The sequence below is a fragment of the Salmo salar genome, chromosome ssa08 (genome assembly GCF_905237065.1).
Source record: "Salmo salar chromosome ssa08, Ssal_v3.1, whole genome shotgun sequence".
NCBI lineage: Eukaryota > Metazoa > Chordata > Actinopteri > Salmoniformes > Salmonidae > Salmo > Salmo salar.
The window spans coordinates 21408785-21552963 of NC_059449.1; the positions used below are offsets into that span (position 1 = coordinate 21408785).

Here is a 144179-nt window from a genome sequence, read left to right on the forward strand (position 1 = left end):
TACCTTTCTCCTGCTCTTCTAAGACTGTGGTATTGTTTTTCCAATCAGGTCCCTCTCCTTTTCTCCATCTTTCCTCCGTCTCACTCTCTGTCTTTTAAAGGTTCTTGTCCTTTCTGGACATCTGTAGCATCCTGTTTCTGTACTTTATGTAGAACTGGAATGATTCGCTCTAATTCTATGTTACCATCCGCCAGAATATTGACAGGAAATGGGAGTGACCTGATTGTCATTTGCTTTCACCTTCATTTCCATGGCAATGGATGAAGAAGTAACCTGACAGGGTAATTGTGTCAGAACAGCGGAAGGCCAGAAAAGGAGGATCCGTTGGTTCTCTCTCTCATATACATCACTTCAGGGTGAATCCTAACTTCAGGTCCAATTTTCATTTAGTCTTCATATGACATCAATGCGTTACTAAGTGAACGTTTGACTTAAGTGGAAGTTAGGATTCGCCCCTGTGGGTAATTGTGATGAAACAGTGGAACGCCAGAAAAGGATACATTAGCTCGCACACATTGTTATGAGATACATCACTTCATCTGTGTCCCAAATGGCACACTTTTCCTTAAATAGTGCACTGCATTTAGGGCTCATAGTGCTCATAGGACTCATGGGAATCATATTAGGAAAAGGGTGTCATTTGGGACACTGCCTTTATGTGTACTGAAGTCAGACCTCCTTGATATGGACAGTAAGGCCTCTCCCACTGTCCTCCCACTGCTCTGACTCACAAACACACACAAACACACACACACACACACACACACACACACACACACACACACACACACACACACACACACACACACACGGCCCTCCTCTTCCTGTGTATCTGGAGGAGTGTTCTGTTTGGGAATTTTTGTCACGGCCACATGAACACTGAATGAGTGACTCCCCCCCCGTCACTCCACCCAGGTGTAGTAAGTTATAAAGGAGCAGAATGAGGCCACACACAAACTGATAAGGACAAAGAATGTCAAGCACACAGAGAATACTATACACACACACTTGAAGTCTACTTCCACCACCACTCCCAACGTGGAAATTGGGACTTCACGACTCACAGGTAAAACACTGTCATTTTAATGAATTATACCTGTCAACATTTCAGTTGGAATTTTTGTAAGTCAACTTTGTGTTTTCTAGACTTCATCTTTAGTTAATTTCGCACTGTTTATGTAAAGTATCTGAATGGAAAATGTTATGTAAATTGGAGTTTACTTAAAGTGCGTTATTAGATAACTACAAGTTATTTTAGTGATATGGTACAATGTGATTTGACATGTGGTCAGGACTTAAGTGAGAATATTTCTGTCTCCCCTCCCTTGTCTCTCTCATGCTTCCCCCTTCATTCCCTTGTCTTTCTCATGCTTCCCCCTTCATTCCCTTGTCTCTCTCATGCTTCCCCCTTCATTCCCTTGTCTCTCTCATGCTTCCCCCTTCATTCCCTTGTCTCTCTCATGCTTCCCCCTTCATTTCCTTGTCTCTTTCATGATTCCCATTTCATTCCCTTGTCTCTCTCATGCTTCCCACTTAATTCCCAATCTCCACCCAGGCATTCCCACTACAGCTCGTTAACCCTGAGTAACCTCTCCTTGGTTTGCTCTCTGTCCTTTTGTGTCTCTGTAGGTTCCAACAGGCTCACAGAACCAGGAAGATACTTGATATTGACTCTGATCATATCTCACACTAAGAGAGAGTTATTAGAGACCTTCTCCTCTCTCCTTGGACCCTCAAGACTTTATATGCTGCCATGCAGACCTCCCTCCTCCTGATGGCGCTGTACCTGTCACTTCCAGGGGGCACCCAGGCCTTCAAACCCCTCATCTCAGGAGGGGGCTCGGTCACACACCGTGACATCACACAGAGGGCTGTTTTACGCAAAACTGCCGAGTTCTGCCGAGCCCTGGCTGCCGCCCAGGGGCAGGACTTCAGCCTGCCGGTGAGTTGACTATTGGTGGATGTTGTGACACAGGAATGAGCTACTGGAAATGAACTAATGATTTTGTAATTGGTTCTATAATAAAGCAATTAATGTAATACTGAGACATTTTCACCAGACTGAAAGTTTTAGGATTTCATCACATCGTCTTATCTCTTACTTGTGAGTTTCCCCTACAAACCAATTAATAACCTCTCTCTCTTTCTCTCTCTCGCTCTCTCTTTCTACAGATTGGAGACAGTCTCTCCATTGTCAAACTACAGAAGGCCTGCTCTGCAGACTCCTCCTCTTCCACCCTCGTCTCCACCATCCTCTTCCAGAGCGCCATTGTCAAGATGTACCTTAGCAACGCCCTTGTGGACATGGAGTTTGCTCTGAGCAAGGTTAGGATGACAAGATGACGACGAGAAGGATGGTGTTGATGATAATGATGGTAATGGTGATGATAATGGTGATGAGGATGATCATGATGATGGAGATGGCAATGATGATGATGGTGATGATAACAGTGATGAGGATGATAATGATGATGATTATTATGATAATGGTAATGATGATTAGTATTATGATAATGGTGATGTTAACAGCGATGAGGATGATAATGATGATGAAGATTATTAGGATTATGATAATGGCGATGATCATGCTGACGATGGTGGCGGTAATGATAATGGTGACAATTATGGTAATTAGGATGATAACAATGGTGATAATGGTGACGATTGTAATATTGGTGAGGATAATGATTGTGATGGTGATGATAATGGATATGATGATGATGATGGTGACATGATGGTGGTGATGATGATGATGATGATGATCATGATGATGATGATGATGTGAGCCAGGCACACCACTTCGACGGTGAGACCTTCCAGGGGGGGCGGGCCCTGATCACGGCGGGGGTGTCGGAGGTCAAGGCCAGCGTCAAACGAGGGCGCTTCCTGTTGGCCAGGCTGGCACTGGGATGTGTCTGTCACACACTACAGGTGAGCACACACACACACATACTACAGCTGAGAGAGGGAGATGATTAAGACTGATTGTGCTGATACTGTTGAGTTGATTGTGACTGTCTCTCCAGGATTTCTACAGCCACAGTAACTGGGTTGAGATGGGGAACAGACAGCCGTACAGCACTCTGATCAGACCTGACCTGCAACTGGTGAACCTGGCAGGTATTGTGTGTGGAACTATCTGTAGTTTATTTAAACCACCCCCAGATATACCCACCTATATCGGCACAATACAGGTATACATGCAATACATGCAACACAAACACGTAGCTAAAACGCCTACATTATAAAGGCATTTGTTCATAAAATAAAGAAACCTCTCCTCACGGATTGATAAAGAAGTATTTGGGTGTGTGTTTGTCAACACTAAACCAATCCCTCTTTTTATCAGTCGACCAACCAGCATGGAGATAATAGACTTGTCATCGCTTCTACACAATTCACACCCCTATAAACTGCTAACTGCTAGCTTGCTTGCCCCGGTCTGCTAACTGCTTGCTTGCTAACCCGGTCTGCTAACTGCTAGCTTGTTTAGCCCCGGTCTGCTAACTGCTAGCTTGTTTAGCCCCGGCCTACTAACTGCTAGCTTGTTAGCACCGGCCTGCTAACTGTCTGAATCGCTGTGTCCCCAGCCAGCCCAACCACTCACTGAACCCATATGTTCACTTGGCTACGCATACCTCTCTCTAATATCAATATGCCTAGTCCATTACTGTCCTGGTTAGTGATTACTGTCTTATTTCACTGTATAGCCTCTAGCCCTGCTCAATATGCCTTAACCAACCATGTTGTTCCACCTCCTACATATGCAATGACATTACCTGGTTTAAAGGTCTCTAAAGACTATATCTCTCTCATCATTACTCAATGCCTAGGTTTACCTCCAATGTACTCGCATCCTACCTTACCTTTGTCTGTACACTATGCCTTGAATCTATGCTATCGTGCCCAGAAACCTGCTCCTTTAACTCTCTGTTCCGAACGTGCTAGACGGCCAGGAAAACCACCAAAAACCCTGAAATCTCCATCCCTAACTATAACATTTTCCGCCAAGATAGAACTGCCAAAGGGGGCGGTGTTGCAATCTACTGCAAAGATAGCCTGCAGAGTTCTGTATTACTATCCAAGTCTGTACCCAAACAATTTGAGCTTCTACTTCTAAAAATGCACCTTTCCAGAAACAACTCTCTCACTGTTGCAGCTTGCTACAGACCACCCTCTGCCCCCAGCTGTGCCCTTGACACCATATGTGAATTGATTGCCCCCCATCTATCTTCTGAGCTTGTGCTACTAGGTGACCTAAACTGGGACATGCTTAACACCCCGGCCATCCTACAATCTAAGCTTGATGCCCTCAATCTCACACAAATTATCAATGAACCTACCAGGTACAACCCCAAATCCGTAAACACGCGGACCCTCATAGATATCATCCTATCTAACTCGCCCTCCAAATACACCTCTGCTGTTTTCAATCAAGATCTCAGCGATCACTGTCTCATTTCCTACATCCGTAATGGGTCTGCGACCAAACGACCACCCCTCATCGCTGTCAAACGCTCCCTAAAACACTTCTGCGAGCAGGCCTTTCTAATCGACCTGGCCGGGGTATCCTGCAATGACATTGACCTCATCCCGTCAGTAGAGGATGCCTGGTTATTCTTTGAAACTGCATTCCTCACCATCTTAAATAAGCATGCACCATTCCAAAAAATTTGAACTAGGAATAGATATAGTCCTTGGTTCACTCCAGACCTGTCTGCCCTTGACCAGCACAAAAACATCCGGTGGCATTCTTCAATAGCATCGAATAGCCCCCGTGAAATGCAACTTTTCAGGGAAGTTAGGAACAAATATACACAGGCAGTTAGGAAAGCTAAGGCTAGCTTTTTCAAACAGAAATTTGCATCCTGTAGTACATACTCAAAAAAGTTCTGGGACACTGTAAAGTCCATGGAGAATAAGAGCACCTCCTCCCAGCTGCCCACTGCCCTGAGGCTAGGAAACACTGTTACCACCAATAAATCCACTATAATTGAGAATTTCAAGAAGCATTTCTCTACGGCTGGCCATGCTTTCCACCTGGCTACCCCTACCCAGGTCAACTGCCCGGCACTCTCCACAGCAACCCGCCAAAAGCCCCCACTATTTCTCCTTCACCCAAATTCAGATAGCTGATGTTCTGAAAGAGCTGCAAAATCTGGACTCCTACAAATCAGCCGGGCTAGACAATCTGGACCCTCTCTTTATAAAAGCATCTGCCGAAATTGTTGCAACCCTTATTACTAGCCTGTTCAACCTCTCTTTCGTATCGTCTGTGATTCCCAAAGATTGGAAAGCTGCCGCGGTCATCCCCCTCTTCAAAGGGGGTGACACTCTAGACCCAAACTGCTACAGACCAATATCTATCCTACCCTCTTTCTAAGGTCTTCGAAAGCCAAGTTAACAAACAGATTACCAACCATTTAATCCCACCGTACCTTCTCCGCTATGCAATCTGGTTTCAGAGCTGGTCATGGGTGCACCTCAGTCACGCTCAAGGTCCTAAACGACATCATAACTGCCATCGATAAGAGACATTACTGTGCAGCTGTATTCATTGACCTGGCCAAGGCTTTCGACTCTGTCAATCACCACATTCTTATTGGCAGACTCGACAGCCTTGGTTTCTCGAATGATTGCCTCGCCTGGTTTACCAACTACTTCTCTGACAGAGTTCAGTGTGTCAAATCAGAGGGCCTGTTGTCCGGACCTCTGGCAGTCTCTATGGGGGAGCCACAGGGTTCAATTCTCGGGCCGACTCTTTTCTCAGTATACATCAATGATGTCGCTCTTGCTGCTGGTGATTCTCTGATCCACCTCTACGCAGACGACACCATTCTGTATACTTCTGGCCCCTCTTTGGACACTGTGTTAACTAACCTCCAAATGAGCTTCAATGCCATACAACTCTCCTTCTGTGGCCTCCAACTGCTCTTAAATGCAAGTAAAACTAAATGCATGCTATTCAATCGATCACTGCACGCACCTGCCTGCCCGTCCTGCATCACTACCCTGGACGGCTCTGACTTAGAATACGTAGACAACTACAAATACCTAGGTGTCTGCTTAGACTGTAAACTCTTCTTCCAGACTCTGTCTGTCTGTCTGTCTGTCTGTCTGTCTGTCTGTCTGTCTGTCTGTCTGTCTGTCTGTCTGTCTGTCTGTCTGTCTGTCTGTCTGTCTGTCTGTCTGTCTGTCTGTCTGTCTGTCTGTCTGTCTCACTCTCAGTTTTGGTCATTTTGATGTAACGCTACAACTGCTATTACCACACACACCGTCACCCCCTCCAACACACACACTCCTGTTCTAACCCCCTCTTCTCCCATTTCAGGCCCCAGTACTCCTGTTCTAACCCCCTCTCCTCCTTCTTCAGGCCCCAGTACTCCTGTTCTAACCCGCTCTTCTCCATCTTCAGGCCCCAGTACTCCTGTTCTAACCCCCTCTCCTCCTTCTTCAGGCCCCAGTACTCCTGTTCTAACCCCCTCTCCTCCCTCTTCAGGCCCCAGTACTCCTGTTCTAACCCCCTCTCCTGCCTCTTCAGAGCACAGTACTCCTGTTCTAACCCCCTCTCCTGCCTCTTCAGGCCCCAGTACTCCTGTTCTAAACCCCTCTCCTCCGTCTTCAAGCCCCAGTACTCCTGTTCTAACCGCCTCTCCTCCTTCTTCAGGCCCCAGTACTCCTGTTCTAACCCCCTCTCCTGCCTCTTCAGGCCCTAGTACTCCTGTTCTAACCCCCTCTCCTCCCTCTTCAGGCCCCAGTACTCCTGTTCTAACCCCCTCTCCTGCCTCTTCAGGCCCCAGTAGTCCTGTTCTAACCCCCTCTCCTCCATCTGCAGGCCCCAGTTCTCTTGTTCTAATCCCCTCTCCTCCCTCTTCAGGCCCCAGTACTCCTGTTCTAAACCCCTCCCCTCCCTCTACAGGCCCCAGTACTCCTGTTCTAACCCCCTCTCCTCCTTCTTCAGGCCCCAGTACTCCTGTTCTAACCCCCTCTCCTCCCTCTTCAGGCCCCAGTACTCCTGTTCTAACCCCCTCTCCTGCCTCTTCAGGCCCCAGTACTCCTGTTCTAACCCCCTCTCCTGCCTCTTCAGGCCCCAGTACTCCTGTTCTAAACCCCTCTCCTCCGTCTTCAAGCCCCAGTACTCCTGTTCTAACCCCCTCTCCTGCCTCTTCAGGCCCAAGTACTCCTGTTCAAACCCCCTCTCCTGCCTCTTCAGGCCCCAGTACTCCTGTTCTAACCCCCTCTCCTGCCTCTTCAGGCCCCAGTACTCCTGTTCGAACCCCCTCTCCTGCCTCTTCAGGCCCCAGTACTCCTGTTCTAACCCCCTCTCCTGCCTCTTCAGGCCCCAGTACTCCTGTTCGAACCCCCTCTCCTGCCTCTTCAGGCCCCAGTTCTCCTGTTATAACCCCCTCTCCTCCCTCTTCAGGCCCCAGTACTCCTGTTCTAAACCCCTCCCCTCCCTCTACAGGCCCCAGTACTCCTGTTCTAACCCCCTCTCATGCCTCTTCCGGCCCCAGTACTCCTGTTCTAAACCCCTCTCCTCCCTCTTCAGGCCCCAGTACTCCTGTTCTAAACCCCTCCCCTCCTTCTTCAGGCCCCAGTACTCCTGTTCTAACCCCCTCTCCTCCCTCTTCAGGCCCCAGTACTCCTGTTCTAACCCCCTCTCCTGCCTCTTCAGGCCCCAGTACTCCTGTTCTAACCCCCTCTCCTGCCTCTTCAGGCCCCAGTACTCCTGTTCTAAACCCCTCTCCTCCGTCTTCAAGCCCCAGTACTCCTGTTCTAACCCCCTCTCCTCCCTCTTCAGGCCCCAGTACTCCTGTTCTAACCCCCTCTCCTGCCTCTTCAGGCCCCAGTAGTCCTGTTCTAACCCCCTCTCCTGCCTCTTCAGGCCCAAGTAATCCTGTTCAAACCCCCTCTCCTGCCTCTTCAGGCCCCAGTTCTCCTGATCTAACCCCCTCTCCTGCCTCTTCAGGCCCCAGTACTCCTGTTCTAAACCCCTCCCCTGCCTCTTCAGGCCCCAGTACTCCTGTTCGAATCCCCTCTGCTGCCTCTTCAGGCCACAGTACTCCTGTTCTAACCCCCTCTCCTGCCTCTTCAGGCCCCAGTACTCCTGTTCTAAACCCCTCTCCTCCGTCTTCAAGCCCCAGTACTCCTGTTCTAACCCCCTCTCCTGCCTCTTCAGGCCCCAGTACTCCTGTTCTAACCCCCTCTCCTCCCTCTTCAGGCCCCAGTACTCCTGTTCTAACCCCCTCTCCTGCCTCTTCAGGCCCCAGTAGTCCTGTTCTAACCCCCTCTCCTGCCTCTTCAGGCCCCAGTACTCCTGTTCTAACCCCCTTTCCTGCCTCTTCAGGCCCCAGTACTCCTGTTCTAACCCCCTCTCCTGCCTCTTCAGGCCCCAGTTCTCCTGTTCTAACCCCCTTTCCTGCCTCTTCAGGCCCCAGTACTCCTGTTCTAACCCCTCTCCTGCCTCTTCAGGCCCCAGTACTCCTGTTCTAACCCCCTCTCCTGCCTCTTCAGGCCCCCCTTTACTCCTGTTCTAAACCCCTCTCCTCCCTCTTCAGGCCCCAGTACTCCTGTTCTAAACCCCTCCCCTCCCTCTACAGGCCCCAGTACTCCTGTTCTAACCCCCTCTCATGCCTCATCCGGCCCCAGTACTCCTGTTCTAACCCCCTCTCCTCCCTCTTCAGGCCCCAGTACTCCTGTTCTAAACCCCTCCCCTCCCTCTACAGGCCCCAGTACTCCTGTTCTAACCCCCTCTCCTGCCTCTTCAGGCCCCAGTACTCCTGTTCTAACCCCCTCTCCTCCATCTTCAGGCCCCAGTACTCCTGTTCTAACCCCCTCCCCTCCCTCTACAGGCCCCAGTACTCCTGTTCTAACCCCCTCTCCTGCCTCTTCAGTCCCCAGTACTCCTGTTCTAACCCCCTCTCCTCCATCTGCAGGCCCCAGTACTCCTGTTCTAACCCCCTTTCCTGCCTCTTCAGGCCCCAGTACTCCTGTTCTAAACCCCTCTCCTGCCTCTTCAGGCCCCAGTACTCCTGTTCTAACCCCCTCTCCTGCCTCTTCAGGCCCCAGTACTCCTGTTCTAACCCCCTCTCCTCCCTCTTCAGGCCCCAGTACTCCTGTTCTAACCCCCTCTCCTGCCTCTTCAGGCCCCAGTACTCCTGTTCTAACCCCCTCTCCTGCCTCTTCAGGCCATAGTTCTCTTGTTCTAACCCCCTCTCCTCCCTCTTCAGGCCCCAGTACTCCTGTTCTAACCCCCTCTCCTCCCTCTTCAGGCCCCAGTACTCCTGTTCTAACCCCCTCTCCTCCCTCTTCAGGCCCCAGTACTCCTGTTCTACCCCCCTCTCCTGCCTCTTCAGGCCCCAGTACTCCAACCTGTAGGAACTGTATGGGAGGTAACTGTACTGATAACATCCTACCAGAGGTCTTACAGCAGGGCCTGCTCACCTCTGGATACTTCAACCTGTTCTCCTCCAACAAACCTGCAGGTACACACACACACACACACACACACACACACACACACACACACACACACACACACACACACACACACACCTTTTTTTCCTCTTCTTAATAGACAGCAGCTAATGGGGATCCTAATAAATACAACAACAAAAAACTTTTATGTAATCTTTATTTATTTAACTAGGCGATTCAATTAAGAACAAATTCCTATTTACAAATTTACAATGACGGGCTAGCCCTGCCAAACCCGGACGACATTGGGCCAATTGTGCGCCGTCATATGGGACTCCCAATCACAGCCGTATTATGATACAGCCTGGAATCGAACCAGGGACTGTAGTGACACCACTTGCACTGAGATGCAGCGCTTTAGACCGCTGAGACACTTTGGAGCATTGATGCAAACTAACTCACACACTCATCTCTCCCTCTCCTAGGTAAGTGTAGCCACGGTGGGTTGTTTGACTGGACCAGTGGTCGGGACCCAGTAGGGAGCATCAACAAGGATGACGTGGGGTCCAGTCACGGTCACCTCCACCACACTGCAGCCGACGTGGCCATCAACGCTACCATAGAACTACTTGAGGACATCAGAGGAGCTGCCGTGGACAAGGACTTCCTACGGTGAGAGAGAGAGGCGGAAGTAGGTGGGCAAGTTTAGGATAGAGGGGATTATTTGTGATGTTTTTTGTTAAATTGGAGGATTTTATCACTACTATGGGCAAGGATTAAACTACTATAAGATGAGTGAGATGTCACGGTAAACTGTTGTGAGGAGCTAGGATAACAAAGGGTGTTTTTGGTTCATAATTCCTACTCCATAATCTCCCTCGCTCTCTCTCATCCCCCCTCCAGGTTAATAGGCATCACCCAGTCGGCAGTGTTGTGTTTTGTCATCGACACCACAGGCAGTATGAGTGACGACATCACTGAGGCTAAGAGAGTGTCCTTCTCCATCATCGACAGTAAGAGAGGAGCCCAGCAGGAACCTTCATTATACATCCTGGTCCCCTTCAACGACCCAGGTGGGTGTTAACCTGGTCCCAGATCAGCAGGAACATACAGTCGTGGCCAAAAGTTTTGAGAATGACACAAATATGAATTTTCACAAAGTCTGCAGCCTCAGATTGTATGATGGCAATTTGCATATACTCCAGAATGTTATGAAGAGTGATCAGATGAATTGCAATTACTTGCAAGTCCCTCTTTGCCATGCAAATGAACTGAATCCCCCCAAAAAACATTTCCACTGCATTTCAGCCCTGCCGCAAAAGGACCAGTTGACATCATGTCAGTGATTCTCTCATTAACACAGGTGTGAGTGTTGACAAGGACAAGGCTGTAGATCACTCTGTCATGCTGACTGTGTTCGAATAACAGACTGGAAGCTTCAAAAGGAGGGTGGTGCTTGGAATCATTGTTCTTCCTCTGTCATCCGTGGTTACCTGCAAGGAAACACGTGCCGTCATCATTGCTTTGCACAAAAAGGGCTTCACAGGCAAGGATATTGCTGCCAGTAAGATTGCACCTAAATCAACCATTTATCGGATCATCAAGAACTTCAAGGAGAGCAGTTCAATTGTTGTGAAGAAGGCTTCAGGGCGCCCAAGAAAGTCCAGCAAGCGCCTCCCCCTCCTCCTCCTCCTCCTCCTCCTCCAGGTGACTGTGTTGTTAACATATCTAATGTATTGTCTTTTAACCCCTCCTCCTCCTCCTCTTCCTCAAGGTGACTGTGTTGTTAACATATCTACCGTAATTTCCGGACTATAAGCCGCAACTTCTTTCCCCTCTTTAAACCAAGTTGACCGTCAGTTCCATTCTGAATAACTCTTCACATTGATGTCCCACACAGACAGCATAGATAGAAAACAGGACCCCTATAAGGCCATTGGTGATGTATGTGATGAAGTCACAGGGTCAAAATTGTTCCGCAAAATAATTATCACCTCAATTATCGGTTGAATCTTAAGTTTAAAACTGAGGTGCACTGTGGAAAACAATCATTTTTCTATTAGAAGCTAAAGTGGGGGAAGTCACGTGGTCACGTTTTTATAGGGGACAGTGCACATTAATCAGCATCAATATTACATCCATGTAAATGTGCCGGTGTTAGCCAAAAGCTCATTTGCACCCGTAGTCCCTGGGCAGGTAAGGGCCTTTACACAGCCATTATCTAAATACAAATACAAATACACACTAACACAATACAAAATACAAATGCATTACATCCAATAATATATAATTCTAACAACTACACACTATCATGAGGAACCACAGACAACTCAAGTGTACAGGTTTGGATAGATTTGAGCTATGTTTTCAATTTAAATGTAAAAGTGCAGCTTCTCTAGTCCATGGGCATTGCATTCCATCATATTTTAGCTCAAACAGAGAAGGCCGATTGACTGAATTTACTGTCTCAAAAAGGTACAACGCAATCAACCTCTAGTTACTGCCCTTGTTCTCCTGGAGGTGAACAAGGTGACAGTGCACATTAGTTTAGCCAAAAGCTCATTTGCACCCTTAGTCCCTGGGCAAGTAAGGGCCTTTACACAGCCATTATCTAACTACAAATACACAATACAACAATACAAAATACAAATACATTACATCCAATAATATATCATTCTAACAACAACACACTATCATGAGGAACCACAGATAACTCATGTGTACAGGTTTGGATAGATTTGAGCCATGTTTTCAATTTAAATGTAAAAGCACAATAATGAGTGCAGCTTCTCTGGTCCATGGGCATTGCATTCCATCATATATCATTTAGCTCTAACGGAGAAGGCCGATTGACTGAATTTACTGTCTCAAAAAGGTACAACGCAATCAACCTCTAGTTACTGCCCTTGTTCTCCTGGAGGTGCTTAAAGCTGTCCAGACTGAATAAATTATGTTTGTGAATGATGTGACAATGTTGGTAACTGTTCGGTTTATCAAAAATCTTAAGTGTTTGTTTGTAGAGTGATTCAATTGTTTACAGAAGAGTAGCCCCTGCTTGTGACCAATATGTGAGGCAATATCTCAGATGTGAGAAGATCATAGCATGCATGTATAGTTTGGTGTTCTCCAGAGAATGGTAAGGTCTTATAAACGTAAAGTTGGAAAATCCAAACATGACCGTGTTAACCACCTTCTTCACCTGTTTCTTAAATGTCAAGTTGGAGTCCAGTATGACGCCGAGATACCAGGAGTTACACAACTTTCAGATTCTCCCCATTAAAAAGAACAGCTGGTTGGGAAGAACCAATGATTTCTTAAAGTACATACAAACAGACTTGTCGATATTTAATATAGGCAAGAATTAGTCATCCATTTATAAATGTGTACCACAGCTTCAGTTAACTTGTTAACAACTTGTCTATTTTTTGTGTACATACAGGACTGTATCACCTGCATACATCTGCATGTTAACTTGTGGGCAAGCAGTGGGAGATCATTTATATAGATGGTAAACAGAAGGGGGCCTAATACTGACCCTTGTGGGACCACAATCTTATAGTAAAGCGTGTCAGACTGACTGTCCCTCAGATGAACCCTTGACAGTTTCTCATCAGTTAAAACAGTGCCACCTACAGTAAGGCACAGGAACAGACACAGGGCAGAGGTAACGATGTCACAATAACCTGGATAGACTTAACATACCCCCATTAGACAGAAAACACAGTACGTTGTTGGAGATGTCTGAGGTCATCTATGCTGAGGCAGATATGAACAAGAAGGTCAAGTTTGACAGAGGTGAGATGGAGGAGAGGATTGTGGATATCTACTTCAGTGCAGACACCCTGAGAGACGGTGAGACCAGCACCAAGAGAAACGAGACAGCAGACACTGCTCCTAATAATGGACCAGGAGACCAGCACTGTCTGTATATGTTTGTTTCTCGCTCGGTCTAACTCTCTCTGTGTCCCTCTCCCTCTCTCTCTCTCTCTCACTCTCTCTCTCTCACTCTTTACCGCTTCCTCTCTTTACCTCTACCTCTCCTGCTGTCCAAAACATTTGTTTTTATTCCTTTCAAACTAGTTTCATTCTCACCATCACATTTTAACACTCAACATTCAGCTTACTGTTTAACTTGCTCTCTCTTTCTTCTTTCTCTCTCTCTGTTCTCAGATCTCCAGCGCAGAGGGAGTCAGAGGACCCTTTGAAGGTGTGTGGCACTGGAGAGGGTGAGTATTTCCAACATTCCACTATTAAACAGGTTTAAGGCCCTTGTATCATACATTCCACTATTAGACATGTATAAAGCCCTTATATCATATATATTCCACTATTCGACATGTATAAAGCCCTTATATCATATCTATTCCACTAGACATGTATAAAGCCCTTATATCATATCTATTCCACTATTAGACATGTATAAAGCCCTTATATCATATCTATTCCACTATTAAACATGCGTAAACTCCTTATATCACATCTATTCCATGTATAAAGCCCTTATGTCACATCTGTTCCACGTCCAGCAAATATACTACATCTGCTACATTTCCAAGCAGAATTGGAGATCTCTGTCTTCTTCCTCTCACCCCTTGTATCTCCACCCTTTCTCTCTCTCTCCCATCATCCACTTTTGTCTCTTACTTTCCATCCTTCCCTCTCTCACTCTCTCTCCAACCTTTCTCCCCCCTTCCCCTCTCAGGTCGTTGTTCCCCTGTGGTGAAGGAGCTGCATGTGAAGTGGGGCCTGGTGGTCCTCCTGCCCTGTATCCACCCCCATATCTCCCCTCTCCTCTCTCCCCTGTGTCTGGGAGCACCCCCAGGGCCACCACACTCTGCAGCACCACTCCCACCTGGAGGTCACTGTGTAAGGATCCAGCCTGGGCCTCTACTCCTGCCGCTGCCCAGCCTAGGGTGAGGGTTCCTCAGGTAGTGATCCCTGCCACACAGCCTCCTACCAGCTGACCATGGAGGACCCCATTATCAAAGGCAAGGTGGGCGGGGTGGGGAGAACACAAGTGGGTTTGTACGTGTCCTGTGTCCTGGTCGGGGTGCTAGTTGGAGCTTTAGGAGCCACTGTGTTCCTGTGTTCCTGAAGAGGCAGAGCTGGTGGTCAGCCCAGCACACTCCATTGGAGGACATAAATGGGACAGGAGAAAATCAAGGACAGCAGGGGCGGGGCCCCACCTTCTATGAGGGTGACACGCCTATTGGCCAATCCGGGCAGGGCGTTTTGTGAAGAGACCATCCAGAATTGACTTAATTGAAGGAAGTGTTTTGCCGGATAATCCAGCTCTTGCTGATTTTCCTCTTTTTGAATACAAAATGTCTTCTTTGCACTGAAACTTTGCTATGGAGCCAGTCAATCTTTATTTGGTCATATGATTGCAGAAGCCATTTTGGACTGTTAAAAGTATTCTATAGAATAACATTTTTCTAAACATCTATTATTATTATTATTGTTGTTATTGCCATGTTGGCTTAAAGGGCAATTCAGCCACTTTTCAACCTCATATTCATTATATCCAGCACCAAACCAGTGTCCGTGATCTGTGGTTAAAAAGATAAGAGGAAAGGTCCTACAAAATGATTCTCTTTAGAGGTAAAAATGTGATAGAAACACATTGAACTTCAGATTTTTATTTTGTACATGAAAACTTCATCGTGCACAGCTTTTTATCCGCAAGTCAGTTTGGAAAACACACCACTGGTGGGGAAATTAGCATATTGCCAGAGCCACCTCCGTAGTGGGAGGATTGGGGAAGGGGGGGTGTAGCACAGGAACTGTCGTTGACGGTGGCCACCCTCCCTTCCCTCCCTTTATGTTTGGGGTTGTTTTTGTGGGGTTTTTTTGTTTTGGAGGTGCAGTCGGGGTCTGCACCTTTGGGGGGTACTGTCACGTCCTGACCAGTAAAGGGGTTATTTGTCATTGTAGTATGGTCAGGGCGTGGCAGGGGGTGTTGTTTTTGTGTGTTTTAGGGTTGTTTTATTTAGTTGAGGATTTGTTCTAGTTTTCAATTTCTATGTTTCGTTTTTCATGTTTGGCCGAGTATGGTTTACAATTAGAGGCAGGTGTCTTTCGTTGTCTCTGATTGGAAGCCATACTTAAGCAGCCTGTTTTTTCCTTTGGGTTTGTGGGTGGTTATTTTCTGTATAGCCTGTGTTGCCTTACGGAACTGTTTCGTCGTTTTGTTTATTTTGTTAAGTGTCTCTCTTTAATAAAGTTAAGATGAGCTGTCACGATTCCCACCAACGGTGGCGCCTCCTCCTGCTCGGGTGGCGCTCGGCGGTCGTCGTCACCGGCCTATTAGCTACCACTGATTCCCTTTTTGGTTTTCCCTTTTTGGTTTTGTACACCTGTGTTTAGTTTGGTTAATTAGCAGGGCTATTTATGTTAGCTGGTCTGCTTCCGTGTTGTGCGGGATTATTTCAATTGTGACGGTTCATGTTCGTGTCGGCGCTATTTTACGCCGTGTGTACTTTCTCCCCTGTGTTTGGGAATATTTTTGTTGATGAGTGAGTGTACATTAAATACGCCATTACCCTGTACTCGCTGCTTCCTGTGCCTCATTCCTTCACCACGACTGCCAATCCGTTACAGAATCCCGCACCACGAAAATGCATGGAATCAGCAGGAGCAGCGGCCACCCCTGTCCCCTCGATGGAGGAACGCGTCCTCCACCACACTACGGTCCTCCACCGCATAGGAAGCGCGATGGACCAGATGATGGAGAGGATGGACAGATGGGAGAGAAGTGGTCTCCTCTCTCCACCTCCGGCTCCTCCGATACAGCCACCTCCTCCTCCCACTACGTCTGGCTCAGGCGCGCTTCGTTTGGCGCTCCCGAGGGAGTATGATGGGCGGCGGCTGGGTGCCAGGGATTTCTGCTCCAGCTCGAGCTGTACCTGGCCACCGTCAGACCTGCTCCCTCAGGAGAGGAGAGCGTGAGTGCCCTCGTTTCCTGCCTGACGGGCCGAGCTCTGGAGTGGGCTAATGCGGTCTGGAATGGCCCAGACTCGGCGAGGGACCATTATCCAGAGTTCACCCGCCGCTTTCGGGCCGTGTTCGACCACCCTCCAGAAGGAAGAGCGGCGGGTGAACGGCTGTTCCACCTCAGGCAGGAGACGAGGAGCGCTCAGGACTTCGCGTTGGAGTTCAGGACCTTGGCTGCTGGGGCGGGGTGGAACGACAGGGCCCTCATAGACCACTATAGATGCAGTCTCCGGGCGGACGTCCGCAGGGAGCTGGCCTGTCGAGATGCAGCTCTATCCCTGGACGAGCTCATCGACATGTCCATTCGTTTGGACAATCTGCTGGCTGCCCGCGGGCGTTCGGAGAGGGTCCTGCCCATTCCACCTCCGTGCACCCCCGCCCCTACCCCTATGGAGGTGGGGGGGGGCCGTGCCAAGGGGCGCCGGAGGAGCTGGCTCCTCCTGCACCAGCTGTGGTTGGAGAGGACACACGGCCGACCGGTGCCGGAGGATCCAGTCTGGGAGTCGAGAGGGCAGGCAGAACACTTCTCGGTCACCCCAGGTGAGTCAGCACCAGATTCACCCAGAACCCCCTGTTGGTCACGTGTTCTTACCTGTTTTGTTTTCTAAATTTTTCCCCTCTTCCCAGCATAGGGCGCTAGTCGATTCAGGCGCAGCTGGGAACTTTATGGATCGTGGACTTGCCATTAAGCTGGGCATTCCGCGGGTGCCGTTAGATTCCCCCTTCCCCGTGCACTCCCTAGATAGCCGACCATTAGGGTCAGGGCTAGTCAGGGAGTCTACGGTGCCACTGGACATGGTAATGCAGGGGAATCATAAGGAACGCATTAGTTTTTTCCTTATTGATTCGCCTGCGTTTCCGGTGGTGCTGGGGGTCCCCTGGCTGGCTGGTCACAATCCCCGTATTTCGTGGAAACAGGGGGTTCTCCAGGGGTGGTCAGAGGAGTGTTCAGGGAGGTGTCTAGGAGTTTCCATAGGTGCCACGTCGGTGGAGAGTCCAGACCAGGTGTCCCCCGTGAGCATTCCCCCTGAGTACGCCGATTTGGCGATCGCCTTCTGTAAAAAGAGGGCGACTAAATTACCACCCCATCGACAGGGGGATTGTGCGATAGACCTCCAGGTTAACGCTGCGCTTCCCAAGAGTCACGTGTACCCCTTGTCACAGGAGGAGACAGCGGCTATGGAGACATATGTCACTGAATCCCTGGGACAGGGGTACATTCGGCCCTCCATCTCACCCGCCTCCTCGAGTTTCTTTTTTGTGAAGAAAAAGGAGGGAGGTCTGCGTCCGTGCATTGATTACAGAGGTCTAAACGCTATCACGGTGGGGTTTAGTTACCCACTACCTCTCATCGCTACGGCGGTGGAATCATTTCACGGAGCAAAGTTCTTCACGAAACTGGATCTCAGGAGCGCGTATAACCTGGTGCGTATCAAGAAGGGAGACGAGTGGAAAACCGCCTTTAGTACCACATCGGGCCATTATAAGTACCTCATAATGCCGTATGGGTTGAAAAATGCTCCAGACGTCTTTCAATCCTTTGTTGACGAGATTCTCAGGGACCTGCACGGGCAGGGCGTGATTGTCTATATCGATGACATTGTGATATATTCCGCCACCCGCTCCGCGCATGTGTTCCTGGTGCGCAAGGTGCTTGGTAGACTGCTGGAGCATGACCTATACGTTAAGGCTGAGAAATGTGTGTTTTCCAAACGAGCCGTTTCCTTTCTGGGTTATCGCATTTCCACCACGGGGGTGGTGATGGAGTGTGACCGCGTTAAGGCCGTGCGTAATTGGCCGACTCCAACCACGGTGAAGGAGGTGCAGCGGTTCTTAGGCTTTGCTAATTACTACCGGAGGTTTATCCGGGGTTTTGGCCAGGTAGCGGCTCCCATTACCTCACTGCTGAAGGGGGGGCCGGTGCGTTTGCGATGGTCGACGGAGGCGGAGGGAGCCTTCAAGAAGTTGAAGACCCTGTTCACCGACGCACCCGTGTTGGCGCACCGGACCCGTCTCTAGCATTCATAGTGGAGGTGGACGCATCCGAGGCTGGGGTGGGTGCCGTGCTATCACAGCGCTCGGGTACGCCATCGAAACTCCGCCCCTGCGCTTTCTTTTCGAAGAAGCTCAGTTCGGCGGAGCGTAACTATGATGTGGGGGACAGGGAGTTGCTAGCGGTGGTAAAAGCTTTGAGGGTGTGGCGGCACTGGCTTGAGGGGGCTAAACACCCCTTTCTCATCTGGACCGACCACCGAAACCTGGAGTACATCCGGGCAGCGAGGAGACTGAATCCGCGTCAGGCAAGGTGGGCCATGTTCTTCGCCCGGTTTAGGTTCACTATCTCCTATAGACCGGGTTCCCTTAACACTAGAGCCGACGCGCTGTCCCGTCTCTATGACACGGAGGACCGGCCCATCGATCCAACTCCCATCATTCCAGCGTCTAGGCTGGTGGCACCGGTGGTATGGGAGGTGGACGCGGACATCGAGCGGGCATTAGTGTTGGAACCTGCGCCTGCGCAGGTTCCCGTGGGTCGCATGTATGTGCCGCTCGGTGTTCGTGATCGTTTGATTCGATGGGCGCACACGCTACCTACGGCGGGTCATCCTGGTGTGGCGAGGACAGTGCGGAGTCTCAGGGGGAAGTACTGGTGGCCCACCTTGGCTAAGGACGTGAGGTTCTATGTCTCTTCCTGTTCGGTGTGCGCTCAGAGTAAGGCTACTAGGCATCTACCGAGAGGGAAGTTACAGCCCCTCCCCGTTCCACAACGGCCATGGTCGCACCTGTCTATAGATTTCTTGACAGATCTTCCCCCCTCTCAGGGGAACACTGCGATTCTGGTGGTTGTGGATCGGTTCTCTAAGTCCTGCCGTCTCCTCCCATTGCCCGGTCTCCCTACGGCCCTGCAGACTGCGGAGGCCCTATTTACCCACGTCTTCCGGTACTACGGGGTGCCGGAGGACATTGTCTCTGATCGAGGTTCCCAGTTCACATCCAGGGTCTGGAGGGCGTTTATGGAGCGGCTGGGGGTCTCGGTCAGTTTGACCTCCGGTTTTCACCCCGAGAGCAATGGGCAGGCGGAGAGGGTGAACCAGGAGGTGGGCAGGTTTCTGAGGTCGTATTGCCAGGACCGGCCAGGGGAGTGGGCGAGGTACATTCCCTGGGCTGAGTTAGCCCAGAACTCACTTCGCCACTCCTCTACTAACATGTCACCCTTTCAGTGTGTTTTGGGTTACCAGCCGGTCCTGGCACCATGGCACCGGAGTCAGACCGAGGCTCCTGCGGTGGAGGACTGGGTACAGCACTCCAAGGAGACCTGGAGAGCCGTCCAGGACTCCCTAAAGGAGGCCAGTGCGCGGCAGAAGAGGAGTGCTGACCGCCACCGCAGTGAGGCGCCCGTGTTCGCACCGGGAGACAGGGTCTGGCTCTCGACCCGGAACCTGCCCCTCCGCGTGCCCTGCCGGAAGCTGGGGCCGCAGTGTGTGGGGCCCTTTAAAATCCTGAGGAGGATAAACGAGGTGTGTTATCGGTTACAACTCCCTTCCTATTACCGTATTAACCCCTCGTTTCATGTGTCTCTCCTCAGGCCGGTGGTAGCTGGTCCCCTGCAGGAAGGTGAGGTGCTGGAGGTCCCTCCACCCCCTCTGGACATCGGGGGGTCCACGGCGTACAGCGTACGGGCCATTCTGGACTCGAGACGCCGGGCGAGGGGCCTGCAGTACCTCGTGGACTGGGAGGGGTACGGCCCGGAGGAGAGGTGATGGGTGCCGGCGGAGGACGTCTTGGACCCATCCATGTTGAAGGATTTCCATCGCCTCCGTCCGGATCGCCCTGCGCCTCGCCCTCCGGGTCGTCCTCGAGGCCGGTGTCGGCGCTCTGCGGGAGCCGCGCGTCAGGAGGGGGGTACTGTCACGATTCCCACCGACGGTGGCGCCTCCTCCTGCTCGGGTGGCGCTCGGCGGTCGTCGTCACCGGCCTATTAGCTACCACTGATTCCCTTTTTGGTTTTCCCTTTTTGGTTTTGTACACCTGTGTTTAGTTTGGTTAATTAGCGGGGCTATTTATGTTAGCTGGTCCGCTTCCGTGTTGTGCGGGATTATTTCAATTGTGACGGTTCATGTTCGTGCCGGCGCTATTTTACGCCGTGTGTACTTTCTCCCCTGTGTTTGGGAATATTTTTGTTGATGAGTGAGTGTACATTAAATACGCCACTACCCTGTACTCGCTGCTTCCTGTGCCTCATTCCTTCACCACGACTGCCAATCCGTTACATGAGCACACTACCCGCTGCGTTTTCGTCCCATTTCAACGACCGTTATGACACATATTTTCTTTATGCAGATTGCAAAATATTTATTGCTCTCCATGTCACCACAAATTTCATAGTGTTTGACGAAAATCACTGTTTTAAAATGTTTTAACTTTTGATGTCATTGGGTAGAACTTTATCTATTATTTTACAAAATATAGAAAAGCTCCGTTTTCACATATTTAGACACTGGCATTGTGCTGAGATGAAAAGTGGAATGTCCCTTTAAGTTGTCTTTTTGTGCAAGTACATTTTTGAATGTTTTAACATTATTTTTAATTTTTTAGTCAGGAAAAGTTTTTTTGTAATATTTGAGAACGCTTTGTGATAGTTATAATTCATTGTTTGTTATTGCTGCACAAAGCAAGATAGTGTGTAAATATTCCTCCAGTACCAATTGGTAGCTCTCCAGTATCACGTTATTGAACCATTTAACTTGGTAATTCAATGTGTCATTTATCTTAATAATTATAATCAGTGGCCCATGTAATATTATAATTTAAAGAGGGAGGATAGAGCCTGTTGTACTTAACTATTAGGGAGCAGAGGGGGTTAAAGACTATTATAATTTAAGTCAATCAAAAGGGTAGTATAGCGGAAGTTCCAAAAACACATGAGACTCATACTAAATCAGGGATGGGTAACTGATGGGGGTGGAGGCCACCAAATCTGAACTCGTTATGCGGGGCCGCAGTTGCTCGCGGGTCTCTGTTCCTTGTGGCAAAGTTTATGCTACGCCCGAAAAGGCTAACATTCCTCCAAGGCTAACATTTCTCCAGACCAATCCCTGTTTTATAACAAACCAAGTGGCTGGGCTTTATTGTTTTTCAAATGAATGAGTAGCCTTTAATGTAAGTGGAGCATGAGGGACTAATTGTAGCAGTACTACAGCACCTTAGTGTAGAGTTTAGGTCCTTTTTTAACAAGCAAGCAAATAAGCATCACTACAGGTACTCCAAACCAGGGGGAAGCATGGAAATCAACAGACGTAGCATTCAAGGTAATTTATTATTTTCAGGTGCATGAAAAGTTTTCACAGATATTTCAAATGTTGACATCATTATTATCAATGCTAAGCACATACAGCATTATCTGCAAGTCTCACAGCCATATTCATCAATTGGCTCCTAACAGTCCTGCAAGTACTCAGTGGCTCAGTTGGTAGTGTCACGTCCTGACCAGTAAAGGGGTTATTTGTTATTTGAGTTTGGTCAGGACTTGGCAGGGGGTATTTCTTTTATATGGTTCGGGGTGGTTATGTATGTAGAGGGGTGTTAGATTTATGTATTCCAGGGTTTTTGGTTATTGTTCTATGTTAGTTTATTTCTATGTTCTGTCTAGCCGTTTGTATGTCTATGTTTTGCTAATTGGTTGGAGGCAGCTGTCTATCGTTGCCTCTGATTGATGGTCCTATAATTAGGAGTATGTTTGTTTTGGGGTTTGTGGGAGATTGTTTCTTGTATGGCTGTGTGTTGCCTGCAAGACTGTTTGTCGGCTGTTTTTCGTGTTTGTTTTGGATAAATAAAAATGAGCATTCACGTACCCGCTGCGCCTTGGTCCATCTATTACGACGATCGTGACAGGTAGAGCGTGGTGTTTGCAACGCCAGGGTTGTGGGTTCGATTCCCACGGGGGGCCAGTACAAAAAAATAATAATTATGAAATGGAATGTAAGCATTCACTACTGTAAGTCGTTCTGGATAAGAGCGTCTGCTAAATGACTCAAATGTAATTGTACTAATTCAGGTAATGCAAGTACTAATTCTGAAAGACGGAGGGTGGATCTGGTTAATGGGAACAGAGCAACTTGGTTGTAACTATCTGGCCAAGCTGCAAAGACGGAAGTTCTAAAATGTTCCTTCTTAAAATCTGATTTGAAACTTACCCCTAACCTTATGCCTAACTAACCTTAAATTCAGACCAAAAACTTTGTTTTCATAAAATGTTATGTTACAGGCAATTTTGACATCACAACTTGGCTGTAGTGGGAACTGGGCAATTTGCCAAAGACATTTAGCGATGGTTTCCCGGACACAGATTAAGATGAGTCCAGGACCCCCCTCTCACACACACAGATAATTAACAAATTATTTCAAGGATGCCACTACTGGGTTTTCTAAAGACTGTGAACACTTCCATCATCATAAAGCATTGCAACCTTCACACAGCATGTGGAGCACAAAACTGACCCAACAGCCTGGTACTTAGCAGCCAAGCAATAAGCTGCACCTGGAAACACACATGAACCTGGGGAAAAGATGGGTGGTGTTCCTGCCTGACTACATTGCAGACGCCTGCCAGATCTCACAACGATTGGGTAGGTGTTGAACGTATCAGCTAAGCAGATTATATGTTATAGCAATCGGATGCCCGACTGTGCAGTCGATGAAGTGGGACCAACCATTGGTTGATGCAATGCAGCGTCTGCAATGAAGTCGACCTGGAACTCGACCAAAACATTCAACATGTCACATGTTACATGGTGTTACACATTTCGTTATCTTTTTTGTCTATTTCGACAATATGGCAATTCAAGTCACTTTTTTTATTTATTGTGCTCTCTAGTTCGTAGACAATCTCACATTCACTCGTATTTTCTTTGTCCAATACTTTATTTTTGGTGACCTCAGCAATTTTGAAAACCTCATATGGGGGAATCAACACCTCTTCTTCATTGTTCAACTGAGATAAACCTGCCAGGGACGCACCAAAGCAGGTAGTAATTTTAAAACATGTCTTCCAATTTGCAAATATTTTAGCCACATGTTCGTCGGTAGATGATGAAGCAAATTGGCCAAATCGCATTTTGTCATCTTTTTTTCCTTCGAAAGCTAGATTGACTCCACGGAAGGTTTTTACACACTTTTTTCCCTGGGCTTTATTAAGAATGCGTAAGGCATCAGACAACAGGAAATGCAAGGAGTGGTAATTAAACTTGGTCTCGTAGTACTTCCCTAGGGTACGAGTGGCCTGATTGAATGACTCGGAAATAATCTTTACTGGATTCACATACACATGAATTGCCCTTAAATGGTCATTAGACAGATGTTCAATGTTAGAGTTATGGTTGTTGTTATACACATCCATAGAATTGTTCCAAGCACCACTGAAATTGATGTCAATATTTTTCTCCTTTGGTAGGAAGTGTTTTGTCACCTTACAGAGCATATTCTCCCTGCAGCCCTCATAGGAGTCATCGATAGAGTCAGGGGCCATGTCAAGGAGTATTGGGTCGGGATTACGACGATTCAGTCGAGGATGAATCTTCAGAAAAGGGAAGAGACAATGGTAACACTTTAATTACAGTGATGAAATGTATTATTCATAAAGCATTCATAAAGCCTTTATATGCATGACATAGAGTCAAAGCCTTTATATGCATGACATTGTCATAAAGCCCTATTATCGTACACTCTTTATAAGCCTACATAGTTTTATGTAGTCTTATGCAGTAATGACATAACATTATAGCACCCACTCCACATGGGTTATAAGGTTATAAGCAAGCTACATTGTCTCTGCCAAATGTCTCTGTTACACATATATGTATGTTATGAAGCCTTTATGTGTAAACATACTTATACATGTGTTGGGTACAATCAGTGAAGACACATTAGCGTTTACAAGCACTAGTAACTGATTCATGAATTATTTTCCACCACGATTGGTAAAGTGGCACACTCTTTGGATGTTATAACAGATTTATAGGAATTTAAACTTCATTAATTATTTTTCATGACTTACTGAAAAATTATTCTGTTGCATAGTGACATTTTGGCCTTACTCAGTCCTCCTTTAAGACTACAGTCTGCAGGTGCTACAAAGTAATAATTGGTGTAATTTGAAGCTTTAATAGCATGCTCTGTAAAATGAGTAGTATTTCGATAACAGTTTTCTTACGTTAGTTGATGAACCATGGAGGTACCATGCTCTACGGGTGGTAACTCATTGGATCTGATTCATTTGATTAAATGCAATTACATGTTTTAGAGCTGCAACCATAGAAATACAATGTATTTATTCTACTAAAAAGCTATTGTCAACTTAATGTCTATGGTTATTTTGTTCACTGCTCACTGTGAGCCTATTTGTGCAACTATTATTGAATTTGCATAGAAAAGTAATTTGGTTGCCAATGCAACTGGGTCCATGTAAATCAGTTTTACGGTACTGATTCCACCAGTGGCACCTTGTACGACCATACAAGTCTATTATGCGACAAAGTACAGTAAAATAATTTGGTTGCAAAGTCACCGCCCTGCCCTACCTCAAAGAAGGTCTTTCACCATAGAAGTAGAATTACTATTGTGATTCATGATTTCCACGGTAATTTGGAACGTTCAGTAAATGAGTATTACGGGTAATGTAGTAATTCTACACTTTTCAAGTTGGTTACCCATGGCAACCGTAGCATCCCCCCCCCCCCTCTCCCCCAAAGAAAAAAACTGACACAGAAGGAATTTAAAGTGGCCAGTGGCATGTAACATGAAAATGTACTTCAATGCTGGATAGTGAACAATGGCAAAAAATCCTTTGCGCTAAAAATGTTTTATTTTATAATGTTACAGATTTGAGAGATTCTTACCATCGTTGATTCCACACCCAGAGTCCAATCATGGAAGACACACAGCATAGCAAAGGTTAGGATGTTTTCTCTCCCCATGACTTCAACAGGTCCTGCAGTGAAATAACATGTAGAGGGAACAGTGGTCAAATAGTTGTCAGCAATAGTCACTTATATTAAAGTTTAAGAATATAAATTATAAATTATTATTATTATAGAAGTTCCCTCCAGGAAAAATGTAATTAGTCAGAGTCTAATAAATGTTATTACTTATGTTAAGACTCTTGTGCTCCTGTTGGGTGTAGCTTCACCAGGTCTTCTTGACTTTGATGTATCTTGGTGTGTCTATGTCTGTCAGTGCTCTCGGTGTGTCTCTGTCTGTCAGTGCTCTCGGTGTGTCTCTGTCTGTCAGTGCTCTCGGTGTTTCTCTGTACTGTCGGTGCTCTCGACGTGTCTCTGTCTGTTGGTGCTCTCGGCGTGTCTCTGTCTGTCGGTGCTCTTGGTGTGTCTCTGTCTGTCGGGGCTGTATTTTATCCTGTCTGACAATTTACATAGAGCCAACGTGACAGTTAAATTTCACTATCATACACCACAGACTCTCGTGTCAGCCTCCCATTGACTGTTTTACTAGTTTTTTTTAATAAACGTTGATCTCATTCTTCTGTCCTTTTCTGGACTTTGGCTATTAGTTCTGCCTGGACAGGACCATTAACACAAGGCTTATAGTTCTGCCTGGACAGGAACATTAACACAAGGCTTATAGTTCTGCCTGCACAGGACCATTAACACAAGGCTTATAGTTCTGCCTGGACAGGAGCATTAACACAAGGCTTATAGTTCTGCCTGGACAGGACCATTAACACAAGGCTTATAGTTCTGCCTGCACAGGACCATTAAGACAAGGCTTATAGTTCTGCCTGGACAGGAGCATTAACACAAGGCTTATAGTTCTGCCTGGACAGGACCATTAACACAAGGCTTATAGTTCTGCCTGGACAGGAACATTAAGACAAGGCTTATAGTTCTGCCTGCACAGGACCATTAACACAAGGCTTATAGTTCTGCCTGGACAGGAGCATTAACACAAGGCTTATAGTTCTGCCTGGACAGGAACATTAACACAAGGCGTATAGTTCTGCCTGGACAGGACCATTAACACAAGGCTTATAGTTCTGCCTGGACAGGACCATTAACACAAGGCTTATAGTTCTGCCTGGACAGGACCATTAACACAAGGCTTATAGTTCTTCCTGGGCAGGAACATTAAGTTAACACAAGGCTTATAGTGCTGCCTGGACAGGAACATTAACACAAGGCTGGTTCTGTATCTTTACCTGATAACGTACTGCAGGATAGAGCCATTCCCATACAGCACTGTGAATTAGTAACATGCTGTTGAGTTGTTCTAAATATTCAGAAGTCTGTACATGTCTACTGTCCCTCTTACTGAACATCCCCATCCTCCCAAGTCAATACCACCCTCATCCACCCTCTGTTCTTAAATGCCAAATATAATAAGTCATGTTGAGACAGTGGCTTCAACAAATGTAAAAAGTCTACTTAATGAATGTCCCTAGCCAGTGGGTTTGAGTAGAGTGTCTCCTTTCACACTACTGGCTATTATATCATTCAGTGTCGTTTTAAATGTCAGAGCCTTGTCTGCTACACGTTCCTGCCCCATTACACTGTTTTCTGTCTGCTTGGCCTTTATAACAATCAATCTGACAATAGCTACAGCTAACCAGTCAGTTGCTGAAAATATCCTATAACATGTAAATACACCTGGCTCTGTCCATACTGGTCTTTATTCTGTCCCTTTGAATAAACCTCAAGCACAACATTACATAATACTGTCATGTGTTCAATAGTGCCTCTAACAATTTCTGCCTTGAGATCATGTAAATTCTGCCATGAGATAATGTAAATTATACCTTGAGATCATTTGAATTATACCTTGAGGTTTCAGGCTATTGTTCCAGCACTAAAATACCTCATACAACTAGTTAAAGCCACTGTCTGCAAGGTGTCCAGTAATTTCACAAAAAATCTCTCTCTGTCTGTAAATGCTACAGTAAATATAGTTACAGTAAATGCTAAAGTACATATAGTTACAGTACATGCTACAGTACATGTAGTTACAGTAAATGCTACAGTAAATATAGTTACAGTAAATTTAGTTATAGTAAATGCTACAGTACATATAGTTACAGTACATGCTACAGTACATGTAGTTACATTAAATGCTACAGTTCATATAGTTACAGTAAATGCTACAGTAAATATAGTTACAGTAAATTTAACTATAGTAAATGCTACAGTACATATAGTTACAGTAAATGCTATATATGACCAGGCCTGGGTTCAAATACTATTTGAAATCTTTCAAATACTTTCAGTGTTTTCTTTAATCTGCCTGGAGTGCCAGGTGGGCAGGATTTGCACTTTTGGGACTTTTCTTTTTATTCCATTGCAACAAGCATGCTCGATCAAGCACAGCTAAGGTATTTGAACCCAGGTCTGTATGCAACCTATGGTGAAGTTGTTGGTACTGTAGCAGTTGTTTCGCATTGGGTTTCTCCCAGTGTGGGCATTACAGTATGGAGCCTCCATCATATTTGTAGAAACAAAAGAAAGAAAGGTGGGGAACTTCCAGTGATGTGTTCCTATGGGAATACTGGAAAACAAATTGGAACATGAATTGCTTCATTCAAGTCACGAGAGTATCCCAAAGTTGAAGGGTTTATTGTTCCCCTCGCCACTCTCTAGAAGTAACCCTCTGAGTTTCGTCAGCAACACGTGACAACAGAGGGCTCACCGAGCGAATTGGTAGGGGCAAGGGGTGGTTTGGGATTCACAATCTCTCTCTGTCTGTTTGTCTTTCTGTCTCTGTCTGTCTCTCTGATTCTCTCTTTGTCTGTCGATCTCTCTCTCTCTATTTCTATCTCTCTCGGTCAGTAACTCTAGCCAGTGTTCCAGGCATCTGATTTGAACGGTTAATCTGATTTAAGATGTAACGTAGTTTGCGCACTGTGGAGCAAGACAGTCCTTATTTGGCCAATGGTGAAAGGTCATGTGACACCCAAAAGTATTTATATTACATTATTATTATTATTATTATTATTATTATTATATGTCATGTTGCCTTATGTTGCATGTTTACCTATTTGTTTAAATGATTCTAAACGTTTTTACATGACTTTGAATGTTTGAAAAAAGTTATTTTGTATTTTCCATTTCTACACAAAGCAGGAAAAACAGTAAAAGTTCCTTCAGTGCCAACTGGTAGTTTCCAGTATCGCTTTACTGAACAACTAATTCATTAATTGAGTCATTCATTCGTTAATCGTGTGTCATGGCCTAAGTCACTCAAAAGTGGAGAAGGCTTCAGTGGAAGTTTAACAAAGACATGAGAATGTAATAATGCTGAATGTTTTTCTTTATTAATGTTGGCAGAAGCTGCATGCATCCCCAATGGAGTCTGTTACACAGGGTAGTGCAAGTCTAGTGACTGTAACATCTTAATGTCTGTGTCCTGATGACAGAATGTAACAATAACAGTGGACCACTAACTCATTAAAATATAACTAACAGACATTGAAAATATATTTGTATCACAAAATATATTTGTATTTTTTTTTTTTTTAAGAAAGCGGAAATAGACTTGTTTGATTAAAACATCTTGACGGAAAATGAAAATGAATGTATGTCTCAAAAAGATATTGTAACGGTCGTCGTATATAGTGGACCAAGGCGCAGCGGGTTGAGTGCTCATTATAATGTTTATTAGAACACTTACAAAACAAAACAAGAAAACGAACGACCGCACAGTATTACAGGCTAAACACAGCAGTTCAAAAACAACTTCCCACAAAGGACAGGTGAAAACAGGGCTACCTAAGTATGACTCCCAATCAGCAACAACGATGTACAGCTGTTCCTGATTGAGAGCCATACCAGGCCAACACAAAGAAATACACAACATAGACAGAGCATAGAAATACAAAACATAGAACATAACCAAAAACCCCGGAATACTCTAAACAAACACCCCTCTACATAAACACATATCCCAACAAACCCCGAACCACATAAAACAAACATCCCCCTGCCACATCCTGACCAAACTACAATAACAAATAACCCCTTTACTGGTCAGGACGTGACAGATATGGACCACGAAATTGACTCAATAGTTTGCTGTATTCACAAAATATAAGTTTACCCTGGATGTACAATTTAGAGTTGAATTAACTTGTATACTAATATGAGGTTATGTTAACAAAATGTCCCGTGTTGACATAACTTACAATTTTAAGGCAGTGGGTTATAACACTTTACAGTGTTGGTATTGATAGAAGCTGTAGACAGAGGCACCATCTAGATGACAGATTTCAGTAAATGCAAGATGTCATATTAAGAACTTAAATCTCAATGCAAATAGGTACGGATATTGCTCATATGTTTCTCCACATATGGCAAAGTAGTAGAATCATTATCTGATTCCTACTCGGCTTGATCTGTATTTACACTAAAGCACAGTTCAGATCACTTAAATATGTTGCACTTTTCAGTTTGAAAACAACTTTGCACCACAGGTCTTTGACTGTTTCTCTCTTTTTCACTTCCTCAATTTTTAATTTCTCATAAGGGGGATCAAAACCTCTGCCTCAAGTGGCCCCACGATCGTATATTTTTCCACAGAGGCACCATAGCATGTTTCAATTTCAAAACAATTTTCAGTTCCAAATTCTGCAGCAAGAGTCTGAGAAGTAGAGGTTGAGAGGAATTTGCCAAATCTAATTTCTTGATTTAACTGACCCTTGTAAACACATTTGGTTCCACGGTATACGGTTTTCAAACATTCATTGGGATTCTTTTTTTCTTTCAGAATACGTATGGCATCAGACAGCAGAAAAAGCCATGCATAGAACTCAAATGTTTTTGCTTTATATTTATCTTTTCCCACACGAACTGCATCATTGAGGGTTTTGTACAAAACACCAGAGTACAACTTGATTGCAAGAATATGTTCAACTGTAAATTCCCCATCAGACTCTTTGTTGTCAAGAGCATCATAATGGTCTGTCCAACGAGTTCGAAGTCGTTCGTATTGGCTGTAATCTCTTCTTTCAGGTACACTTTCACCTGGTCAACATAGCTGGAACACAGCCCTTGTATGCATCGTCGACAGATGAAAGTGCCATGTCCAGAACTGTGTCATGCCTCACCTTGGAGAGGAGAAAAAGGATTTAGCTATTTCACCTTTTTAGGATTTAAAATTCATTTTAAACATTCAGTTAGGGTATGTGACACATGCACACACACAAACATACCATTCCATTCACCATGCTGAAGGTCAATGAGAAAACAGCCAACACTGCAAACTTCACCATCTTCACTGCAATCTAGAGTATACTCAAAGATGATCCTAGTTATTATCAGGTTACAGCTCTCTGGTGCTTGTGGCTGTGATGTTACCAAGTTGCCTTCACTTTGGTGCGCCTCCCTACATCCGGACAGTAATTTATCCTGTATCTGCAATTTGCATAGCTAAAATGCCACTTCAGTACAGGTCTCATTCATACAATACAAACTCGCGTGCCAGTCTCCCATTGGCAGTTTTGAATCTATGTTGGTCTTATTCCTCTACCCTTTTTTGGAAATTGAGCATTGCCCAAGGAAGATGAAAACGGACATTTACATGTCACTTGACATCATGTTTACTCCATAACTCTGTACTGAGTAGGACCAGTTTGATACTGTATTTTAGCTGAGCTTCTACTGTTGTCAGTACTCAATGTTTGTTTTAGCTCATTGCCTCTAAATGAATAAAACAGCATAACATATCTTTTAAATCTAGCTTTTGAATGCTGACACAAATTAATCTGATGTTTTAACTTACATTGCTTCTAGACGCCCGCCTATGCCCAATTACAAAAAGTAATGTATGAACCGCTAATTGTAACTCTAATGTCCCTAGGCGTTGTTTAACTGGGCTATCTTCTCTCTATCTCACTCGTGACCATGATCCCCTTCACACCACTTGAACAATTTCAGGCTTATTCACTGTTTGTTCAGAGCTTAATCAGGTGCAGTCCAGGACCAGGGTTGTGGACCAATGACCTGCCGGCCAATTTGCATTTACAACTAACGGGCCACTTCAGTTTAAGTCTCGTTCATACCCACAAACTCTTGTGCCTGTCTAGTTACTAGTTTGTTTTAGAATAATGTAATACGTTGGGCTCATTCCTCTCTCCTTTTCTGGACATCAGAGGCTGACTTCTCCTTCTGCCTGGACAGGTGTATTGACACAAGGCGTATGGCTCATCTTGATAACGTACTATAGGATAGAGTCATTACCATATTGCTCTTCACATGAGCCATTGCTGTTGAGTGGTTGTAAGTCTACCCTGGCCAACGCTTCTAGGCTCCCCCTTACATCCTCCCAATACAATACCACAAACAGCAGGCCTTGGGTCTATTTAAGACACTCCTGATGTAATGGAATGTCATTCCTTGAGCACTACAGATACTGTCATGTCCCTAGTGCTATTTACATCTTTAAATCTCATATGTATTTACTCTATTGTAACTGGTATACACATTTAAAGAAGACTGTGGCTTTAAGGCCTTTGATGATGAGTTGATGAAATGTTGAATTGAGTGTTTTTATTGCTGGGCTGGAATAATAGCCTGCATCTGTAGCTCTCCAGGACTAGAGGTGGTTACCACTGATGTAGAGAAGAGAGGTAGCTGAAAATAGTCGGTCTGTTTTATGCATGAAATGCTGCTCCCCTCTGGTAGTTGTGGAGAATGCACAATGTAATCACTTGTTGCCGGTGGTCTTTGAATCCCATTGAACTGCTTTAATTGTGCTCAGTCATGCTTTATTGATGCTTCAGGGCAAGTGCTCAAAATATATGATAGAAACATAATTAAATATAAATTACACCACATTAGTGAATACATGTTTCTATATTGACACAGTTACAGTAAATGCTACAATACATATAGTTACAGTAAATGCTACAGTACATATAGTCACAGTAAATACTACAGTAAATATAGTTACATTAAATGCTACAGTAATTACAGTTACAGTAAAGTATACAGTAAATAGAGTTACAATAAATGCTACAGTACAAATTGTTACAGTAAATGCTACAGTACATGTAGTTACAGTAAATGCTACAGCAAATATAGTTACAGTTAATGCTACAGTAAATATAGTTACAGTAAATGCTATGTATGACCAGACCTGGGTTCAAATACTATTTTAAATCTTTCAAATACTTTGAGCGTTTTATTTAACCTGCCTGGAGTGCCAGATGGGCAGCATTTGTACTTTGGGGACTGTTCTATTGGTTCCATTGCAATAGGCAAGCCATATTAAACGCAGCTAAACTATTTGAAAATGTTTCAAATAGTATTTGAACCCAGGTGTGTAGATACTGTAACCTATGATGAAGTTGCTGGGAGCAGGATTTCTATATTAGATTTAACCCTGTGTGGGCATTACATTATGGAGCTAAGGACCTGGCAGAAGAAGAACAATGTGAATATACAGTATATAACACAGGTCTACAGTGATGGGGGAATCCACAGGGAACAACCATGCATAAGCAACCCAGCTTGTTTCGTTTCACTCTCTGAATGAGAGAGAGCTTCATTGACTAACATACAGTTCGACTGCTGTATTTTCCTAAACAGCTTTACAATTCAGATTGTACTGGAACCCTACACTCTCCAGTTTGAAGAGAGATTTACAGTTAAGAACATTCTGGCCTTTTTCCTTTTTGGTAATTTTGAACATCTCAAAAGGTGGTATCAACACCTCCTTCTCCTGTTCTCCCAACACTGGGTAGGACTTGAGATAAGCTCCTGCACATGTCTTTATCTCAAAGCAGGACTTCTCTCCAAATGATTGACTAATTCCCTTGTCAAGAGAGCTCGAGGCAAAGAAGCCGAATCTGATTAGTTGGTTAACTTTACCGCCAAACTCCATGTTGGTTCTCCGGTATGTGGTGTGACAGCCCTGTTGGTTTTCTTTCAGGAGGCGGAGAGCATCAGTCAGCAGGAAATGCAGGGAGTGGAACTGGAAGGAGGTTGTGTACTCTGTTCTATTGGTCCGGACTGCTTGGTTGAACACTGGGTATATCTTAGTTTGACCTCCTGAGTAAGCACAGATAGCCTTGATATGATCATGTGTAAGTTTGTCTTTAGAATTGTACTTGGATTTGTCCTTTTGGAATCGTTGCTTCACATTTTTTGCACATCCTTCTGCCTTCATCCAGGCTTATTTGAAGAACCCTACATTTCTAATTTCATGTTCCAGATATTCCTTCTGCACCTTGTTGTGCATTTGTTCAGTGCAGCCATTATACATGTCGTCAACACAGTAAGGGACCATGTCTAAGGGTTTGAGGGAATTGAGACCAGGCTGACGGAGATGAACCTTCAGAGAATAAGGAGGGGAAAAACAGCCCAAAAAACAAGAGGAATGGTTTATGAAAACGTTTAACTGTAGCGATCTTGTTCACAGATGAACTATAGCACGACCATATGCTGGTAATACCCTTTCATAACAAGGTTCTCATCTCAAAATCCTATAGTTCTACAGAACAAACAAACAGAACAATCAACTATCCAGTTGATGCTGGATAGTGAGCAATGCTGAAAAGGCCTATGTGCTAAAACACTTCCAGAAGTAATCTTCTATTTCTATGTTCCAGATTGAGAGATCATCTTACCATCTTGGAGTCCACACCCAGAGACCAAGCATGGAGGACACACAGCACAGCAAAGGTTAGGATGTTGTCTCTCCCCATGACTTTAACAGCACCTGTACTAAAACAACATGTATGGAGACCATACCAATCATCATAATAATACCAAACATGATACAACATAGCTTTGATATTATTCACTTTTAATAAATAGAAAAATGGGATTAATTGCAATAGCACCATATAGGAGCTGATAAACAAACATACTGGAAATCATTATATTCATTATACAAATAGCTTATAATGATCTGGTAGTTGAACTTACCAGACTGGAGCACGACAGAGGTAGTTTTGTATTGTTCAGCTTCAGGACTTGTGTTTTGCAGACTCTCTGATAAGATCTACTTATACCAGGTGAGAGAAATTACTTTGCAAGCAGACATAACCACAAACCCTATTCCCACACTGAAGCACGAAGATAATACATGAACAAAGTCATGCAGACCCTGTGTGGTCAGTCAGTTGTCATCAGTCTCTCAGGTTGTGTGACTGGTTATGACCTCACTGGATGAGTTCCAGGATTTTTCAGTAGCACGTAGGAGTTGGCAAGACAGCATAAACATATCTGGAACTCATCCATTGATGTCATTACCAGCCACACAACCTGAGAGACTGTGACCATGACAACTGACTGACCACATGGTGCAGGGGTTGACTAGCTGTTTTCCTCTAACAGGTATCTTTTCTCAGAACCCACATTAAAGTTTGAGGACCTCTTGAAGGTGCGAAACCGTCACTATCAGCCTGAGTTTGGTGCAAACCACAACCACAATGCAAACAACCTGACAAAGATAAATGTCATTCAGACTCCCAGATGTAACTATGCAGGTGTCAACATTACTGTATAAGATACTTATTATAATTTCCATCTCTTAGAGATATGTTTTATTGTAGTGTCAAAACAACAGTTAGTGTCAAAGCAACCTGTGGATAGACAGTAGATGTTATGACAGTTAACCTGTGGATAGACAGTAGACGTTATGAAAGTTAGCTGTGGATAGACAGTAGATGTTTTGACAGTTACCTGTGGATAGACAGTAGATGTTTTGACAGTTACCTGTGGATAGACAATAGATGTTATGACAGTTACCTGTGGATAGACAGTAGATGTTATGACAGTTAACCTGTGGATAGACAATATGATGCCTATTTGTTGCTGCGTGCAACTCAACTGCAATACAGTCGGCCTGGAACGAGACATCTCTCTCCTCGTTGTGGTTGATAGATTGAGCACTACTGAGCTCTGACCTCACAGATACAGGAAACTACTAACCCTGCTGCTGCTCTCCCTCCCATCTCACTCTGACCTCACAGATACAGGAAACTACTAACCCTGCTGCTGCTCTCCCTCCCATCTCACTCTGACCTCACAGATACAGGAAACTATTAACCCTGCTACTGTTCTCCCTCCCATCTCACTCTGACCTCACAGATACAGGAAACTACTAACCCTGCTACTGTTCTCCCTCCCATCTCACTCTGACCTCACAGATACAGGAAACTACTAACCCTGCTACTGTTCTCCCTCCCATCTCACTCTGACCTCACAGATACAGGAAACTACTAACCCTGCTACTGTTCTCCCTCCCATCTCACTCTGACCTCACAGATACAGGAAACTACTAACCCTGCTGCTGCTCTCCTTCCCATCTCACTCTGACCTCACAGACACAGGAAACTACTAACCCTGCTGCTGCTCTCCCTCCCATCTCACTCTGACAGAATCAGTTTTCCAGTCTACTTGTTAATGTTTGGCCTCAAGTCTATTTCAAAGCCATGACTAAGTGTTACTTCTCTGTAAAACTATGTCTGTAACTATGACTCATTTTAAAGTCAACAATAGGTTTTTCTATATGTCCTACCTGCATGTACAGTGTTGACAGTGTTGATCAGATGAGCCACTTTAGCTTCCTATTTGAGGTGCAAGTTGCTAGGGGGTGCTGCTGCTGCTTACCATTTTAAACCAATCAGAGAACAACTTGAGAACTAGTGGAGTTGCTTTAAGTGAGATGTAATATATATTCTGTAGGTTTATACCAGATTTACACATAGTGGATAAAGAGGACAGAAGATATAATATTGCTCAATGCTTTTCTTTGCTGGTTTTATTAAGTTCTTGTGCACATGACAACAAATCAGAACATATGACCAGAGACGTCATGCCCATATGGGAAACAGGGGCACGTTTTAAAAGGTCTGAATACTTATGTCAATGTGATATTTCAGTTGTTATTTTTTATATATATTTGCAAAAACTTCAAAAACCCATTTTTGGTTTGTCCTTATGGGTTATTGTGTGTAGATTGACGAGGAATTTATATCCATTTTAGAGTAAGGCTGTAATGTAACATAATGTTGAAAAAGTCAAGGGGTCTGAATACTTTCCAAATGTACTGTATGTATTTTTTTTACAGGGCAAATGTGAGGTGACACGTGCCCCTGGATAGACAGTAGATGTTATGACAGTTAACCTGTCGATAGACAGTAGATTTTATGACAGTTAACCTGTGGATAGACAGTAGATTTTATGACAATTAACCTGTGGATAGACAGTAGATGTTATGACATTTAACCTGTGGATAGACAGATGTTATGACATTTAACCTGTGGATAGACAGTAGATGTTATGACAGTTAACCTGTGGATAGACAGATGTTATGACATTTAACCTGTCGATAGACAGTAGATGTTATGATATTTAACCTGTGGATAGACAGTAGATGATATCACAGTTAACCTGTGGATAGACAGTAGATGTTATGACATTTAACCTGTGGACAGACAGTAGATGTTATGACAGTTAACCTGTGGATAGACAGTAGATGATATGACAGTTAACCTGTGGATAGACAGTAGATGTTATGCCATTTAAAATCTACTGTCTATCCACAGGTTAACTGTTAACTGTCATAACCTGTGGATAGACAGTAGATAACCTGTGAAAAGACAGTAGATGTTATGACAGTTAACCTGTGAATAGACAGCAGATGTTTGACAGTTCACTGCCACTCTATGGCCTCTGTTGTCTCTGCCAGTCAACAAGATGGCTGCTGAAAGCTTCCTTCATAACCAAGTCCGGCCCCCTCTCTCCTCCAACACCACTCATGAAGTTGGCCACGTTCCAGACTGACTACATTGAAGTCGCCTGCCAGATCTCACAACTACTGGATGAGTGTTTAACATATCAGTTAACCACATCATATGATATAGCGATCTGATGCTCATTTGTCGCTGCGTCAAACTCAACAGCAATATAGCTGGCCTGGAACGAGACATCTCTCTCCTCGTTGTGGTTGATAGATTGAGCTGTACTGTGCTCTGACATCAGACACAGGAAACTACTAACCCTGACAGTGTTGATCAGATTAGCAATAGAGCTTTTAGCTTCCTATTTGACGTGTTAGTTGCTAAGGGGTGCTACTGCTGCTGCTTACAATTTTAAACCAATCAGAGAACAACCTGAGAACAAGTGGCATTGTTTTTAATGAGATGAAATATTATCTTCTGAAGATTTACAACGGATTTACACATGGTGGGTAAAGAGGACAGGAGATGTAAAATTACTCAATGCATTTCTTTATTTTTTATATTTTTTTACACACATTCTAGTGCACATGACAACAAAACAGAACGTACCATCAGAAACGTCATGGGGCACGTGCACCCTCACATTTGTCCTGTAAAAAAATATAGATATACAGGACCAGTCAAAAGTTTGGGTACACCTACTCATTCAAGGGTTTTTCTTAATTTTTTTTACTATTTTCTACATTGTAGAATAATGGTGAAGACATCAACACTATGAAATAACACGTAATCATGTACATGTAGTAACCAAAAAAGTGTTTAATCAAAATATATATTATATTTGAGATTCTTCAAAGAAGCCAACCTTTGCCTTGATGACAGCTTTACACTCTCTTGTGTGTATGTATGGTCAAAAGACTATACATTACCCGCGTCTAGCTAGGACTCCCTCCCACCCGAAGGCCCAACTTCCTGCCTTCAACCCATCACTAACACACTTACCACAGTACGATGAATGGGCAACAGGGGGAGCCAAAAACTTAGGTAGAGGTTGTTACAGGTGCACTGATAACAAGGGAATATATCTCAATCAGGTAAATATAAATCATTGAGGTACGTACCTAATATTTCATCACACATATATATATACACACACACACACATACATGGAGCTCTGAATGTTCTGTCTTTTATACAAATATGTCTAAAACAGCTTTAACATAGACTCTACCAAACATACATTCTACCAAACTAGTATCTCCCTACACTACTTCAGACAAACTATGATTTGCATATGTAAGTAGCCTTGTCTGAGCCAGAACAGCAAGAGGCTATCTTCTGTAGCATGAAGAAGCTTGATGTACAGTACAATTACGCCCCCTGGACAGGATGCTAGTGCTTAAGGCCTTATCCCCTGTTAGAGCCAAATAGCCAATTTGTATACAATAACCAGAGCGTTATTAGTTGTATTATTAGTGTGAAGCCATTATTGGAGATGAATACCCCCCTTGCGGCCGGTGCGGTGGCTACAGGAGGAGGAAAGGTTGTTTGAGGGAGGAAGTCAGGCCTACAAGGAGGAGTCTTGGTTAGACGGGGGAGCAGTATAGTTTTTTGACCGCACTTACTCACATGATTTCTTGAATTTACTGCACACAATAGCCTTCATTTATTGCCTTTTAAGTTATTAGAAAGTCTGAAAGTCCCAGACTCTCCCCTTGCACTGTGTGGTCACTGGTCAGTCATGATTACGGTCACTTAGGTTGTAACAAAGTTATGGATGACCACTGGTTGCTATTTGTCAAATTTCCAGGAAAAGGTGTGTTTAGTTTAGGCGGAACCACATTTGTGAATATGTTTGCAGCTCTTTGAGGATGTGTGACCATCATCTTCTTGATTGAATGACAGTGAACTTACCAGAACTGGAGCCCGGTAGAGGTTGTTTTGTAGAAGACTTGTCACGATCGTTATATAAATAATCGGACCAAGGCGCACTGGACTGGGCACCGGCGCCGAGGAAGGCTCCGGCCATGGAGCGGGACTGGACGCCGTGCCTGGACTGGGCACTGGCGCAGAGGAATGCTCCGACCATGGAGCGGGACTGGACGCCGTGCCTGGACTGGGCACTGGCGCAGAGGAAGGCTCCGACCATGGAGCGGGACTGGACGCCGTGCCTGGACAGGGCACTGGCGCAGAGGAAGGCTCCGGCCATGGAGCGGGACTGGACACCGTGCCTGGACTGGGCATCGGCGCAGTGGAAGGCTCCGGCCATGGCACCGGCGCAGGAAGCTCCGGGCCGTGGACCGGCGCAGGAAGCTCCGGGCCGTGGACCGTCACTGGAAGCTCTGGACCGTGGACCATCACTGGAGGCTCTGAACTGTGAACTGTCACTGGAAGCTCTGAACTGTGAACCGTCGCTGGACGTACCGGGCTGGGAAGGCGCACTGGAGGCCTGATGCGTGGAGCCGGCACAGGTTTCACCGGACTGATGACACGCTCTTCAGGGCGAGTGCGGGGAGCCGGCACAGGACGTACCGGGCTGGGAAGGCGCACTGGAGGCGTGGTGCGTGGAGCCGGCACAGGTTTCACTGGACTGATGACACGCTCTTCAGGGCGAGTGTGCTGCAGAATACACCTAACCAACATCTCTCTACGATCTCCCTCCTCCAATTGCTCCATCGACTCCCAGACGGTCTCTGGCTCTGTCCTCGGCTCGGCCGACCGCCCCAAGGGCCCCCCCAAAAAAATTATCTTGGGGTTGCCCTTGGGCTGTTTGTGGCCGCTGACCCCGGCGTCGTCGCTGTCCTCTTTTACTCCTCGGCGACTCCCGCCAAGGAAGGGTCTCGCATCCACCCATTATCTCTTCCCAGGTCCAACTCTCCTTTACCTCCTGGGCACGCTGCTTGGTCCTGACATGGTGGGATATTCTGTCACGATCGTTATATAAATAATCGGACCAAGGCGCAGCGTGAGTGGAATTCCACATTTTATTGATTGTGAAACTTCAAAATAAAAGAAAAAAGAAATAAGGATGTGAAGTACGTAGCGCACACATAAGAAACAAAACAATATCCCACATCGCAGGTTGGAAAAGGAACACAGTAAGTATGATCCCCAATTAGAGCCAACAATTATCAGCCGACCTCCAATTGGAAACCATACACATACACCAACATAGAAACACTTAGAACCCCCCTAGTCACGCCCTGACCTAAAACACCATAGAGAACCCCGAGGGCTCTCTATGGTCAGGGCGTGACAAGACTTCAGGTTTCCTGTCTGCAGACTGTCTGAAAAGGTCTACTGATTTTATTATTATTATTATTTTGTAACTTTATTTAACTAGGCAAGTCAGTTAAGAACAAATTCTTATTTACAATGACGGCCTACCCCGGCCAAACCAGGACAACGCTGGCCCAATTGTGTGCTGCCCTATAGGACTCCCAATCACGGCCAGATGTGATGCAGCCTGTATGCTTGGTCAGAGAGCTGGCTCTATAGGTTAATACCAGATTTACAGGCAGTGTATAAAGATGACATGAGATTTAATCATTCTCAATGGGTTTTTTTATTGGTTTCAACAAAAGCTGCAGGGCACATTTTAAAGCTCCTTTATTTCAATATTTTAAAACCAAAACGAAATGACAATGTCAGGAAAGAAAATCATACAAGCACAGAGAGTTGTTCTTTACAGGATCATTACAACTGTGATATGGAAATTGGTTAAGATTCCTCATTGTATCATTGTATCATTGTTTCAGGGCAGAATGATCAGTGAAATACAATAATTATCAACATAGTAAAGAGCATTATGTAGTCTGTATCCGATGCTCTGATGAATGTATAAAAGCTGCTTCTCAGATTTGATTCTGCTCCATTGTAAACCCATCTGCAGTTCATGTTGCTCTTCGATATTCCGGTGCTATTTAGTGTGTAGACGACATCACACCACGTGTTTGTCTGGACAGCAGTGATTCTAAAGACCTCATAGGATGGGATTAAAACCTCACTCTCATTGATATAGGCAAAGTAATATGTCAGGTTAGCATCGAAACATGTGTTGATCTCAAAGCAGGACGTGTTGCCAAACATATGTAATGACTTATTTAAAGAACTGGAGGCAAAGAATCCGAAACGGATCTCTTTGTTTAGAACATTTCGATCAAAATACACATTGGTTCTACGGTAGGTGGTCCTACATGTTTGACTTTGTTTGAGAATCTGAATGACGTCAGTTAGATAGAAGTGCAGGGAATGGTACTGGAATGATCTTCCATACCCATATCTGCCTTCTCTAACTGCTTCGTTGAAGTCTAGGTAGATGGATTCGGATGGAGGTTGGGGTTTGTTATTTGTGTACGAATACATAGAGACGGAATGCAATTTTTGCAGACCATCTTTTGGAATGGATGCATGTTTCTCTGCTATGTCCCAGGCTCTTATGAAGTTAGTGGTGGTGTTTTTCTCATGTGGGAGGTAGTAGCCATCCACCCTCTTAAAGGCTTCGTCTCTGCAGCCATCGTATTTGTCATCAATAGAATTTGGTGCCATGTCCAGCGGGAAAGTCGTCTCCTTCTGTAACAGTGATGTCTTAATTACTGTAGATACTCCTTATACAGACTTAATGGGTGACTGTGTACCGCCTTGATAAAATGTCTTCCAATCCCTTTGCTTTAAGGATACTCTAAAATTGTAAAATTGTAAAGAAATTGACTAATTACACATGACTAAGACCATTTCATCTGAACAAATTTCAAAAACAGAGTAGAAAATAATTCTCATAAAAAACGTACTTTGTGGCTACAGCCCCAAAAGAGAATGTAGAATGTTAACAGATCAATCATTGTGGGTTACCCCAGAGAGTCACTTGACATGCATCCATCTAATTAACGTAATAAAAACATCCACATCAAAAATCCGCCTGTTTAAGCCAGAGATATCTGTTTTTGCAGGGGCTGTGTCTCAATCCATCGCATCCGCCTATATCGGTCTTCCGCATCTGCAGTGGAAAGTGGCTGAGCTACAGCAGTGTTTGTCAGACCATGAACCTTCCCGAAAATCGGTCTTCTCATGAAAACGTCTGTACCGTCCAAATGGTTTGGCCTACAAACCCGTATGACCACTATGAAAAGGTGAGACTCACAAGCGTCAAGGGAGTTGTCTGAAAGTTAAAAAAAATGTATGGATGTAGTTTTGTGTCTTAGATATGGTTAAGACACTTCAAAACCTTATTCCATATGATAAATTTTTTTGGCTGTGTGTTTTGCCATTTATGAATGTTATTCAGTGCATTTCTATGGGCTATAGAAGAAGCCAGGGACAAAATGTATGCACAGCGACGTGAGAGACTGATCAACAACTACAGGAAGCGTTTGGTTGGAGTCATTGCAGCTAAAGGTGGCACAACCAGTCATTGAGTGCAAGTGGGCAATTTGTTTTTCACACAGGGGCATTGGGTGTTGCATAACTTTGTTTATGAAATAAATGAAATAAGTATGGAATTGTTGTGTTATTTGTTCAATCAGGTTCCATTTATATTTTATTTTTTACCTTTATTTAACTAGGAAGGGCTCATTGAGATTTGAAATCTCTTTCTCAAGAGCGTCCTGGCCAAGAAAGGCAGCACCAAGTCATTATACAATTTCAGACAGACAACATGAACAACTACAGGTAACTCTGCAGCCCTTGGTCTAATATTAGGTTTTGGTTGAAGATCTGATAACATTCAGTATCAAAAATATGCAAAAAGTAGAGAAAATATGAAAGGGGGCAAATACTTTTTCACAGCATTGTATTACTCCCTGGGAAAAGTAATTAGTTACTGGTTATTGTACTTTATATTATCCCAAAATGTTGGGCAACCTCACTCAGTGTAAACAATGTCAACGTTACATTACCTAGCCTATGCACCAGCACAAGAAGCCTAATAATAACAGCCCCAAAATCTACTACAAACACTCAGCTACAAGCTTGTTCGGCTCCCTGGGTTGCAGCCTGTTCTCCTGAACGATTCGAATCAAGCATTGGTTGTTTGGATGAGTTAGGCCTACAGTCACCCTCAGCAGCAGTGGTCAAATCTCGGTAGGGGGAGTCTGTCACTATGGGTTTCGTGTTGGTGACATTACAAGTACTGGAGGAGATTGGAAGTCGTGTTTCTAGCAGTGGAGAGGTGTTTCTCGCCTGGGCGTAGTTTACATTTTACTGTTATATTCTTGCCATTTTGTCCAACCAAATCAAAGTAATGGGAGTACTTCCACGCTGAGAAAGTCAAGGTTTTAGACACTTCTGTCATTTTTTATCTTCCTCACTAAAGCAGTTAGTTGTAGTGCGTGTGTAAACAGGAACTTGGTGAGAGGATGAAACCAATTAGAATCTGGGGCAGGGGGATTTAAAATACTGCGCCAATAGAGAGGGAATAATCACCACAAATATTGATTTGGATCAATAGCTGTAATGTTATTACTCAAATTGGAACAGTGCTCTGTTATATTGCTCCTTACCGCAAAATGTTATATTATTACTGTAGCGCGTTACCCCCAACACTGTTCATTGTACATTGGTGGAGGGGAAGGATCAGTAATATACAGTGAATAATAACATAATATAGAGTATTATGTAGCCTGTATCTGATGCTCTGATGAATGCACAAAAAACTGCTTCTCAGAATAATTTTTCCATCATTTCGCACCAGTTTGCAGTTCAGGTTGCTCTTAGGTTCTCCAGTGCTCACTACTGTGTAGACTACTTCACAATCACCTAATGGCGCTAATGGTGAGTTTGTCTTGATGTTGGTGACCTTGAATATCTCATAGGGGGATTAAAACCTCACAACGATGGCAGAGTAGTTAGCCACATCTGCATTGAGGTAATATGTACATTTAGGTAGAGTTATTAAAGTGAATATTCATAGATAATAACAGAGAGTAGCAGCAGCACAGAAGGGGGGGGCAATGCAAATAGTCTGGGTAGCCATTTGACTAGATGTTCAGGAGTCTTATGGCTTGGGGGTAGAAGCTGTTTAGAAGCCTCTTGGACCTAGACTTGGCGCCCTGGTACCGCTTGCATGCGCTAGAAGAGAGAACAGTCTATGACTAGGGTAGCTGGAGTCTGACAATTTTTAGGGCCTTCCTCTGACACCGCCTTGTATAGAGGTCCTGGATGGCAGGAGGCTTGGCCACGGTGATGTACTAGGCCGCACGCACTACCCTCTGTAGTGCCTTGCGGTCAGAGGCCGAGCATTTGCCAGACCAGGCAGTGATGCAACCGGTCAGTATGCTCTCGATGGTGCAACTGTAAAACCTTTTGAGGATCTGAGGACCCATGCCAAATCTTCTCAGTCTTCTGAGGGGGAATAGGTTTTGTCGTGCCCCCTTCACGACTGTCTTGGTGTGCTTGGACCATTTTAGTTTGTTGGTGATGTGGACTCCAAGGAACTTGAAGCTCTCAACCTGCTCCACTACAGCCCCTTGATGAGAATTGGGAATTGAACACCCTAACACCCTAGCAAGCGTCCCACCCCTGGTACATCCTATCAACAGCAGGTGAAATATCAAGGGCGCCAAATTTGAAAACAATTAAATGTCATAATTCAAATTTCTCAAACATACAACTATCTTACACCTTTTGAAAGATAAACATCTCCTTAATCTAACCACGTTGTCCAATTTCAAAAAGGCTTTTCGGCGAAAGCATAAAGTTAGATTATGTTAGGACAGTACATTGAAAATAGCTGTGTGTAATGTTTTGTCAATGCAAAGACAGTCGTCACCAAAAGCAGAAAACCAGCTAAAATTATGCACTAACCTTTGACAATCTTCATCAGATGACACTCCTAGGACATTATGTTAGACAATACATGCATTTTTTGTTCTATCAAGTTCATATTTATATCGAAAAACAGCATTTTACTATGGCGTTGATGTTGAGGAAATATTTTCCCTCCAATACCGCCAGTCAATCAGCACAACAAATTAAATAATTACTATTCGAAAACATTGGTAAAATATTATATTGTAATTCAAAGAATTATAGATTAACATCTCGTGAACGCAACCGCATTGCCAGATTTAAAAAGAACTTTACTGGGAAATCACACTTTGCAATAATCTGAGTACTGCGCCCAGAAAAATACGCTTTGCGATACAGACTAGGCGCCATGTTGGAGAGATCTAAAATACTATGTAAATATTCCCTTACCTTTGATTAGCTTCATCAGAAGGCACTTCCAGGTATCCCAGGTCCATAACCTCTTATGGCTAGGGGGCAGTATTTTCACGGCTGGATAAAAAACGTACCCGATTTAATCTGGTTACTAATCCTACCCAGTAACTAGAATATGCATATACTTATTATATATGGATAGAAAACACCCTAAAGTTTCTAAAACTGTTTGAATGGTGTCTGTGAGTATAACAGAACTCAAATGGCAGGTCAAAACCTGAGAGATTCCTTTACAGGAAGTGCCCTGTCTGACCATTTCTGGAACTTCTTTGCCATCTCTATCTTTTACTAAGGATCTCTGCTCTAACGTGACACTTCCTACGTCGTCCATATGCGCTCAGAGCCCGGGAAAAACCTGAATGTCGTCATCCCAGCCCCAGGCTGAAACACATTATCGCCTTTCTCAAGTGGCCGATCAAGGGACTGTGGGCTTAGGCGCGTGACCTGGCCGCCCCCGTCTTTGTGATTTTTTCCTCTGTTTGCCGAAAAGGAGATTCCCGGTCGGAATATTATCGCTTTTCTACGAGAAAAATGGCATAAAAATTGATTTTAAACAGCGGTTGACATGCTTCGAAGTACGGTAATGGAATATTTAGAATTTCTTTGTCACGAATTGCGCCATGCGCGCGACCCTTCTTTACCATTTCAGATAGTTTCTGGGACGCATGAACAAAACGTCGCTATTCGGATATAACGATGGATTATTTTGGACCAACCCAACATTTGTTATTGAAGTGGCAGTCCTGGGAGTGCATTCTGACGAAGACAACAAAAGGTAATCAAACTTTTATAATAGTAAATGTGATATTGGTGAGTGCTAAACTTGCCGGGTGTCTAAATAGCTAGCCCGTGATGGCTGGGCTATGTACTTAGAATATTGCAAAATGTGCTTTCACCAAAAAGCTATTTTAAAATCGGACATATCGAGTGCATAGAGGAGTTCTGTATCTATAATTCTTAAAATAATTGTTATGCTTTTTGTGAACGTTTTATCGTGAGTAATTTAGTAAATTGTTAGCAAATTCCTCCGGAAGTTTGCGGGGGGTATGCTAGTTCTGAACGTCACATGCTAATGTAAAAAGCTGTTTTTTGATATAAATATGAACTTGATTGAACAAAACATGCATGTATTGTATAACATAATGTCCTAGGTGTGTCATCTGATGAAGATCATCAAAGGTTAGTGCTGCATTTAGCTGTCTTCTGGGTTTTTGTGACATTATATGCTAGCTTGAAAAATGGGTGTCTGATTATTTCTGGCTTGGTACTCTGCTGACATAATCTAATGTTTTGCTTTCGCTGTAAAGCCTTTTTGAAATCGGACAGTGTGGTTAGATAAAGGAGAGTCTTGTCTTTAAAATGCTGTGAAATAGTCATATGTTTGAAAAATTGAAGTTTTTGTATTTTTGAGGAATTTGTAATTCGCGCCACGCCTATCATTGGATATTGGAGCAGGTGTTCCGCTAGCGGAACATCTAGATGTAAGAGGATAACAAATGTAGTTTTGTTCGAAAAAGCTCATAATTTATGTCCAAAAAGCTCCGTGTTGTTAGCGCGTCCTGTAGGCTACTCAAAAACATGAACGACGCCCGCCGGATTTGTCTTCACCAAAGAGGGAAAAAAAAATATTTCCGTTCGTTCAAACATGTCAAACGTTGTATAGCATAAATAATTAGGGCCTTTTTCAATCAGAACTTCAATAATATTCAAGGCGGACGATTGCATTCTCTTTTAAAACGTATTGGAACGAGAGTACCCAAACATGCACTCGCTCGCCAGAGTAGCATCGGCCATCCGCTTATGACCAACGTTCCAAGTCTCTTGTTCGGTCAGTTTTCACAGTAGAAGACTCAAACCACTTTGTAAAGACTGGTGACATCTAGTGGATGGCGTAGGAAGTGCTCAATGATTAATAAGTCCCTGTGTGTTTCAATGGCATAGGCTTAAAAGTAATTCAACACATCAGATATACACTTCCTGTTAGAAATTGTCTCAGGGTTTTGACTGCCATATGAGTTCTGTTATACTTACAGACACTATTCAAACAGTTTTAGAAAATTCAGAGTGTTTTCTATCCAAATCTGTTAATAATATGCATATCCTAGCTTCTGAGTTGGTGTAGGAGGCAGTTAAAAATGGGCACATATTTTTTTTAAAATTCTCAATACTGCCCCCTAGCCCCAACAGGTTATTAAGGGCACTACGGTGTGGAACTCTGAGCTGTAGTCAATGAATAGCATTCTCACACAGGTGTTCCTTTTGTCCAGGTGTGAAAGGGCAGTGTGGAGTGCAATAGAGATTGCATCATCTGTGGATCTGTTGGTGTGGTTTGTACATTGGAGTGGGTTTGGATTTCTGGGATAATGGTGTTGATGTGAGCCATGACCAGCCTTTCAAAGTATTTCATGGCTATAAATTTGAGTGCTACGGGTCAGTAGTCATTTAGGCAGCTTACCTTAGTGTTCTTGGGCACAGGGACTAGGGTGGTCTGCTTGAAACATGTTGGTATTACAGACTCAGACAGGGAGAGTTTGAAAATGTCAGTGAGGACACTTGCCAGTTGGTCAGCGCATGCTTGGAGTACATGTCCTGGTAACCCGTCTGGCCCTGCAGCCTTGTGAATGTTGACCTGTTTAAAGGTCTTACTCACATCGGCTGCGGAGAGAGTGATCACACAGTCATCCGAAACAACTAATGCTCTCATGCAAGTTTCAGTGTTACTTGCCTCGAAGCGAGCATAGAAGTTATTTAGCTCGTCTGGTAGGCTCCTGTCACTGGGCAGTTCTCAGCTGTGCTTCCCTTTGTTGTCTGTAATAGTTTGCAAGCCCTGCCACATCTGACGAGTGTCGGAGCCGGTGTAGTACGATCCGATCTTAGTCCTGTATTGACACTGTGCCTGTTTGATGGTTCGTCGGAGGGCAATGCAGGATTTCTTATCAGCTTCCGGGTTAGAGTCCTGCTCCTTGAAAGCGGCAGCTCTACCCTTTAGCTCAGTGCGAATGTTGCCTGCAATCCATGGCTTCTTGTTGGCGTATGAACGTAAGGTCACTGTGGGGATGACGTCCTCAATGCACTTAGGTACAATACATTACTTTCTAAGACCTACCAGTTCCCTGTGTACTACTTATTAATTAGAACAACATTTTCTTATTCCTATGTGCATTAGTTTGATGCATATTCTCTCATATCACATATTCTCAATAGATTGCAGAGGAACTTGAGCTTCTAATGATAATCTCAATCAGACCTGGGTTTTGAGATATTTTATATGTGCCTTATTTTTTTGTTTGCCTGGCTTAATAAACCAAAATAAAAGTCCCCAAATTGCAAACCCCACCTATCTGACACTGCAGGCAGACTCAAGCAAACACTCAAAGTCTTTGAAATTATTTAAACCCAGGTCTGATTTATATAGATGATCAAACTATGAGACTTTACATTTCAAATAATACATAATACTGTATATATACTGTATATCTCACCAGTCCAAAGTTTTTTATTTTTTATTTTTTATTTCACCTTTATTTAACCAGGTAGGCCAGTTGAGAACAAGTTCTCATTTACAACTGCGACCATGCCAAGATAAAGCAAAGCAGTCTGACAAAACAACAACACAGAGTTACACTTGGGGTAAACAAACATACAGTCAATAACACAATAGAACAATCTGTATACAGTGTGTGCAAATGAAGTAAGGAGGTAAGGCAATAAATAGGCCATAGTGGCACAATAATTACAATTTAGCAATTAACACTGGAGTGATAGATTTGCAGATGAGGATGTGCAAGCAGAAATACTGGTGTGCAAAAGAGCAGAAAAGCAAAAACAAATATGGGGATGAGGTAGGTAGTTGGTTGGATGGGCTATGTACAGATAGGCTGTGTACTGCTGCAGCGATCGGTAAGCTTCTCTGACAGCTGATGCTTAAAGTTAGTGAGGGAGATATAAGTCTCCAACTTCAGTGATTTTTGCAATTCGTTCCAGTCATTGGCAGCAGAGAACTGGAAGGAAAGGTGGCCAAAGCAGGTGTTGGCTTTGGGGATGACCAGTGAAATATACCTGCTGGAGCGCGTGCTACGGGTGGGTGTTGCTATGATGACCAGTGAGCTGAGATAAGGCGGAGCTTTACCTAGCCAAGACTTATTGTCACGACTTCCGCCGGAGTTGGTCCCTCTCCTTGTTTGAGCGGCGCTCGGCGGTCGACGTCACCGGCCTTCTAGCCATCGCCGATCCACGTTTCATTTTCCATTTGTTTTGTCTTTGTTTTCTACACACCTGGTTTCAATTCCCCCATTACATGTTCATTATTTAACCCTCTGGTTACCCCCATGTTTGTGTGCGTGTTTGTTCTATTGTTCAGGCTGTTACTGACGGCTGGTATTTTGTTGCTGGGTTTGTCAAGTCCTGACCAGCAGAGGGAGTATTTGTATTAGTTTTGGTCAGGACGTGGCAGAGGGTTTGAGTTGTGTATGTTCTAGGGTAGTTTTCTATGTGTAGGTTGGGTGCTGGACTCTCAATTGGAGGCAGGTGTTTCTAGTTGCCTCTGATTGGGAGTCCTATAAATAGGTGTGTGTTTTTGTTTGGCACTTGTGGGTGGTTGTTTGAGAGCACTGCTTTTGTTGAGCCTGGTTCGCTGTTCCTGTCGTTAGTTTGTTTATTGTTTTTCCGTGGTGGTCTCATTTTATTTAATAAATATGTTGAGCACGCAACCCGCTGCGCCTTGGTCCCATTCTCTCTTCCACGAATGCTGTGACAGGGTTTTGTTATTACGCCCTTTTATTTCGTGGTACCGGTATTTTTCCCGCACCGTAGTATTGTGTTTATACTGGTGTTATCTTGTATTAAATACCTTGTCCACGCATCTCAGCTCTCCTGTGCCTGACTTCTTTCACCAGTTACCCACAGCCTTGACACTTATAGATGACCTGGAGCCAGTGGGTTTGACGACAAACATGTAGCGAGGACTAGCCAACGAGAGCATACAGGTCGCATGGACAAAAGTTGGCTTAAAACATTAGCTATTATTTTTGCTTCAATCCAACTACATCTGAATCAAACGATGAAACCATCGGCCAAACGACTGAATATTTATATTCAGACCTTTTTTCAGTGCATTGTGAGTTGTATTTGTCAGTATGGCAATGTAACTATATTGATCTGTCAGTTTCCCTAGCTAATTCCCAACTTTTCACACGGACACACAGTGTTACATTCCCCAGTTTCTGTGTTGTGGTTTTGTATGTGTGTGATTCAGGATGGCTTCCTGAAATTCCCCCCAAGCAGCTGATTGGTTGGCCCCATTGCTAATTGGAGAGCTGACCCCGCCCCCTCGTCAGGATACAGCTGTATCCCATTAGACTCCTTCTCCACCTATATAAGCCAGTGTTCTGTTGCTCAGATAGAGCTAAGGGTTATATCATATGTTGGTTGTTTCTCAGAAAGAGCTTTGGTATGTACTATGTTAGTTGTTGCTGAGAGAGATGAGTGTGTCCTATCTTGGTTGTGGCTGAGAGACAGGTTTTGTTAAGTATTTTTGTAGCTGCTGATTTGAGGTATGCGTGTGCCAATAGAACTGTGTTTTTGATTCTTGAAATTGCTTAATTATGTTTGTATTATTCTGTTTCATTTGTTCCCGGGGGGAAGAGGAAGGCACCTAGGAAGTGCTTAGGTAAGAGGCCCGCGGGCATACAAAACCTGTAGTATGTACACTAGGTAAGCCCTGGGTGGACCACCCCCTGTATTTTTGTTAGCGCAGCAGGTGGTGCGAAGTTAGGTAAGTAGTGGGTAGGCACGTAAGGTAGGAGAGGGGGCTTTGACATTTACTTTCTTTGCTTTGATTCCGTTCAGCCCCTTTTCCCCAAATTTACCGTATGAAGAAATAAATTCCCTGTAAACGGTAGATTCTCTGCCTTTGTCATCCTTACTCGCACCTACAGTCCCTTACCGCTTTCACTCCACGGGAGTTGAGTTGTAGCAGGGTGTTGCGTTCCCTCTTCCTAGAGGCGTACGTAACACTCAGTAATAAACAGCTCTAACATTACAGGCTTCACTGTTATGGTTCACAGTAGAGGTCTACACAGGACCGATTTCTTCATCCAGCTCCCGCCCACACCAGCTGGCTTTCTGTCCGACTCCCACCCACAAGAACTGGTTCCAAACCCAACCGCAGTCCCGCAATGTTATTTTAGGTGTATGTGACGCAGCTCACTTGCCAGCCATGGTCGCAGTAATTTTGCACCCTATAGGCAATATCAAATGAAATATAAAAGTTAAGAAATATGTGAAATTACCAGAGATTCTCACATGGCCCTTACTTTGTATAACTGGGCTATATCAGCCAATATGCTAGATCTAGTTTGAAGAGAGCAGAGTAGGAGAGACTTTCTCTTGAGATATTTTTCTAGAAGAAGATTGGCAGATTCCCAGCAGGGTCAGACAGCCAGGTAAGACCAGTCTATGGAGCTCAGATGAATTTTGCAGTATATTCAGTGAATGATACAAAGTTCCAACTTGAATTGATGGGTAGACCTACAGTAGCTTAATGACAACAGCTTAATCGTAAAGCTACAGTCTGGGATCTGGGAATAATGGTCATTTCTGTTATTAAACCACTTATTTTCTTGGATAGTGTCATGGATAAATGTACTCAAGTAATTCTTTGTCATGCCTCATTTTAAGAGGATCGACTGGTGACGGGTCTCAGCAGGGTCAGGCAGCCGGGTAAGACAAGTCTGTGACAGAGGTGAGGTGAATTATTGCAGATATAACACTTCATTCTCTCTGTCCAGCAAACACTGGACAAGCTAGATGCTAATTTAAGGCAGTCTGACAAACCTCTAAAGTTGATTTCCAAACTGTATCAAGGGATGATAGAGGCTTTTCCCGATGACACAAAAAATGTGAGGAAGACCTGGTAGACGCTATTGATGATGGCGAATGGATACAGATATGTATGAATGCCCAGTCATGTTCATATATCAGACATAAATTACTGCAGTTTAAGACCATCTGTAGAACGTACTATATGCCAGTTAAACTGAATATCATGCACTCAGAAATTGTATTATTCTGCTGGAGGTGTAAAGCACACAAGGGGACATGTTTGCATATGTTGTGGTCTTGTGAAGGCTGGCTAAATTCCAGCAGAGTCTTCTTTGATCTCACATCCATAAGCTATGGATGCTTTATATGGAATACTGTACGACTAAAGGAGTCTGTATTGAAACTTTAGGCAATCCCTAGTTGCTGGGCTTCTCAGTCCTGGCCCTGGGGGTCTGCTGTTGTAATGTTGTCACTCTGGCCTTGGCCTAACACACCTGAAACCAATAATGAATGTTTCACTAAGATCCTAAAGCTGAGTGGGGTGTGTTGGGTTGGTGCGCAACAGGGCCGTGGACCCCTAGGGGCAGGACAGGGCGACCCAGCTATATTGTGTGCAAGTAAAAAGAGCTACAGTACTATTAGGCCTATGATTTAAATTATATGAAGGCTGTACTGTTTCTGTGTGTTAATGTGTAGGTGTATGTGTGTTTTCATTCAACTTTTAATTATGAAACCTATCCCTTGAGACAAAAACAAATATGGGAAGGAAACTGTTGGGGAGAGTTGAGTTATTGACTAGACTGGTGGGGGTCAGGCGTGTAGGCGGCTTGGGTTGGCTGGGCGGTCTGGCTGAAATTTGATATAGAGAATGTCTTAAAGACAATCAAAGTTAAGTCTTTGTACTTTATGTGTAAGAGTTGTTCATTTTTGAGGCAATTGGTTACAGGTGCAACACAATATTGAATTATCATTGATATAGTTCAGTCTTATCAATCACTTAAACATATTAAATAATCTCTCACCTAGCTTGATGACTGTGGGCATTTTTTGCTTACTTTTTGTTCTTAATAGAGATGGCAAGAAGGGCCATGGGTCATATTAGATTGTGTAGAAATGCAGGAAATGTGATTTAGATGCCCTCAGAAATGGGAGGAACTCCAGACCCCCTTGCAAGTTATGTCCTCCTCTGCAAATAGCACTGCTGGGTGATTTAAAAAGTCAGTCAATCGATCGATAATATAATAATACTCATTTTTAATTTACAATATGTAGAATCTATGAGAATAGAAAGGTTCAGAACGTTTGTGAAACATCACAGCACAGTTGAAAAATATATGGCAAATAGAAATCAAAACTAGATGATGTTCAGAGATGGGAGGGGTTGAATGGAGCTAAAGGATGGGACTAAAAACAAACAAAAGATAACTATTGTAAAATATACTGTTTATGTATAAGCTGGAAGTAGAAGCCTAAGTGTTGTCCATTTTACTCCAATTAGGGGAGGGCTAGTAGGAAAAGGAAAATATATTGAAAATATATAAGTGTACACTGTGTTATGTATGTGTGTGTATATATATTTATTTCCAATCCCCATATATGTTTTTGTGTGTATATATATATACAAAAACATATATGGGGATTGGAAATGAGGCAGACAATTACATTGGTGGAAGCCACAATCTATCTGCAACATTAAAGCTGATCTACCCCCATAACAATATATGTATATATATGTCCCCCCAAGTCTAAAACCAAAGTTGCGACCCTGTGGCAGAGGGAGCTTGGGGAGGGGTGTACTGTAGACTGCATATTATGTTTTACTGACTGTAGAAAAGCAGACGTGCTGGGTTGATTTCACCCTCTGGAACGACCATTTTTCAATCCAGGTCATTCTGTGTTTTGGTGCTTTGTCGTTTGTACACAGTACGTCAGTAACTTTAAAAACCTCACAGGGCGGAATCCACACCTTCTCCTTTTCTTCCATCACTGGGTAGGACTTGAGCCAAAACGTGTCTTTATCTCAAAGAGCTGGAGGAAAATAAGCCAAAACGGATTTCCTTGTTCACTTCACCTGCAAACTCCTTGTTGGTTCTTCTGTGTGTGGTGTAACAATCCTGTTGGTCTGGATTTTGTTTCAGGAGGAGAATAGCTTCAGTCAGCAGGAAATGCAGGGAGTGGAACTTGACGGAGGACGTGTAGACTTTCCTATTGGTCCGGACTGCTTTGTTAAAATCTTTGTATATTTCGGGCTGACTTGAACTGTAAGCACAGATAGCCTGGATATGCTCCAGTTTAAAGGAGAAGTTAGCTTTTTTTACAACCAAATCGCTAATTTTGATGGCATGTTATAGAAGTATCCAGACATTTTTGTTGTTGTTGAGAAACTTACCCCAACCAGTGATTCACATCCTCGTTGTGCAATAAGGTAGCAAAAAAAAACATGATCAACGCTCCAAAAACACACAAATACATCATTTTAGAAACTGAAACGCTCTCAGTATAGTGATGCAGGTCTTTAGATGTCGTACACATGAAACTGTGTCATTCCGCAATGTTATATTCCATTTGGTGCGGCTCGAGCTGTTTCCCCTATCCAGCTGTTCCATTCTCGGTGTAGCCTGCTGCTAGAATGGACGGAGAGGTATCGCTTGAATGAATATAACTTTGTCATCCCTGTGGTAACACCAAAGGTCAACAGGAAGACTGTCCACACTGCATTCTTTGCCATCTTCATTCAAACCAACTACCGACATAAATGGGGAAAAAGAGAAAACAGAAACATTATGGCAAAATAATTACAATTTAGCATTAACACTGGAGTGAAAGATGTGCAGATGATGATGTGCAAATAGGGATACTGGGGTGCAAAAGAGCAATAATAAATAACAATATCCCCATAAATAACAATAATTAGTTGCCACTATGGCCTATTTATTGCCTTACCTCCCTAACCTTACTACATTTGCACACAATGTATATAGATTTTTCTATTGTGTTATTGACTGTACATTTGTTTATCCCATGTGTAACTCTGTGTTTTGTCAAACTGCTTTGCAGCTCATTTCCTGACAGTGGCTTACCGCTCTTCGTACTTGGTGACTTCAACCTCCCGATGTCTGCCTTCCATTCATTTCTATGAACTCTTTCTTTCCCCTCTTTTGACCACTCACAAGGCAGACAATACACTTGACCTCACCCTTCCCCAGTCCCACTCTCAAGACAGGCAATACGCTTGACCTCATCTTTACTAGAGGCTGTTTGCCTACTAATCTCACTGCAACCCCTCCAGGTCTCTGATCACCACTTTCTTTCCTTTTCTGTCTCCCTTTCCTCCATCCTTAACCCCAACCAAATGGTCATACACTGCTCACAATCTTCACTCTCTCTCTCCTCTCCTCTTCTATCCTATCATATCTCCCTTCTGCAAAATACTTCTACCGCATGTTTCCTGATTCTGCCTCTTAAACCCTACACTCCTCCCATTCCGCATCCTATGATGTACACTGTCCATTTTCCTCCCCTCCTGCTCCGTGGCTGAGTGACTCCTTGAGAGCTTACAGAGCAGGGCTGCGGGCAGCTGAGCAAAAATGAAGGAAAACGTCACTTCTGGAGGACCTATCATCCTTTCACACCCTCCGCTCTACCTTCTCTTCCTCTGTATCTGATGCTAAAGCCACTTTTTTCACTCTAAATGTTAAGTTTCTGCCTCTCACCATAGGAATCTATTTTCCATCTTCTTCCTCCACCCCCTCCTCCCTCCTTCCTCTCTGAGGAGGACTTTGTCAACCACTTTGAAAAGGTTAACTACATCCTCTCCTCATACACTCAGCCCATTGAGTCCACTCGCCCTACTCACACAGATCTACCCTATGCCTTGACCTCTTTCTCCCCTTACTCTCCAGATGAAATCATGCGACTGGTGTGGTCTGGCCACCCGACAACCTGCCCACCTGACCCCATCCCCTCCTACCCGCTCCAGCCCATATCAGGAGACCTTCTCCCATTCCTCACTTCCCTCATCAACTCATCCCTGACCACTGGCTGCGCCCCTTCTGACTTCAAAATGGAAGTAAGATGGTTCACTCAACCGAGACTGCTCTTCTCTGTGTCACGGAGGCTCTCCGCTCTGCCAAAGCTGACTCTTTCACTCCTCTGTTCTCATCCTCCTAGATCTATCTATTGCATTTGACACTGTGGACCATCAGGTCCTCCTCTCCACCCTCTCAGGGCTGGGTGTCTAAGTCTCTGCACACTCTTGAACTGCTCCAACCAGGTGGAATGGAGAGGATCTGTGTCAGCACCACGTACTCTCACTACTGCTGTCTCCCAGAGCTCGGTTCTAGGTTAAAATGTAAATGTAAAGTGTGTGTTGGAGCAGGGCTGGAACAAAAGCCTGCATACACAGTAGCTCTCCAAGAGGAGGGTTCTCCACCTCTGATGTAAAAGGCTTCAAAACAGTAGTTCTCCAGGAGGAGGGTTCTCCGCCTCTGGTATAAAAGGCTTCAAAACAGTAGTTCTCCAGAAGGAGGGTTCTCCGCCTCTGGTATAAAAGGCTTCAAAACTGTAGTTCTCCAGGAGGAGGGTTCTCCACCTCTGGTATAAAAGGCTAAAAAACAGTAGTTCTCCAAGAGGAGGGTTGTCCACCTCTGATGTAAAAGGATACAAAACAGTAGTTCTCCAAGAGGAGGACTGTCCAGCTCTGGTGTAAAAGGATACAAACCAGTAGTTCTCTAAGAGGACTGCCCAGCTCTGGTGTAAAAGGATACAAAACAGTAGTTCTCCAAGAGGAGGGTTGTACACCTCTGGTGTAAAAGGATACAAAACAGTAGTTCTCCAAGAGGAGGGTTCTCCACCTCTGGTGTAAAAGGATACAAAACAGTAGTTCTCCAGGAGGAGGGTTGACCACTTCTGGTGTAAAAGGATACAAAACATTAGTTCACCAGGAGGAGGGTTGTCCACCTCTGGTGTAAAAGGATACTAAACAGTAGTTCTCCAGGAGGAGGGTTCTCCACCTCTGGTGTAAAAGGATACAAAACATTAGTTCTCCAGGAGGGTTGTCCACCTCTGGTGTAAAAGGATACAAAACAGTAGTTCTCAGGAGGAGGGTTGTCCACCTCTGGTGTAAAAGGATACTAAACAGTAGTTCTCCAGGAGGAGGGTTCTCCACCTCTGGTGTAAAAGGATACAAAACATTAGTTCTCCAGGAGGGTTGTCCACCTCTGGTGTAAAAGGATACAAAACAGTAGTTCTCAGGAGGAGGGTTCTCCACCTCTGGTGTAAAAGGATACTAAACAAACTTTCCTCTTCTTCACTTGGAGTTAGTGTGCTCTTTTTTACAGGTTTGCACTCTGGGAAGCAATGTAAACCCTGTCTCAGAGACACATATGGAATAGAACATACCTTTGCATGAACTTCTGGCGTCTTTAAGATGCTGTATCTGTCTACAAGGCAGTCACAGCCTCTCCTCAGTGCTTCTGAGAAATTACACTTATATAGAGAAGCCATCACAAAAAAACAGACACACACACACACACACACACACACACACACACACACACACACACACACACACACACGGCAGGAAACACCATATAGCTTCTGAGAATTGTTTGTTCATACTTCTTTCATACTGAGCTATGTGTGAACATGACTAACAGCAACACCACTGCTGATACTGAGAAAAGGTGTGTGTGTGTGTTTGTGTGTGTGCTTGCGTATTAGTACCGAAAGACCATTAAACCTCATCATAATCTTTCCCCTCTATTCAAGGACCAATAGCCAATATACCAATAATCAATCAATTGATTGATCGATCAGTCGATATATCAACCAATCAATGAATCAACTATCAGGGAATAAGCAAAACAGCAATAAGGCAAACATTGAGGCCCCAAGTATACATTTCGGAGCCAATCAAGGACGGCAGAGGCGGGGCACCACCTGCTATGAGAATCAGCTGGTGATGGGTGACATGCCTGTGGGCCAATCAGGGCGGGGCACTTTGTGAAGATGTGTATTACAGAATAAATCAGGTACCGCTTGTAGACTTCTTTCTCTGTTGGTCTCTCTCTACCCAGTTCTTATTGTTCTTTCTGATTTCCCTCTTATTGGAGACAAAATGTCTGGTGGGGGGGGTGTAAAGCAAGACAGTACAGTAAATATTCCCCCCCACCAATTGGTAGTTTCCAGTATCACTTTATTGGACAATTCAACTTGTCATGTTATACTACATCTTAATCAGTGGTCCATGTAATGTTATAACTTCAGACTGTCTAAATGTAGTACAGTGAAAGTGAAAATTGAAAGGACGAGACATACTGCTGTCAAGCTCAATGATTTTCTTTATTCATGTTGAAACAAGCTGCAGAAGGCATAAGAGTGATTTAAAGTCTCCTATGGAGTTTGAAACACAGGCTAATACAAACATCTTAATAATCACTATTTCTGGTAGTCAGGATTAGGTTTTTATGTAACATCCACCAATGAACCAATTACCTTATTACAATAAAAGCTTTAGACACTGAAAACACATTGTTTGACTTCATTTACTATAAGAAGGATAAGCAGCCTGACTGTTTGATTTCAATTCTGTTTAGGGACAATGACTCAAGATCAATAATCATTTTCTTAATTAATAGTTGGCTTCTTAAAAATTGTGCAATTCAGGTTACTCAGTGTGTTGATACTCTTTAGTTTGTACACAACATTGCACCAAAGGTTTCTATCATTTTCTTTCTTTAGCACGGCAGTAACTTTGAACACTTCATACGGTGGAATCAACACCTCCTTTTCATAATTCCCCATCTCTGGGTAGGACTTCAGGTCAGCGCCAAAACATGTCTTAATCTCGAAGCAGGACTCCTCTCCAAAATGTGTCAAGTTCTTTATGAAAGAGCTCGAGGCAAAGAGGCCAAATCTGATTACTTTGTTAACTTTACTGACAAACTCCATGTTGGTTCTTCGATATGTGGTGTGACAGGTCTTTTGGTTCCGTTTCAGGAGGCGGAGGGCATCAGTCAGCAGGAAATGAAGGGAGTGGAAGTGGAAGGAGGTTGTGTACTCTGTTCTTTTGGTTCTGACTGCTTGGTTGAACACTGGGTATATCTCAGATAACTCTGCTGTGTAAGCACAGATAGCCTTGATATGATCATGTGTAAGTTCTTTAGAATTATACTGAGAATTGTCTTCTTTGAATCGTTTCTCCACATTATTTGCACATCCTTCTGCCTTCATCCAGGCTTCTTTGAAGATCCTTACATTGCTGTTTTCATTCGGGAGATATTCCCCCTGCACCTTCTTGTACATTCTTTCAGTGCAGCGTTGGTACATGTCGTCAACAGAGTTAGGGACCATGTCTAAGGGTATGGGGGAATGGAGACCAGGCTGACGGAGATGAACCTTCATTGAATATGGTGTAAAAAACGGGAAAAATTAATTTAAATTCTCTCTCTCGCAAATTCATTAATTCAAATTCAATATGATTTATTGGCATGAATAGCAAGATCAAGGTTGCTAAGCAAAGTGACACACAATTATGAAAACAATAGTGACAACAATAAAATTAGTAGCTATAATACTATAAAAGTAGTAGCTATAATACTGTATATACTTATATATCAAATAAAACAAATACATATCTAATAGAGAAATGTAATACTGTTATGCCTCTCTCTCAAAATAATGTAGAATCTTACCATCTTGGAGTCCACACCCAAAGTCCAAGCCTGGAAGAAATACATCACAGCAAAGGTTTGGATCTTCTGTCTTGCCATGATGTCAAAATACATTGGTCCAATAGCAACTTGTAATGGAGATTAATTGTCTTTTAAGATACAGAATCAGCATTCAAGTGTTCAACTTTCAGGGTGCCTTGTTATACCAGTACACTTGTGGTTATGTTCACAGTCCCTCCTCTCTTGCTGAGAACAGGCACGTACCCCTAAAACCACAAACCCCTTAGCTCAGTACACACACACACACACACACACACACACACACACACCCACACAGGTAGCCTAGCGATTTAAGAGTGTTCGGACAGTAATAGAAAGGTTGCTGGTATGAATCCCCCAGCCGGGAAGTTGGAAAAATCTGCGATTCTCTCCGGGTGCTGATGACGCTGATTAAGGTAGCCCCCTGCACCTCTCTCATTCAGAAGGGTTTGGTTAAGTGTGGAAGATGCATTCGATTGTGCAAATGACTAGGTATCCCCTTTCCCTTCACCTAATCACCCATATACAGTGTGGTGCCTAGTTGGGAAAAATCCTGCAGTACCTGCGGCATTCCAGGAACAGGGTTGCCACCCCTGGCCTAGTTTAAGCTTGGTCTGCCAATCATTCCTTTATCTGGTTGAGTTAAATATTGCCCTCTTCTGCCCAGAATGCACCGCATCAAGTCTGAAGTCCTCTGGGTACATTAGTGTGTGTTTTGGTTTTCAGTAGTCTCTCCGGCCAGTGTCCAGGGTATGATTTAGAAGGTATTCCAATATTCTAATAATGCTGGTTATGGTTGTTAGCTTTACTATGTTATGACTGAGATGTGAGAGACCTGGTAGGTTGACAGGGATCCATTCCTTTGTTATGACTGAGATGTTAGAGACCTGGTAGGTTGATAGAGTTCCATCACATTGCATTCATATGGTGAGGTCTTTCAGATCTGGGGTGGTAACAAAGAAAAAGTGACAAGGAAAGGATACATAGAAAGGAATGGAGCAGATTGGCACGTGGCCTTACTGTTTGGTAACATAGCTGCTGACTGTGTAGTTTATGGTGGAGTCCAGCCACTGTATAGATACTGTAGCACCTAATGCAGCAGACATATCTGTAGAGGGATGTGAGTTTACACAAATCAATTATTTTTTATTATCTATTAAGGAGGACACATTCTAACACACCTACACACGCGCACACACGCACGCTCACAGGCAGGAAACACCACAAGGCTTCTGAGAATTGTTTTGTTCACACTTTCAAACTGAGCTATGTGTGAACATGACTAACAACTGTAAAGCCACTGATGATACTGAGAAAAAGTGTTTGTGTGTGTGTGCTTGTGTGTTTGTGTGAATGCATAACAGTACAGAAAGTTCCTTAAAGCTCATCATCCTTCTCCTCTAATCAGGGACTGATTCAGGCCTGGAATACTGATTGCCAACATACCACTAATCAATCCTTTGACTGTTCGATCTGTCGATCAATCAACCTACCAATTAATAAATGAATCAACTATCAAGGAATAATGAAAACAGCACTAGGTCAAAACTTTGGAACCAATCAAGGACGTCAGGGGAGGGACCCCACCTCCTGTGAGAATTAGCTGGTGATACCAGTGGGTCAATCGGGGCAGGGTTTTTTGTGAAGTTGAAATAAGTGTATTACCGGATCAACCAGGTACCGCTTGTTGACTTCTTTCTCTGTTGGTCTCTACCCAGTTCTTATTGTCCTTTCTGATTTCCCTCTTACTGGAGACAAAATGTCTGGTGGGGGGGGGGAAGAGTATTTTGATTGATTTGATCATTTGTTGTAAACCATTGTTTGATGTTGCTGCGCAAATGAAGAAATTACAGTTAATATTCCACCCACCAGTTGGTAGTTTCCAGTATCACTTTATTGGACAATTCAACTTGTGTCATGTTATATTACATCTTAATCAGTGGCCCATGTAATGTTATAACTTCAGACTGTCTAAATGTAGTACAGTGAAAGTGAAAACTAAAAGGATGAGACATACTGCAGTCAAGCTCAATGATTTTCTTTATTTATTTTGCCACAAGCTGCAGAAGGCATATACGTGTTTTAAAGTCTCCTATGGAGTCTGATACACAGGTTAGTTCAAACGTCTTCATAATCACTATTTCAGATAGTCATGATGAGGTTTTTATGTAATATCCACCAATAAATTAATTTACTTTAATTTACTTTAAGAAGGATAAGCAGCGTAGCTGTTAGGTCAATGTTAGGTCAATCCTCTTTAGGGACAATGACTCAAGATCAAGATTGATTTTCTTAATTAATAGTTGGCTTGGTAAAAATGTTACAATTCACGTTAATCAGTGTGTTGATACTCTTTAGTTTGTACACATCACACCAAAGGTTTTCATCATTTTCTTTCTTCAGCACGGCAGTAGCTTTGAACACTTCATACGGTGGAATCAACACCTCCTTTTCATAATTCCCCATCTCTGGGTAGGACTTCAGGTCAGTGCCAAAACATGTCTTTAACTCAAAGCAGGAGTTCTCTCCAAAATGTGTCAAATTCTTTAGGAAAGAGCTGGAGGCAAAGAGGCCAAATCTGATTTCCTTGTTCACTTCACCTGCAAACTCCATGTTGGTTCTCCGGTATGTGGTGTGACAGCCCTGTTGGTTTTCTTTCAGGAGGCGGAGAGCATCAGTCAGCAGGAAATGCAGGGAGTGGAACTGGAAGGAGGTTGTGTACTCTGTTCTATTGGTCCGGACTGCTTGGTTGAACGCTGGGTATATCTTAGGTTGACCTCCTGTGTAAGCACAGATAGCCTTGATATGATTGTGACTAAGTTTGTCTAGTTTTTGGTTCACTGAATAATTTTTTGAGGCACATTTTTCTGCTTTCGTCCAGGCTTGTTCAAAGAACCCTCCTGCATTGGTTTCATTTCGAAGATATTCCTTCACCTTTTTGCCCATTTTTTCAATGCAGCCTTTATACATGTCAACAGAGTCAGGGACCATGTCTAAGGGTATGGGGAATTGAGACCAGGCTGACGGGGATGAACCTTCAAAGAAAATGGAGGGGAATAACAGGCAATAACTGTAAAAACAGAGGAATATTTTGTAAATATTTAAATGATCATTCTCTCTCTTCCCTCTTTCTAAAATTCATTAATTCAAATTCAATATGTTTTAATGGCATGAATAACGAGGTCAATATTGCCAAAGCAAAGTGATACACACAATTATAAACAACAGTGACAACAATAAAAGTAGTAGCTATAATACTAATACTATAATAATATACACGGTACCAGTCAAATGTTTGGACACACCTACTCATTCAAGGTTTTTTCTTTATTTTTACTATTTTCTACATTGTAGAATAATAGTGAAGACATCAAAACTATGAAATAACACATATGGAATGATGTAGTAACCAAAAAAAGTGATAAACAAATGAAAGTATATTTTATATTTGAGATTTTTCAAACTTTGCCTTGATGACAGCTTTATACACTCTTTTGGCATTCTCTCAACCAGCTTTATGAGGTAGTCATCTGGAATGCATTGTTGTGTTCATTTCATGTTTATTAATTCTGTGTTCCCGGTCCAAAATGACCGCCCCATTATAGTTGATTATAAATCCATAATAATACATATATTATCACCTATTATTGTGTCAGATCTTTTTATCAACTTAAGTTCTTGTGAACATTACAAGTTTTGAACTTCTATTTGTTATTTATGGCCTGTCGGCCTCATTGACCTGAGCTCATACAACTTGTTTTAGAGGAAAAAAAGCATAATGTATGGATTATTATGACTATAACAAATACTCAGATGAAACACATTGTGCTATTTATCACAGACTACTTTTTGTCAAAGTTTAACAAGGACTCTCTCCTCCTCACCAGTCATGATCAAAGATATGATCAAGAGCCTCACATACAGTACATCGTTTGGTCATTGTGCTGCCACAAAAAGAATTGTGAGCAAGGCCTCAAAAAAGCTTTATATAGCAGAGCTGCGAGAAAAGTTCTATATATTATTGATACAATGTTGCGATTGTTTGTGAGAATGCCAACAGGTGTGGTTCCCGTGGGGGAAAGATTCCCATGGGGGTTGCCGTGGAAGCCAAGAAGGGGAGTGAGGTGCTCAAACACACATGCGTGTGGGGTTCTGGGAGAGGAAGTGTGTCCATCTGATGAATGGACCTGAACTCTATTTTATACACTAATTGTAGTCGCACCCATTCATTTCCAATGATCAGTCATTTTTGACCGGGAACACCACAGGTGTAAAAAAGTAAAATAAAACGCACAAAATGTAATGAAAATCATCAAAATGTATTTTGTTTGTTCAGATGCCCTGTGTGGACAAAGTCATGGAACCTTATGACAATCAGATTAAATGAACAAAATTTTTCTGAGAGAAAACTTGTAAATCGGTCCAATTCGACCGGAACACAGCAGGAGCGTTAACAGGCGTGCCTTGTTTAAAGTTAATTTGTGGAATTTCTTTCCTTAATGTGTTTGAGCCAATCAGTTGTGTTGTGACAAGGTAGGGTGATATACAGAAGATAGCCCTATTTGGTAAAAGTCCAAGTCCATATTATGGCAAGAACAGCTCAAATAAGCAAAGAGAAATGACAGTCCATCATTACTTTAAGACATGAAGGTCAGTCAATCCGTAAAATTTCAAGTGCAGTCGCATAAACCATCAACTGGCTCTCATGTGGACCGCAACAGGAAAGGAAGACCCAGAGTTACTTCTGCTGCCTGCTGCAGAGGATAAATTCATTAGAGTTACCATCCTCAGAAATTGCAGCCAAATAAATGCTGAGTTCAGACACATCTCAACATCAACTGTTCAGAGGAGACTGCGTGAATCAGGCCTTCATGGTTGAATTGGTTGAAAGGCATCCATTCCTTTGTTATGACTGAGATGTTAGAGACCTGGTAGGTTGACAGGGTTCCATTCCTTTGTTATGACTGAGATGTGAGAGACCTGGTAGGTTGACAGGGATCCATTCCTTTGTTATGACTGAGATGTGAGAGACCTGGTAGGTTGATGGAGTTCCATCATATTGTGATCATATGGTGAGGTCTTTCAGATCTGTGGTGGAGACAAGGAAAGGAAGGGATCTGGCCTTAGTGTTTGGAAACATTGCTGCTGAATGTGTGAAGTTTATGTTGGAGTCCAGCCAATGTATTGATGGAATAGAGATCAATATATGTCACATTCTAACACACACACTCACACAGCCATAACACCAGCAACACCACTGCTGATACTGAGAAAAGGTGTGTGGGTGGGTGCGTGTGTGTGTGAATGCGTAACAGTACAGAAAGACCCTTCAACATCATCATCATCCTTCCCCTCTAATCAGGGGATGATTGAGGCCTGGAATTCTAATAGCCAATATACCACTTTAATCTATCAACTGATTGATCGATCAGTCGATCAATCAACCAATCAATTAATCAACCTTTAGGGAATAAGGAAAACAGCACTATGGCAAACCTTGAGGCCCCTGGTATAAACTTCAGAGCCAATCATGGATTGCAGGGGTGTGGCCCCACCTGCTATGAGAATCAGCTGGTGATGTGTGACATGACTTTTGGCCAATCAGGGCGCGGCACTTTGTGAAGAGACGTCCAGAATTGACTTAATTGAAGTTAGTGTATTACCGGATAAACCAGGTACCGCTTGTAGACTTCTTTCTCTGTTGCACTCTTTCTGTGTCTCTCTTTGTGTCTCTCTCTGTGTCTCTGTCTTTCTCCCTCCTTCTACCCAATTCTTATTGTCCTTTCTGATTTCCCCCTTATTGGAGACAAAATGTCCAGGGGGGAGTATGTTGTAATATTTACTCTTTTGTTGTAATTGTTGTAACCCAATGTTTGCTGTTGCTCCACAAATAAAGAAATTACAGTAAATATTCCCCCCACCAATTGGTAGTTTCCAGTATGACTTTATTGGACAATTCAACTTGTGTCATGTTATACTACATCTTAATCAGTGGCCCATGTAATGTTATAACTTCATACTGTCTAAATGTAGTACAGTGAAAGTGAAAACTAAAAGGACGAGACATACAGTAGTCAAGATCAATGATTTTCTTTATTCATGTTGAAACAAGCTGCAGAAAGCATACACGTGTTTTAAAGTCTCCTATGGAGTCTGATACACAGGTTAATACAAACATCTTAATAATCACTATTTCAGTTAGTCAGGATGAGGTTTGTATGTAACATTCACCAATGAACCAATTACCTTATTACAATAAAAGCTTTAGACACTGACAACACATTGTTTGGCTTTAAGAGGATAAGCAGCCTCGATGTTTGTCCCTAAAGATAATTTAATCAATGACTCAAGATCAAGAGATTTTCTTAGTTAATAATTGTTTACTTAAAAAGTTTGCAATTCAGGTTACTCCTGGGCTTAGTGATACTTTTAAGTGTGTACACAACATCACACCAAAGGTTTTTATAATTTTCTTTCTTCAGCACAGCAGTAACTCTGAACACTTCATATGGTGGAATCAACACCTCCTTTTCATGATTCCCTAGTTTGGGGAAGGACTTCAGGTAAGCGCCAAAACATGTCTTTATCTCAAAGCAAGACTTGTCGCCAAATCTTTTACTAATTCCCTTGTCGAGAGAGCTGGAGGCAAAGAAGCCGAATCTGATTACTTTGTTAACTTTACCGACAAACTCCATGTTGCTTCTTCGATATGTGGTGTGACAGGTCTTTTGGTTCAGTTTCAGGAGGCGAATGGCGTCAGTCAGGAGGAAATGAAGGGAGTGGAAGTGGAAGGAGGTGGTGTACTCTGTTCTATTGGTCCGGACTGCTTGGTTGAACACTGGGTATATCTCAGGTACCTCTGCTGTGTAAGCACAGATAGCCTTGATATGATCATGTGTAAGTTCTTCAGGATTGTACTTGGACTTGTCCTTTTGGAATCGTTTCTTCACTTTCTCAATAGTTGCACATCCTTCTGCCTTCATCCAGGATTGTTTGAAGATCCCTTCGGTGGAGTTTTCATTTGGAAGGTATTCCTCCTGCACCTTCTTGTACATTTTTTCAGTGCAGTGTTTGTACTTGTCGTCAACAGAGTTAGGGACCATGTCTAAGGGTACAGGGAAATTGAGACCAGGCTGACGGAGATTAACCTTCAGAGAATATGGATGGGAAAAAAATATCATTTATTTAATTGAATTTAAATTCTCTCTCTCTCTCTCTCTCTCTCTCGTTGTTGATTTATTTCCTGTCTTTTTCATGTGCAGTCTAAATAGTGTAGTGTCTTACCATCTTGGAGTCCACACCCAAAGTCCAAGCCTGGACTAAATACATCAGAGTAAAGGTTAGGATCTTCTGTCTTGCCATGATGTCAAAATGTATTGGTCCAATAGCAACTTGTAATGGAGATTAGTTGTCTTTTACGGTACAGAATCAGCATTCAAGTGTTCAACTTTCAGGGGGCCTTGTTATACCAGTACACTTGTGGTTATGTTCACAGTCCCTCCTCTCTTGCTGAGAACAGACACCTACAGACACAAGTACCCCTCAAACCACAACCCCCTTAACACAGTACACACACACTTTTTCTCAGTATCAGCAGTGGTGTTGCTGATGTTAGTCATGTTCACACAAAGCTCCCCGGGTGCCGATAACGTTGATTAAGGTAGCCCCCTGCACCTCTCTCATTCAGAAGGGTTGGTTTAAATGTGGAATACACATTTCGTTTGAATGCATTCAGTTGTGCAACTAACTAGGTATTACCTTTCCCTTCACATACTCACTCATATACTGCACAGTGTGGTGCCAGGTTGGGACAAAATCATGCAGTACCTGCTGCACTCAAGAAATAGGGTTGCTTACCCCTGGCCTAGACTAAGCTTTGTCTGTCAATCATTCAATCATTCCGACTCGTTTATGCTCGAGTCCAGCAACTGTACTGATGGCACCTAATCCAGCAGACATATCTGTAGAGGGATGTGAGTTTGCACAGATCAGTAGAGGTCACATTATAACACACTCACACACAAACACACAAACACACACACACACACACACACACACACACACACACACACACACACACACACACACACACACACACACACACACACAGGCAGGAAACACCACACGGCTTCTGAGAATTTTGTTCACACTTCTTTCATACTGATCTATGTGTGAACATGGCTAACAACAGCAACACCACTGCTGATACTGTGTGCATTTGTGCGTGTGTATGAACGTGTGTATGTGTGTGCATGCGTATGCGTGTTTGTGGGCGCGTGTGTGCGTGTGTGTGTGTGTGTGTGTGTGTGTGTGTGTGTGTGTGTGTGTGTGTGTGTGTGTGTGTGTGTGTGTGTGTGTGTGTGTGTGTGTGTGTGTGTGTGTGTGTGTGTGTGTGCTTGCATGCGTAACAGTACAGCAAGACCCTTAAACCTCATCATCATCCCTCTACTCTAATCAGGGACTGATTCAGGCCTGGCATACTAATCGCCAATATACCACAAATCAACCAATCAATCAATCAACAATCAGGGAATAAGGAAAACAGCACTACGGCAAACCCTGAGGCCCCTGGTATAAACTTCGGAGCCAAACAAGGATGGCAGAGGCGGAGCACCACCTGCTATGAGAATCAGCTGCTGATGGGTGACATACCTGTGGGCCAATCAGGGAGGGGCACTTTGTGAAGAGATGTCCAGAATGTACTTAATTGAAGTTAGTGTATTACCTAATAAACCAGGTACCGCTTGTAGACTCTCACTCACTCACTCACTCGCTCTCTCACTCGCTCTCACTCACTCTCACTCGCTCTCTCACTCACTCATTCTCTCACTCACTCTCTCACTCGCTCTCTCACTCACTCTCTCTCTCTCTCGCTCTCTCTCTCTCGCTCTCACTCTCTCTCTTTCTGTCTTTACCAACCTACCTCTACCCAGTTTTTATTGTTCTTTATGATTTCCCTCTTTTTGGAGACTAAATGCAAAATGAGAGTATGTTGTAATATTTAGTCATTTGTTGTAATTGTTGTAAAACATTGTTTGCTGTTAATCCACAAAGAAATAAATTACAGTTAATATTCCCCCCAGCAGTTGATAGTTTCCAGTATCAGTTTATTGGACAATTAAACTTGAGTCATGTTATACTACATCTTAATCAGTGGCCCATGTAATTTTATAACTTCAGACTGTCTAAATGTAGTACAGTGAAAGTGAAAACTAAAAGGATGAGACATACTGCAGTCAAGCTCAATGATTTTCTTTATTCATGTTGAAAGAAGCTGCAGAAAGCATATACGTGTTTTAAAGTCTCCTATGGAGTCTGATACACAGGTTAATACAAACATCTTAATAATCACTATTTCTGGTAGTCAGGATGAGGTTTGTATGTAACATTCACCAATGAACCAATTACATTATTACAATGAAAGCTTTAGACACTGAAAACACATTGTTTGGCTTCATTTACTTTAAGATGGATAAGCAGCCTGACTGTTTGATTTAACTTTGAACACTTCATACGGTGGAATCAACACCTCCTTTTCACGATTCCCCATTTTGGGGTAGGACTTCAGGTCAGCGCCAAAACATGTCTTCATCTCAAAGCAAAGACTTACATTGCTGTTTTCATTTGGAAGATATTCCTCCTGCACCTTCTTGTAAATGTTTTCAGTTCAGCGTTGGTACTTGTCGTCAACAGAGTTAGGGACCATGTCTAAGGGTACAGGGGAATTGAGACCAGGCTGTCGGAGATGAACCTTCAGAGAATATGGTAGAAAAGGCAAAATGTGTAAAAACAGAGGACCATTTTGTATATATTTAAATGCATGTAAATGCTCTCTCTCTCTCTCTCTCTCTCTCTCTCTAGCTCTCTCTCTCAAATGTATTCATTCAAATTCAATATGCTTTAATGGCATGTATAACAAGATCAAGGTTGCTAAGCAAAGTGATACACACAATTATGAAAACAATAGTGACAACAAAAGAAGTAGCTATAATACTGTTTCTATCTATCTATCTATCTATCTATCTATCTATCTATCTATCTATCTATCTATCTATCTATCTATCTATCTATCTGTCTGTCTGTCTGTCTGTCTGTCTGTCTGTCTGTCTGTCTGTCTGTCTGTCTGTCTGTCTGTCTGTCTGTCTGTCTGTCTGTCTGTCTGTCTGTCTGTCTGTCTGTCTGTCTGTCTGTCTGTCTGTCTGTCTGTCTGTCTGTCTGTCTGTCTGTCTGTCTGTCTGTCTGTCTGTCTGTCTGTCTGTCTGTCTGTCTGTCTGTCTGTCTGTCTGTCTGTCTGTCTGTCTGTCTGTCTGTCTGTCTGTCTGTCTGTCTGTCTGTCTGTCTGTCTGTCTGTCTGTCTGTCTGTCTGTCTGTCTGTCTGTCTGTCTGTCTGTCTGTCTGTCTGTCTGTCTGTCTGTCTGTCTGTCTGTCTGTCTGTCTGTCTGTCTGTCTGTCTGTCTGTCTGTCTGTCTGTCTGTCTTCCCTCAATAGTGCAGTATCTTGGAGATCACACCCAAGCCTGGAAGAAATACTACACAGTAAAGGCTAATGTCCAATGTCAATTTGTAATGGAGATTAATTGTCTTTTAAGATACAGAATCAGCATTCAAGTGTTCAACTTTCTGGGGGCCATGTGGTTATTTTCACAGTCCCGCCTCTCTTGCTGAGAACAGGCACAAGTACCCCTCAAACCACAAACCCCTTACCTCAGTACACACACACACACACACACACACACACACACACACACACACACACACACACACACACACACACAGGCAAGGTGGAAAAATCTGCCGTTCTGCCCTTGTGCAAGGCAGTTAACCCCCAACAACCAATGCCCCCTGACGTTGATTAAGGTAGCCCCATGCACCTCTCTCATTCAGAAGGGTTGGGTTAAATGTGTAAGACACATTTTGTTTGAATGCATTCAGTTGTGCAACTGACTAGGTATCCCCTTCACATAATCAAACACATGCAATGTGGTGCCTAGTTGGGACAAAATCCTGCGGCACTCCAGCAACAAGGTCGCCTACCCCTGGCCTAGTTAAAGGGTTGTCTGCCAATCATTCCTTTAGCTGGTTGAGTTAAATGCCGTCCTCTTCAGGCTGCTGTGAGGAATGCACCTTTTCAAGACACTGGGTATATTAGTGTGTGTTTGGTTTTCAGTGGTCTCTCACCAGTTCCCAGGGTATGATTTAGACAGTATCCCAATATTCTAGTACTGCTGGTTATGGTTGTTACCTTTCCTTTGTTATGACTGAGATGTTAGAGACCTGGTAGGTTGACAGGGTTCCATTCCTTTGTTATGACTGAGATGTGAGAGACCTGGTAGGTTGACAGGGTTCCATTCCTTTGTTATGACTGAGATGTTAGAGACCTGGTAGGTTGACAGGGTTCCATTCCTTTGTTATGACTGAGATGTTAGAGACCTGGTAGGTTGACAGTGTTCCATTCCTTTGTTATGACTGAGATGTGAGAGACCTGGTAGGTTGACAGAGTTCCATCATATTGTGATCATATGGTGAGGTCTTTCAGATCTGTGATAGGAGATAAGGAAATGGGACAAGGAAAAGAAGGAAGCATATTGAGACTATAGGGATGTGGCCTTAGTGTTTGGGAACATATTTCATGGGCCAATGACTCTGTAATTTATGCTGGAGTCCAGCCACTGACTGTATAGTTGATGGTGGAGTCCAGCCACTGACTGTGTAGATGATGGTGGAGTCCAGCCACTGACTGTGTAGTTGATGGTGGAGTCCAGCCACTGACTGTATAGTTGATGGTGGAGTCCAGCCACTGTATAGGTAGAACCTAATCCAACAGTTATATCTGAAGACGGATGTGTGTTCACACAGATTAATACAGGTCCCATTCTAATGCACGCAGGCACACGCACGCACGCACACACACACACACACACACACACACACACACACACACACACACACACACACACACACACACACATACTGGACACACTCCATAAGACACAAATAAGTCACATGATTAACAGTGTTTGTTCAGGAGAATGTTGCCATTGATAAAGATTAATGGATTGCCGTTCAGAATGTCAACACTCGTTATTTATGATGTGTTTGGATAAAATGGTGCCATTGTTGTACTTCTCACCTGTGTCACTAAAGTTACAATAACTGAGGTTGTGTTATAAACTGGGTGGTTCCAGCCCTGAATGCTGATTGGCTGACAGCTGTGGTATATCAGACTGTATACCACGGGTATGACAAAATATGTATTTTTACTGCTCTAATTATGTTGGTAACCAGTTTATAATAGCAATAAGGCACCTCAGGGGTTTGTGATGTATGGCCAATATACCAATATTAAGGGCTGTATGCAGACACTCCGCGTTGAGTCGTGCTTAAGAACAGGCCTTAGCCGGGGTATATTGGCCATATACCACACCCCCTTGGACCTTATTGATTAATTATACCACGTCATACAGTATTGCTAGTGCTCCAAAATCTAGCAAAGGTGAAACACATTGACAGTGCTTCCTGGGTTAAGAACTGAGGTCATGTTTCTCTTAGCTGATAACATGTGTCCCTAGCAATGTAAGGGTGGTGGGTTCGATTCCCACTGAAGTCACATATCCTATACTAAAGATGTACTATAAATCATTTAGGATTAAAGGAGTTGCTAAATAGTTGCTGAAAAATAAACACAACATTTTACTGAGTTATAGTTCATATAAGGAAATCAGTCAATTTAAATAAATTCATTAGGCCCTAATCTATGGATTTCACATGACTGGGAATACAGATACAGTATGCATCTTTTGGTCATAGATACCTTAAAAAAAGGTAGGGGCGTGGATCAGAATAACATTCAGTATCTCCTTCACATAGAGTTGATCAGGCTGTTGATTGTGGCCTGTGGGAATGTTGTCCCAATCCTCTTCAATGGCTGTGGGAATGTTGTCCTAATCCTCTTCAATGGCTTGTGAAGGTGGTGGATATTGTCTGGAACTACACGCTGTCGTACACGTCGATCCAGAGCATCCCAAACATGCTCAATGGGTGACATGTCTGGTGAGTATGCAAGCCATGGAAGAAATGGGACATTTTCAGCTTCGTGGAAATGTGTACAGATCCCTGCGACATGGGGCCGTGCATTATCATGCTGAAACATGAGGTGATGGCGGCGGATGAAAGGCACAGCAATGGGCCTTAGGATCTCACCACGGTATCTCTGTGCATTCTTATTGCCATTGATAAAATGCAATTGTGTTCGTTGTCCATAGCTTATGCCTGTCCCCATAACCCCACCGCCACCATGGGGCAGTCTGTTCACAACGTTGACATCAGCAAACCGCTCGCTCACACAACGCTATACTGACGCCATACTGCCCGGTACAGTTGAAACCGGGATTCATCCGTGAAGAACACATTTACGTGCCAGTGGCCATCGGAGGTGAACATTTGCCGACTGGAGTCGATTACAACGTCAGGTCAAGACCCTGATGAGGATGCCGAGCACCAGATGCGTTTGCCTGAGACAGTTTCTGACAGTTTATGCAGAAATTCTTTGCTTGTGCAAACCCACAGTTTCATCAGCTGTCTGGGTGGCTGGTCTCAGACGATCCCGCAGGTGAAGAAGCTGGATGTGGAGGTCCTGGGCTGGCGTGGTTAAACATGGTCTGCGCTTGTGAGGCCGGTTGGACGTACTTCCAAATTCTCTAAAATGACGTTGGGGGCGGCATATGGTAGGGAAATTAGCATTAATTTGTGAAGCAACAACTTTGGTGGACATTCTTGGAGTCAGCATGCCAATTGCACGCTCCCTCAAAACTTGAGACATCTGTGGCATTGTGTTTTGTGACAAACTACACATTTTGGAATGGCCTTTTATTGTCCCCAGCACAAGGTGCACATGTGTAATGATCATGCCGTTTAATCAGCTTCTTGATATGCCACACCTGCCAGGTGGATGGATTATCTTGGCAAAAGAGAATTGCTCAATAACATGGATGCAAACAAATCTGTGCACAAAATCTGAGAGAAATACGTTTTTGTGCATATGGAACATTTCTGGGATCTTTTATTTGAGCTCATGAAACATGGGACCAACACTTTACATGTTGCATTTATATTTTTGTTCAGTATTTTAACAGACTTCTGTTGAGGGTGAACATGAGAAAACAATGTATTTTGGAGACGGTTATCACCTACAGTACCAATCCTGATTCAACTGCGGTGTGTAGAGTACAGTACATAGCAATACTGTAAATCACCTTATTGGAAGACATGTTTAACTTTCATGTGGTACTATGCAAAAAGGTATTTTATGATGTTGTGTTGTCAGGCTACAGCCTTGATTCTCCACTCTGTTCCTGATGTTGTGTTGTCAGGCTACAGCCATGATTCTCCACTCTGTTCCTGATGTTGTGTTGTCAGGCTACAGCCATGATTCTCCACTCTGTTCCTGATGTTGTGTTGTCAGGCTACAGCCTTGATTCTCCACTCTGTTCCTGATGTTGTCAGGCTACAGCCATGATTCTCCACTCTGTTCCTGATGTTGTGTTGTCAGGCTACAGTCATGATTCTCCACCCTGTTCCTGATGTTGTGTTGTCAGGCTACAGCCATGATTCTCCACTCTGTTCCTGATGTTGTGTTGTCAGGCTAAAGCCATGATTCTCCACTCTGTTCCTGATGTTGTGTTGTCAGGCTACAGCCATGATTCTCCACTCTGTTCCTGATGTTGTGTTGTCAGGCTACAGCCATGATTCTCCACTCTGTTCCTGATGTTGTGCTGTCAGGCTACAGCCATGATTCTCCACTCTGTTCCTGATGTTGTCAGGCTACAGCCATGATTCTCCACTCTGTTCCTGATGTTGTGTTGTCAGGCTACAGCCATGATTCTCCACTCTGTTCCTGATGTTGTGTTGTCAGGCTACAGCCGTGATTCTCCACTCTGTTCCTGATGTTGTCAGGCTCCAGCCATGATTCTCCACTCTGTTCTTACTGGTAGCCTATATGTGTATTATTTAATTGAACCTTTATTTATACAGGTTATTCTCCTTGGGATATCTTTTACAATAGAGACCTGTTGTAACTTGTACCAGTACTGTGCTGTTCCATCTGGCTCCACGTCAAGGTCTTTACATGGCTGTTAGTCTGTTTGTTTTGTATCTTGTACTGTACTGTGCTGTTTCTGTGGAAGTATGCTTCGAATGCTCTGACTCATGCAGGGATTGTTTCATCATAACCTTTGTGAGAAACAGAGAAATAAAACGTTGAGAAATAAAACTACGAGAAATACAACTATGAGATATAAAACTATGAGGTATAAAATTAAGACAAAAAAAATGTTAATCAGAAAAGGTAGAGAAACTTTCAATGCTTGTGAAAGTTACTGAACAGGGAAAGAGTAAACTCCCTCTTCAAACAAAATGGGTTCTTTGTATTAAATACCTCTCAATCAAACAATAAAGGTGGATTCATTTAGGATTAATGGCTTTGGATGGTGTTGGGTTGTATGTGTTAAAGTTGTTGTAGGTGGAACTATCTGGAGGTGGTTAAAATAAACAAGGGATAGTTTCACTCAACCTGTTTTCCTATCACTTTACTCTCTCTCTCTCTCTCTCTCTCTACTCTATTTACGACAATCAGTGGAAATTATATTTTATTCATCTTTGACTCCTCCCTCTCTCTCTCTCTCTCTCTCCCTCTACCACTGTCTCTCTCTCTCTCTCTCTCTCTCTCTGTCTCGTAAGTGTATTGTTCCTTAGTGTATTTTGTGTGATTGTTGAGTATTCACACATGAAGTGTCTGTCATTACCACCTCTGAGTAGACAGCAGATACCTCCATACCAAAACAATATGAAGTGCGTGTCATCACCACCTCTGAGTAGACAGCAGACACCTCCATACCAAAACAATATGAAGTGTCTGTCATCACCACCTCTGAGTAGACAGCAGATACCTCTATACCAAAACAATATGAAGTGCGTGTCATCACCACCTCTGAGTAGACAGCAGACACCTCCATACCAAAACAATATGAAGTGTCTGTCATCACCACCTCTGAGTAGACAGCAGATACCTCCATACCAAAACAATATGAAGTGTCTGTCATCACCACCTATGAGTAGACAGCAGATACCTCCATACCAAAACAATATGAAGTGTCTGTCATCACCACCTCTGAGTAGACAGCAGACACCTCCATACCAAAACAATATGAAGTGTCTGTCATCACCACCTCTGAGTAGACAGCAGATACCTCTATACCAAAACAATATGAAGTGTCTGTCATCACCACCTCTGAGTAGACAGCAGACACCTCCATACCAAAACAATATGAAGTGTCTGTTCTCACCAACTCTCTGTCATCCCTCTCTCTCTCTCTCTCTCCCTCTTTACAACTCTCTGTCATCCCTCTCTCTCCCTCCCTCTTTACAACTCTCTCTCATCCCTCACTCTTTACAACTCTCTGTCATCCATCTCTCTCTCTCTCCCTCTTTACAACTCTCTGTCATCCCTCTCTCCCTCTGTACAACTCTGTCATCCCTCTCTCTCCCTCTATACAACTCTCTGTCATCACTCTCTCTCCCACTCCCTCCTACTATACAACTCTCTGTCATCCCTCTCTCTCTCCCTCTATACAACTCTCTTTCATCCCTCTCTCCCCCACTCCCTCCCTCTTTACAACTCTCTGTCATCCCCCTCTCTCCCATCCCTCCCTCTATACAACTGTCAACCCTCTCTCTCCCTCCCTCTTTACAACTCTCTGTCGTTCACTTTTACCTTTCTCCTGTTCTTCTAAGACTGTGGTATTGTTTTTCCAATCAGGTCCCTCTCCTTTTCTCCATCTTTCTTCCATCTCGCTACCTTTTAAAGGTTCTTGTCCTTTCTGGACATCTGTAGCATCCTGTTTCTGTACTTTATGTAGAACTGGAATGATTCGCTCTAATTCTATGTTACCATCCGCCAGAATATTGACAGGAAATGGGAGTGACCTGATTGTCATTTGCTTTCACCTTCATTTCCATGGCAATGGATGAAGAAGTAACCTGACAGGGTAATTGTGTCAGAACAGAGGAAGGCCAGAAAAGGAGGATCCGTTGGTTCTCTCTCTCATATACATCACTTCAGGGTGAATCCTAACTTCAGGTCCAATTTTCATTTAGTCTTCATATGACATCAATGCGTTACTAAGTGAACGTTTGACTTAAGTGGAAGTTAGGATTCGCCCCTGTGGGTAATTGTGATGAAACAGTGGAACGCCAGAAAAGGATACATTAGCTCGCACACATTGTTATGAGATACATCACTTCATCTGTGTCCCAAATGGCACACTTTTCCTTAAATAGTGCACTACATTTAGGGCTCATAGTGCTCATAGGACTCATGGGAATCATAGGGCTCATAGTGCTCATATATTAGGAAAAGGGTGTCATTTGGGACACTGCCTTTATGTGTACTGAAGTCAGACCTCCTTGATATGGACAGTAAGGCCACTCCCACTGTCCTCCCACTGCTCTGACTCACAAACACACACAAACACACAAGCACACACACACACACACACACACACACAAACACACACATACACACACACACACACACACACACACACACACACACACACACACACACACACACACACACACACACACACACACACACACACAGCCCTCCTCTTCCTGTGTATCTGGAGGAGTGTTCTTTTTGTCACGGCCACATGAACACTGAATGAGTGACTTCCCCCCCTCGTCACTCCACCCAGGTATAGCAAGTTATAAAGGAGCAGAATGAGGCCACGCACAAACTGATAAGGACAAAGAATGTCAAACACACAGAGAACACTATACACACACACTTGAAGTCTACTTCCACCACCACTCCCAACGTGGAAATTGGGACTTCACGACTCACAGGTAAAACACTGTCATTTTAATGAATTATACCTGTCAACATTTCAGTTGGAATTTTTGTAAGTCAACTTTGTGTTTTCTAGACTTCATCTTTAGTTAATTTCGCACTGTTTATGTAAAGTATCTGAATGGAAAATGTTATGTAAATTGGAGTTTACTTAAAGTGCGTTCATTAGATAACTACAAGTTATTTTAGTGATATGGTACAATGTGATTTGAGATGTGGTCAGGACTTAAGTGAGAATATTTCTGTCTCCCCTCCCTTGTCTCTCTCATGCTTCCCCCTTCATTCCCTTGTCTTTCTCATGCTTCCCCCTTAATTCCCTTGTCTCTCTCATGATTCCCCCTTCATTCCCTTGTCTTTCTCATGCTTCCCCCTTCATTCCCTTGTCTCTCTCATGCTTCCCCCTTCATTCCCTTGTCTCTCTCATGCTTCCCCCTTCATTCCCAATCTCCACCCAGGCATTCCCACTACAGCTCGTTAACCCTGAGTAACCTCTCCTTGGTTTGCTCTCTGTCCTTTTGTGTCTCTGTAGGTTCCAACAGGCTCACAGAACCAGGAAGATACTTGATATTGACTCTGATCATATCTCACACATAGAGAGAGTTATTAGAGACCTTCTCCTCTCTCCTTGGACCCTCAAGACTTTATATGCTGCCATGCAGACCTCCCTCCTCCTGATGGCGCTGTACCTGTCACTTCCAGGGGGCACCCAGGCCTTCAAACCCCTCATCTCAGGAGGGGGCTCGGTCACACACCGTGACATCACACAGAGGGCTGTTTTACGCAAAACTGCCGAGGTCTGCCGAGCCCTGGCTGCCGCCCAGGGGCAGGACTTCAGCCTGCCGGTGAGTTGACTATTGGTGGATGTTGTGACACAGGAATGAGCTACTGGAAATGAACTAATGTTTTTGTAATTGGTTCTATAATAAAGCAATGAATGTACTACTGAGACATTTTCACCAGACTGAAAGTTTTAGGATTTCATCACATCGTCTTATCTCTTACTTGTGAGTTTCCCCTACAAACCAATTAATAACCTCTCTGTCTTTCTCTCTCTCTCTCTCTCTCTCTCTTTCTACAGATTGGAGACAGTCTCTCCGTTGTCAAACTACAGAAGGCCTGCTCTGTAGACTCCTCCTCTTCCACCCTCGTCTCCACCATCCTCTTCCAGAGCGCCATTGTCAAGATGTACCTTAGCAACGCCCTTGTGGACATGGAGTTTGCTCTGAGCAAGGTGAGGATGACAAGATGACGACGAGAAGGATGGTGTTGATGATAATGATGGTAATGGTGATGATAACAGTGATGAGGATGATAATGATGATGATTATTATGATAATGGTAATGATGTTTAGTATTATGATAATGGTGATGTAAACAGCGATGAGGATGATAATGATGATGAAGATTATTAGGATTATGATAATGGCGATGATCATGCTGACGATGGTGGCGGTAATGATAATGGTGACAATTATGGTAATTGAGATGATAACAATGGTGATAATGGTGACGATTGTAATATTGGTGAGGATAATGATTGTGATGGTAATGGATATGATGATGATGATGGTGACATGATGGTGGTGATGATGATGATGATGATGATGATGTGAGCCAGGCACACCACTTCGACGGTGAGACCTTCCAGGGGGGGCGGGCCCTGATCACGGCGGGGGTGTCGGAGGTCAAGGCCAGCGTCAAACGAGGGCGCTTCCTGTTGGCCAGGCTGGCACTGGGACGTGTCTGTCACACACTACAGGTGAGCACACACACACACACATACTACAGCTGAGAGAGGGAGATGATGAAGACTGATTGTGCTGATACTGTTGAGTTGATTGTGACTGTCTCTCCAGGATTTCTACAGCCACAGTAACTGGGTTGAGATGGGGAACAGACAGCCGTACAGCACTCTGATCAGACCTGACCTGCAACTGGTGAACCTGGCAGGTATTGTGTGTGGAACTATCTGTAGTTTATTTAAACCACCCCCAGATATACCCACCTATATCGGCACAATACAGGTATACATGCAATACATGCAACACAAACACGTAGCTAAAACGCCTACATTATAAAGGAATTTGTTCATAAAATAAAGAAACCTCTCCTCACGGACTGATAAAGAAGTATTTGGGTGTGTGCCATTGTCAACACTAAACTAATCCCTCTTTTTATCAGTCGACCAACCAGCATGGAGATAATAGACTTGTCATCGCTTCTACACAATTCACACCCCTATAAACTGCTAACTGCTAGCTAGCTTGCCCCGGTCTGCTAACTGCTTGTTTGCTAACCCGGTCTGCTAACTGCTAGCTTGTTTATCCCCGGTCTGCTAACTGCTAGCTTGTTTAGCCACGGCCTACTAACTGCTAGCTTGTTAGCACCGGCCTGCTAACTGTCTGAATCGCCGTGTCCCCAGCCAGCCCAACCACTCACTGGACCCATATGTTCACTTGGCTACGCATACCTCTCTCTAATATCAATATGCCTCGTCCATTACTGTCCTGGTTAGTGATTACTGTCTTATTTCAGTGTTTAGCCTCTAGCCCTGCTCAATATGCCTTAACCAACCATGTTGTTCCACCTCCTACATATGCAATGACATCACCTGGTTTAAAGGTCTCTAGAGACAATATCTCTCTCATCATTACTCAATGCCTAGGTTTACCTCCAATGTACTCACATCCTACCATACCTTTCACTGTACACTATGCCTTGAATCTATGCTATCGTGCCCAGAAACCTGCTCCTTTAACTCTCTCTTCCGAACGCGCTAGACGGCCAGTTCGTATAGCCTTTAGCCGTACCCTTAACCTACTTCTCCTCTGTTCCTCTGGTGATGTAGAGGTTAATCCCGGTCCTGCGGTGCCTAGCTCCACTCCCACTCCCCAGGTGCTCTCATTTGTTGACTTCTGTAACCGTAAAAGCCTTGGTTTCATGCATGTTAACATTAGAAGCCCACTCCCTAAGTTTGTTTTACTCAGTGCTTTAGCACACTCTGCCAACCCTGATGGCTTAGCCGTGTCTGAATCCTGGCTTAGGAAAACCACCAAAAACCCTGAAATCTCCATCCCTAACTATAAAATGTTCCGCCAAGATAGAACTGCCAAAGGGGGCGGTGTTGCAATCTACTGCAAAGATAGCCTGCAGAGTTCTATATTACTATCCAAGTCTGTACCCAAACAATTTGAGCTTCTACTTCTAAAAATGCACCTTTCCAGAAACAAGTCTCTCACTGTTGCCGCTTGCTATAGACCACCTTCTGCCCCCAGCTGTGCCCTCAACACCATATGTGAATTGATTGCCCCCCATCTATCTTCTGAGCTTGTGCTACTAGGTGACCTAAACTGGGACATGCTTAACACCCCGGCCATCCTACAATCTAAGCTTGATGCCCTCAATCTCACACAAATTATCAATGAACCTACCAGGTACAACCCCACATCCGTAAACACGGGGACCCTCATAGATATCATCCTATCTAACTCGCCCTCCAAATACACCTCTGCTGTTTTCAATCAAGATCTCAGCGATCACTGTCTCATTTCCTGCATCCGTAATGGGTCTGCGACCAAACGACCACCCCTCATCACTGTCAAACTCTCCCTAAAACACTTCTGCGAGCAGGCCTTTCTAATCGACCTGGCCGGGGTATCCTGCAATGACATTGACCTCATCCCGTCAGTAGAGGATGCCTGGTTATTCTTTGAAACTGCATTCCTCACCATCTTAAATAAGCATGCACCATTCCAAAAAATTTGAACTAGGAATAGATATACTCCTTGGTTCACTCCAGACCTGTCTGCCCTTGACCAGCACAAAAACATCCTGTGGCATTCTGCAATAGCATCGAATAGCCCCCGTGAAATGCAACTTTTCAGGGAAGTTAGGAACAAATATACACAGGCAGTTAGGAAAGCTAAGGCTAGCTTTTTCAAACAGAAATTTGCATCCTATAGTACAAACTCAAAAAAGTTCTGGGACACTGTAAAGTCCATGGAGAATAAGAGCACCTCCTCCCAGCTGCCCACTGCCCTGAGGCTAGGAAACACTGTTACCACCAATAAATCCACTATAATTGAGAATTTCAAGAAGCATTTCTCTACGGCTGGCCATGCGTTCCACCTGGCTACCCCTACCCAGGTCAACTGCCCGGCACCCTCCACAGCAACCCGCCAAAGCCCCCACTATTTCTCCTTCACCCAAATCCAGATAGCTGATGTTCTGAAAGAGCTGCAAAATCTGGACCCCTACAAATCAGCCGGGCTAGACACTCTGGACTCTCTCTTTATAAAAGCATCTGCCGAAATTGTTGCAACCCTTATTACTAGCCTGTTCAACCTCTCTTTCGTATCGTCTGAGATTCCCAAAGATTGGGAAAGCTGCCGCGGTCATCCCTCTTCAAAGGGGGTGACACTCTAGACCCAAACTGCTACAGACCTATATCTATCCTACCCTGTCTTTCTAAGGTCTTCGAAAGCCAAGTTAACAAACAGATTACCAACCATTTCGAATCCCACCGTACCTTCTCCGCTATGCAATCTGGTTTCAGAGCTGGTCATGGGTGCACCTCAGTCACGCTCAAGGTCCTAAACGACATCATAACTGGCATCGATAAGAGACATTACTGTGCAGCTGTATTCATTGACCTGGCCAAGGCTTTCGACTCTGTCAATCACCACATTCTTATTGGCAGACTCGACAGCCTTGGTTTCTCGAATGATTGCCTCGCCTGGTTTACCAACTACTTCTCTGACAGAGTTCAGTGTGTCAAATCAGAGGGCCTGTTGTCCGGACCTCTGGCAGTCTCTATGGGGGAACCACAGGGTTCAATTCTCGGGCCGACTCTTTTCTCAGTATACATCAATGATGTCGCTCTTGCTGCTGGTGATTCTCTGATCCACCTCTACGCAGACGACACCATTCTGTATGCTTCTGGCCCCTCTTTGGACACTGTGTTAACTAACCTCCAAATGAGCTTCAATGCCATACAACTCTCCGTCCGTGGCCTCCAACTGCTCTTAAATGCAAGTAAAACTAAATGCATGCTATTCAATCGATCACTGCACGCACCTGCCTGCCCGTCCTGCATCACTACTCTGGACGGCTCTGACTTAGAATACGTGGACAACTACAAATACCTAGGTGTCTGGTTAGACTGTAAACTCTCCTTCCAGACTCACATTAAGCATCTCCAATCCAAATTTAAATCTGGAATCGGCTTCCTATATCGCAACAAAGCATCCTTCATTGACGCTGCCAAACATACCTTCATAAAGCTGACCATCCTACCGATCCTCGACTTCGGCGATGTCATCTATAAAATAGCCTCCAACACTCTGCTCAACAACTTGGATGCAGTCTATCACAGTGCCATCCATCGCCAAACCTACTGGCTACAGGTTATCTACAAGTCTCTGCTAGGTAAAGCCCCGCCTTATCTCAGCTCACTGGTCACCAAAGCAGCACCCACTCGTAGCACGCGCTCCAGCAGGTATATCTCACTGGTCACTCCCAAAGCTAATTCCTCCTTTGGTCGCCTTTCCTTCCAGTTCTCTGCTGTCAATGACTGGAACAAACTTCAAAAATCTCTGAAGCTGGAGACTCATATCTCCCTCACCAGCTTTAATCACCAGCTGTCAGAGCAGCGCACAGATCACTGCACCAGTACATAGCCCATCTGTAAGCAGCCCATCTATCTACCTCATCCCCATACTGTATTTAGTTATTTATCTTGCTCCTTTTCTCCTTTGCACCCCAGTATCTCTATTTGCACATTCATCTTCTGCACATCTACCATTCCAGTGTTTAATTGCTATATTGTAATTACTTCACCACCGTGGCCTATTTATTGCCTTAACTCCCTTATCTTACCTCATTTGCACTCACTGTATATAGACTTTTTGTTTTCTTTTTTTCTACTGTATTATTCTGTCTGTCTGTCTGTCTGTGTCTCTGTCTCTCTCTCAGTTTTGGTCATTTTGATGGAACGCTACAACTGCTATTACCACAACCACACCGTCACCCCCTCCAACACACACACTCCTGTTCTAACCCCCTCTTCTCCCACTTCAGGCCCCAGTACTCCTGTTCTAACCCCCTCTCCTGCCTCTTCAGGCCCCAGTACTCCTGTTCTAACCCCCTCTCCTCCCTCTTCAGGCCCCAGTACTCCTGTTCTAACCCCCTCTCCTCCCTCTTCAGGCCCCAGTACTCCTGTTCTAACCCCCTCTCCTGCCTCTTCAGGCCCCAGTACTCCTATTCTAACCCGCTCTTCTCCCACTTCAGGCCCCAGTACTCCTGTTCTAACCCCCTCTCCTGCCTCCTAAGGCCCCAGTACTCCTGTTCTAACCCCCTCTTCTCCCACTTCAGGCCCCAGTACTCCTGTTCTAACCCCCTCTCCTCCCTCTTCAGGCCCCAGTACTCCTGTTCTAACCCCCTCTCCTCCTTCTTCAGGCCCCAGTACTCCTGTTCTAACCACCTCTCCTGCCTCTTCAGGACCCAGTACTCCTGTTCTAACCCCCTCTCCTGCCTCTTCATGCCCCAGTACTCCTGTTCTAACTCCCTCTCCTGCCTCTTCAGGCCCCAGTACTCCTGTTCTAACCCCCTGTCCTGCCTCTTCAGGCCCCAGTACTCCTGTTCTAACCCCCTCTCCTGCCTCTTCAGGCCCCAGTACTCCTGTTCGAACCCCCTCTCCTGCCTCTTCAGGCCCCAGTACTCCTGTTCTAACCCCCTCTCCTGCCTCTTCAGGCCCCAGTACTCCTGTTCGAACCCCCTCTCCTGCCTCTTCAGGCCCCAGTACTCCTGTTCGAACCCCCTCTCCTGCCTCTTCAGGCCCCAGTACTCCTGTTCTAACCCCCTCTCCTGCATCTTCAGGCCCCAGTACTCCTGTTCTAACCCCCTCTCCTGCCTCTTCAGGCCCCAGTACTCCTGTTCTAACCCCCTCTCCTCCGTCTTCAGGCCCCAGTACTCCTGTTCTAACCCCCTCTCCTGCCTCTTCAGGCCCCAGTACTCCTGTTCTAACCCCCTCTCCTCCGTCTTCAGGCCCCAGTACTCCTGTTCTAACCCCCTCTCCTCCGTCTTCAAGCCCCAGTACTCCTGTTCTAACCCCCTCTCCTGCCTCTTCAGGCCCCAGTACTCCTGTTCTAACTCCTTCTCCTGCCTCTTCAGGCCCCAGTACTCCTGTTCTAACTCCCTCTCTTGCCTCTTCAGGCCCCAGTACTCCTGTTCTAACCACCTCTCCTGCCTCTTCAGGCCCCAGTACTCCTGTTCTAACCCCCTCTCCTGCCTCTTCAGGCCCCAGTACTCCTGTTCTAACTCCCTCTCCTGCCTCTTCAGGCCCCAGTACTCCAACCTGTAGGAATTGTATGGGAGGTAACTGTACTGATAACATCCTACCAGAGGTCTCACAGCAGGGCCTGCTCACCTCTGGATACTTCAACCTGTTCTCCTCCAACAAACCTGCAGGTACACACACACACACACACACACACACACACACACACACACACACACACACACACACACACACACACACACACACACACACACACACACACACACCTTTTCTTCCTCTTCTTGATAGACAGCAGCTAATAGGGATCCTAATAAATACAACAACAAAAAACTTTGATGTAATTTTTATTTAACTAGGCAATTCAATTAAGAACAAATTCCTATTTACAATGACGGGCTAGCCCTGCCAAACCCGGACGACGCTGGGCCAATTATGCACTGACATATGGGACTCCCAATCACAGCCGGATTATGATACAGCCTGGAATCGAACCAGGGACTGTAGTGACGCTGCTTGCACTGAGATGCAGCGCCTTAGACCGCTGCGCCACTTTGGAGCATTGATGCAAACTAACTCACACACTCATCTCTCCCTCTCCTAGGTAAGTGTAGCCACGGCGGGTTGTTTGACCGGACCAGCGGTCGGGACCCGGTAGGGGGCATCAACAAGGACGACGTGGGGTCCAGTCATGGTCACCTCCACCACACTGCAGCTGACGTGGCCGTCAACGCTACCATGGAACTACTGGAGGACATCAGAGGAGCTGCCGGGGACAAGGACTTCCTACGGTGAGAGAGAGAGGCTGAAGTAGGTGGGCAATGTTTAGGCTAGAGGTGATTATTTGTGATGTTTTGTGTTAAATTGGAGGATTTTATCACTTTATGGGCAAGGATTAGACTACTATATGATGAGGGAGATGTCATGGTAAACTGTTGTGAGGAGCTAGGATAACAGAGGGTGTTTTTGGTTCATAATTCCTACTCCATAATCTCCCTTGCTCTCTCTCATCCCCCCTCCAGGTTAATAGGCATCACCCAGTCGTCAGTGTTGTGTTTTGTCATCGACACCACAGGCAGTATGAGTGATGACATCACGGAGGCTAAGAGAGTGTCCTTCTCCATCATCGACAGTAAGAGAGGAACCCAGCAGGAACCTTCATCATACATCCTGGTCCCCTTCAACGACCCAGGTGGGTGTTAGCCTGGTCCCAGATCAGCAGGAACATACATCCTGGTCCCCTTCAATGACCCAGGTGGGTGTTAGCCTGGTCCCAGATCAGCAGGAACATACATCCTGGTCCCCTTCAACGACCCAGGTGGGTGTTAGCCTGGTCCCAGATCAGTAGGAACATATACCCTGGTCCGCTTCAACGACCCAGGTGGGTGTTAGCCTGGTCCCAGATCAGCAGGAACATACATCCTGGTCCCCTTCAACGACCCAGGTGGTTAATAGCCTGGTCCCAGATCAGCAGGAACATACATCCTGGTCCCCTTCAACGACCCAGGTGGGTGTTAGCCTGGTCCCAGATCTGTTGTCCAACTCCAACATTACGATCACGTCACATGCCAAGTGCCTCCCTGAAACTAGGAGCAGAACAACTGTTTTAACCCAAAGTTCTTCTCTTTTTACTTGTGTGGAATAACATTACAATTTCACGTCCCAATTAGTCATTTGTGGTGTGTGTGTGTGTGTGTGTTTGTGTTTGCAGGATTTGGGCCTCTGATCACCACAACAAACGCAGACATTTTCAAACAGAGAATCAACGCCCTGACAGCATCAGGAGGAGGAGATATACCAGAGCTGTGTCTGTCAGGACTACAGGTGTGTGTGTGTGTGTGTGTGTGTGTGTGTGTGTGTGTGTGTGTGTGTGTGTGTGTGTGTGTGTGTGTGTGTGTGTGTGTGTGTGTGTGTGTGTGTGTGTGTGTGTGTGTGTGTGTGTGTGTGTGTGTGTGTGTGTGTGTGTGTGAGTACAGGCAATGTCCTGAGCAAAAGTTACATTCACAGTGCCAATATGGAGGCTGTATTTGAACGGCTGCATTTGAAATGTGGTTGCCTGTTTTTGCAACTCTGCCAGAGCTGGTTAGTTAGCCAGTGGACTGAACATGTTATTTCCCATAGAGTTCCTGTACTTGATCCCAGTGTGGTCTGACTCTCTGATGTGTGTGTTGTAATTCCCAGCTGGCCCTCACGGCGGCGCCACCCTCCTCTGAGATCTTTGTGTTCACTGATGCTCCTGCTAAAGACACTGCACTGAAGAGCACTGTCACTGCCCTCATAGAGAGCACCAAGTCTGTGGTTAGTAGCTTTCACTACTGTTAATCTTTCTCTCTCTGTCTCCTTCTCTTTCTGTCTCTCTCTGTGCTTCTGTTCATCACTGTCTCTGTCTCTCCCCCTTTTGGAGACAGTTTACTGTTCGTGGGCTCACAAGTTGTCTGAGTGAGATGTGATGAAGTGTGATGTAAAGGCTAGCCATTATGATTCATCTCAACATATCTTATTTCTTTACTGCCATTCTTTCCTAACTTCCACTTTCCTTTCATCCTTTATTCTGTCATCAACCTCTAACTCTCTTCTCCTCTCTCTACCTCTCCTCTGCTCCCTCTCCTCTCCTCAGGTGACCTTCATGTTGACTGACAACCTCCGATCCAGTCGTCGTCGCCGTTCCGTGGGCGGAGCTTCAGCCATATGGCCCAGTCAGGGTGGAGCCTCCAATCGGATGGCCCAATCAGACGCTCAGCTGTACCGTGACCTTGCCCAGGCCTCTGGAGGTCAACCAATCAGTCAATCAATTGATCTTATTCATAAAGCAGTTGTCCTAAAGTCTTTTACAGCTTCTTATAGAGTTCTCAGAACATACTGTGGTCCCTTCCTCCAGGTCAGGCCATTGAGGTCACCAAGGAGGATCTGCACCGGGCCACCAGCATCATCGAGGACGCCTCTGCTGCAGCACAGGTCTGGTAATGTTTTGGCTTACAGGCTATAGATCAAGTCCTCCTGCTCAGTGTTCAGTCACTCTCTCTCACTGGACAAGCTATACAACTGTACACCCTAACAATGACCTCAACTGTGTTGTTAACATATCTAATGATTTGCCTATTAACCTCTTGGGGCTAGGTGGGACGCTAGCGTGCCACCCGTGGTGCACTCCATCAACAGCAGGTGCATTTCAAGAGCGGCAAATTTGAATCCAAATAAATGTCAAAATTCAAATTTTTCAAATATACAACTATTTTACACCATTTGAAAGATAAACATCTCCTTAATCTAACCACGTTTTACGATTTCAAAAAGGTTTTACGGCGAAAGCATAAATTTAGAGTATGTTAGGACAGTACATTTACAAGAGTTGTGTGTAATGTTTTGTCAAGTCAAAGACAGGGTCACCAAAACCATAAAACCAGCTAAAATGATGCACTAACCTTTTACAATCTCCATCAGATGACACTCCTAGGACATTATGTTAGACAATGCATGCATTTTTAGTTCTATCAAGTTCATATTTATATCCAAAAACAGCGTTTTACTATGGCATTGATGTTGAGGAAATCGTTTCCCTCCAATAACCGGCAGTCAAGTCAGCGTAACAAATTAAATAATTAAAATTAGAAAACATTGGTAAAATATTATATTGTCATTTAAAGAATTATAGATTTACATCTCTTGAACGCAATCAACTTGCCAGATTTAAAAATAACCTTACTGGGAAATCACACTTTGCAATAATCTGAGCACTGCGCCCAGAAAAATACGCGTTGCGATACAGACTAGACGTCATGTTGGGGAGATCTAAAATCGAAAATACTATGTAAATAATCCATTACCTTTGATTCTCTTCATCAGATGTCACTTCCAGGTATCACAGGTCCATAACAAATGTAGTTTTGTTCAAAAAAGCTCATCATTTATGTCCAAAAATCTCCGTCTCGTTAGCACATGATGTAAGCCAGCCGGACTTCTCGTCATGAACGAGGGGAAAAAATATATTTCCGTTCGTTCAAACATGTCAAACGTTGTATAGCATAAATCATTAGGGCCTTTTTAACCAGAACATGAATAATATTCAAGGTGGACGAATGCATACTCTTTTATAACGTATTGGAACGAGGGTACCCAACATGAACTAGCGCCAGGTGTCTAATGGGACATCAACGTTCCATGGCTCTTGTTCGGTCAGATCTCCCTCCAGAAGACTCAAAACACTTTGTAAAGGCTGGTGACATCTAGTGGAAGCAATAGGAAGTGCCAAAATATTCCTAAACCCCTGTGTTTTTCAATGGGATAGGTTTAAAGTCAATACAACACATCAGGTATCCACTTCCTGTCAGAAAATGTCTCAGGGTTTTGCCTGCCAAATGAGTTCTGTTATACTCACAGACACCATTCAAACAGTTTTGGAAACTTTAGAGTGTTTTCTATCCATATATAATAAGTATATGCATATTCTAGTTACTGGGTAGGATTAGTAACCAGATTAAATCGGGTACATTATTTTTATCCAGACGTGCAAATGCTGCCCCCTAGACCCAACAGGTTAAACCCTCCTGCTCCTCCTCCTCCTCCTCTTCCTCCTCCAGGTGTCTGTGTTGTTAACATATCTAATGTATTGTCTATTAACCCCTCCTCCTCCTCCTCCTCCTCCTCTTCCTCCAGGTGACTGTGTTGTTAACATATCTAATGTATTGTCTATTAACCCATCCTCCTCCTCCTCCTCCAGGTGACTGTGTTGTTAACATATCTAATGTATTGTCTATTAACCCCTCCTCCTCCTCCTCCTCTTCCTCCAGGTGACTGTGTTGTTAACATATCTAATGTATTGTCTATTAACCCATCCTCCTCCTCCTCCTCTTCCTCCAGGTGACTGTGTTGTTAACATATCTAATGTATTGTCTATTAACGCCTCCTCCTCCTCCTCCTCTTCCTCTTCCTCCAGGAGACTGTGTTGTTAACATACCTAATGTATTGTCTATTAACCCCTCCTCCTCCTCCTCCTCCTCTTCCTCCAGGTGACTGTGTTGTTAACATATCTAATGTATTGTCTATTAACCCCTCCTCCTCCTCTTCCTCCTCTTCCTCCAGGTGACTGTGTTGTTAACATATCTAATGTATTGTCTATTAACCCCTCCTCCTCCTCTTCCTCCAGGTGACTGTGTTGTTAACATATCTAATGTATTGTCTATTAACTCCTCCTCCTCCTCCTCTTCCTCCAGGTTACAGTGTTGTTAACATATCTAATGTATTGTCTATTAACTCCTCCTCCTCCTCCTCCTCCTCCTCCTCCTCCAGGTGACTGTGTTAACATATCTAATGTATTGTCTATTAACTCCTCCTCCTCCTCCTCTTCCTCCAGGTGACTGTGTTGTTAACATATCTAAGGTGTTGTCTATTAACCCCTCCTCCTCCTCCTCTTCCTCCTCCTCTTCCTCCAGGTGACTGTGTTGTTAACATATCTAATATATTGTCTATTAACTCCTCCTCCTCCTCATCCTCCAGGTGACTGTGTTGTTAACATATCTAAGGTGTTGTCTATTAACCCCTCCTCCTCCTCCTCCTCCTCTTCCTCCAGGTGACTGTGTTGTTAACATATCTAATGTATTGTCTATTAACCCATCCTCCTCCTCCTCCTCTTCCTCCAGGTGACTGTGTTGTTAACATATCTAATGTATTGTCTATTAACCCCTCCTCCTCCTCCTCCAGGTGACTGTGTTGTTAACATATCTAATGTATTGTCTATTAACCCCTCCTCCTCCTCCTCCTTCTCTTCCTCCAGGTTACAGTGTTGTTAACATATCTAATGTATTGTCTATTAACCCCTCCTCCTCCTCCTCCAGGTGACTGTGTTGTTAACATATCTAATGTATTGTCTATTAACTCCTCCTCCTCCTCCTCCTCCTCCTCCTCCTCCTCCTCCTCCTCTTCCTCCAGGTGTCTGTGTTGTTAACATATCTAAGGTGTTTTCTATTAACCCCTCCCCCTCCTCCTCCTCTTCACTGTGTTGTTAACATATCTAAGGTGTTGTCTATTAACCCCTCCTCCTCCTCCTCCTCTTCCTCCAGGTGACTGTGTTGTTAACATATCTAATGTATTGTCTATTAACTCCTCCTCCTCCTCCTCCTCCTCCTCCTCCTCCTCCTCCAGGTGACTGTGTTGTTAACATATCTAATGTATTGTGTATTAACCCCTCCTCCTCCTCTTCCTCTTCCTCCAGGTGACTGTGTTGTTAACATATCTAATGTATTGTCTATTAACTCCTCCTCCTCCTCCTCCTCCTCCTCTTCCTCCAGGTGACTGTGTTGTTAACATATCTAATGTATTGTCTATTAACCCCTCCTCCTCCTCCTCGTCTTCCTCCAGGTGACTGTGTTGTTAACATATCTAAGGTGTTGTCTATTAACCCCTCCTCCTCCTCCTCCTCCTCCTCTTCCTCCAGGTGTCTGTGTTGTTAACATATCTAATGTATTGTCTATTAGCCCCTCCTCCTCCTCCTCCTCCTCACAGTGTTGTTAACATATCTAATGTATTGTCTATTAACTCCTCCTCCTCCAGGTGACTGTGTTGTTAACATATCTAATGTATTGTCTATTAACTCCTCCTCCTCCTCCTCTTCCTCCAGGTGACTGTGTTGTTAACATATCTAATGTATTGTCTTTTAACACCTCTTCTTCTTCTTCCAGGTGACTGTGTTAACATATCTAATGTATCGTCTGTTAACTAGTATGGGCTATGCGGTACAGCCAGTGAAATAGCAGGGCGGCAAATTCAAAACAACAAATATCTCATAATTCAAATTTCTCAAACATACAACTATTTTACACCATTTTAAAGATACACTTCTCCTTAACCCAACCACGTTGGGCTTTAAAAGGCTTTACGGCGAAAGTAAAACATTAGACTATGTTAGGACAGTGCCTAAAAAATAAAAGCCACACAGCCATTTTCCAAGCAAGAACAGGCGTCACAAAAACCAGAAATAGAGCTCAAATTAAGCACTAACCTTTGATGATCTTCATCAGATGACACTCTCAGGACTCAATGTTACAAAATACATGTATGTTTTGTTCAATAAAGTTCATATTTATATCCCTAAACCCCATTTTACATTGGCGCGTGATGTTCAGAAAATGTATTCCCACCAAAACTTCCGGGTGAATGAGCACATCAATTTACAAAAACACTCATCATAAACGTTGATAAACAGTTATTGAAAGAACTATAGATACAATACTCCTTAATGCAACCACTGTGTCAGATTTAGCTCAACCATCAAAGCAAGCTATACAGTTACCCGCCAAGTTCTGGAGTCAACTAAACTCAGAATTAGTATTATAAATCTTCCCTTACCTTTGCTGATCTTCGTCGGAATGCACTCCCAGGACTCCCACAAGAAATGTTCTTTTTGTTCGAAATACTCCATATTTATGTCCAAATACCTCTGTTTTGTTCGTGCGTTCAGGTCACTAATCCAAAGGCATAACGCGAGAGCGCAGAACCAGAGACGAAAAGTCAAATAGTTCCATTACCGTTCATAGAAACATGTCAAACGATGTTTACAATCAATCCTTAGGGTCGTTTTAATATAAAACGTCGATAATATTCCAACCGGAATATAGCGTATTCATTACAGAGGAAAAAGAAGGAGAGGCGCGCAAACGTGCCCTCGCTGTAAACAACTCACTGGTCCCAGGCAATCCACTGTTTGACTGAGCTCCTATTCTCTGCCCAGTAACAGTAGACGGATGAAACAAGTTTCTAAAGGCTGTTGACAGCCAATGGAAGCCTTAGGAAGTGCAAAATGACCCCACAGACACTGTAGTTTGAATAGGGATTAGATAGAAGAACTACAACTCATTTCCTGGGTGGATTCTTTCTCAGGTTTTTGCCTGCCATATGAGTTCTGTTGTACTCACAGACATTATTCAAACAGTTTTGGAAACTTTAGAGTGTTTTCTATCCAAATCTACTAATAATATGCATATCCTATGTTCTGAGCCCAAGTAGTAGGCAGTTTAATTTGGGCACGTCATTCATCCGAATTTCCGAATACTGCCCCGTCACTAAAAAGTTAACCCCTCCTCCTCTTCCTCCAGGTGACTTTGTTGTTAACATATCTAATGTATTGTCTTTTAACACCTCCTCCTCCAGGTGACTGTGTTGTTAACATATCTAATGTATTGTCTATTAACCCCTCCTCTTCCTCCTCCTCCAGGTAACTGTTCTACAGGAGGTAAGGAGCCCCGGGAAGGCAGAGAATTTCTCCTTTACAGTAGACGAGTCTTTGAGAAATCTGAATGCTTACATCACAGGAGGACTCCTCTCCTTCACTCTCACCAGCCCTTCAGGTGTGTGTGTGACAGCCAGGTGTGACTGGATTTACTGTACACGTCACCTTTCCAGGTAAAGTGTTTGATAACCAGATGTCCCTCTCCTCCCTCTAGGTGTGTCTCAGAGTAACAGTGAGGCCAGCGGTCCTCTGGGGACCATCCAGACTGTAGGGAACCTACACCGCGTCTCTCTGATCACACACAGCAACACAGGATTATGGGAAATCAGTCTTAACTCCCTTGAGTCCTACTCACTGAAGGTCATAGGTCAGTACAGTGGCGAGCCCTGATTCCTGGACAACAGTAGTGCTTATATATATGGAATAGGGTTCCATTTCAGATGTAGTCCATTGTCCAGACTTCCCCTCCTCATCACAACATTTAAATATCTATATTCTCTATGTAAGAATTTTTTTACCTCTATGGGCTATGTGGGACGCAAGCGTCCCACCCCTGGTACACCCAATCAACAACAGGTGAAATATCAAGACCGCCAAATTTGAAAACAATTAAATGTCATAATTCAAATTTCTCAAACATACAACTATCTTACACCTTTGAAAGATAAACATCTCCTTAATCTAACCACGTTGTCCGATTTCAAAAAGGCTTTACGGCAAAAGCATAAAGTTAGATTATGTTAGGAGAGTACATTGACAATAGCTGTGTGTAATGTTTTGTCAATTCAAAGAAAGGCGTCACCAAAAGCAGAAAACCAGCTAAAATGATGCACTAACCTTTGACAATCTCCATCAGATGACACTCCTAGGACATTATGTTAGACAATGCATGCATTTTTTGTTCTATCAAGTTCATATTTATATCCAAAAACAGCGTTTTACTATGGCGTTGATGTTGAGGAAATCGTTTCCCTCCAATAACCGCCAGTCAAGCAGCACAACAAATTAAATAATTACTATTCGAAAACATTGGTAAAATATTATATTGTCATTCAAAGAATTATAGATTTACATCTCTTGAACGCAACCGGATTGCCAGATTTAAAAATAACCTTACTGGGAAATCACAATTTGCAATAATCTGAGCACTGCGCCCAGAAAAATACGCTTTGCGATACAGACTAACCGCCATGTTGGAGAGATCTAAAATCGAAAATACTATGTAAATAATCCATTACCTTTGATTCTCTTCATCAGATGTCACTTCCAGGAATCCCAGGTCCATAACAAATGTAGTTTTGTTCGAAAAAGCTCATAATTTATGTCCAAAAAGCTCCGTGTTGTTAGCACATGATCTATGCCAGCAATATTTACGTTCGTTCAAACATGTCAAACGTTGTATAGCATAAATCATTAGTGCCTTTTTTAACCAGAACATGAATAATATTCAAGGCGGACGTTTGCATTCTCTTTTAACCTCTCTAGGCTAGGCGGGACGAATTCGTCCCACCTACGTAACAGCCAGTGTAATCCAGTGGCGCGATTTTCAAAACGTTAAAAATCCTATTACTTCAATTTCTCAAACATATGACTATTTTACAGCCATTTAAAGACAAGACTCTCGTTAATCTAACCACACTGTCCGATTTCAAAAAGGCTTTACAACGAAAGCAAAACATTAGATTATGTCAGCAGAGTACCAAGCCAGAAATAATCAGACACCCATTTTTCAAGCTAGCATATAATGTCACAAAAACCCAGAAGACAGCTAAATGCAGCACTAACCTTTGATGATCTTCATCAGATGACAACCCTAGGACATTATGTTATACAATACATGCATGTTTTGTTCAATCAAGTTCATATTTATATCAAAAACCAGCTTTTTACATTAGCATGTGACGTTCAGAACTAGCATACCCCCGCAAACTTCCGGGGAATTCGCTAACATTTTACTAAATTACTCACGATAAACGTTCACAAAAAGCATAACAATTATTTTAAGAATTATAGATACAGACCTCCTCTATGCACTCGATATGTCCGATTTTAAAATAGCTTTTTGGTGAAAGCACATTTTGCAATATTCTAAGTACATAGCCCAGGCTTCACGGGCTCGCTTATTTAGACACCCGGCAAGTTTAGCACTCACCATAATCATATTTACTATTATAAAAGTTTGATTACCTTTTGTTGTCTTCGTCAAAATGCACACCCAGGACTGCTATTTCAATAACAAATGTTGGTTTGGTCCAAAATAATCCATCGTTATATCCGAATAGCGGCGTTTTGTTCGTGCGTTCCAGACACTATCCGAAATAGTAAAGAAGTGTCACGCGCATGGCGCAATTCGTGACAATAAAATTCTAAATATTCCATTACCGTACTTCGAAGCATGTCAACCGCTGTTTAAAATCAATTTTTACGACACTTTTCTCGTAGAAAAGCGATAATATTCCGACAGGGAATCTCCTTTTCGGCAAACAGAGGAAAAAATCCCAAAGGCGGGGGCGGTCGGGGTCACGCGCATAAGCCCGTGTCCCTTGATCGGCCACTTGAGAAAGGCGATAATGTGTTTCAGCCTGGGGCTGGAATGACGACATTCTGTTTTTTCCCGGGCTCTGAGCGCCTATGGACGACGTGGGAAGTGTCACGTTAGAGCAGAGATCCTTAGTAAATGATAGAGATGGAAAAGAAGTTCAACAAATGGTCAGACAGGCCACTTCCTGTAAAGGAATCTCTCAGGTTTTGACCTGCCATTTGAGTTCTGTTATACTCACAGACACCATTCAAACAGTTTTAGAAAATTTAGGGTGTTTTCTATCCATATGTAATAAGTATATGCATATTCTAGTTACTGGGTAGGAGTGGTAACCAGATTAAATCGGGTATGTTTTTTATCCAGCCGTGTCAATACTGCCCCCTAGCCCTAACAGGTTAAAACGTATTGGAACGAGAGTACCAAACATGATCTCGCGCGCCAGAGTCTAATCGGCCACCACCGTTCCATGGCTCTTGTTCGTTCAGTTCTCACAGTATAAGACTCAAAACACTTTCCAAAGACTGGTGACATCTAGTGGAAGCCATAGGAAGTGCTCAAAAATTAATAAGCCCCTGTGTGTTTCAATGGCATAGGCTTAAAGGTAATTCAACACATCAGGTATCCACTTCCTGTCAGAATTTGTCTCAGGGTTTTGACTGCCATATGAGTTCTGTTATACTTACAGACACCATTCAAACAGTTTTAGAAAATTCAGAGTGTTTTCTATCCAAACCTGAACAATAATATGCATATTCTAGCTTCTGAGTTGGTGTAGGAGGCAGTTAACTTCTTGGGGCTATGTGGGACGCTAGCGTGCCACCCGTGGTGCACCCTATCAACAGCAGGTGCATTTCAAGAGCGGCAAATTTGAAACCAAATAAATGTCAAAATTCAAATTTTTCAAACATACAACTATCTTACACCCTTTGAAAGATAAACATCTCCTTAATCTAACCACGTTGTCCGATTTCAAAAAGGTTTTACGGCGAAAGCATAAAGTTAGATTATGTTAGGAGAGTACATTGACAATAGCTGTGTGTAATGTTTTGTCAATTCAAAGACAGGCGTCACCAAACCATAAAACCAGCTAAAATGATGCACTAACCTTTTACAATCTCCATCAGATGACACTCCTAGGACATTATGTTAGACAATGCATGCACTTTTAGTTCTATCAAGTTCATATTTATATCCAAAAACAGCGTTTTACTATGGCATTGATGTTGAGGAAATCGTTTCCCTCCAATAACCGGCAGTCAAGTCAGCACCACAAATTAAATAATTAAAATTAGAAAACGTTGGTAAAATATTATATTGTCATTTAAAGAATTATAGATTTACATCTCTTGAACGCAATCAACTTGCCAGATTTAAAAATAACCTTACTGGGAAATCACACTTTGCAATAATCTGAGCACTATGCCCAGAAAAATATGCTTTGCTATACAGACAAACGGCCATGTTGGAGAGATCTAAAATCGAAAATACTATGTAAATAATCCATTACCTTTTTTCTCTTCATCAGATGTCACTTCCAGGAATCCCAGGTCCATAACGAATGTAGTTTTGTTCAAAAAAGCTCATCATTTATATCCAAAAAGCTCCGTGTTGTTAGCACATGATCTAAGCCAGCCGGACTTCTCGTCATGAACGAGGGGAAAAAATATATTTCCGTTCGTTCAAACATGTCAAACGTTGTATAGCATAAATCATTAGGGCCTTTTTTAACCAGAACATGAATAATATTCAAGGTGGACGAATGCATACTCTTTTATAACGTATTGGAACGAGGGTACCCAACATGAACTCGCGCGCCAGAGTCTAATCGTCCATCACCGTTCCATGGCTCTTGTTCGGTCAGATCTCACAGTAAAAGACTCAAAACACTTTGTAAAGGCTGGTGACATCTAGTGGAAGCAATAGGAAGTGCCAAAACATTAATCAACCCCTGTGTGTTTCAATGGCATAGGCTTAAAGGTAATTCAACACATCAGGTATCCACTTCCTGTCAGAAAATGTCTCAGGGTTTTGCCTGCCAAATGAGTTCTGTTATACTCACAGACACCATTCAAACAGTTTTAGAAACGTTAGGGTGTTTTCTATCCATATATAATAAGTATATGCATATTCTAGTTACTGGGTAGGATTAGTAACCAGATTAAATCGGGTACGTTTTTTTTATCCAGCCGTGAAAATACTGCCCCCTAGCCCCAACAGGTTAAAAATGGGCACATATTTTTTTCTAAATTCTCAATACTGCCCCCTAGCCCCAACAGGTTAAACACCGATTGGACCCTTTTTTTTCAATTTACGCCTAAAATGACCAAATCTAACTGACTGTAGCTCAGGACCAGAAGCAAGGATATGCATATTCTTGAAACCACTTGAAAGGAAGCACTTTGAAGTTTGTGGAAATGTGAAATTACTGTAGTAGAATATAACACATTATATCTGTTAAAAGATAATACCAAGAAAAAAACATGCAAGAGAAAGGCCATTATATCAGTTAGGAGTCTAGGCACAATTTAGATTTTGGCCACTAGATGGCAGCAGTGCATGTGCAATGCTTTAGACTGATCCAATGAACCATTGCATTACTGTTCAACATGTTGTATCAAGTCTGCCCAAATGTGCCGAATTGGTCAATTGATACATTTTCAAGTACATAACTATAGAGAACATACAAAAATGATATGGTAATAAAACATTTTAATTTACACACTCCCAGGAATGTCATAAATTATGGATAATTAGCTTCCCTACAGAAAAGACACTAACCTTCACACGTTCAGACACAGCAGGGGTTCAAACTGTAGATCCCAGTTCCTACATTTGAATATAAAAATATATTTTATCAAACAAAACTATGCTACATTTTATCTCTGGGACCCTCAGGATGACAAATCAGAGCAAGATTACTGAATGTAAGCACATTATTTACCTTCAAAGGTGACTGTGTCAAACCATTTGACGTTTTTGTTGTTGTTGTGCACTCTCCTCAAACAATACCATGGTATTTTTCACTGTAAAAGCTACTGTAAATTAGACAGTGCAGTTAGATTAACCTGTTGGGGTGTAGGGGGCAGTATTTTCACAGGTTACTACTCTGGCCCAGAAACTAGAATATGCATATTATTAATACATTTGGATAGAAAACACTCTGTTTGAATGGTGTCTGTGAGTATAACAGAACTCATATGGCAGGCAAAAACCTGAGACAAGTTCTTCTTTTAGTTCTTCTTTTGATTCTCTATCGAAACTACAGTGGCTGTGGGGTGACGTTGCACTTCCTAAGGCTTCCATTGGCTGTCAACAGCCTTCAGAAGGTGGTTTGAGTATTCTCCTGTCACTGGGCAGAGTATAGGAGATCAGTTACTGAGTGGTCTGCGTGGCAAAAAAGGGATTGGATATGCTCGGTCCCGCGAACGCGCTGTTCCTTCTTTTTCTTCTTGAATGAATATGCTATTGTCCGGTTGGAATATTATCGCAATTTTACATTAAAAATACAATAAAGATTGATTTTAAACAGCGTTTGACATGCTTCGAAGTACGGTAATGGAACATTTTGACTTTTCGTCTCTGGTTCCGCGCTCGCGTGTTATGCCTTTGGATAAGTGATCTGTACGCACGAACAAAACGGAGGTATTTGTACATAAATATGGATTATTTCGAACAAAAACAACATTTCTTGTGGAAGTAGCAGTCCTGGGAGTGCATTCTGACGAAGATCAGCAAAGGTAAGAGAATATTTGTAATACTAATTCTGAGTTTAGGTTGCCCCGAACTTGTGTCTGTATAGCTTGCTGTGATGGCTGAGCTATGTACTCAGAATATTGAAAAATGTGCTTTCTCCGTGAAGCTATTTTAAAATCTGACACGGCGGTTGCATCCAGGAGTAGTCTATCTATAATTCTTTAAATAATTGTTATATATTTTGTCAACGTTTATGATGAGTATTTTTGTAAATTGATGTGCACATTCACCGGAGGGTTTTGGTGGGAATACATTTTCTGAACATCACGTGCTAATGTACAATGCTGTTTTTTGATATAAATATGAACTTTATCAAACAAAACATACATGTATTGTGTAACATAATGTCCTAGGAGTGTCATCTGATGAAGATCGTCAAAGGTTAGTGCTTCATTTAGCTGTGTTTTGGGTTTTATTGACATATGTCCTTGCTTGGAAAATGGCTGTGATTATTTTTGTCTATGTACTCTCCTAACATAATCTAATGTTTTGCTTTCGCTGTAAAGCCTTTTTGAAATCGGACAATGTGGTTACATCAAGGAGAAGTGTATCTTTAAAATGGTGTAAAATAACTGTATGTTTGAGAAAGTTGAATTATGACATTTTGCTGTTTTTGAATTTGCCGCTAGCGTCCCACGTAGCCCATAGAAGTTAACAAGATTTTAAGCTTTCTACCAATATCAGATATATCTTTGTCCTGGGAAATGTTCTTGTGACTTACAACGTCATGCTAATCACATTATCGCACTTTAACTCAACCGTCCCGTGGGGGGGGGACACCAATCCCGTAGAGGATAAGGGATTATCTAAACTGCGTGCGTGTGTGTGTTTCAGGTCAGAGCTCTGTTAATTTTGGCTACCATTTCATGGAAGTTTTCGGAGGGGCTCATGGAGACTTTGGCCTCAGAGAGGGCCGTCCTCTCACAGGTAACAATAAATAACAGAAGAAACCATCTTCTGTACGAACTTTTTCATCTTCATCTTCCACAGCATCACAGCAGAGTAGTTTCAAATAATGTAAAAAATAATAACTTCCTCTTCCTCTCGACTTCACCTTACCTCTCTGTCATTCTTACTCTCTATTTTCCTCTGTTCACTTCATTCTCCTGCCCTTCCTCTATTTCTCTGTCCACCACCCTGTCTCTACACCCCCTCTCTCTCTCTCTCCTCTTCCTCCATGTCTCTCTTCATCACCCCCCCCCACCCAGGCGGTAACATAACCCTGCTGGTGTCTGTGACGGGGGGTGATTCTGTCACTGTGACAGCGGTGGCCCTGGTCGAGGCCTCGGGGTCAGGATCAGAAGTCAACGGAACCCTGCAATCGCTAGGCGGCATTGGCGGCGGGGACTTCCTGGTTACCGTGGCCAGAGTCCCACAGGGGGAGTTTGTGGTGCGTCTGAGGGGAGAGAGCAATAGCGCCACCACCAAATCATCACCTAGCCTCTTCCAGAGACAGGCCTCCACTCAGATAAAGACTTCCAGCATCTCTGTTACGGTCAGTCTTGTAGAACTCTGAAATTGCACCCTTTTCCATTGGACCTGGGCCGCCAGGGTTCTGATGAAAATCAGTGCACTATAAGGAATAGGATGGCATTTTGGACACTCTGTCTTATTGTTAAAAAGTTAAGTTCTTCTCACCCCAGGCCCAGGCTGACAGTACTTTAGAACCCGGGTCCACCATCTCTGTCCCCTTCACCGTGACAATGGCCAAAGGAACAGGAGGAACTTTTACCATCCGAGCCACGAACGACCGCGGCTTCATTTCCTCCTTCCCGGCCAGTGTCTCCATTGTGACCGGGGGCGGAGCGGCCAACGGTACGGTGACCCTCACGGCACCCGCCAGCACCCCATCGGGAACGGACGTCACCTTGACCATCGAGGCAGAGTCCGCTGGAGCCACAGACTTGAACTACTCCATCCTGCGTCTCTTTGTTTTCAGCAAGGTAAGCATCATATCACAAAATTCTAAAATGAACTACTCCGTCCTGCGTCTGTATTTCTCTGTTGTCAGCAAAGTAAGGAACTCTGAAATTAAGTACTCAGTCCTGCGTCTCTCTCTTGTCCGCAAGGTAAGTGTCGTATTCCAAAACTCTAAAATGGGTCTGGCCTCCTTTCCTCATATCTTCTCTTCCCTCATGGCCCTGATTTGAACTCTACCAGCTCTACAGGTCAGAGATGGTTCTACCACTACCAGCTCTACAGGTCAGAGATGGTTCTACCACCACCACTACTACTTATTTGTCTGACTAAGCTCTATCGCTCCCTCTCTCTGTCTCCCCCCTCCTCCAGGTGACAGATTTCACCCCTCCCCAGTGCGGGGTGGTCAGCGTATTGTCCAACTGCCTGGCTGACTGCAGTGCCTCTTACTGGCAGCTCTCTGCCAACCTGACCGACGGTGCCAACGGGACGGGCATCGACCGAGTCACCCTGCGCCAGGGTAACGGGACCCTGAACACTTCTACAGAGGTGGGCACCGGGGGCGAGAACGTGACCCGGGTGACGTACAGCGCCACCTGCTGTTCAAAGAAGGTAGAGCTGGTGGTAGTGGACAGGGCAGGCAACGTGGGTGTGTGTCTGGGCTCAGTGAATGACTCTGTTGGGGTGGTTGTGAGCTCTACAGCCCAGGCCTCTGTCACCAACACTACAGCTGTACCTGTAGTTAGTACTACATCCCCCGGAGGGCCACCTTTGACTCTGTCCCTGTATCTAAGGATCTGTGTGATGCTTTCTCTCCTGTGGAATAGAGTAGAGCTATAGAGTTGTATAATAGTTCATATTGGTATATGTCATGTGGAACAGTGGAATCATTGCAAAGAGAGTCAAGTCATCAGACAAAGCCGATATGTATATGTTATGTTGTACAAATAGACAGGGTGGAAATATGTAATGAACTCTGTCATAATACACTGTGGAAACATTTTGTTATTTGTATTATTTATTTCTATTCTCTTAAATCTGTCAAACTGAAACTATGAAGATCTTATCAAAACTTCTGCTTTTGGTGAAATTCCCCTCTTATCCAAGTTGACCGTCAGTTTCATTCTGAATAACTCTTCACATTGATGTCCCACAGACAGCATAGATAGAAAACAGGACCCCAATATAGCATTAAGACCAATGGTGATGTATGTGATGAAGTCACAGGGTCAAAATTGTTCTGCTAAAATATTAGCACGTCATTTATTGCTTGAATTGTGGGAAACAACAATTTTTCCATTAGAAGCTAAAGTGGGGGAAGTCACCTGGTCACGTTTTTATAGGGGACAGTGCACATTAGTTTAGCCAAAATCTCATTTGCACCCTTAGTCCCTGAGCAAGTAAGGGCCTTTACACAGCCATTATCTAACTACAAATACACAATAAAACAATACAAAATACAAATACATTACATCCAATAATATATCATTCTAACAACAACACACTATCATGAGGAACCACAGATAACTCATGTGTACAGGTTTGGATAGATTTGAGCCATGTTTTCAATTTAACCTCTATGGGCTAGGTGGGACGCTAGCGTCCCCCCGTGGTGCACTCCATCAACAGCAGGTGCATTTCAAGAGCGGCAAATTTGAAACCAAATAAATGTCAAAATTCAAATTTTTCAAACATACAACTATCTTACACCCTTTGAAAGATAAACATCTCCTTAATCTAACCACGTTGTCCGATTTCAAAAAGGTTTTACGGCGAAAGCATAAAGTTAAATTATGTTAGGAGAGTACATTGACAATAGCTGTGTGTAATGTTTTGTCAATTCAAAGACAGGGTCACCAAAACCATAAAACCAGCTAAAATGATGCACTAACCTTTTACAATCTCCATCAGATGACACTCCTAGGACATTATGTTAGACAATGCATGCATTTTTAGTTCTATCAAGTTCATATTTATATCCAAAAACAGCGTTTTACTATGGCATTGATGTTGAGGAAATCGTTTCCCTCCAATAACCGGCAGTCAAGTCAGCACCACAAATTAAATAATTAAAATTAGAAAACATTGGTAAAATATTATATTGTCATTAAAAGAATTATAGATTTACATCTCTTGAACGCAATCAACTTGCCAGATTTAAAAATAACCTTACTGGGAAATCACACTTTGCAATAATCTGAGCACTGCGCCCAGAAAAATATGCTTTGCTATACAGACAAACGGCCATGTTGGAGAGATCTAAAATCGAAAATACTATGTAAATAATCCATTACCTTTGATTCTCTTCATCAGATGTCACTTCCAGGAATCCCAGGTCCATAACGAATGTAGTTTTGTTCAAAAAAGCTCATCATTTATATCCAAAAAGATCCGTGTTGTTAGCACATGATCTAAGCCAGCCGGACTTCTCGTCATGAACGAGGGGAAAAAATATATTTACGTTCGTTCAAACATGTCAAACGTTGTATAGCATAAATCATTAGTGCCTTTTTTAACCAGAACATGAATAATATTCAAGGTGGACGAATGCATTCTCTTTTATAACGTATTGGAACGAGGGTACCCAACATGAACTCGCGCGCCAGAGTCTAATCGGCCATCACCGTTCCATGGCTCTTGTTCGGTCAGATCTCACAGTAAAAGACTCAAAACACTTTGTAAAGGCTGGTGACATCTAGTGGAAGCAATAGGAAGTGCCAAAACATTAATCAACCCCTGTGTGTTTCAATGGCATAGGCTTAAAGGTAATTCAACACATCAGGTATCCACTTCCTGTCAGAAAATGTCTCAGGGTTTTGCCTGCCAAATGAGTTCTGTTATACTCACAGACACCATTCAAACAGTTTTAGAAACTTTATGGTGTTTTCTATCCATATATAATAAGTATATGCATATTCTAGTTACTGGGTAGGATTAGTAACCAGATTAAATCGGGTACGTTTTTTTATCCAGCCGTGAAAATACTGCCCCCTAGCCCCAACAGGTTAAATGTAAAAGCACAATAATGAGTGCAGCTTCTCTGGTCCATGGGCATTGCATTCCATCATATATCATTTAGCTCTAACGGAGAAGGCCGATTGACTGAATTTACTGTCTCAATAAAGGTACAACGCAATCAACCTCTAGTTACTGCCCTTGTTCTCCTGGAGGTGCTTAAAGCTGTCCAGACTGAATAAATTATGTTTGTGAATGATGTGACAATGGTGGTAACTGTTCGGTTTATCAAAAATCTTAAGTGTTTGTTTGTAGAGTGATTCAATTGATTTCAGAAGAGTAGCTCCTGCTTGTGACCAATATGTGAGGCAATATCTCAGATGTGAGAAGATCACAGCATGCCAATATAGTTTGGCGTTCTCCAGAGGAAGTTAAGGTCTTATAAACGTAATGTTGGATAATCTACCGTCACCTGTTTCTTACATGTCAAGTTGGAGTCCAAAATGACACAGAGATACCTGAAGTTAGACAACTTTCAGAATCTCCCCGTTAACAAGAACAGCTCGTTGAGAAGAATCAATGGATTTCTTAGAGGAGTACATACAAACAGTCTTGGCGATATTTAATATAGGCAAGAATTAGTCATCCATTTAGAAATGTGTACCACAGCTTCAGTTAACTTGTTAAAAGCTGTTGAGAAGCCTTTTGGTCCTAGACTCGCCACTCCGGTACCGCTTGCCATGCAGTAACAAAGAGAACAGTCTCTGACTTGGATGGCTGGGTTGACAAGTTCTACGGCCTTCCTTTGACACCGCCTGGTGTAGAGGTCCTGGATGGCAGGCAGCTTAGCCCCAGTGCTGTACTGGGCCGTATGCACCACCATCTGTAGTGCCTTGCGGTCGGAAGCCAAGCGGTTGCCGTATCAGGCAGTGATGCAACCAGTTACTAGGATGCAACATAGTTACTAGGTAAAACAACAGGTGAATAGTCCTAATCACCAACACTTCTTACAACTAGGTGATAAGCAATGAATTTGGACACCAACTCACAGTAGACAGCCAGGCCTATGATCTCAGCCATTAGAATACACAGCAGTCCCAGACACACTGCAAAAACTGGGAAGGGTCTCTTCCCTGAGCTACCAGGCTCTGTAGATACATCAAATAAACCTTTGTGTTTGTGTGTTACCTGAGTGCTGGTCTCCTGGTCCATTATTACTGTCTCTTCTCTCTTAGTGTTGTTCTCATCATCTCTCAGGGTGTCCACAATCCTCTCCACCATCTCACCTCTGCCAAACTTGACCTTATTGGTCATATCTGCCTCAGCATAGATGGCCTCAGACATCTTCAACAATGTACTGTGTTTTCTGTCTAACAGGTGTATGTTAAGGCTATCCAGGTTCTTGTGATATCGTTACCTCTGCCCTGTGTCTGTTCCTGTGCCTTACCGTAGGTGGCACTGAAGAGAAACTGTCAAGAGTTCGTCTGGGGGACACTCAGTTGGACACTCTTTACTATAACATTGGGGTCACACAAGGGTCAGTATTAGGCCCCCTTCTGTTTACCGTTTACATAAATTATCTACCACTGCTTGCCCACAAGTTAACATGCAGATGTAGGCAGACGATACAGTCCTGTATGTACACAAAAAATAGACAAGTTGTTAACCTCTATGGGCTAGGTGGGACGCTAGCGTGCCACCCGTGGTGCACTCCATCAACAGCAGGTGCATTTCAAGAGCGGCAAATTTGAATCCAAATAAATGTCAAAATTCAAATTTTTTAAACATACAACTATTTTACACCCTTTGAAAGATAAACATCTCCTTAATCTAACCACGTTTTACGATTTCAAAAAGGTTTTACGGCGAAAGCATAAATTTAGAGTATGTTAGGACAGTACATTTACAAGAGTTGTGTGTAATGTTTTGTCAAGTCAAAGACAGGGTCACCAAAACCATAAAACCAGCTAAAATGATGCACTAACCTTTTACAATCTCCATCAGATGACACTCCTAGGACATTATGTTAGACAATGCATGCATTTTTAGTTCTATCAAGTTCATATTTATATCCAAAAACAGCGTTTTACTATGGCATTGATGTTGAGGAAATCGTTTCCCTCCAATAACCGGCAGTCAAGTCAGCGTCACAAATTAAATAATTAAAATTAGAAAACATTGGTAAAATATTATATTGTCATTTAAAGAATTATAGATTTACATCTCTTGAACGCAATCAACTTGCCAGATTTAAAAATAACCTTACTGGGAAATCACACTTTGCAATAATCTGAGCACTGCGCCCAGAAAAATACGCGTTGCGATACAGACTAGACGTCATGTTGGGGAGATCTAAAATCGAAAATACTATGTAAATAATCCATTACCTTTGATTCTCTTCATCAGATGTCACTTCCAGGTATCACAGGTCCATAACGAATGTAGTTTTGTTCAAAAAAGCTCATCATTTATGTCCAAAAATCTCAGTCTTGTTAGCACATGATCTAAGCCAGCCGGACTTCTCGTCATGAACGAGGGGAAAAAATATATTTACGTTCGTTCAAACATGTCAAACGTTGTATAGCATAAATCATTAGGGCCTTTTTAACCAGAACATGAATAATATTCAAGGTGGACGAATGCATACTCTTTTATAACGTATTGGAACGAGGGTACCCAACATGAACTCGCGCGCCAGGTGTCTAATGGGACATCATCGTTCCATGGCTCTTGTTCGGTCAGATCTCCCTCCAGAAGACTCAAAACACTTTGTAAAGGCTGGTGACATCAAGTGGAAGCAATAGGAAGTGCCAAAATATTCCTCAGCCCCTGTGTTTTTCAATGGGATAGGTTTAAAGGTAATACAACACATCAGGTATCCACTTCCTGTCAGAAAATGTCTCAGGGTTTTGCCTGCCAAATGAGTTCTGTTATACTCACAGACACCATTCAAACAGTTTTAGAAACTTTAGAGTGTTTTCTATCCATATATAATAAGTATATGCATATTCTAGTTACTGGGTAGGATTAGTAACCAGATTAAATCGGGTACATTTTTTTATTCAGACGTGCAAATGCTGCCCCCTAGCCCTAACAGGTTAACTTCTTATGGGCAGGTGGGACGGTAGCGTCCCACCTGGCCAATATCCGGTGAAATTGCAGAGTGCGAAATTCAATCTACAGAATTATTAATATTTAACTTTCATAAAATCACAAGAGTAATACATCAAAATGAAGCTTAACTTTTTGTTAATCTAGCCGCTGTGTCAGATTTCAAAAAGGCTTTATGACGAAAGCACACCATGTGATTATCTGAGGACAGCGCCCCGCATACAAAACCATGAAAAACATATTCAACCAGGCAGGTGTGCCACGAAAGTCAGAAATAGCAATATAAATGCCTTACCTTTGATGATCTTCTTCTGTTGGCACTCCAAAAGGTCCCAGTTACATCACAAATGGTCCTTTTGTTTGATAATGTTGTCCTTTATATCCATAAAAACTCAGTTTAGCTGGCGCACTTCAGTCAATAATCCACCCAGTTTCCCTCCATCAAAATGCATACAAAATGAATCCAAACGTTACTAATAAACTTTTCCAAACAAGTCAAACAACGTTTATAATCAAACCTTAGGTACCCTAATACGTAAATAAATGATACATTTAAGACGGAGAATCGTTATTGTCTTTACCGGAGAGAAATACCAAAGAACGCGCTCTCATTCACACGCTTGGAAACACTACAGCCAAAATGGGAGCCACCTAGAAAAACTACCATTTCTGGCTCATTTTTCCAAAAACCAGTCTGAAACTCTTTCTAAAGACTGTTTACATCTAGTGAAAACCCTAGGAACTGCAATCTGGGAGGACTTCGCCTTATAATAAAAGTGACAGCCATTGAAAATAGTGGTAGGCTGAATTAGTTTTTTTTGGGATGGTTTGTCCTCGGAGTTTCGCCTGCCATATCAGTTCTGTTATACTCACAGACATTATTTTAACAGTTTTAGAAACTTTAGAGTGTTTTCTAATTAAATGCATATCCTAGCTTCTGGGCCTGAGTAACAGGCAGTTTACTTTGGGCACGCTTTTCATCCGGACGTGAAAATACTGCCACCTACCCAAGAGAGGTTAACCCATAAGACTCCTGAACAGGCAATCAAATGGCTGCCCGGAATATTTGCATTGAGTCCTGATACAACAACCTGACTAAAGAGAGAGACCAGCTACAGACCAGATACTACAAGCAGACTAAAGAGAAAGACCAGCTACAGACCAGAAACAACACCCTGACTAAAGAGAGAGACCAGCAACCGACCAGTAGTAACACCCTGACTAAAGAGAGAGACCAGCTACAGACAAGTTACAACAACCTGAATGAAGAGAGAGAACAAGGTGAGAGAGTGGGGAAGGGCTGATGAGGGTGAGATAATTTGATGATGGCACTGATATTTCATTTATAAATGTAAGATATATAGACATCTTCATCAATTAAATCTCTCTCTCTGAACATATTCATGAATTAATTTAAAACCTACAGTATTTACTTTCTGAGATGCAGTAGTAGCTTTCTGACTTCAGTAGTTATGTGATGGACACATCGCGAGACAATGAATGACACACTACAAGTACACAGCTGCATAAGAACAAATAGAAGGGAACACCATGAGGTTATTAACCTGTTGGGGGTAGGGGGCAGTATTTGCACGGCCGGATAAAAAACGTACCCGATTTAATCTGGTTATTACTACTGCCCAGAAACTAGAATATGCATATAATTATTGGCTTTGGATAGAAAACACCCTAACGTTTCTAAAACTGTTTGAATGGTGTCTGTGAGTATAACAGAACTCATTTGGCAGGCAAAACCTTGAGACATTTTCTGACAGGAAGTGGATACCTGATGTGTTGTATTGACTTTAAACCTATCCCATTGAAAAACACAGGGGCTGAGGAATATTTTGGCACTTCCTATTGCTTCCACTAGATGTCACCAGCCTTTACAAAGTGTTTTGAGTCTTCTGGAGGGAGATCTGACCGAACAAGAGCCATGGAACGATGATGTCCCATTAGACACCTGGCACGCGAGTTCATGTTGGGTATCCTTGTTCCAATACGTTATAAAAGAGTATGCATTCGTCCACCTTGAATATTATTCATGTTCTGGTTAAAAAAGGCCCTAATGATTTATGCTATACAACGTTTGACATGTTTGAACGAACGTAAATATATTTTTTCCCCTCGTTCATGACGAGAAGTCCGGCTGGCTTACATCATGTGCTAACGAGACGGAGATTTTTGGACATAAATGATGAGCTTTTTTGAACAAAACTACATTCGTTATGGACCTGTGATACCTAGAAGTGACATCTGATGAAGAGAATCAAAGGTAATGGATTATTTACATAGTATTTTCGATTTTAGATCTCCCCAACATGACGTCTAGTCTGTATCGCAACGCGTATTTTTCTGGGCGCAGTGCTCAGATTATTGCAAAGTGTGATTTCCCAGTAAGGTTATTTTTAAATCTGGCAAGTTGATTGCGTTCAAAAGATGTAAATCTATAATTCTTTAAATGACAATATAATATTTTACCAATGTTTTCTAATTTTAATTATTTAATTTGTGACGCTGACTTGACTGCCGGTTATTGGAGGGAAACGATTTCCTCAACATCAATGCCATAGTAAAACGCTGTTTTTGTATATAAATATGAACTTGATAGAACTAAAAATGCATGCATTGTCTAACATAATGTCCTAGGAGTGTCATCTGATGGAGATTGTAAAAGGTTAGTGCATCATTTTAGCTGGTTTTATGGTTTTGGTGACCCTGTCTTTGACTTGACAAAACATTACACACAACTCTTGTAAATGTACTGTCCTAACATACTCTAAATTTATGCTTTCGCCGTAAAACCTTTTTGAAATCGTAAAACGTGGTTAGATTAAGGAGATGTTTATCTTTCAAATGGTGTAAAATAGTTGTATTTTTGAAAAATTTGAATTTTGACATTTATTTGGATTCAAATTTGCCGCTCTTGAAATGCACCTGCTGTTGATGGAGTGCACCACGGGTGGCACGCTAGCGTCCCACCTAGCCCATAGAGGTTAAACAGCGGTTGACATGCTTCGAAGTACGGTAATGGAATATTTAGAAATTATTTGTCACGAAACGCGTCGGGCGCGTCACCCTTCTTTAGCTTTCGGATAGTGTCTTGAACGCACGAACAAAGCAGAGGATATTTGAACATAACTATGGATTATTTTGAACCAAACCAACATTTGTTATTGAAGTAGAAGTCCTGGGAGTGCATTCTGACGAAGAACAACAAAGGTAATCAAATTTTTCTTATTGTAAATCTGACTTTGGTGAGGGCTAAACTTGGTGGGTGTCTAAATAGCTAGCCCGTGATGGCTGGGCTATCTACTCAGAATATTGCAAAATGTGCTTTCACCGAAAAGCTATTTTAAAATCGGACATAGCGATTGCATAAAGGAGTTCTGTATCTATAATTCTTAAAATAATTGTTATGTTTTTTGTGAACGTTTATCGTGAGTAATTTAGTAAATTCACCGGAAGTTTCGGTGGGAATGCTAGTCACATGCTAGTCACATGCTAATGTAAAAAGCTGGTTTTTGATATAAATATGAACTTCATTGAACAAAACATGCATGTATTGTATAACATAATGTCCTAGGATTGTCATCTGATGAAGATCATCAAAGGTTTGTGCTGCATTTAGCTGTGGTTTGGGTTTATGTGACATTATATGCTAGCTTGAAAAATGGGTGTCTGATTATTTCTGGCTGTGTACTCTTCTGACATAATCTAATGTTTTGCTTTCGTTGTAAAGATTTTTTGAAATCGGACAGTGTGGTTAGATTAATGAGAGTCTTTAAAATGGTGTAAAATAGTCATATGTTTGAGAAATTGAAGTAATAGCATTTCTAAGGTATTTGAATATCACGCCACGGGATTCCACTGGCTGTTGAGTAGGTGGGACGCAAGCGTCCCACTGGCCCAGAGAGGTTAACAAATTACATATTGCTTCAAATCATGTTCATAGATGTCATTCCAGGAGCACTGAAGATATATCTTAAAATTTCATTAAAAAAAATACAAATAAACTTTTGGTTCTTGTTCCAAAAAAGGCAATTCTCCTTTTAAATCTGAAAAAAACATGTCTGTATTTACATTGACACCTTTTTTTTTTTTACACTGACTCTCTTGCACTGTCTCTATGTACACTCACTAGACTCTACCCACACACTCACATATACTTACACTGATACTCAAATACACACACACACGTACACACATAAAACACACACGTATATTGACGTCACAAATCAGTCCCATTTAAAATCTAATAACACTGACAACCCCAAGGTGGTGGAAATGCAAAACTGACCCAAGATCATCGTCTAGGGTCAACTTCCTCCTACACCACCAGTCACAGAGTGAGATCCATAATGTGCTCTCCATTTGAAGGCTGGTGGTGCTGTAAACTCAGTCAGGATATATGTAGTTTATATGTCAATTAACAGAATCCCAAATCATTTTTAGCACATCCAAAATTGGGACACTATGAATTCACAAATGCTTTATATAGCATGATATGAAGTCATATCATGTATTATATTATCAAACTAAGGCTGGTAGGAGTCATATCATGTATTATATTATCAAACTAAGACTGGTGGGAGTCATATCATGTATTATATTATCAAACTAAGGCTGGTGGGAGTCATATCATGTATTATATTATCAAACTAAGACTGGTGGGAGTCATATCATGTATTATATTATCAAACTAAGGCTGGTGGGAGTCATATCATGTAGTATATTATCACACTAAGACTGGTGGGAGTCATATCATGTATTATATTATCAAACTAAGACTGGTGGGAGTCATATCATGTATTATATTATCAAACTAAGGCTGGTGGGTGTCATATCATGTAGTATATTATCACACTAAGGCTGGTGGGAGTCATATCATGTAGTATATTATCACACTAAGGCTGGTGGGAGTCACATGGTGGCCAGTGTTGTGCTAATTTCACAATTTCCCCTTCACAATGGTTGACTGATATAGAGTTTCACTACCTAAAGTCACACAGACACAGCACTTTGCAGGGAGAAGACACAGCTATAGATGTACATTAGAGTTGAGGTTAGAAGTAGAGGTTACTGTATTTGGTCACAAGTGTGTTAAGATGTCAGAGGGAGTCTATGAATTCCCAGATGGATTTGAAGACGAGGAGCCTGATGCAATGAAGAACACGGACATTGATGGCCAATTATATTCCAACATAAGAGCCTTCAAGCTCGGTCCACGAGATGGAGTTGTTGCTTCAGGTAAGATTACACGTGTGCACACACATTAAACAGGTGAGATTACCATGTAGTAATATAGCTTTGTAGCATTATAGCTTTGTTCTGGACGATTGTGTGATCACGCTCTCCGTAGCCGATGTGAGTAAGACCTTTAAACAGGTCAACATTCACAAGGCCGCAGGACCAGGCGGATTACCAGGTCGTGTACTCTGAGTACGTGCTGACCAACTTGCAAGTGTCTTCACTGACATTTTTGACCTCTCCCTGTCTGAGTGTAATTCCAACATGATTCAAGCAGTCCACCATAGTCCCTGTGCCCAAGAACACTAAGGTAACATGCCTAAATGACTACCAACCCGTAGCAACAGTTAGTGAAAGGCTGGTCATGGCTCACATCAACACCATTATCCCAGAAACCCTAGACCCACTCCAATTTCCATACTGCCAAAAAAGATCCAGATGATGCAATCTCTATTGCACTCCACACTGCCCTTTCACACCTGGACAAAAGGAACACCTATGTGAGAATGCTATTCATTGACCACAGATCAGCGTTCAACACCATAGTGCCCTCAAAGCTCATCACTAAGCTAGGAATCCTGGGACTAAACACCTCCATCTGCAACTGGATCCTGGACTTCCTGACGGGCCGCCCCCAGGTGGTAATGGTAGGTAACAACACATCCTCCACGCTGATCCTCAACACGGGGGCCCCTCAGGGGTGTGTGCTCAGTCCCCTCCTGTACTCCCGTACCTCCTGTTCACTCATGACTGCATGGCCAGGCACGACTCCAACACCATCATTAAATTTGTCGATGACACAACAGTGGTAGGCCTGATCACTGACAACGACGAGACAGCCTATAAGGAGGAGGTCAGAGACCTGGCCGTGTGGTGCAAGGACAACAACCTCTCCCTCAACCTGATCAAGACAAAGGAGATGATTGCGGACTACAGGAAAAGGAGGACCGAGTACGCCCCCATTCTCATCGACGGGGCTGTAGTGGAGCAGGTTGAGGGTTTCAAGTTCGTTGGTGTCCACATTACCAACAAACTAACATGGTCCAAGCACATCAAGACGTTCGTGAAGAGGGCACAACAAAACCTGAAAAGAGGGCACAACTGACTGAAAAGATTTGGCATGGGTCCTCAGATCCTCAAAAGGTTCTACAGCTGCACCACCGAGAGCATCCTGATTGGTTGCGTCACTGACTAGTATGGCAACTGCTCGGCCTCCGACCGCAAGGCACTACAAAGGGTAGTGCATTCAGCCCAGTACATCACTGGGCCAAACTTCCTGCCATCCAGGACCTCTACACCAGGCGGTGTCAGAGGAAGGTCCAAAACATTGTCAAAGACTCTAGCCACTCTAGTCATAGACTGTTCTCTCTGCTACCGCATGGCAAGCGGTACCGGAGCGCCAAGTCTAGGTCCAAGAGGCTTCTAAACAGCTTCTACCCCCAAGCCATAAGACTCCTGAACATCTAATCAAATGGCTACCCAAACTATTTGCATTGCCCCCCCCCTCTTTTACCCTGCTGCTACTCTGTTTATTATCTATGCATAGTCATTTTAATAACTCTACCTACATGTACATATTACCTCAATTACCTCGACACCAGTGCTCCCGCACACTGACTCCGTACCGGTAACCCCTGTTTATAGCCTCGCTATTGTTATTTTACTGCTGCTCTTTAAATGTATTTTCTTTTAGTTTTTTTTCTTAAAACACCTGTTGGATACTGCACATGTGACAAATACAATCTTATTTTATTTATTTGTCCCAATCGTGGATGATACAGTAAAACACACACACACACACACACAAATGTGATTCAGTACATTTTCAGTGGTGGAAGAGACCCTCTGGAGTTGCTGCAGTGTGTCTGGGGCTGCTGTGTGTTCTCCTACTGGCTGGGATCATAGGCCTGTCTGTCTACTGTAAGTTTAATATGTTGTCACTGAGACTTAAGTAGCATACTTAATCATACATAATCATCAATGGTGTGGTAGTTACATGTTTGATTAACTTTTCCCTTTTACAGATGGAGTCATTGGTCATCATGACTCAACAGAGAGAGAGAGACCAGCTACAGACCAGTTACAACAACCTGACTGAAGAGAGAGAGAACAGCTACAAACCAGTTATAACAAGCTGACTAAAGAGAGAGAGACCAGCAACAGAAAGAGAAAGATGATCTCATGAGAAAGTTCTCTAATCTGAGTGAGTTCACCTAATAAATGATCATAACATCACATATCTAATATGCAGTCAACTGTGTTTGTATTCTACAATAATAGGTGCAGAATAATAAGATGGAAAATGTTTTTGTCATGTAGAACAAACCTGTCCTGAAGGCTGGAAGAAGTTTGAATGCAGTTGTTACTTCCTGTCTACTAAGACTACAATCTGGGAGGAGAGGAGACAGGACTGTCTGGGGAGAGGAGCAGACCTGGTGATCGTAAACAGTGAAAAGGAACAGGTGAGAGTGAGTGAGTGAGTGAGTGAGTGAGTGAGTGAGTGAGTGAGTGAGTGAGTGAGTGAGTGAGTGAGTGAGTGAGTGAGTGAGTGAGTGAGTGAGTGAGTGAGTGAGTGAGTGAGTGAGTGAGAGAGAGAGATGGTGCGGTGGGGGGGGTATGATCAAACATCCCTTGGTCAGTAATGTATGTTCCAGTATTTAACACATGTAGTCTATAGTAGTTGACAATATCAGTATCTTTCTCACCAATCCAGAAACCTCAACAAGGGTTTCTGGATTGGTCTGACTAACTCTGTCCTGAGGGGACCTGGAAATGGGTGGACAGCAACCCACTGACCACCCCAAGGTAAGAGACTACTGCTCTAATAATACTGACCACAGTGTAAGGGGTAGGACTGATTCTGTGTGTTGTTCGTACTCTAAGTTCTGAGAGCGTTTCCAGTCTAACTCTGTGTTGTTCATACTCTAGGGTCTGAGAGAGTGGTCAGTCTAACTCTGTTGTTTCTACTGCAGGTCCTGGGGGAGTGGACAGCCTAATGGTGGTGGAGTGGAGAACTGTGTGTTGTTAACTCACAGTTTATCAGACCAAGGAACATGGCATGACTATCCGTGTTCATATAACAGTTCCTGGATCTGTGAGATATAGTTCTCTCTCACTCTTAGTTATGATGTTGATTGTCATGCTGAAAGTCATGATACCAGCTACAGTGCCTTCAGAAAGTATTCACAGCCTAGACTTTTTCCACATTTTGTTGTTTACACGCTGAATTTTTAAATGGATTAAATTGAGATTTTATTGTCACTATCCTACACACAATAACTCATAATGTCAAAGTGGAAATGTGTTTTTCTATTTTTTTTAAATCTGAAATGTCTTGAGTCAGAAAGTATTGAAACCCCTAAATACGTTCAGGAGTAAAAATGTGCTTAACCTTGACACATAATTAGTTGCATAGACTCACTCTGTGTGAAATACAGAGTACAGAATGTCTACATACTCTCCTCTAAATCTAAACAACAATTATTTGTCTTATTTTTTCTCTCTTCCTCATTCTCTTAATTGTCTTCTTCCTCCTCTGTCTCTCTGACACTAAGGCTCCATTCTCCCATATCCTTTACTTCCATATCCTCTCCTCCCGTTTCCTGTCTCCTCTCCTCTTATCTCCTCCTGTCTCTTCTACTCCCATCTCCTTCCTATTAGAAGAAAAAGTGAATGGTCCTCCCATTGGACAATATTATCCAATGCGATTTGAGAAGGAATCGAAGAGACCGAGAGGATACAAGGAAGGATGAATTGAGAAAAGACCATGAGCATGTCTGGAATACCTCTATGGTGTATTCAACTCTCACTTTAACCACTAGGTGGAATCATCGCAGAGAGAGCGAGAGAGAGGGCTTGTATTAAGAACGTTGTTTTCTGTCACAACAGACATTCACCAATAAGTTTTACTCAGTTCCAGAAGCCTGGATTGGTCTGACTGACTCTGTTACTGAGGGGACCTGGAAATGGGTGGATGACACACAACTGACCCCCCATAGTAAGAGACTACTGATCTATAATAACACTGACCACCCCAAGGTAAGAGACTACTGCTCTATAATAACACTGACCACCCCAAAGTAAGAGACTACTGCTCTATAATAACACTGACCACCCCAAGGTAAGAGACTACTGCTCTATAATAACACTGACCACCTCAAGGTAAGAGATTACTGCTCTATAATAACACTGACCACCCAAAGGTAAGAGACTACTGCTCTATAATAACACTGACCACCCCAAGGTAAGAGACTACTGCTCTATAATAACACTGACCACCCCAAGGTAAGAGACTACTGCTCTATAATAACACTGACCACCCCAAGGTAAGAGACTAATGCTCTAATTAAACACTGACCACCCCAAGGTAAGAGACTACTGCTCTGTAATAACACTGACCACCCCAAGGTAAGAGACTACTGCTCTATAATAACACTGACCACCCCAAGGTAAGAGACTACTGCTCTATAATAACACTGACCACCCCAAGGTAAGAGACTACTGCTCTATAATAACACTGACCACCCCAAGGTAAGAGACTAATGCTCTAATTAAACACTGACCACCCCAAGGTAAGAGACTACTGCTCTGTAATAACACTGACCAACAAGGTAAGAGACTACTGCTCTATAATAAAACTGACCACCCCAAGGTAAGAGACTAATGCTCTAATATAACACTGACCACCCCAAGGTAAGAGACTACTGCTCTATAATAACACTGACCACACCAAGGTAAGAGACTACTACTCTAATAACACCTACCACCTCAAGATAAGAGACTACTGCTATAATAACATTGCCCACATCACTCTAGGTTCTGAGAGAGTGGTCAGTCTAACTCTGTGTTGTTCATACTCTGGGTTCTGAGAGAGAGGTCAATCTAACTCTGTTGTTTCTACTGCAGCTATTGGGGGAGGGTACAGCCTAATAGTGGTGGAGTGGAGGACTGTGTGTTGTTAACTCACACATCATTAGGCCAAGGAACATGGCATGACTATCGGTGTTCATTTAACAGTTACTGAATCTGTGAGAAATAGTTCTCAATCTCTCTCACTCTATACTTGTTCTCTCTCTCGTAGTTTCATGTTGAAGGTGCTGCCGAAATGCATGATGCCTCCTTAAGTTCCTTCAGAAAGTATTCACACCCCTGGACTTTGTCCACATTTTGTTGTGTTATAGCCTGAAATTAAAATAATTTAAATTGAGATTTTATTGTCACTGGCCTATACACAATAACCCATAATGTCAAAGTGAATATATATATATATATATATATATATATATATATATATATATTTTTTTTTTTTTTAATTATTTTGTTTTAAATGACTCATATCTGTACACCACACATGCAATTATCTGTAAGGTCCCTCAGCCGAGCAGTGAACACAGATGCAATCACAAAGACCAGGGAGGTTTTCCAATGCCTCACAAAAAAAGGGCACCTATTGGTAGATTAAAAAAAGGGAGGGAAAAAGACATTGAATATCCCTTTGAGCATGGTTAAGTTATTACACTTTGGATGCTGTATCAATACACACAGTCACTACAAAGATACAGGCATCCTTCCTAACTCAGTTGCCTGAGAGGAAGATAACTGCTCAGGGATTTTACCTTAAGGCCAATGTTGATATTAAAGGAGTTACAGAGTGTAATGGCTGTGACATTTGAAAGCTGAGGATGGACCAACAACCTTGTAATTACTCCACAGAGTGAAAAGGAAGCCTGTACATAATACAAATATTCCAAAACATGCAACCTATTTTCAACAAGGAACTGAAGTAATACTGCCAAAACTGTGGCAAAGCAATTCACTTTTTGTCCTGAATTCAAAATGTTATGTTAGGGGCAAATTCAACACAACACATTACCGGGTACCGCTCTCCATATTTGCAAGCATAGTGTTGGGTGGATCATGTTGTGGGTGTGCTTGTAATCCTTAAGGATTGGGGAGTTTTTCAGGATAAAAAATAAATGGAATTGAGCTAAGCAATGGAAAAATCCTAGAGGAAAACCTGGTTCAGTCTGCATTCTACCAGACACTGGGAGATTAATTCACCTATCAGCAAGACAATAACCTTAAACACAAGGCCAAATCTACACGGGAGTTGATTACCAAGAATACAGTGAATGTTCCTGAGTTGCCAAGTTACAGTTTAGACTTAAATCTACCTGAACATCTATGGCAAGACCTGGAAATGGTTGTCTAGCAATGGTCAACAAGCAATTTGACAGAGTTTAAGAACTTTGAAAAAATAATGGACAAATGGTGGACAATCCAGGTGTGGAAAGACTCACAGCTTTAATCGCTGCCCAAGGTCCTTCCACAAAGTATGAACTCAGCGGTGTGAATACTTATGTACATTTTTAAAAATTACTTCACTTTGTCACTGTGGGGTATTGTGTGTTTTTTTTTTAAACTATGTTTCTCTCTCTCTCTCTCCTCAATTCATCCTTCCTTGATTCCTCCTTGCATCCTCTTGGTCTCTTCGCTTCCTTCTAAAAACCCATTGGATACTATTGGCCAATGGGAAGGACTGTTGGACTTTCTCATCTAATCGGGAGGAGATGGGAGTAGAAGAGACAGGAGGAGAGGAGACAGGATGGGAGAAGAGGAGACCGGAGGAGAGGAGACCGGAGGAGAGGAGATGGGAGGTGAAGAGATGGGAGAAGAGGAGAAAGGAGCCTTAGTGTCAGAGGGAGACATAGGAGGAAGAAGAAAATTAAGAGAATATCTGAAGAGAGAAAGAATAAGACACATATTTGTTCTGTTTAGATTTAGAGGAGAGTATGTAGACATACTGTACTCTGTAAAATGATTCTTCATTCTTTTTTTAGAAACATGTCATGTGATTTGCCATAGGCTTTTGCTTGGTAAAAAAAAGAAAAAGGTGGGACCAATTATTAACCTATGCTTATCACTTCAATATTAAGAATAACAAAGTCACAGATTAATAAATAAAGGAACAATGTCCTTTAAAAAGGTCTACCAGCTTCCTGATTGAATGTGATTAGATACTTAAAACCTCTTGGGGCTAGGTGGGACGCTAGCGTGCCACCCGTGGTGCACTCCATCAACAGCAGGTGCATTTCAAGAGCGGCAAATTTGAATCCAAATAAATGTCAAAATTCACATTTTTCAAAAATACAACTATTTTACACCATTTGAAAGATAAACATCTCCTTAATCTAACCACGTTTTACGATTTCAAAAAGGTTTTACGGCGAAAGCATAAATTTAGAGTATGTTAGGACAGTACATTTACAAGAGTTGTGTGTAATGTTTTGTCAAGTCAAAGACAGGGTCACCAAAACCATAAAACCAGCTAAAATGATGCACTAACCTTTTACAATCTCCATCAGATGACACTCCTAGGACATTATGTTAGACAATGCATGCATTTTTAGTTCTATCAAGTTCATATTTATATCCAAAAACAGCGTTTTACTATGGCATTGATGTTGAGGAAATCGTTTCCCTCCAATAACCGGCAGTCAAGTCAGCGTAACAAATTAAATAATTAAAATTAGAAAACATTGGTAAAATATTATATTGTCATTTAAAGAATTATAGATTTACATCTCTTGAACGCAATCAACTTGCCAGATTTAAAAATAACCTTACTGGGAAATCACACTTTGCAATAATCTGAGCACTGCGCCCAGAAAAATACGCGTTGCGATACAGACTAGACGTCATGTTGGGGAGATCTAAAATCGAAAATACTATGTAAATAATCCATTACCTTTGATTCTCTTCATCAGATGTCACTTCCAGGTATCACAGGTCCATAACGAATGTAGTTTTGTTCAAAAAAGCTCATCATTTATGTCCAAAAATCTCCGTCTCGTTAGCACATGATGTAAGCCAGCCGGACTTCTCGTCATGAACGAGGGGAAAAAATATATTTCCGTTCGTTCAAACATGTCAAACATTGTATAGCATAAATCATTAGGGCCTTTTTTAACCAGAACATGAATAATATTCAAGGTGGACGAATGCATACTCTTTTATAACGTATTGGAACGAGGGTACCCAACATGAACTCGCGCGCCAGGTGTCTAATGGGACATCATCGTTCCATGGCTCTTGTTCGGTCAGATCTCCCTCCAGAAGACTCAAAACACTTTGTAAAGGCTGGTGACATCTAGTGGAAGCAATAGGAAGTGCCAAAATATTCCTAAACCCCTGTGTTTTTCAATGGGATAGGTTTAAAGTCAATACAACACATCAGGTATCCACTTCCTGTCAGAAAATGTCTCAGGGTTTTGCCTGCCAAATGAGTTCTGTTATACTCACAGACACCATTCAAACAGTTTTGGAAACTTTAGAGTGTTTTCTATCCATATATAATAAGTATATGCATATTCTAGTTACTGGGTAGGATTAGTAACCAGATTAAATCGGGTACATTTTTTTTATCCAGACGTGCAAATGCTGCCCCCTAGACCCAACAGGTTAAAATATTGTCATCTGCAGTTGGACACAGAAAGGGCAAAACAGAACTGAGAAGACATACGCATGCTGCACACACACACACACACGTAAAGTTCCCTTTTTAAACATCTGATAAAGATGCAGACATAGATTTCCCCCACCACCTCTGAATAACTCTTCACACTGATGACACAGACAGACTACATAGATAGAAAGAAAGGACCTTATATGGCCATCGATGGCCGGTCACAGAGTACAAGCCATAACATGACTTCCTTATGAATGATACCCCAAACAGGCCTTATAAAGTGATAGGCTGAAAGGCTGCTCTCGTCACGACTTGTTGTCATGCAGCTATCATGTTAAATCGCTGTGTTTAGATTATCCTGTCAGGTCTACCAACTTCCTGCTTGACGGTGATTGAATACTTAAAACATTCTATCAACTGCAGTGGACAACAGAGAGGTACCTGGTGGAGACACATATCAGACCAACTACTCAACTACTTGTCAGTGAAGTTAGAATCTTACAGTAGATATTACCATTAGGAGTCAGTTAGAAAGGTAATCATACAGTAGATATTACCATTAGGTGTCAGTTAGAAAGGTAATCATACAGTAGATATTACCATTAGGAGTCAGTTAGAAAGGTAATCATACAGTAGATATTACCATTAGGAGTCAGCTAGAAAGGTAACTACACAGTTAGTTGAGATGGATGACTACGTCAATGAAGAGGTTATTGAAGGAAACAAAGTTATTGCAGAAAAAAAGATCAGAGCAAAGAAAAGAGTGAAGACTGAGACCCATCGCTCAGGTAAAAACTAGGAAAGCTCTATATCACACACATACTGTACACAGACAAAGACTTAAACACATGAACAAAAGCATAAAAAAATGCTAACTGATAGCAACTTATAGCTTTAACTGTGTTTTGAGACTATACATACAGTTTGTTTACAATATTGTTTAGAAACAATTAATTAAACATGTTATATGTTGGGTTCTGATGGGGAATGAGTGTTGAACTAAGCTCATGAGGCATTTAAAAATGATCATCTTTAAGATTGGATTGGTAGACTTTATATCATAAAACAGCTGTGAGAAACAGTCCTATTGTGGCTGACTATGTCACACCCCCACCCTCTTATACGTGTGTGTGTGTGTGTGTGTGTGTGTGTGTGTGTGTGTGTGTGTGTGTGTGTGTGTGTGTGTGTGTGTGTGTGTGTGTGTGTGTGTGTGTGTGTGTGTGTGTGTGTGTGTGTGTGTGTATGCAGGGGTGTGTGTGTGTGTCTGTGTGTGTGTGTGTGTGTGTGTGTACCTGTGTGTATGTATGCTTGTGCACGTGTGTGTTTGTAGGTATATGTGTGTGTTCTCACATCAGTGTGTATCTCCTCAGGACCTGAGGATTCAGGAAGAACACTCTACAGGATGGTTGTTGTGAGCTTTGGGATACTCTGTGTTCTACAAGGCACTCTCAACATCTCCCTGAGACTAGTCTGTGAGTCTATTGTTATCTAATCATCACACTATATCAGACTTTCACAACAAGGTCCCAACTTCCCTAAGTTCGTCCTCTGTTAGACATGTTTAAGGAACTTGCAAACCACATTCAAGATATTGTATATTCTTTCAGCAGACTTTTTAGACCAGTGTTTCTCAATCCTGGTCCAGGGGAGCCAAAAAGGAGTGCACATTTTTATTTTTGTCATAGCAGCGCACAGCTGATTGAAATGATCAAATCACCATCACACTTTGAGGATTTGAATCAGGTGTGTAATGCTGAGGTCAATACAAAAATGTGCACCCCTTCTAGACCAGTGTTTTTTAAACCTCTTCTCGGGGACTCCCAGCTGTTCCATGCGTATTTCAGGGCTAGCACCTGATTCCAAATGTCAACTAGTCATAAAGCCTTTGAATAGGTGAAATTACCTAGTTTAGGGCTACAACAACATGTTGAAATGTCTGGAGGTACCCGAGGACTGTGTGTTTTTAATGTCTGTCACTTGCAGTAACAAATGACGTTTTCACCAGTAGCTATATGTATCCATCCTATCCAGATAACAGAAGCATCGGAGACTCTGAAAATAAGCATTTCTATCTTCATAAAATTAATATGACTAAAGAGAGAGACCAGCTACAGACAAGTTACAACGGGCTGACTAAAGAGAGAGACCAGCTACAGACGAGTTACAACGGGCTGACTAAAGAGAGAGACCAGCTACAGACGAGTTACAACAGGCTGACTAAAGAGAGAGACCAGCTACAAAGAGAGAAAGACAACTATCATAAGAAGTTAGAAGGCAAGTGAACTGAACTGGTATTCCTTTTGATGTCAATCCTCATCAAAATGACAATTCTAAAGCCTTGAGGAACTGAAACGGTTTTTCTTCAATCATGTCAACTGTATACAACCTTTAGGTAACACTTTTTGGATAGCCCCAAGTAATTATATTTATTTATTGTGTTGTATTCTTCAACAGAGCAAACCTGTTGCTCTAATGGATGGATGAGGTTTGAACGCAGCTGTTACTACATCTCTACTTTCTACATCTCCACTGTGAAGAACACCTGGGATTATGCCAGACAGGACTGTCTGAACAGAGGAGCAGACCTGGTGATCATAGAGAGCAAAGATGAACAGGTAAAAGAGAGAGAGAGAGACTTTTGACTTGTTGTCGTACTGCATACATGTTCCATACTCACCTTGCCCTCTACAGCACGATACAAAAACAACACCACACATCACAATAACCAAAACCTCACCACTTCTACAACATATATATCTAACCGATCTTCCCCAGCTGTACAGACAGCATCCCCAACACACCATATCTCCTGAAACATCTCCACACTTTTTATCATTTTATAGAACTCAAATTCCACCCTAAGGCGCGCAGAGACCATCCCATTAAATAACAGTAAAGGGTCTGTTATCCCCCCACCTTTGATCCTGTTCCTCCTTGTTAACCAAATAGCCAACTTTGCCTGAGAAAACATTTCAATTCAACAACACACATTTGGCCTTCTCCTTATTTAACCTGTTATGGCTAGGGGGCAGTGTTTTCACGGCTGGATAAAAAACGTACCCGATTTAATCTGGTTACTACTCCTGCCCAGTAACTAGAATATGCATATAATTATTGGCTTTGGATAGAAAACACTCCAAAGTTTCTAAAACTTTTTGAATGGTGTCTGTGAGTATAACAGAACTCAAATGGCAGGTCAAAACCTGAGAGATTCCTTTACAGGAAGTGGCCTGTCTGACCATTTCTTGAACTTATTTGCCATCTCTATCTTTTACTAAGGATCTCTGCTCTAACGTGACACTTCCTATGTCTTCCATGAGCGCTCAGAGCCCGGGAAAAACCTGAATGTCGTCATCCCAGTCCCAGGCTGAAACACATTATCGCCTTTCTCAAGTGGCCGATCAAGGGACTGTGGGCTTAGGCGCGTGCCCTGGCTGCCCCCGTCTTTGTGATTTTTCCTCTGTTTGCCGAAAAGGAGATTCCCGGTCAGAATATTATCGCTTTTTTACGAGATAAATTGCATAAAAATTGATTTTAAACAGCGGTTGACATGCTTCGAAGTACGGTAATGGAATATTTAGAATTTTTTTGTCACGAATTGCACCATGGGCGCGACCCTGATTTACCATTTCGGATAGTTTCTGGAACGCACGAACAAAACGCCGCTATTCGGATATAACGATGGATTATTTGGGACCAAACCAACATTTGTTATTGAAGTAGCAGTCCTGGGAGTGCATTCTGACGAAGACAACAAAGGTAATAACATTTTTGTTATAGTAAATCTGATTTTGGTGAAGGCTAAACTTGCCGGGTGTCTAAATAGCTAGCCCGTGATGGCTGGGCTATGTACTTAGAATATTGCAAAATGTGCTTTCACCAAAAAGCTATTTTAAAATTGGACATATCGAGTGCATAGAGGAGTTCTGTATCTATAATTCTTAAAATAATTGTTATGCTTTTTGTGAATGTTTATCGTGAGTAATTTAGTAAATTGTTAGTAAATTCCCCGGAAGTTTGCGGGGGGTATGCTAGTTCTGAACGTCACATGCTAATGTAAAAAGCTGTTTTTTTATATAAATATGAACTTGATTGAACAAAACATGCATGTATTGTATAACATAATGTCCTAGGTGTGTCATCTGATGAAGATCATCAAAGGTTAGTGCTGCATTTAGCTGTCTTCTGGGTTTTTGTGACATTATATGCTAGCTTGAAAAATGGGTGTCTGATTATTTCTGGCTTGGTACTCTGCTGACATAATCTAATGTTTTGCTTTCGCTGTAAAGCCTTTTTGAAATCGGACAGTGTGGTTAGATAAAGGAGAGTCTTGTCTTTAAAATGCTGTAAAATAGTCATATGTTTGAAAAATTGAAGTTTTTGTATTTTTGAGGAATTTGTCATTCGCACCACGCCTATCATTGGATATTGGAGCAGGTGTTCCGCTAGCGGAACGTCTAGATGTAAGAGGTTAAATAACTGTACCCCATTATAAACATCCCAACAGTAAAACCCACCCACAACCTCTCACACAGACATTCGAACAGAGACATTAATGGCATTAACTTGGCACACACAGAAAACACATGAATCACAGTTTCACTCATAACACAGAAAGGACACCCCTGCCTGACTCCTGGTTCAACCCGTGCCAACCAGCTGTTAGTAGCCAGGGTTCCATGTAGAATCCTCCGCTGGACCTCTTTGGGTTTGTAGAGCCCCTACCATCTATAACCCACCATACTCTCCGCCCCACATACCCCCTGCCACTGATGTGCCTTCACTCCTGTTAGGCTCCTAATGTTCCTTACCTTAATGCAGAGGTTGTAGAGGGCTTTACTTCCCACCCCCTCAAACTCCCCCAGGCACGGAGTGTTAAAATCTAACAAGTCCTCCAGACCCCCTTGCCAGTCCCCAGTCTCTGCCGTCACCTGCAGTGGCGGAAACATTGGTGGCCCCTCCTCCTTTGGCCGCTCAAACACCCCCCTTATCGGCTCAGACAGTGCCTCCTGGACCTCCTCCAGGAATCTCTCCAGCAGCCTAAAATACATTATTCCTGTTTGTTGTGCCAGGACTTCTCTCCCATCAGTCGTAGGTCACCCAGCCTTAGTAAACCTGCTGCCATCAGTCGCCTTTGCAGGGTGGATGACTGAACCAATCTCAAAGGGATGTCTGGGTTGTGTCTAAGATAGGCTCCTCCCACACCCACAGCCAAGGCTCCACATGCCCTTCTCGTGTGGGCCTTAATAGCTGCCAGGCCCTAAGCACCCCAGAGTAAAAGTCTGAGAGACCTGCTGTACTCAGTCTCTCCAGCTTCATGAGGAACAGCTGCCAGTCCAACCCTAATCCACCAGCTCTCCTCAGCAGCGCGCATGCTGGTTCCCTCCAGCCAACAACAGTATGGTACAGCAGTCTCTGCGCACGCCTTTAGTCAGAATGCAGCCACCCTGGCCACCCTGCTCTCCAGTTCCACCAGGCCCTGTCCTCCTTCATGGATGGACATGTACAACACTGTCACCCTCAGCCAGTGACGGCCCAACCAGAAAAAAATCCACCAGCTTGTATTTCAGGTCTGTGAGCAGACTGGCGGGAGGGTTGAGGACCGCCAGTTTATGCAACAGGGAAGATGCCACCAGGTTGTTGATTATCAGCACCATCCCTCTATATGACACTTGGGACAGGAGCCACCTCCACCTGGCCAGTCTTAAAACCACTGCTTGTGACAGCCCCTCCCAGTTCTTCCTGACCCACCTCTCCGAGCCCAGGTACACCGCCAAAATGTTAAGCCCTTCACAACCCCACTGCAAACCCCTTATCCCTCCATGCCCCACATAACAGAGCTTTGCTCTTGCCCCTGCTTCACCTTAGCTGATGAAGCTCCTTCGTACACCTTCAGACCATTCTCTAGTGCCTGCATATCCTGCTCATCCCTGACCATCACAGAAATGTCATCAGCATACGCCAACACTGCTATGCCTGTGAACACACCCATGCTTGTCTAGCACACTCCCTGCAGTCTCCTGCGTAGCAGGCCCAAAAAAGGCTCCATGGCTAGTGTATATAACTTCCCTGATAGAGGGCATCCTTGTCTAATGCCCCAGCTCACCCAGACTGGCCTACTGAGCCCTCCTCCCACCTTGACCATACATTACGCTCCAGCATACAACATCCTCTCACAGGCCGAAAACCTTTACCCAAACCCAAACATCACAGTAAACAGATACTCATGGCCCACTCTATAAAAAAAACCTTCTCTTGATATAGATAGACCATTTCAAAGTTCACATCAGAACCTCTCGACAAGTCCAACGAGAACACGTTGTCCGTGACTGAGCGTGCACGGTACACAATATGTCTGGTCCTTGTGTACTATAGAGTCCAGATAGGACTTCAGTCTGTTAGAGAGGACCTTGGCAAATATCTTGTAGTCCGCACAGAGCAATGCCACAGGCCTTCAGTTCTTAAGTTCACACACAAGTCCCCTTTTTTGGGCAGGAGAGTCAGAGCCACCCGACGCCAGCTCATCGGCAACTCTCCTACCCCGACACATTCACGCAACACGCAAAAGAAGTCCAGTCCAATTATTCCCCAGATTTATTTATAAAACTCCACCCAGAGTCCATCGACCCCTGGTGTACGGCCGGGGGACATCTGGGTTACGGCCTCTGCCAGTTCATGTGACAACAGAGGAATGTCCATTTCATCCCTCTGTGCCAGAGAGAACTTAGGGAGTTCTTCAAACAAAATCTGAGCACACAGTGCTGCCCTATACAACTCAATATAAAACGCCACAGTCTGCTCCCGCATCTCTCCCCTCAAGAGGTCAACTGCCCATCAGACAGCCGTAGACAATGCATATCCTTGGCTTCACCGCTCTGTCTTTCCAAACCAAGAAAGAAGGAGCTGGGAGTGTCCATTTCCTTGAGCAAGGAGAACCCTAGCTCTTACTAGTGCTCCCTTTGCTTTAACCTGGAAAAAACTCCCCACGTCCCTACGTAATTCAGCTAAATTAGCCTGGAGGTCTACAGTACACAAAAACCGCTAGCAAACTTACCCAAACAACTCAGCTCTTTCCTGATTTGATCATCCGTAATAACCGGAGGCAAATTTGCAACTATCACCCTGGTCGAAGTGGTAGAAAGAGGATAAACTGGCATCAACACACCCTTACAAATATTCCACTAGCAATGCGCCTACCAACCAAATGTGCTCTTTTCATGAACACAACCACAGCTTTGTTCATTCTGGAAACGGAATGTATAAATTCTGCTCCTACCTGTTTGCCGACCGCAAGCAGAACCTCCTCCACCTTAATTCCATTCTCAGGAACACAGCTGAATCCATGCCGTAACGACAGCGTCCCCTTCGTGCTAGGCTGTGAAGCCATCGCGCACACCACACCGCTCAAACCCCAGGAAAATAAAACTCTGTCCTATTCTACCCTAACTTTGAGAGAGAAAAAAAATGTGGGTACCGCTAAAACAAACAGTGCATTAACCTTCCACAATAGAAAATAAAAATGTAAAGAAAAGACCAACGAAATAATCAAGAGAAAAGTTAGGACAGAGCCCTCCACACCAAATACTCAAACTCCAAAAAATTGCCAGCATGCACTGCGAGAGAGAGAGAGAGAGAGAGAGAGAGAGAGAGAGAGAGAGAGAGAGAGAGAGAGAGAGAGAGAGAGAGAGAGAGAGAGAGAGAGAGAGAGAGAGAGAGAGAGAGAGAGAGAGAGAGAGAGAATGAATAGCGGTGGAGATATTGTATTAACAATGTTGTTTTCTGTCACAATAACAGACGTTCATCAATGGGCTTAAATCAGTCAGTCATGTCTGGATTGGTCTGACTGACTCTGTTACTGAGGGGACCTGGAAATGGATGGATGGCACACCATTGACCACCCCAAGGTAAGAGACTACTGCTCTATAATAACACTGACCACCCCAGGGTAAGAGACTACTGCTCTAATAACACTGACCACCCCAAGGTAAGAGACTACTGCTCTAATAACACTGACCACCCCAAGGTAAGAGACTACTGCTCTATAATAACACTGACCACCCCAAGGTAAGAGACTACTGCTCTAATAACACTGACCACAGTGGAAGAAGTAGGACTGATTCTCTGTGTTGTTCATACTCTAGGTTCTGAGAGAGTGGTCAGTATAACTCTGTTGTTTCTACTGCAGCTATTGGAGGAGTGGAGAGCCTAATGGTGGTGGCGTGGAGAACTGTGCGGTGGTACCTTACTGGTCATCAAGCCAAGGAGATTGGTGGGACTTTGGGTGTTCCAATCGAGAGTACTGGATCTGTGAAAAAGGCCTTTTGTAGGTACTGCTGTTTAAGGAACTCTGAATACTGATTATATATTTCGGTAAAATGGCACTATAAACCAGACGTTGGAGAGAGAGAGGCACGTACACACACACACACACACAAACACACGGAAGCATTCACACACACAAAACAAATTAGGTATATACACTACCAGTGAAATGTTTGGACACACCTACTCAATCCAGGGTTTTTCTATATTTTTACTATTTTCTACATTGTAGAATAATAGTGAAGACATCAAAACTATGAAATAACACATATGGAATCATGTAGCAACCAAATTAGTGTTAAACAATTCAAAATATATTTTATATTTCAGATTCTTCAAAGTAGCCACCTTTTGCCTTGATGACAGCTTTGCACACTCTTGACATTCTCTCAACCAGCTTCATGAGGTAGTCACCTGGAATGCATTTGTTAAAAGTTAATTTGTGGAATTTCTTTCCTTCTTAATGCGTTTAGCCAATCAGTTTTGTTGCGACAAGGTAGGGGCAGTATAAAGAAGACAGTATTTTACCAAATAGGGTAAAGTCCATAATATGGCAAGAACAGCTCAAATAAGCAAAGAGAAATGGCAGCCCATCATTACTTTAATACACGAAGGTCAGTCAATCTGGAACATTTCAAGAACTTTGAAAGTTTCTTCAAGTGCAGTCACAAAAACCATCAAGCGCTATGATGAAACTGGCTCTCATGAGGACCGCCACAGGAAAGGAAGACCCAAAGTTACCTCTGCTGCAGAGGAAAAGTTCATTAGAGTTAACTGCACCTCAGATTGGAGCCTAAATAAATGATTCCTAAGTAAATGAGTTCAAGTAACAGACACATCCCAACATCAACTGTTTTTTATTTTATTTATTTATTTCACCTTTATTTAACCAGGTAGGCAAGTTGAGAACAAGTTCTCATTTACAATTGCGACCTGGCCAAGATAAAGCAAAGCAGTTCGACAACATACAAAAACACAGAGTTACACATGGAGTAAAACAACATACAATCAATGATGCAGTAGAAAAAAAAAAAGACTATATACAATGTGAGCAAATGATGTGAGATAAGGGAGGTAAAGGCAAAAAAAATGCCATGGTGGCAAAGTAAATAAAGTATAGCAAGAAAAACACTGGAATGGTAGATTTGTAGTTTGAAGAAAGTTCAGAGATAAAATATAAATAATATGGTGCAAAGGAGCAAAATAAATAAAATAAATAAATACAGTAGGGGAAGAGGTAGTAGTTTGGGCTAAATTATAGATGGGCTATGTACAGGTGCAGTGATCTGTGAGCTGCTCTGACAGCTGGTGCTTAAAGCTAGTGAGGGAGATAAGTGTTTCCAGTTTCAGAGATTTTTGTAGTTCGTTCCAGTCATTGGCAGCAGAGAACTGGAAGGAGAGACGACCAAAGGAGGAGTTGGCTTTAGGGCTGACCAGAGAGATATACCTGCTGGAGCGCGTGCTACAGGTGGGTGCTGCTATGGTGACCAGTGAGCGGAGATAAGGGGGGACTTTACCTAGCAGGGTCTTGTAGATGACCTGGAGCCAATGTGTTTGGCGACGATTATGAAGCGAAGGCCAGCCAACGAGAGCGTACAGGTCGCAGTGATGGGTAGTATATGGGGCTTTGGTGACAAAACGGATGGCACTGTGATAGACTGCATCCAGCTTGTTGAGTAGGGTATTGGAAGCTATTTTGTAAATGACATCGCCGAAGTCGAGGATTGGTAGGATGGTCAGTTTTACGAGGGTATGTTTGGCAGCATGAGTGAAGGATGCTTTGTTGCGAAATAGGAAGCCAATTCGAGATTTCACTTTGGATTGGAGATGATTGATGTGAGTCTGGAAGGAGAGTTTACAGTCTAACCAGACACCTAGGTATTTGTAGTTGTCCACAAATTCTAAGTTAGAACCGTCCAGAGAAGTGATGCTGGACAGGCGGGCAGGTGCAGGCAGCGATCGGTTGAAGAGCATGCATTTAGTTTTACTTGTGTTTAGGAGCAGTTGGAGACCACGGAAGGAGAGTTGAATGGCATTGAAGCTCGTCTGGAGGGTTGTTAACACAGTGTCCAAAGAAGGGCCAGAAGTGTACAGAATGGTGTCGTCTGCGTAGAGGTGGATCAGAGATTCACCAGCAGCAAGAGCGACATCATTTATGTATACAGAGAAAAGAGTTGGCCCAAGAATTGAACCCTGTGGTACCCCCATAGAGACTGCCAGAGGTCCAGACAGTAGGCCCTCCGATTTGACACACTGAACTCTGTCAGAGAAGTAGTTGGTGAACCAGGCGACGCAATCGTTTGAGAAACCAAGGCTACTGAGTCTGCCGATGAGGATGTGGTGATTAACAGAGTCAAAAGCTTTGGCCAGGTCAATGAATACGGCAGCACAGTATTGTTTCTTATCGATGGCGGTTACGATGTCGTTTAGGACCTTGAGCGTGGCTGAGGTGCACCCATGACCAGCTCTGAAACCAGATTGCATAGCGGAGAGGGTGCGGTGGGATTCGAAATGGTCGGTAATCTGTTTGTTGACTTGGCTTTCGAAGACCTTAGAAAGGCAGGGTAGGATGGATATAGGTCTGTAGCAATTTGGGTCAAGAGTGTCACCTCCTTTGAAGAGGGGGATGACAGCAGCTGCTTTCCAATCTATGGGAATCTCAGACGACACGAAAGAGAGGTTGAACAGGCTAGTAATAGGGGTTGCAATAATTTCGGCAGATAATTTTAGAAAGAAATGGTCCAGATTGTCAAGCCCAGCTGATTTGTAGGGGTCCAGATTTTGCAGCTCTTTCAGAACATCAGCTGAATGGATTTGGGAGAAGGAGAAATGGGGGAGGCTTGGGCGAGTAGCTGTGGGCGGTGCAGTGCTGTTGAATGCAGTAGGGGTAGTTAGGTGGAAAGCATGGCCAGCCGTAGAAAAATGCTTAAAATGCTGTTCAGAGGAGACTGTGTGAATCAGGCCTTCATGGTCGAATTGCTGCAAAGAAACCAATACTAAATGACACCAATAATAATAAGAGACTTGCTAGGGCAAAGAAATACGAGCAATTAACATTGGAACATGGAAATCTGTCCTTTGGTCTGATGAGTCCAAATTTGAGATTTTTGGTTACAACCGCCGTGTCTTTGTGAGATACAGAGTAGGTGAACGGATGATCTCTACATGTGTGGTTCCCATCGTGAAGCATGGAAGAGGGGGTATGATGGGGTGGGGGTGCTTTGTTGGTGACACGGTCAGTGATTTATTTAGAATTCAAGGCACACTTAACCAGCATGGCTAGCACAGCATTCTGCAGCGATACGCTATCCCATATGGTTTGTGCTTAGTGGAACGATCATTTATTTTAATATTTTAATTTTTTAATGGATTTTTTTAAGGGGTGGATCAGCTTAATATTGCGGAAAGATTGTTGCTTCCATCAATGTAATTATCTGCATCATTTCCAATCCCCTATATATTTTTGGGGTAAATATATATATATATCCATATACATACACGCATGCATACATATACACATATATACATACACATACCTATATAGATATACATTCTTTTTTAAGAATATACCTTTATTATTCCCCGCAAACCCTACCACCCTCCCATCAATTGGAGTAAACTAATAAACACTTAGGCTTCTACCTTCAGTTTATACATCTTATACACATTTTACAGACACAATCTATTTTACAATAGTTATATTTTGTTTGTTTTTAGTCCTTCCTCTATTTCTGATGTCCATCCAGTTTGATTTCTATTTGTAACTGTGCTATTTCACAAAATGTCTGAACCTATGTACATTTTACAGACCCCGTATGTTTTACATTGTTTATCTTGTTATTAGTCCCACCCTTCAGCTCCATTCAACCCCTCCCATCTATCTCTCAACATCATCCATTTTGGATTTCTATTTGCCATATATTTTTCAACTGTGCTGTGATGCTTCACAAAAGTACTGAACCTTTCTATTCTCATAGCTTCTACAGATTGTAAATTAAAAATAAACATTTATGCTAAAATAATAATTATATTATTAATTGATTGACTATGGCTTTTCAAATCACCCAGTATTGCTATCTGCAGCGTTAGTTCTAGGCAAATGTTGCAATTCTTCATTTACATTTTTACATTTAAGTCATTTAGCAGACGCTCTTATCCAGAGCGACTTACAAATTGGTGCATTCACCTTATGATATCCAGTGGAACAACCACTTTACAATAGTGCATCTAAATATTTTAAGGGGGGGGGGTTAGAAGGATTACTTTATCCTATCCCAGGTATTCCTTAAAGAGGTGGGGTTTCAGGTGTCTCCGGAAGGTGGTGATTGACTCCGCTGTCCTGGCGTCGTGAGGGAGCTTGTTCCACCATTGGGGTGCCAGAGCAGCGAACAGTTTGGACTGGGCTGAGCGGGAACCATGCTTCCTCAGAGGTAGGGGGGCCAGCAGGCCAGAGGTGGATGAACGCAGTGCCCTTGTTTGGGTGTAGGGCCTGATCAGAGCCTGAAGGTATGGAGGTGCCGTTCCCCTCACAGCTCCGTAGGCAAGCACCATGGTCTTGTAGCGGATGCGAGCTTCAACTGGAAGCCAGTGGAGAGAGCGGAGGAGCGGGGTGACGTGAGAGAACTTGGGAAGGTTGAACACCAGACGGGCTGCGGCGTTCTGGATGAGTTGTAGGGGTTTAATGGCACAGGCAGGGAGCCCAGCCAACAGCGAGTTGCAGTAATCCAGACGGGAGATGACAAGTGCCTGGATTAGGACCTGCGCCGCTTCCTGTGTGAGGCAGGGTCGTACTCTGCGAATGTTGTAGAGCATGAACCTACAGGATCGGGTCACCGCCTTGATGTTAGTGGAGAACGACAGGGTGTTGTCCAGGATCACGCCAAGGTTCTTAGCACTCTGGGAGGAGGACACAAGGGAGTTGTCAACCGTGATGGCGAGATCATGGAACGGGCAGTCCTTCCCCGGGAGGAAGAGCAGCTCCGTCTTGCCGAGGTTCAGCCTGAGGTGGTGATCCGTCATCCACACTGATATGTCTTCTTCAGCCATTCCTGGACCTGTGACCAAAAACAAGCTACTTATGGACAATACCAAAATAAATGATCTAATGACTCTGCCTCCTCACAGCAAAATCTGCAAAGCTGGGAAGATTGTATCCCCCATATATATAACATTATGTTGGTTGCAAGAATTTTGTATAGTAAATTAAATGGAAAAATGTGAAGTTTTGAATCCAGCGTTGTTTTGCGTATCAAATCATAAACCATGTGCCATGGAATGGGTACATCGAAAATCTCTTCCCAACTATTTTGCAATTTATATGGCACAGCTGTCAGTTTTTTGGTCTTTAAATGAAATTGGTATATGTTTTTATTTATCACACTTTTCTTTAACCTTTTTTGTTCTTTAATACAAGGCCGACATACAAGTTCCTTACTTTTTCCCCTTCTACTTGCCTCTTCCATTTTTGTGGTAATGCTGCAATTAGTTGGTTGTAATTCTGGATAGAGCAGCCATTTCCATATGTCTGTGTTAGCTGCATGTGTGACATAACTCCACTAGTCCTACTTATGATATCATTCACTAAAATTATACCTTTTTTTAAAATGTCCTCGAATTTGTTTTATTTTTGTAATTTAGTGTATTTGAATTTAACCATACAATTTATTGTATTATTTGTTGTCTTTTCAGGTGGATTAAAATTGCAACCAACTTTCCAAGGCTTGTTTAAAACATAATGATATTTTGGAGATTATTTCCCCTTCAAACAATCGAAAGTGAGCAGGTGTAATCTGAATAAAGGGAAAAAGGCCATTCTTGAACATGGACATTCCTACCAATTTACTGGAGAACCAGTTTGGATTTAAGTATAACTTTTGTATGACTGATGCCTTTAGTGAGATGTCTAATGCTTTAATATTTAATAATTTCTGCCCTCTGAACTCATATTCGTTATATAAATAGGCCCTTTTAATTTTGTCTGGCTTGCCAGACAGGTCACTAGGTGTAGGCAAAACCATAAACAAATAGGTAAACTGTGATATGACTAAAGCGTTAATCAGGATGATTTTTCCACAAATACACAGGTATTTTCCTTTCCATGGTAGCAAGATCTTATCTAATTTTGCTAACTTTCTATAAAAATGTATTGGACTGAGTTAATTTCTTTCTTTTAGGATATGTAAGCCGAGTATGTCCACATCTCCGTCAGACCATTTAATTGGTAAACTACATGGTAATGTAAATTGTGCATTTTTTTGTGATCCAATATGTAGTATAGTACACTTATCATAATTTGGTTTTAATCCAGAGAGGATAGCAAAAGTATCTAGATCCTCTATAAGGCTGTGGAGAGATTCTAATTGTGGTTTTAAAAGAAAACATGAATCATCAGCGTACAATGACACCTTAGTTTTTAACCTCTTATAGAGCCACGGATTTCTAATCGCTTAATATTATTGTTTGATCTAATTTTAACAGCTAACATTTCTATGGCATTAATAAATAGATATGCCAATAGTGGACAACCTTGTTTTACTCCTTTAGGTAGTTTTTAAAACTTTCTGAGATGTAGGCGTTATTTACTATTTTACACCTAGGGTTACTATACATAATTTTAACCCCAAAATTGAAAAATTCTAGGTATTTATATATAAACTCCAGTCGTACTTTATCAAAAGCCTTTTCAAAATCAGCTATGAAAACCAGGCCTGGTGTCCCCGATATTTCACAGTATTCTATTGTTTCCAGTACTTGTCTTATATTATCTCCAATGTATCGTCCATGTAAAAAACCTCTCTGATTAGGATGAATAATATCTGACAATACTTTTTTAACTCAATGCGCCAAGCATTTTGCTAGGAGTTTTGCATCACAACACTGAAGTGTAAGAGGTCTTCAACTTTTTTAATGGACTGGATCTTTATATATACACCACTTGGGTCCTGTTTCAGTAATAATGATATCAGACCTTCTTGTTGCTTGTCTGATAATCTACCATATATATAGGAGTGGTTAAAACATGCTAATAATGGTCCTCTGAATATATCAAAAAAACGTTTCGTATACTTCCATTGGTATGCCATCCAGCCCTGGAGTTTTCCCATCCTTAAAGGCCCCAATTGCATCAAGAAGTTCCTCCTCTGTAATTTGGCCTTCACATGAGTCTTTCTGTACAGATGTTAATTTTACATTATTAATAGGAAAGAAATCCATACCATTAGTTTCAGTTAGTGGACCTGGAGGAGACTGAAACAAAAACATATTCTTAAAGTACTTTACTTCCTCTTTCAAAATATCATTCGGTGAATCATGCGTGGCTCCATCATTTGTAACAAGTTTTAATACATTTTTTGGTAGCATTTCTAAATTGAAGATGGAAAAAGAATTTGGTGCATTTTCCCCCATATTCCATCCAGTTCGCTATATTTTTATAATATATTACACTGGATCTTTCTTGAATAAGTTCCTCCATTTCTTTTTGTTTTTACTCTAACTTATTCTGTGCCTCGATGGTACAGTTTTTATTGCTATCTAACTGTACTGTTAGTCCGTCAATTTCCTCTGTTAATATGGACTTGTTTGATCTAAATTGCTTTTGTTTTATAGATGAGTATTGAATTGCACGGCCTCTAAAGGCACACTTAAACGTGTCCCATACAATAAGGGGATCTGCTGTACCTATGTTATGTCTGAAAAAGTCAGTTATAAATTCTTCTGTCCTAGTTTTTATCATCAATTTATAATCTAGTAGGCTTTGATTAAATTTCCAATATCCTCGCCCACGTGGAAATTCTGTAAGAGTAATATATATGCCAATTATGTGATGATCCGACCGTATTCTGTCCCCTGTCAACACTTTTTAAACTTTTGGTGCCAGAGAGAATGGCATAAGAAAGTAGTCAAGACAACTAGCTTGATAAAGCCTCCGCCATGTATATCTCACTAGGTCAGGGTTTTTAAGTCTCCATATATCCACTAATTCCAATTTATCCATGACATTCATGATTTCCTTAAGTGCCTGAGGGGGATAGTTTGTAGTGTGATTTCCTTTCCGGTCCATAGAGGTATTTAAGACCGTTTTAAAATCTCCCACCATAATAATAGAGTCTAGTGTTGCTTGTAGAGTTGATAAATTCTTATATATATTTTCAAAGAAGCTTGGATCATCATTATTTGGACCGTATAGGTTAATAAGCCGTATCTGTTTATTGTCCAATAACATATTTAAAATAATCCATCTACCTTGATGATCTGTTTGGACAATTTGCACGTTTGGATCAAAATTACTGTTAATTAAAACCATCACCCCTTTTGAATTTCTTTGCCCATGGGAGAAATATATTTTGCCCCCCCAGTCCTTTTTCCACAAAACTTCATCTAAAATTGTTGAATGAATTTCCTGTAAACAATAGATATTATATTCCTTCTCTTTTAGCCAGGTAAATACTGATTGTCTTTTCTTATTATCTGCTAGGCCATTACAATTGTAACTGGCTATACTTATTTCACCACCTCGATTTTTATTATATATAGCCATCAAAAAATAAATAAATATATATATATATATATATATATATATATATATATATATATATATATATATATATATATATATATATATTAAGAATCCTGTTTCTTATTTTCCATAATTAGCTATTCATATTTGTTGTAATGTAGGCAATTTATGAAAATGATTTTACTTCTCACCAGTCTCGCCATGACCAAAATTACATTATTACAAGCAATTATTATATTAGCGAACAATTATTGTGAATCATCCTCTATTGTCCCTAACATATTTTACTCCTTCGCAACAGTTGTGGGGTACGCACATACACTCACGTACTCATACACACTCAACCCTTTCCCCCCACACAACAGTTGCACCATCCCAGAGCCCAACTCAAGAAAGGTCTTGATTTACAAATGCATATACAGTTGCAGCTGTATGAGAAGGCCTGCAAGACCGTGCAAAAAAATTGGCAGAAATGGAGATTTCATTAACCGTTGTCACATCCCAGATGATGGAGGTCAAATTTTGTGCCACCAGGGCCACAATAATATACCTCCTCTCTGAATGTCCGAGTGTGACCACCTCCCCATGGGTTACTGCAGCTGGTGTTGCCAGCACTGCCACTGCCTGGGTGGGGTCACCCCACCGGAATCCCCACCAACTAGGTACAAGGTTGTCAAGGTTCTCATTAGCAGCTTTGAGAATTTCCTTGTATAGTCTGCTCTCCCTTTAGGGGGCTTTGGCTTTGCAGGACCAACCCTGCCAAGCAGGCTCAGAATCTTGAGGAGGCAGTGCTGCTCTAGATCTCTGACCGCATTTTGGCTGAATACAGACCGCTTACAGCAGGCCCATAAAACAGTTAGGGACTTCTCTTTAGTATCTGGGTCATTCAGGTGGGTGTCTAGGGTATAGAGTTGTGGACCGTTCCATCAATATAGGATCATAAATAAATCAATTATATATATATATAATTTTTTTTTTTTTAATTGTTCCCCATGACAGGACAATAAATACACTAAATGTATAATATATTTTAAAACAGTGCCACCATGATATGACAATAAATAAATAAGATGTATAATTCATTATAAAAAGTTTATCAATCATCTGAACAACATTGAAAGCGCTCTCACACTCCCGCTCACAGCAATACATTGGTTCTGGGACATGCAACCATTTCCTTTCTCACTCAACGCCACACTTTCCCAAACATAACAAAAAAAAATAATAATAATAAACACACACCACACCATCCACACATACTGTGCCTTCTGTTTACTGAGTTTTTATCTTCACCATGTTGAATTAGTGCTTGTGTGTACCAATTAGTAATATTTGAAGATATATAGAAAGCTATATTTTTTATCGTATTGTTACAATCCATAACCGGGCTAGAATTGTGTTTCATTATTTTCCTCGTCTATAAGAACTTTGTCATTTTTAAAATAACCATGTCTTGTGTCTCTGAACAACTGGTTATCAATATATAGTTTATTGACGACGAGAGCTACCCGTTTCCCTTTTAATCTATTTTCCTTGAGAATTGGACACAGAACTTTACGCCGTTCTGCAATTTCCTTCGGAAACTGGTCATTCATGCCAATTTTGGTCCCAGCAAGTCATTTACCCAGGCATTTAACCATTATTTTATCTTTAAAGGAAGCAAACTTGGCAACGATTGGGCGTTTATACCTTTGCCCTCTCTGTCCGAAGCGGTGTACACGTTCGAGTTGGATTTTGTCGATAGCTTTGCGTGAAATCTGAAGCGCTGTAAGGAGGAACTCTAACTACAGATTCAGGAACTTCTCCTTCTTTCTCTTGTATACCTGTAAGTACCAGATTCTCTCTCATGGATCTAGTCTGTATGTCAAGTAAGACTTCTCTCAGAACGGAGTACTCCTTTTTAAGTTCATTCACTTCGGTTTCAATCTTATTGACTGTCCCTTTTATACATTTACATTTTACATTTTAGTCATTTAGCAGACGCTCTTATCCAGAGCGACTTACAGTAGTGAATGCATACATTTCATACATTTTTTTTTTCTGTGCTGGCCCCCCGTGGGAATCGAACCCACAACCCTGGTGTTGCAAACACCATGCTCTACCAACTGAGCTACAGGGAAGGCATCTTGTGTGTTTCCTTCACCAATGTCGCAGCTTTTTCATCACTCATCTCGAGGCTTGCCTTCAACTCTTTTATATCCTTACTGACTAATTCAAGTATACCCAGTTTGTCATTTATTGACTTTAACAGATCGGTTTCGACCTTTAACTTTCCCGGTGGTGAAAATGTTAAATCGTCTGTGTCTGTAGAAGAATCACGTTTTCGTTTTGAAATCGGTTCCCCTGTCTTACTCTTCGTCATGTTTGGGTGTTGCTTGTTTTCGTAATATTTGTCGATAAATGTCTCTAGTCTTAAGATTTGTTTAGTGTTATTATCCAGATTGAAGGTTGTTACCCACCAGATTGTGTAGTGCTAATATTTAGTCTAACTTGCCGATATTGAATATTACGTTTTTATCTTGAGGTGCTCTACATAACTACGTTCAGTCCGCCATTACCTGTCTCAGTCTCGCCTTCCTATCAATTGTTTAGGACAATGATCCAACACACCTCCAGGCTGTGTAAGGGCTATTTGATCAAGAAGGAGAGTCATGGAGTGCTGCATCAGAGGACCTGGCCTCCACCCAGTTGAGATGGTTTGGGATGAGTTGGACCGCAGAGTGAAGGAAAAGCAGCCAACAAGTGTTCAGCCTATGTGGGAACTCCTTCAAGACTGTTGGAAAAGCATTCCAGGTGAAGCTGGTTGAGAGAATGCCAAGAGTGTGTAAAGTTGTCATCAATGCAAGGGTTGGCTACTTTGAAGAATGTAAAATATATTTTGATTTGTTTAACACTTTTTTGGTAACTACATGATTCCATATGTGTTATTTCATAGTTTTGATATCTTCACTATTATTCTAAAATTATTCTAAAATGTAGAAAATAGTAAAATAAACAAGGTGAGTAGGTGTGTCCAAACTTTTGACTGGTACTGTATATCACGTAAAAGCTGTTGTTAATGTTAAGATGTATAGTTCATTATATAGCATTGCATGTAGGCTCTACACAAATATCTCTGTCTCTCTACCTCTACCTCTCTCATGTTGATGGTTGGATACAGTGCTGAATGGTTAAGTGATGATCCCACCTAGTGGTTAAAGTGAGAGATGAACTCACCATGAACTCAACATAGAGGTAAAATAGTGGTATTACACACTTGTCTATGGGTTTTTTCTCAATTCATCCTTCCTCGGTTCCTCCTCGCATCCTCTTTCCTCCCCTCCTTCTAAAAACACATTGGATAATACAATCCTCGGGGCGGGACCTTGGACCTTCTCCTCTAATAGGGTTAAGCAGAAGGAGAGGTGATAAGAGAAGAGGAATCAAGGAAAGACCATTGAGATAGAGCCTTGTCAGAGAGAGCCTTAGAGGAAGAACATTTTAATTAATGATGGACAGAGAAAAATAATGTTATGTTAAGATTTAGATGAGTGTGTAGACATACTGTGCTCTAAAATGCTTGAATTCTGCTAAATGTACTCATCATTTTTCTAGATTTTTTTTCATGATCGATAATTATCATCAATTGATTTTATAAGCAGATCAACGGCACAGATTAATAAATAAAGGAACAGTGTCCTCTGAGGTCTACCAGCTTCATGATTGAATGTGATTGGATCTTTATAAAAGTGTGACTTGCAGTTGGACACAGGCAGAGGGCAGAACAGAACTTAGGACACACACACATTCACAAACGCACACACGTCTGTGAAGTTCCCCTTTAAAACCAAACAAAAAGAAGCAGACATAGATATCCTACACACACTTCTGAATATTTCCTCACACTGATGTCACACACACAGCATAGACAGGAAAAAAGGCCCCTATATGGCCATCGATGGCCAGTCACGGAGTGCAAGCGAAAGTGACTTCCTTATGAACAATGTTACGAACAGGCTTTGCGAAATATGACTTCCTGCTTGAATCTGATTGGATTCTATCAACTGCAGTCGACCACAGACAGACATCAGAGAGGTACCAGTGGAGACGCATATCAGAGCAACTACTCAACTACTAGTCACTGACGTTAGAATAAATCATACAGTAGATATTACCATTAGGAGTCAGTTAGAAAGGTAATCATACAGTAGATATTACCATTAGGAGTCAGTTAGAAAGGTAATTATACAGTAAGTTAATACTGTAAGTAAAAGTAAGTTAGAATCATAGATATTACAATACCAGGTCAGTCAGACTGAATTAGTTCATTCATTGATTGATTGGGGTAATCATTGATATTCGGTACGGTTAGTTAAGATGGCCAATTACGTCAACAAACAGGTGATTGAATTAAACAAAGTTAATGAAGAAAACCGGAACAGAGCAACGAGGAGCGTGAAGACTGAGACCCATCTCTCAGGTAAGGACAAATAATTAGCTATTTTTCTCTCTCTCACACTCACGGACGCACGCCCGCCTGCAGGCATAGACGAACCAAACACATGCACGCACGCACACACACACACACACAAATAAAATAACATGAAAGAATAACATACATAGCTTGTATATTTTTGAGTGTTCTGTCTTCTGGGTGGATCAGTTCGTAAGGAGAGTGGGGTTTACAACATGCTGGAGTCACACTAAAATGCATAATTTTTTCCCCTTCAATTACTGAAACTATTTTATTACGATCAATTGAAAATAACCTTTTAAAACAACAACAAAGTGGACAGCCTGCCACTGTTTTTGGTAAACAGCTGAGGGGCTGGAGAAATGTAAGCACTCTCAAATTCATACACACAGCTCTGTATGCTCAGTGTAAGCTTGTTTTACTCTGGAATTGTAAATTATGGAATTGTACAAACTCTGTATATTTGGGAGATCCTACCAAATTCATATAGAAATGTGAGTTATAGATCTTTCATTCCCATTGAAAGCAAGTCTAAGAAGTGGTAGATCTGTTCTATGTGTTGTTTTTCTCTGCTTCCCTTTCTGAAGTTGCATTTTTACACAATGACGGCTTGTTTTGTCACATAAACACATTCGAATTTTTGCAACCAGGAAATTGCGGAGCGATTTCTGCATAGTGCATCTTTAAATTATAATTTTGAGCTCATGGATGGTCATTCCTTGCATATATAGCTCTGTCTATGCATTTTAGAGTGGTTACATTTCTCCACTCAGTGTGTATTTTGGGTTCTGATGGGGTTACATAGTTAAACTAAGCTCATGAGGCATTTATAAGTTACATTCATGAAGAATGAATGGGTAAATATTATACATTTCAAAGTCCAAAAAAATGGATGAAGCAATCAAAGATAGCCCCTTTAAATCATGCTTCAGCTACATTGTGTAATTTTGGTAATTTCTTCATACAGTAGCTTCCTGTTTATCTGATGTGAGGTGACCACAAGCTTGAGCAAAGTGTTGCTGCCAACCCTAATTCAGGGGAAAACAAATGATGCAATGGAAATGCTTTGTTCTCAGAATCCTAATCATAATCTTTAGTGATATAGGATGATGGTGTGTGTGTGTTTCTGTGTGTGTGTTTTTCTGTTTCTGTTTCTGAGTGTGTGTGTGTGTGTGTGTGTGTGTGTGTGTGTGTGTGTGTGTGTGTGTGTGTGTGTGTGTGTGTGTGTGTGTGTGTGTGTGTGTGTGTGTGTGTGTGTGTGTTCCTCTGCAGATGGAAGACTACGACACTACAGGCTGGCTGCTGTGTGTTTTGGAGTGCTGTGTGTTCTACAAGTCATTCTGAACATCTCCCTAAGGCTGGCTTTCTGTGAGTGAGTCTGTGTCCCAAATGACACACTAGTATCTCTGTTCTTTTGACAGTGCACTATGCAGGGAATAGAGTGCCATCTGGGACCCTTTTCCATTTTATAACGGACTACATTTGAACAGCGCCGATGGGGCAGATATGTATTTTATCATCACATTGTTCTGTACTTAAAATCAACGATCACAGTTCCTGTAGTTTGTTAATGTTGACACACAAAAATAAACACACCTGTTGTAATTATGCAGTACAACGAAATGTGC

General features: G+C 42.9%; 8 protein-coding genes and 2 pseudogenes across 10 annotated transcripts in view; 4 read left to right on the plus strand and 6 right to left on the minus strand.

Moving 5' to 3' along the window:
• Positions 1-924: 924 nt before the first annotated feature.
• LOC123744171 (von Willebrand factor A domain-containing protein 7-like) lies at positions 925-10501 on the plus strand. Its single transcript, XM_045722619.1, has 8 exons — positions 925-1066; positions 1630-1942; positions 2173-2325; positions 2791-2931; positions 3027-3120; positions 9357-9485; positions 9903-10089; positions 10321-10501. The coding sequence occupies exons 2-8, from the start codon at positions 1754-1756 to the stop codon at positions 10499-10501; spliced, it is 1074 nt and encodes a 357-aa protein (XP_045578575.1). The 5' UTR covers positions 925-1066; positions 1630-1753.
• An 11796-nt stretch (positions 10502-22297) lies between these two features.
• LOC123744293 (erythroblast NAD(P)(+)--arginine ADP-ribosyltransferase-like) lies at positions 22298-25773 on the minus strand. Its single transcript, XM_045723227.1, has 3 exons — positions 25554-25773; positions 25305-25396; positions 22298-23983 (listed from the first exon to the last, which is right to left on the minus strand). Exons 2-3 carry the CDS (start codon positions 25380-25382, stop codon positions 23195-23197), a joined length of 867 nt encoding a protein of 288 aa, XP_045579183.1. The 5' UTR covers positions 25383-25396; positions 25554-25773; the 3' UTR covers positions 22298-23194.
• A 6426-nt stretch (positions 25774-32199) lies between these two features.
• On the minus strand, positions 32200-34111 carry LOC106610415 (erythroblast NAD(P)(+)--arginine ADP-ribosyltransferase-like; annotated as a pseudogene).
• A 6753-nt stretch (positions 34112-40864) lies between these two features.
• LOC123744172 (T-cell ecto-ADP-ribosyltransferase 1-like) lies at positions 40865-51532 on the minus strand. The gene is made up of 3 exons (XM_045722621.1): positions 51522-51532; positions 51258-51309; positions 40865-41668 (listed from the first exon to the last, which is right to left on the minus strand). Exons 1-3 carry the CDS (start codon positions 51530-51532, stop codon positions 40865-40867), a joined length of 867 nt encoding a protein of 288 aa, XP_045578577.1.
• Positions 51533-58458: 6926 nt separating this feature from the next.
• Positions 58459-60389, minus strand: LOC106610451 (NAD(P)(+)--arginine ADP-ribosyltransferase 1-like). Its single transcript, XM_014209830.2, has 2 exons — positions 59830-60389; positions 58459-59533 (listed from the first exon to the last, which is right to left on the minus strand). Exons 1-2 carry the CDS (start codon positions 59920-59922, stop codon positions 58763-58765), a joined length of 864 nt encoding a protein of 287 aa, XP_014065305.1. The 5' UTR covers positions 59923-60389; the 3' UTR covers positions 58459-58762.
• Positions 60390-62139: 1750 nt separating this feature from the next.
• On the minus strand, positions 62140-65379 carry LOC123744173 (T-cell ecto-ADP-ribosyltransferase 1-like; annotated as a pseudogene).
• A 675-nt stretch (positions 65380-66054) lies between these two features.
• LOC106610450 (erythroblast NAD(P)(+)--arginine ADP-ribosyltransferase-like) lies at positions 66055-67265 on the minus strand. Its single transcript, XM_014209829.2, has 2 exons — positions 67132-67265; positions 66055-66995 (listed from the first exon to the last, which is right to left on the minus strand). Exons 1-2 carry the CDS (start codon positions 67207-67209, stop codon positions 66228-66230), a joined length of 846 nt encoding a protein of 281 aa, XP_014065304.1. The 5' UTR covers positions 67210-67265; the 3' UTR covers positions 66055-66227.
• Positions 67266-77601: 10336 nt separating this feature from the next.
• Positions 77602-102481, plus strand: vwa10.2 (von Willebrand factor A domain containing 10, tandem duplicate 2). Its single transcript, XM_045722980.1, has 18 exons — positions 77602-77747; positions 78281-78593; positions 78830-78982; positions 79370-79510; positions 79608-79701; positions 85090-85218; positions 85650-85836; positions 86068-86237; positions 86757-86869; positions 87227-87343; positions 87663-87816; positions 87924-88000; positions 93252-93384; positions 93481-93633; positions 100396-100488; positions 100770-101056; positions 101205-101504; positions 101851-102481. The coding sequence occupies exons 2-18, from the start codon at positions 78405-78407 to the stop codon at positions 102316-102318; spliced, it is 2958 nt and encodes a 985-aa protein (XP_045578936.1). The 5' UTR covers positions 77602-77747; positions 78281-78404; the 3' UTR covers positions 102319-102481.
• Positions 102482-121710: 19229 nt separating this feature from the next.
• On the plus strand, positions 121711-126539 carry LOC123744174 (C-type lectin domain family 4 member G-like). The gene is made up of 5 exons (XM_045722622.1): positions 121711-122049; positions 122632-122733; positions 123293-123535; positions 123716-123876; positions 126450-126539. Exons 1-5 carry the CDS (start codon positions 121947-121949, stop codon positions 126537-126539), a joined length of 699 nt encoding a protein of 232 aa, XP_045578578.1. The 5' UTR covers positions 121711-121946.
• Positions 126540-142162: 15623 nt separating this feature from the next.
• The window catches only part of LOC106610431 (C-type lectin domain family 4 member E), a 20740-nt gene continuing 18723 nt past the window's right edge, over positions 142163-144179 (plus strand). For all 3 annotated transcript variants that reach the window (XR_006770808.1, XR_006770809.1, XM_014209799.2), the window contains exons 1-2: positions 142163-142557; positions 143824-143919. Coding sequence is in view for 1 of the 3 variants with exons in the window: in XM_014209799.2 (XP_014065274.1) it covers positions 142455-142557; positions 143824-143919 (199 nt within the window). In the remaining 2 variants the exon portion in view is untranslated. The remainder of the gene's footprint in view (positions 142558-143823; positions 143920-144179) is intronic.

Coding starts and splice junctions, on each gene's coding strand:
- LOC123744171 (XM_045722619.1), top strand. CDS start 1,754: ATGCAGACCTCCCTCCTCCTGATGGCGCTGTACCTGTCACTTCCAGGG. Junction 1,943..2,172: donor GGCAGGACTTCAGCCTGCCG/GTGAGTTGACTA, acceptor CTCTTTCTACAG/ATTGGAGACAGTCTCTCCAT. Junction 10,090..10,320: donor GTGGACAAGGACTTCCTACG/GTGAGAGAGAGA, acceptor TCCCCCCTCCAG/GTTAATAGGCATCACCCAGT.
- LOC123744293 (XM_045723227.1), bottom strand. CDS start 25,382: ATGGGGAGAGAAAACATCCTAACCTTTGCTATGCTGTGTGTCTTCCAT. Junction 23,984..25,304: donor TGGGTGTGGAATCAACGATG/GTAAGAATCTCT, acceptor CCTTTTCTGAAG/ATTCATCCTCGACTGAATCG.
- LOC123744172 (XM_045722621.1), bottom strand. Junction 41,669..51,257: donor ACTCCCGTGGAGTGAAAGCG/GTAAGGGACTGT, acceptor TCACTGTTACAG/AAGGAGACGACTTTCCCGCT.
- LOC106610451 (XM_014209830.2), bottom strand. CDS start 59,922: ATGTATTTTGACATCATGGCAAGACAGAAGATCCAAACCTTTGCTGTG. Junction 59,534..59,829: donor TGGGTGTGGACTCCAAGATG/GTAAGATTCTAC, acceptor TATTCAATGAAG/GTTCATCTCCGTCAGCCTGG.
- LOC106610450 (XM_014209829.2), bottom strand. CDS start 67,209: ATGGCAAGACAGAAGATCCTAACCTTTACTCTGATGTATTTAGTCCAG. Junction 66,996..67,131: donor TGGGTGTGGACTCCAAGATG/GTAAGACACTAC, acceptor TATTCTCTGAAG/GTTAATCTCCGTCAGCCTGG.
- vwa10.2 (XM_045722980.1), top strand. CDS start 78,405: ATGCAGACCTCCCTCCTCCTGATGGCGCTGTACCTGTCACTTCCAGGG. Junction 86,870..87,226: donor TGTGTCTGTCAGGACTACAG/GTGTGTGTGTGT, acceptor TGTAATTCCCAG/CTGGCCCTCACGGCGGCGCC. Junction 101,057..101,204: donor CTTCCAGCATCTCTGTTACG/GTCAGTCTTGTA, acceptor TTCTCACCCCAG/GCCCAGGCTGACAGTACTTT.
- LOC123744174 (XM_045722622.1), top strand. CDS start 121,947: ATGGATGACTACGTCAATGAAGAGGTTATTGAAGGAAACAAAGTTATT. Junction 122,734..123,292: donor CATCTCCCTGAGACTAGTCT/GTGAGTCTATTG, acceptor CATCCTATCCAG/ATAACAGAAGCATCGGAGAC. Junction 123,536..123,715: donor CTATCATAAGAAGTTAGAAG/GCAAGTGAACTG, acceptor ATTCTTCAACAG/AGCAAACCTGTTGCTCTAAT.